Below are 144,179 nucleotides of genomic sequence, written 5' to 3'. Positions count from 1 at the left end.
TTGGGTTTTTTTCGATCCGACGCTTAGTTCGCCCGCAATTGAGAGAAAACGAAAAAACACGTTTACAAAATTCGTCCGGAATTTTGTGATCGCCGTCCATACATTTTCGATCGATTTTTAAAATTTCGAGATAGCGCTTTGGTGTCTTCGGCAATAATGTAGAAATCGGGTTTTTAAACACATTTTACTTTTGGGTTTTTTTCGATCCGTCGCTTGGTTCGCCCGCAATCGCGAGAAAACGAAAAAACACGTTTACAAAATTCCGGACGAATTTTGTGAACGCCGTCCATACATTTTCGATCGATTTTTAAAATTTCGAGATAGCGCTTTTGTGTCTTCGGCAATAATGTAGAAATCGGGTTTTTAAACACATTTTACTTTTGGGTTTTTTTCGATCCGACGCTAAGTTCGCCCGCAATCGCGAGAAAACGAAAAAACACGTTTACAAAATTCCGGACGAATTTTGTGAACGCCGTCCATACATTTTCGATCGATTTTTAAAATTTCGAGATAGCGCTTTGGTGTCTTCGGCAATAATGTAGAAATCGGGTTTTTAAACACATTTTACTTTTGGGTTTTTTTCGATCCGACGCATAGTTCGCGCGCAATCGAGAGAAAACGGAAAAACACGTTTACAAAATTCCGGACGAATTTTGTGATCGCCGTCCATACATTTTCGATCGATTTTTAAAATTTCGAGATAGCGCTTTGGTGTCTTCGGCAATAATGTAGAAATCGGGTTTTTAAACACATTTTACTTTTGGGTTTTTTTCGATCCGACGCATAGTTCGCCCGCAATTGAGAGAAAACGGAAAAACACGTTTACAAAATTCCGGACGAATTTTGTGAACGCCGTCCATACATTTTCGATCGATTTTTAAAATTTCGAGATAGCGCTATGGTGTCTTCGGCAATAATGTAGAAATCGGGTTTTTAAACACATTTTACTTTTGGGTTTTTTTCGATCCGACGCTTAGTTCGCCCGCAATTGAGAGAAAACGGAAAAACACGTTTACAAAATTCCGGACGAATTTTGTGATCGCCGTCCATACATTTTCGATCGATTTTTAAAATTTCGAGATAGCGCTTTGGTGTCTTCGGCAATAATGTAGAAATCGGGTTTTTAAACACATTTTACTTTTGGGATTTTTTCGATCCGACGCTTGGTTCGCCCGCAATCGAGAGAAAACGGAAAAACACGTTTACAAAATTCCGGACGAATTTTGTGATCGCCGTCCATACATTTTCGATCGATTTTTAAAATTTCGAGATAGCGCTTTGGTGTCTTCGGCAATAATGTAGAAATCGGGTTTTTAAACACATTTTACTTTTGGGTTTTTTTCGATCCGACGCATAGTTCGCCCGCAATTGAGAGAAAACGGAAAAACACGTTTACAAAATTCCGGACGAATTTTGTGAACGCCGTCCATACATTTTCGATCGATTTTTAAAATTTCGAGATAGCGCTATGGTGTCTTCGGCAATAATGTAGAAATCGGGTTTTTAAACACATTTTACTTTTGGGTTTTTTTCGATCCGACGCTTAGTTCGCCCGCAATTGAGAGAAAACGGAAAAACACGTTTACAAAATTCCGGACGAATTTTGTGATCGCCGTCCATACATTTTCGATCGATTTTTAAAATTTCGAGATAGCGCTTTGGTGTCTTCGGCAATAATGTAGAAATCGGGTTTTTAAACACATTTTACTTTTGGGTTTTTTTCGATCCGTCGCTTGGTTCGCCCGCAATCGAGAGAAAACGGAAAAACACGTTTACAAAATTCCGGACGAATTTTGTGATCGCCGTCCATACATTTTCGATCGATTTTTAAAATTTCGAGATAGCGCTTTGGTGTCTTCGGCAATAATGTAGAAATCGGGTTTTTAAACACATTTTACTTTTGGGTTTTTTTCGATCCGACGCATAGTTCGCCCGCAATTGAGAGAAAACGGAAAAACACGTTTACAAAATTCCGGACGAATTTTGTGAACGCCGTCCATACATTTTCGATCGATTTTTAAAATTTCGAGATAGCGCTATGGTGTCTTCGGCAATAATGTAGAAATCGGGTTTTTAAACACATTTTACTTTTGGGTTTTTTTCGATCCGACGCTTAGTTCGCCCGCAATTGAGAGAAAACGGAAAAACACGTTTACAAAATTCCGGACGAATTTTGTGATCGCCGTCCATACATTTTCGATCGATTTTTAAAATTTCGAGATAGCGCTTTGGTGTCTTCGGCAATAATGTAGAAATCGGGTTTTTAAACACATTTTACTTTTGGGATTTTTTCGATCCGACGCTTAGTTCGCCCGCAATTGAGAGAAAACGGAAAAACACGTTTACAAAATTCTGGACGAATTTTGTGAACGCCGTCCATACATTTTCGATCGATTTTTAAAATTTCGAGATAGCGCTTTGGTGTCTTCGGCAATAATGTAGAAATCGGGTTTTTAAACACATTTTACTTTTGGGTTTTTTTCGATCCGTCGCTTGGTTCGCCCGCAATCGCGAGAAAACGAAAAAACACGTTTACAAAATTCGTCCGGAATTTTGTGAACGCTCTCCATACATTTTCACCTTTGGGTCGTGAATACCGGCTGACCGATAAGAGATAGCGACTTGTCGTAGAATATTTATATGTTGGACGTTGGAAGACGCAACTTTCATTATATGGGAGCAACCCGGTCAGGGTGCTCCAAGTCGGTCGTTTGGTCGGATTATGGTTTGGGCCGACCATGTGCTGTACCAGGTTGAGGTACTTTTCATGAATTATAACTCGGTCAGTTTGCCTCCGAGCGACAATCTACGGTGTGATTTGGAATGGTTCTGAGTGGGACTATCAAGCAAAAATACAAATAGAAAATCAGCTTGTCCATGGCCGAAGCTATTAGTGAAACATATAGCAAAATGGGTCCAAAAACGAATGAAATGGGACTTGGACCAAGAATAACGGCAAGTTGGAGAAGAGATAGCAAGTTGGCGTAGAACAATTATATTTGGTGCATGGTATGGCCAACAAAAAAGTATATGAGGCCAAGGTGCTGGCTGGCCTCCAAAGTGGAGATATGGGCGATCCAAAGTTTGTACCCAAGTATGGCAAAAACTGGTAGAGGTACCTTTCATGAATTACTGCTCAGGCTGTATGGCACTTAGCGGGACGCTTGGCTCTGGTATGGAATAGTCTTGAGTGGGACTATCAAGGAAAAATACGAACAAAAAATCACCATGTCCACGGACGAAGGTATTAGCGAAACTTAGAGCGAAATTGCGACCAAGTCGCTGGAAATGGCCCTTGGACCAAGTATACCGTCAAGGCGGTACGAGATAGCGAGTTGACGTGGAATATTTATAAGTTTGCCTCCACGAGACGAAAGTTTAGTTATATGGGGCTAACCCGCTCAGGGTTGTCCAAGTCGGTCATATGGCTGATCGAAATTTTCGACCAAGTACTGAGAAAACAGGGTAAGGTACGGTGTACCTCGAATAACTTTGGCTGTAGATGTCCGAGCGAGGCAAACGGCATAGCGTTGGAAAGGTCTTGAGGTGTTCTAGGCACCCTGAAAGTTTGAAAAGGCTATCTGGAAAACTCGTGGAGATATTAGAGAAACATTGGGCCCAAAAGATACCAAGTCGCAGGAAATGGGCCCTCCAAGAACACCCTAAAATCCCAATTACGGCTAAGTTGCAGGCCAGCTAGCGAAGTGAAATGTTCTAGGCATAACTAGAACACGTTAATGCGCAACTTTTTGAATCAGAACTTTTTTCGATATCTGGCCCCCAAAGGGGGGATATGGGCGATCAAAGGATTTTTCCAAGTTTCGGTACTTTTTACGGTATCGCTCATAGCTCCGGCTGTATGCAAGCAAATGACAATCTAAGACATGATTTGGAAAGGTATTGAGCAGTACTAACTTACGTTAGAACACAGCGAAGCGCTATCGGTTCATGGCAAGGCCGATAGAAGCAGTCAAAGATGAAAAATGTTGACAAAATGAACAAAAATTACCTTGGTACGCGAATAGCGGCCAGGGATGAAGAGGTACGAAGGTGGTGTAGAAGAATTATAATTAGGGCTTGGTACGCTCTAAAAGTTTGCCGAAGACCGCAAAGCGCTCAGACCCATAGAAAGTGGCCATTTGGGCCGAACAGTGCGTGCAAAGAGGTGAAAATGCAAAAATTGCACTTTGGGGGGCGATTTGCGGGGGGAAGGAGGGGTCGGAGGGCAAAATGTCCCTTGACCAAAAAGTCTTATCTCGTCGAGATCTACAACATTGCCGAAGACCGCAAAGCGCTAGCTCGCAATCGAAAAATCGAGAATTTGAAAATTTTCTAAGTCTTGGGCTCCCTAAGGAAAAGTTTCAAAAATCACGTTTGTCCCCAATTTTGAAGGGGAAGGAGTCGGTTCCGGGGCATGGTGTCTTCGGCAAAAAGTCTTATCTTTTTGCGTACTTTCGACTAGTTCAATAAAAATTTTTGACCCAAAATTTGTTCGGCGGACCCCTAGGTCGAAAAACCCGAAAAAAGTCGAAAAAAGTCGAAAATGTCGAAAAATGAGAAAACCTCATATTCGGACTCTACACGAGCCCCAGATATTGAAAAGTGAAATCCGCGGTCGATTTGGAACAAAAAATTTACCTAGGCAAAGTTGTATGGAGGTAGGGACCCCTGAGAAAAAAGTTTGGTCCCGAGGCTCCTTGGACCACCAAGTCCCTAGGTCGGACCAAAATCGGAAAAAATCCGACCAAAGTCGAAAGTGTCGAAAATTTTAAAAAACCCCTTTTGGGGCCCTATGGCCTCCCTAGATAATGAAAAGTGAGGTCCGCGGCCGATCCGGAAGAAAAACTTGACCTAGGGAAACTTGTATGACGGTGGGGACCCAAAAAAATTTCGATGAGTGTAGTTTAGACAGGCCGGAAAATGTATCGGTGGTCCGTATCAAGGGACGTCTTTTAGTTCCATGGGGTGGTGGTCGTCGAACAAAGTCGCCTAGGTCGACCACCAGAAAGACCAGTCGTGTTGTAATGGATGTTTTGACCACTTTACTAGGGAAACCTAGTAGGTCGAAGCAAATTTGGGGTTCGAGATGAGTTGGTGAAAGTTGGTCCAACCTAGGTGTGCTTGGTGGAGGTTGACCATGAAAGTAGAGCATGATAGGAATGACCATAACTTTGGTTCTAGATGTCGGATCGGTACACTTGAGGCAGTTTTGGAAAGGTGAAGGCCTGCTCTAGCTATGTTTCCTACCAAGCTGAGCGCCTACTAGTGACCCGGAGGAGGTATTAAGGGTCAAAGGCAAAAAGGGGTACCCTAAAGTGCATGTGACCAAGAAAATGGGAAAAACGGTATCGCCTATAGCTCAGGCTGTATGGCTCGGATCGGAAAGCTTGGATATGCGTTGGAAAGGTCTTGACGAGCGCTAGCTATGTGTCCTACCAAGCGAAGCGCTAGGTGTTGAGCAAGTCGGTCATATTAGAGGGCAAAGGTGAAAAATGGTGGTTTAGAGGCGAAAATTCACCTTATGATCGAAAATAGCGGGCGAACGATAAGAGCTACGAACACGGCGTAGAACAATCATAAGTACGTTACCACAAGACCTAACTTTGGCCAATATAGAGCGAGAAGATCGGAGGTACCCATCAGGGTGATATGGCTGGTTCAAAGTTGGACCAAAACGAGACTTGAGAAATGGGTTGAAACACGGTATCGCGAATAACTCAGGCTGTATGGAACGGATCGACAAGCTAAGATCAGTGTTGGAAAGGTCGAACCGAGCGCTAACTATAATCCCAAACAACCGAAGCGCTAAGTGTTGAGCAAAACTGAGTTATTAAGCGACAAAGTGGAAAAATAATACCAAAATTTCCAAAAATCACACAAGACCAAGAATACCGAGCAGGCGGTAAGAGATAGCGGGTTGACGTAGAATACTTATAAGTTTGCCTCTACGAGACCTAAAAGTCGTCCATAGACAGCGAGAAGATCGGACCACTCTGGAAGGGTGATACGAGTGGTCAAAAATTGGCAAAAATGAAACATGGCTAAAATGGATTTGACTTGTGCACCGTATAGCTCCGGCTGTATGGCATGGATTGTTAAGCTAGGATATGTTTTGGAAAGGTAACACCCAGCGCTAGATACGACTAGAAGAAAGCAAAGCGCTAACTAGCATGATTTGGAAGTTATTAAGTGTCAAAGTCGAAAAATGTTACCAAAATTGAAACTCGAGTACATTGGGCCAAAAAGTACAAGTTGTGAAATTTGGACTTACGAGTAAAATACCGAGCAGGCGGTAAGAGATAGAGACTTGGTGTAGAACAATTATATGTTGGGCATGTTATAACCTATATTTGGCCCGAACATAGTGACGAGATCGGTGGTACCCAAAAGGGTGGTACAGGTGTTAGATGGTTTTCCCAGAGCATAAGCTCCACATGATATGGAAAACGGGAAACATCATAACTTCGGCTGTATGGCATGGAATGGAACGAACAAGGTATCGATGGAAAGAGAAAAGGTAGCGCTAACTATAATTCCTACCAAGCAAAGCGCTAGCATGTGACCGTTCGGGTGTTATTGTGAGTCAAAGTCAGAAATTGTTACCACGAGAGGCGAAAATCCGACTAAGTCCATGAATACCGGGCTGGCGGTAAGAGATACGGCTTGGCCGTAGAACATTTATAAGTTGGCCAATACAAGACCTAAGTTTCGTCCATAGACGACAAGAAGATCGAAGATACGTGAAGGTGAGATATGGGCGTCCCAAAGTGGGCCTTTGAAAAAGTGACAAACTTCCCTTATAACAGCATACACCAAATATCTCTGGCTCTATGGCACCGAATAAGAAGTTGAGGTCAGCGATAGAAAGGTGATAGTCAGCGCTAAATATCATACGAACAGAGTGAAGCGCTAAAGGGAAAGGATCTTGGTGATATAAGGTGACAAAGTCGAGAAAAGTTGCCTCAAAATCATGAAAAATGTGAAAAAATGGCTAAGTCCCGGGTGCCTTAAGGGCAGGTTGATCGAATGTACCGAGCTGGCGGTACGAGATAGAGACTTGGTGTAGAACAATTATATGTTTGGCATGGCAAGACCTACATTTGGTCAATACAAAGTGAGAAGATCAAAGAAACCCGTAAGGGTGATATTGGTGTCCAAAGGTAAAAAGCACTAAGTCTTGGGAAACTTATATGAAGAAAAAGGACCCTGATGGGTCATATAGGATGGATCGAAAAATCGGCTAAGTCCCAAAATGGGGATGTCAGAACTACACTCAAATGTTACCACACCAAGCAAGGCAAACTTATATGAAGGCAAGGACCCTGATGGGTCATATGGTATTTTACGAAAAATCGGCTAAGTCCCAAAATGAGGATGTCAGAACTACACTCATGTGTTACCACACCAAGCAAGGCAAACTTATATGAAGGCAAGGACCCTGATGGGTCATATGGTATTTTACGAAAAATCGGCTAAGTCCCAAAATGGGGATGTCAGAACTACACTCATGTGTTACCACACCAAGCAAGGCAAACTTATATGAAGCAAAGGACCCTGATGGGTCATATGGTATTTTACGAAAAATCGGCTAAGTCCCAAAATGGGGATGTCAGAACTACACTCAAATGTTACCACACCAAGCAAGGCAAACTTATATGAAGGCAAGGACCCTGATGGGTCATATGGTATTTTACGAAAAATCGGCTAATTCCCAAAATGAGGATGTCAGAACTACACTCATGTGTTACCACACCAAGCAAGGCAAACTTATATGAAGGCAAGGACCCTGATGGGTCATATGGTATTTTACGAAAAATCGGCTAAGTCCCAAAATGGGGATGTCAGAACTACACTCAAATGTTACCACACCAAGCAAGGCAAACTTATATGAAGCAAAGGACCCTGATGGGTCATATGGTATTTTACGAAAAATCGGCTAAGTCCCAAAATGGGGATGTCAGAACTACACTAAAAAGTTACCACACCAAGCAAGGCAAACTTATATGAAGGAAAGGACCCTGATGGGTCATATGGTATTTTACGAAAAATCGGCTAAGTTCCAAAATGATGATGTCAGAACTACACTCAAATGTTACCACACCAAGCAAGGCAAACTTATATGAAGCAAAGGACCCATATGGGTCATATGGTATTTTACGAAAAATCGGCTAAGTCCCAAAATGATGATGTCAGAACTACACTCAAATGTTACCACACCAAGCAAGGCAAACTTATATGAAGCAAAGGACCCTGATGGGTCATATGGTATTTTACGAAAAATCGGCTAAGTCCCAAAATGGGGATGTCAGAACTACACTCAAATGTTACCACACCAAGCAAGGCAAACTTATATGAAGGCAAGGACCCTGATGGGTCATATGGTATTTTACGAAAAATCGGCTAAGTCCCAAAATGGGGATGTCAGAACTACACTCAAATGTTACCACACCAAGCAAGGCAAACTTATATGAAGCAAAGGACCCTGATGGGTCATATGGTATTTTACGAAAAATCGGCTAAGTCCCAAAATGATGATGTCAGAACTACACTCAAATGTTACCACACCAAGCAAGGCAAACTTATATGAAGGAAAGGACCCATATGGGTCATATGGCATTTTACGAAAAATCGGCTAAGTCCCAAAATGAGGATGTCAGAACTACACTAAAAAGTTACCACACCAAGCAAGGCAAAGTACCTAGGTGAACCCTAGGAAGAAACACGGACCAAGTCAGATGGCCTAAGTCAAGAGAACAAGTGACCTAGGCAAAGTTGTATGACGGTGAGGACCCTGAAAAATCTGGTTAGTGTAGTTTAGACAGGGGAGGTTTTTGGGTCGGCTGAACCTCCTTATTTTGGGTTTTGACCTCCTCAAGAAGCTACACCTAGGCAAACTGCCTAGGGTGAAAGTGCGAAGACCAATCGAATAGTAAGACAAGTTTTGACCGATCGCCCTAGGCAAGCTTGTATGAAGAAAGGGACCCTATGGGTCATATGGAAATACATGAAAAATCGGCTAAGTCCCAAAATTGGGATGTCTGAACTACACTAAAAAGTTACCACATCAAGCAAGGCAAAGTACCTAGGTGAACCCTAGGAAGAAACACGGACCAAGTCAGATGGCCTAAGTCAAGAGTGCAAGTGACCTAGGCAAAGTTGTATGACGGTGAGGACCCTGAAAAATCTGGTTAGTGTAGTTTAGACAGGGGAGGTTTTTGGGTCGGCTGAACCTCCTTATTTTGGGTTTTGACCTCCTCAAGAAGCTACACCTAGGCAAACTGCCTAGGGTGAAAGTGCGAAGACCAATCGAATAGTAAGACAAGTTTTGACCGATCGCCCTAGGCAAGCTTGTATGAAGAAAGGGACCCTATGGGTCATATGGAAATACATGAAAAATCGGCTAAGTCCCAAAATTGGGATGTCTGAACTACACTAAAAAGTTACCACATCAAGCAAGGCAAAGTACCTAGGTGAACCCTAAGAAGAAACACGGACCAAGTCAGATGGCCTAAGTCAAGAGTACAAGTGACCTAGGCAAAGTTGTATGGCGCTGAGGACCCTGAAAAATCGGGTTAGTGTAGTTCAGACAGGGGAGGTTTTTGGGTCGGCTGAACCTCCTTATTTTGGGTTTTGACCTCCTCAAGAAGCTACACCTAGGCAAACTGCCTAGGGTGAAAGTGCGAAGACCAATCGAATAGTAAGACAAGTTTTGACCGATCGCCCTAGGCAAGCTTGTATGAAGAAAGGGACCCTATGGGTCATATGGAAATATACGAAAAATCGGCTAAGTCCCAAAATTGGGATGTCTGAACTACACTAAAAAGTTACCACATCAAGCAAGGCAAAGTACCTAGGTGAACCCTAAGAAGAAACACGGACCAAGTCAGATGGCCTAAGTCAAGAGTACAAGTGACCTAGGCAAAGTTGTATGACGGTGAGGACCCTGAAAAATCTGGTTAGTGTAGTTCTGACAGGGGAGGTTTCTAGGTCGGCTGAACCTCCTTATTTCGGGTTTTGGCCTCCTCAAGAAGACAGACCTAGGCAAACTGCCTAGGGTGAAAGTGCGAAGACCAATCGAATAGTAAGACAAGTTTTGACCGATCGCCCTAGGCAAGCTTGTATGAAGAAAGGGACCCTATGGGTCATATGGAAATACATGAAAAATCGGCTAAGTCCCAAAATTGGGATGTCTGAACTACACTAAAAAGTTACCACATCAAGCAAGGCAAAGTACCTAGGTGAACCCTAGGAAGAAACACGGACCAAGTCAGATGGCCTAAGTCAAGAGTACAAGTGACCTAGGCAAAGTTGTATGGCGCTGAGGACCCTGAAAAATCGGGTTAGTGTAGTTCAGACAGGGGAGGTTTCTGGGTCGGCTGAACCTCCTTATTTCGGGTTTTGGCCTCCTCAAGAAGACAGACCTAGGCAAACTGCCTAGGGTGAAAGTGCGAAGACCAATCGAATAGTAAGACAAGTTTTGACCGATCGCCCTAGGCAAGCTTGTATGAAGAAAGGGACCCTTAGGGTCATATGGAAATTCATGAAAAATCGGCTAAGTCCCAAAATTGGGATGTCAGAACTACACTATAAAGTTACCACATCAAGCAAGGCAAAGTACCTAGGTGAACCCTAGGAAGAAACACGGACCAAGTCAGATGGCCTAAGTCAAGAGTATAAGTGACCTAGGCAAAGTTGTATGGCGCTGAGGACCCTGAAAAATCGGGTTAGTGTAGTTAAGACAGGGGAGGTTTCAGGGTCGGCTGGACCTCCTTATTTCGGGTTTTGGCCTCCTCAAGAAGACAGACCTAGGCGAATTGCCTAGGGTGAAACTGCGAAGACCAATCGAATAGTAAGACAAGTTTTGACCGATCGCCCTAGGCAAGCTTGTATGAAGAAAGGGACCCTTAGGGTCATATGGAAATTCATGAAAAATCGGCTAAGTCCCAAAATTGGGATGTCAGAACTACACTAAAAAGTTACCACATCAAGCAAGGCAAAGTACCTAGGTGAACCCTAGGAAGAAACACGGACCAAGTCAGATGGCCTAAGTCAAGAGTATAAGTGACCTAGGGAAAGTTGTATGACGGTGAGGACCCTGAAAAATCGGGTTAGTGTAGTTAAGACAGGGGAGGTTTCAGGGTCGGCCAGACCTCCTTATTTCGGGTTTTGGCCTCCTCAAGAAGACAGACCTAGGCGAATTGCCTAGGGTGAAACTGCGAAGACCAATCGAATAGTAAGACAAGTTTTGACCGATCGCCCTAGGCAAGCTTGTATGAAGAAAGGGACCCTATGGGTCATATGGAAATATACGAAAAATCGGCTAAGTCCCAAAATTGGGATGTCAGAACTACACTATAAAGTTACCACATTAGCAAGGCAGACTTGTATGAAGAACGGGACCCTGGTGAAAGTAGCAAATATCCCAAACCGAACATGAATATTATACACACAAGAGTACGAACATAAAGGAACACGGACCAAGCGTACCGAGAGAATCGGTACTATAGAACCCTCGTGGTTCTACACAAAGACTTTATGTTAGGGGTTCAAGCCCCATAGTACTCAAACGGTGACAGTAGCAAATATCCCAAAACGAACGTGAATCTTATTCACAAGAGTACGAACATAAAGGAACACGGACCAAGCGTACCGAGAGAATCGGTACTATAGAGCCCTCGTGGTTCTACACAAAGACTTTATGTTCGGGGTTCACACCCCAAATCGAACGTGGAATTTACTTTCTGATGGTCATGCGGTCGTCCAAAGGGGTCTAGTATCCTGGGATGACAAGCATCACGGGCACAGCTCGTATCAAAACAGTCGAAGAGGCCCGCGAAAGCTTGCTTTCCATGGCTATGCGATGCACAAATTGAGTTTACTCACCGTAGTATAAAACGAACGAACCGAACCTATCCGAGTAGGGATAATGGGCGCAGTAACATACTTCTGTGACCCAGCGAGAGTTGAACGAGGTGACATGAACTGTCAGTGGCTTATATCAGATGGGATACATACATGAGATTGCTTTCAAATCTACACTCGAAAACCTAACCAAGTAAAAGCGAACGTGGGGAGGATTCGAAACTGGTAACGAAATCTTAAGCTGGAAAGAGTCATCACTATGGATACATATTATGCGAAACCAATCAAGTGCTCAGTACTGATCCAAAACCTAAGAGCACTAGTGAACACCTTATTCTCACCCTAGTTCACATCCAAGTGATCGACCACGTGTGTGAAGCAAAGACCAATCGAATTCCTCAATGGACTGAACACTATGAACAAATGGCCAAAAACGTTATAACTATCCAAACATCCTACTATCTAGCGAAAGTCATCACGATGGAACCATACAATGATCTTAACCTATAGCGCTCACCTATTCCTACCCAGAGTGCAAGTGAACATATTGCTCACCCTAACCAGTTCACATCCACGTGATCGACTAACATACCGAAGTTACCACAAGTCAAAGTTATACGTTTACAAGCGCAAGACCAATCGAAAACCCCGAAAGCAATCTCGACCCAAAATGTATTATCCGTGAGTGTAGTCGAGTCTCGTACTCGTCATCTGTAATCGTCGGATAGAATATCCAGTACACGGTTGTCTTTCCAAATGAAATCTACATACAGAACTCGCTCTTGGCAAATGGGTGGCATTGGCGCAATCAGGAGCGAGTTCCCGTCCGGGTGCCAAGTGATTGGCAAATGTCTGGGGGAAAGCAACCATATATTGATTTGTCTGTTAGTGTACTGGGTGTTTGAGGTATGTAGTATCCACGCTTGGTTGGGTGTGTCAGAGGACCATGGATGCGTTCACAACCCCAATTGGGGTACATCGGGAATGATTTTGTGGAACCGATGTGCCCGGCACACACTAAGTTTTGTTGCAAGTTAATAGTGTGCCATGTCCGGGGGGGTTGTGATTAAACTCTGGTGAATTGCGTACTGTGGTGATTGGGGTATGAAAGCCCCGCAGTTGCAATGATCGGACGCGCCTAGCGTGTCCTTTAGTTGATGGTAGGGAAATGAAGGCCCTTGTCAGCTCACCTAAGTATTCATGGAAGTTTGGCATAAGGTCGCTGTGGTAGGGGTATGAAGGCCCCGTCAGCGCATGCACAATCGGGCGCACGAGCGCTTAGCGGAGTCGAATGCCGCTCAAGTGCCTGTCCGGTGCATCGGGTGTGTGTGATACGAGGGCAATGAGGTTCGCACGGGGGCTCGCCTCCCGTGTGCTACCGGACTTGACAACATATAGAACGTGGTGTTTGCTCCTCCGGGTGCAATGGGACAATGAACATTCGAACGCAAAGTCGGAATTCTGGTTGATCCTACCAGTAATATACGCTCGTCTCAAAGGTTAAGCCATGCATGTCTAAGTACAAACAGATTTAATGTGAAACCGCATAAGGCTCAGTATAACAGCTATAATTTACGAGATCATCAACCTAGTTACTTGGATAACTGTGGAAAATCTAGAGCTAATACATGCAACATGCCAGGACCCTCGCGGGAACTGGTGCACTTATTAGTCAAACCAATCGCGGGTTCTCCGTGTCATTGAGTTGAAGTCTGGATAATGATGCTGATCGTATGGTCTCGCACCGACGACAGATCTCGCAAATATCTGCCCTATCAACTATGGATGGTAGTATAGAGGACTACCATGGTTGCAACGGGTAACGGGGAATCAGGGTTCGATTCCGGAGAGGGAGCCTGAGAAATGGCTACCACATCCAAGGAAGGCAGCAGGCGCGTAAATTACCCAATCCCGGGACGGGGAGGTAGTGACGAGAAATAACAATATGAAACTCTTTAATGATGTTTCATAATTGGAATGAGTAGAGCATAAATCCTTCTACGAGGATCAAGTGGAGGGCAAGTCTGGTGCCAGCAGCCGCGGTAATTCCAGCTCCACTAGCGTATATTAAAATTGTTGCGGTTAAAACGTTCGAAGTTGATACTTGTCCAACACAGTCCGGCTCCGCCGACCCGGTCAACCCGTGGTCGGTGGGCCAAGTCGGAATCTGGTTGCGACTCAATGGTGTGGTAGGGCACCAAGTCTGTGTCATGGTGTGCCCTTCAACGGGTGCAAGTGTAACATAGAGCTCGACCGCTCACGTTTACCTTGAACAAATTAGAGTGCTTAAAGCAGGGTGCCCAAACGCCCTAGAATAATCTTGCATGGAATAATGGAATACGACCTTGGTCTAATCTTTCATTGGTTTGTACTCAGACCGGAGGTAATGATTAACAGAAGTAGTTGGGGACACTAGTATTACGGCGCGAGAGGTGAAATTCGTAGACCGTCGTAAGACTAACTAAAGCGAAGGCATTTGTCAAGGATGCTTTCTTTAATCAAGAACGAAAGTTAGAGGATCGAAGGCGATTAGATACCGCCCTAGTTCTAACCGTAAACGATGCCAACTAGCAATTGGGAGACGCTACAACCAGGTGCTCTCAGTAGCTTCCGGGAAACCAAAGTCAGGTTCCGGGGGAAGTATGGTTGCAAAGTTGAAACTTAAAGGAATTGACGGAAGGGCACCACAATGAAATGGAGCTTGCGGTTCAATTTGACTCAACACGGGAAAACTTACCAGGTCCGAACTTATGGAGGTGAGACAGATTAATAGCTCTTTCTCAAATTTAAGGGTAGTGGTGCATGGCCGTTCTTAGTTCGTGGATTGATTTGTCTGGTTAATTCCGATAACGAACGTGACTCACATATGCTAACTAGAACGCAGTCAGCGTTAATGCGTCGATGCCGATTGGAACGGGTTAGGACCTTTCGGTGGAGTATGACCTGACACCTTCGCTGTTCGTGTGCGCAAGTGCACTTACGGTACGCTGCTTAGCAGGACAATTTGTGTTTAGCAAAATGAGATCGAGCGATAACAGGTCCGTGATGCCCTTAGATGTTCTGGGCTACACGCGTGCTACAATGTGGGTAGCAGCGTGTCTCCTATTCCGAGAGGAACGGGAAATCACTCAAATACTCACTTAGTAGGGATTATGGATTGCAATGGTCCATATGAACTCGGAACTTCTAGTAAGTGCTGGTCATCAGCCAGCGTTGAATACGTCCCTGCCCTTTGTACACACCGCCCGTCGCTACTACCGATGGATTATTTAGTGAGGTCTTTGGAGATGATCGTTCGCTGGATCCTCGTGAACCGCGTCTGCTTTATCGAAGTTGACCGAACTTGATGATTTAGAGGAAGTAAAAGTCGTAACAAGGTTTCCGTAGGTGAACCTGCGGAAGGATCATTAGTGGCCAAGTGATCCTTCCAGAAGTCCGAACCTGCGGGTTGAGACTTCGGCACAAGTTGCCATATGATAATTGACGAAACACTATAGAAGTCCGAACCTGCGGGTTGAGACTTCGGCACAAGTTGCCATATGATAATTGACGTAACACTAACAAGTCCGAACCTGCGGGTTGAGACTTAGGCACACGTTGCCTTATACATGACTTCGAACAAATACACAAGTCCGAACCTGCGGGTTGAGACTTAGGCACAAGTTGCCTTATACATGACTTCGAACAAATACACAAGTCCGAACCTGCGGGTTGAGACTTAGGCACAAGTTGCCATATGAAAGTTGACGAAACACTAACAAGTCCGAACCTGCGGGTTGAGACTTAGGCACACGTTGCCTTATACATGACTTCGAACAAATACACAAGTCCGAACCTGCGGGTTGAGACTTAGGCACAAGTTGCCTTATACATACATTATCCAAATAAACAGAAGTCCGAACCTGCGGGTTGAGACTTAGGCACAAGTTGCCATATTATATTCGATCAAACACTAAGTAGTCCGAACCTGCGGGTTGAGACTCAAGACCGTAACAAGATGTCACTATACAAGTCCGAACCTAAGGGTTGAGACTTAATGCGATCTAGATACCAAGTTGACATCCAATACCTGTTGAGCAAAACCAAAGATTCCCTGTTCTCGAATGATTACACTATATAACAGGGAATCTTGAAGAAATCAAGCAAGCGTGAAACAAAGTCATCACTTGGGCATGCTCGATAGCCAACCACATGACCTTAACCTAAGAGAGCATGCAAACCACATGATACCTATAAACGATTAACCCGCCCTAGTTCAATCGTTCACCAAGTGATGACTTCAGTATGGCTAAGAGAAAAACTTTTAAATGGGAAAAACTCTAAGTCCGAACCTCCGGGTTGAGACTTCCGCGTCGGAGGTGGGCGCACCTCCTATCCGAAAGATGGTGAATCAGGGGTGTTCGATCAGCAATGGTCGGATGCCCCGTCGTAGTCCAACTATGACAATCCATGTCAAGACCTCCGGGTTGAGACTTCCGCGTCCGGAGGTACGCGTACCGCCTACCCGAAAGATGGTGAATCAGGGGTGTTCGATCAGCAATGGTCGGATGCCCCGTCGTAGTCCAACTATGACAATCAAAGTCAAGACCTCCGGGTTGAGACTTCCGCGTCCGGAGGTACGCGTACCGCCTACCCGAAAGATGGTGTGCTTCTGGGGTATTCGATGAGTCGGATACCCCGTCGTAGTCCAACTATGACAATACAAAGTCAAGACCTCCGGGTTGAGACTTCCGCGTCCGGAGGTACGCGTACCGCCTACCCGAAAGATGGTGTGCTTCTGGGGTATTCGATGAGTCGGATACCCCGTCGTAGTCCAACTATGACAATCAAAGTCAAGACCTCCGGGTTGAGACTTTCTAAGAGTACAAGCATAAAGGAACACGGACCAAGCCGTACCGAGAGAATCGGTACTAGAGCCCTTGTGGTTCTACATTGAGAGAGCCCTCGTGGTTCTCATTAGGGGCTTTATGCAAGAAGTACTCAATACTGTGGTGTGAAGTATAAAGTATAGAGTCCTCCACTGGTCCACGCTGCTCCGGCGGTCCTGGGTAAGATAGTTCATTCTAGCTTGCCCTATGTGGAAGAGGACTCAATACCCTACCTGTTGAGCTTGAAACAAAGTCATCACTTGGGCATGCTCATATTGCCATACACAATTACATTATATTCGAATGAGCATGCAAGCGACCCTATATAGACCGAACCAAAACGATAGATACCGCCGTAGTTCACCCCCACCAAGTGATGACTTCAGTATGGCTAGTGTGTGAAGTATAAAGTATAGTCCTCCCCTGGTCCACACTGCTTCGGCGGTCCTGGGTAAGATAGTTAGTTCTAGCTTGCCCTATGTGGAAGAGGACACAATACTTAATACTTAGAGTACAAGCATAAAGGAACACGGACCAAGCCGTACCGAGAGAATCGGTACTAGAGCCCTCGTGGTTCTACATTGAGAGAGCCCTCGTGGTTCTCATTAGGGGCTTTATGCAAGAAGTACTCAATACTGTGGTGTGAAGTATTAAGTATAGAGTCCTCCACTGGTCCACGCTGCTCCGGCGGTCCTGGGTAAGATAGTTCATTCTAGCTTGCCCTATGTGGAAGAGGACTCAATACCCTACCTGTTGAGCTTGAAACAAAGTCATCACTTGGGCATGCTCATATTGCCATACACAATTACATTATATTCGAATGAGCATGCAAGCGACCCTATATAGACCGAACCAAAACGATAGATACCGCCGTAGTTCACCCCCACCAAGTGATGACTTCAGTATGGCTAGTGTGTGAAGTATAAAGTATAGTCCTCCCCTGGTCCACACTGCTTCGGCGGTCCTGGGTAAGATAGTTAGTTCTAGCTTGCCCTATGTGGAAGAGGACACAATACTTAATACTTAGAGTACAAGCATAAAGGAACACGGACCAAGCCGTACCGAGAGAATCGGTACTAGAGCCCTCGTGGTTCTACATTGAGAGAGCCCTCGTGGTTCTCATTAGGGGCTTTATGCAAGAAGTACTCAATACTGTGGTGTGAAGTATTAAGTATAGAGTCCTCCACTGGTCCACGCTGCTCCGGCGGTCCTGGGTAAGATAGTTCATTCTAGCTTGCCCTATGTGGAAGAGGACTCAATACCCTACCTGTTGAGCTTGAAACAAAGTCATCATAGTCGATTTTTCATAAATTCTAAGAAAATCATATGTTAGGATGCTGCGAGATGAATCGGATGCTGCATGGAGATGAATCTTGATCTTCTTCATCTCCCATCTTAATACAGCATCCCTACTTAAAGGCATCTCGGACTTAGTCGATTTTTCATAAATTCTAAGAAAAACATATGTTAGGATGCTGCGAGATGAATGGGATGCTGCATTGAGATGAATCTCGATCTTCTTCATCTCCCATCTTAATACAGCATCCCTACTTAAAGGCATCTCGGACTTAGTCGATTTTTCATAAATTCTAAGAAAATCATATGTTAGGATGCTGCGAGATGAATGGGATGCTGCATGGAGATGAATCTTGATCTTCTTCATCTCCCATCTTAATACAGCATCCCTACTTAAAGGCATCTCGGACTTAGTCGATTTTTCATAAATTCTAAGAAATTCATATGTTAGGATGCTGCGAGATGAATGGGATGCTGCATGGAGATGAATCTTGATCTTCTTCATCTCCCATCTTAATACAGCATCCCTACTTAAAGGCATCTCTGACTTAGTCGATTTTTCATAAATTCTAAGAAAAACATATGTTAGGATGCTGCGAGATGAATGGGATGCTGCATTGAGATGAATCTTGATCTTCTTCATCTCCCATCTTAATACAGCATCCCTACTTAAAGGCATCTCGGACTTAGTCGATTTTTCATAAATTCTAAGAAAATCATATGTTAGGATGCTGCGAGATGAATGGGATGCTGCATGGAGATGAATCTTGATCTTCTTCATCTCCCATCTTAATACAGCATCCCTACTTAAAGGCATCTCGGACTTAGTCGATTTTTAATAAATTCTAAGAAAAACATATGTTAGGATGCTGCGAGATGAATGGGATGCGGCATTGAGATGAATCTTGATCTTCTACATCTCCCATCTTAATACAGCATCCCTACTTAAAGGCATCTCGGACTTAGTCGATTTTTCATAAATTCTAAGAAAAACATATGTTAGGATGCTGGGAGATGAATGGGATGCTGCATGGAGATGAATCTTGATCTCCTACATCTCCCATCTCAATACAGCATCCCTACTTAAAGGTATCTCGGACTTAGTCGATTTTTCATAAATTCTTGAAAAAACATATGTTAGGATGCTGCGAGATGAATGGGATGCTGCATGGAGATGAATCTTGATCTTCATCATCTCCCATCCTAATACAGCATCCCTACTTAAAGGCATCTCGGACTTAGTCGATTTTTCATAAATTCATAGAAAAACATATGTTAGGATGCTGGGAGATGAATGGGATGCTGCATGGAGATGAATCTTGATCTTCTTCATCTCCCATCTTAATACAGCATCCCTACTTAAAGGCATCTCGGACTTAGTCGATTTTTCATAAATTCTAAGAAAACAATATGTTAGGATGCTGCGAGATGAATGGGATGCTGCATGGAGATGAATCTTGATCTTCTTCATCTCCCATCTTAATACAGCATCCCTGCTTAAAGGCATCTCGGACTAAGTCGATTTTTCATAAATTCTAAGAAATTCATATGTAAGGAAGCTGCGAGATGAATGGGATGCTGCATGGAGATGAATCTTGATCTTCTACATCTCCCATCTTAATACAGCATCCCTACTTTAAGGATTCTCGGACTTAGTCGATTTTTCATGAATTCTAAGTAAAACATATGTTAGGATGCTGGGAGATAAATGGGATGCTGCATGGAGATGAATCTTGATCTTCTTGTTGTCCCATCTTAATACAGCATCCCTACTTAAAGGCATCTCAGACTTAGTCGATTTTTCATAATTTCTAAGAAAAACATATGTTAGGATGCTGCGAGATGAATGAGATGCTGCAGGGAGATTAATCTTGATCTTCTTCATCTCCCATATTAATACAGCATCCCTACTTAAAGGCATCTCGGACTTAGTCGAATTTTCATAACTTCTAAGTAAAACATATGTTAGGATGCTGCGAGATGAATGGGATGCTGCATGGAGATGAATCTTGATCTTCTACATCTCCCATATTAATACAGCATCCCTACTTAAAGGCATCTCGGACTTAGTCGATTTTTCATAAATTCTAAGAAAAACATATGTTAGGATGCTGGGAGATGAATGAGATGCTGCATGGAGATGAATCTTGATCTTCTTCATCTCCCATCTTAATACAGCATCCCTACTTAAAGGCATCTTGGACTTAGTCGATTTTTCATGAATTCTAAGAAAAACATATGTTAGGATGCTGCGAGATGAATGGGATGCTGCATGGAGATGAATCTTGATCTTTTTCACCTCCCATATTAATACAGCATCCCTACTTAAAGGCATCTCGAACTTAGTTGATTTTTCATAAATTCTAAGAAAATCATATGTTAGGATGCTGCGAGATGAATGGGATGCTGCATGGAGATGAATCTTGATCTTCTTCATCTCCCATCTTAATACAGCATCCCTACTTAAAGGCATCTCGGACTTAGTCGATTTTTCATAAATTCTAAGAAAAACATATGTTAGGATGCTGGGAGATGAATGGGATGCTGCATGGAGATGAATCTTGATCTTCTTGTTGTCCCATCTTAATACAGCATCCCTACTTAAAGGCATCTCGGACTTAGTCAATTTTTCATAAATTCTAAGAAAAACATATGTTAGGTTGCTGCGAGATGAATGGGATGCTGCATGGAGATGAATCTTGATCTTCTACATCTCCCATCTCGATACAGCATCCCTACTTAAAGGCATCTCGGACTTAGTCGATTTTTCATAAATTCTAAGAAAAACATATGTTAGGATGCTGCGAGATGAATGGGATGCTGCATGGAGATGAATCTTGATCTTCTTCATTTCCCATCTCGATACAGCATCCCTACTTAAAGGCATCTCGGACTTAGTCGATTTTTCATGAATTCTAAGAAATTCATATGTAAGGATGCTCCGAGATGAATGGGATGCTGCACGGAGATAAATCTTGATCTTCATCATCTCCCATCTCGATACAGCATCCCTACTTAAAGGAATCTCGGACTTAGTCGATTTTTCATAAATTCCAAGAAAAACATATGTTAGGATGCTGCGAGATGAATGGGATGCTGCATGGAGATGAATATTGATCTTATTCATCTCCCATCTTATTACAGCATCCCTACTTAAAGGCATCTCGGACTTAGTCGATTTTTCATAAATTCTAAGAAAATCATATGTTAGGATGCTGCGAGATGAATGGGATGCTGCATGGAGATGAATCTTGATCTTCTTCATCTCCCATCTTAATACAGCATCCCTACTTAAAGGCATCTCGGACTTAGTCGATTTTTTATAAATTCTAAGAAATTCATATGTTGGGATGCTGCGAGATGAATGGGATGCTGCATGGAGATGAATCTTGATCTTCTTCATCTCCCGTCTTAATACAGCATCCTTACTTAAAGGCATCTCGGACTTAGTCGATTTTTCATAAAATCTAAGAAATTCATATGTTAGGATGCTGCGAGATGAATGGGATGCTTCATGGAGATAAATCTTGATCTTCTTCATCTCCCATCTTAATACAGCATCCCTACTTAAAGGCATCTCGGACTTAGTCAATTTTTCATAAATTCTAAGAAAACAATATGTTAAGATGCTGCGAGATGAATGGGGTACTGCATGGAGATGAATCTTGATATTCTTCATCTCCCATCTTAATACAGCATCCCTACTTAAAGGCATCTCGGACTTAGTCGATTTTTCATAAATTCTAAGAAAAACTTATGTTAGGATGCTGCGAGATAAATGGGATGCTGCATGGAGATGAATGTTGATCTTCTTCATCTCCCATCTTAAAACAGCATCCCTACTTAAAGGCATCTCGGACTTAGTCGATTTTTCATAAATTCTAAGAAAAACATATGTTAGGATGCTGCGAGATGAATGGGATGCTGCATGGAGATGAATCTTGATCTTCTTCATCTCCCATCTTAATACAGCATCCCTACTTAAAGGCATCTCGGACTTAGTCGATTTTTCATAAATTCTAAGAAAAACTTATGTTAGGATGCTGCGAGATAAATGGGATGCTGCATGGAGATGAATGTTGATCTTCTTCATCTCCCATCTTAAAACAGCATCCCTACTTAAAGGCATCTCGGACTTAGTCGATTTTTCATAAATTCTAAGAAATTCATATGTTAGGATGCTGGGAGATGAATGGGATGCTGCATGGAGATGAATCTTGATCTCCTACATCTCCCATCTTAATACAGCATCCCTACTTAAAGCCATCTCGGACTTAGTCGATTTTTCATAAATTCTAAGAAATTCATATGTTAGGATGCTGGGAGATGAATGGGATGCTGTATGGAGATGAATCTTGATCTCCTACATCTCCCATCTCAATACAGCATCCCTACTTAAAGGCATCTCGGACTTAGTCGATTTTTCATAAATTCATAGAAATTCATATGTTAGGATGCTGGGAGGTGAATGGGATGCTGCATGGAGATGAATCTTGACCTTCTTCAACTCCCATCTCAATACAGCATCCCTATGTAAAGGCATCTCGGACTTAGTCGATTTTTAATAAATTCTAAGAAAAACATATGTTAGGATGCTGCGAGATGAATGAGATGCTGCATGGAGATGAATCTTGATCTTCTTCATCTCGCATCTTAATAGAGCATCCCTACTAAAAGGCATCTCGGACTAAGTCGATTTTTAAGAAAATCAAAGAAAAACATATGTAAGGATGCTGGGAGATGAATGGGATGCTGCATGGAGATGAATCTTGATCTTCATCATCACCCATCTTGATACAGCATCCCTACTTAAAGGCATCACGGACTTAGTCGATTTTTCATAAATTCTAAGAAAAACATATGTTAGGATGTTGCGAGATGAATGGGATGCTGCATGGAGATGAATCTTGATCTTCTCCATCTCCCATCTCAATACAGCATCCCTACTTGAGGGCATCTCGGACTTAGTCGATTTTTCATAAATTCTAAGAAAAACATATGTTTGGATGCTAAGAGATGAATGGGATGCTGCATGGAGATGAATCTTGATCTTCTTCATCTCCCATCTTAATACAGCATCCCTACTTAGAGACATCTCGGACTTAGTCGATTTTTCATAAATTCTAAGAAAAACATATGTTAGGATGCTGCGAGATGAATGGGATGCTGCATGGAGATGAATCTTGATCTCCTATATCTCCCATCTCAAAACAGCATCCCTACTAAAAGGCATCTCGGACTTAGTCGATTTTTCATAAATTCTAAGAAAAACATATGTTAGGATGCTGCGAGATGAATGGGATGCTGCATGGAGATGAATCTTGATCTACTTCATCTCCCATCTTAATACAGCATCCCTACTTAAAGGCATCTCGGACTAAGTCGATTTTTCATAAATTCTAAGAAAACCATATGTTAGGATGCTGCGAGATGAATGGGATGCTGCATGGAGATAAATCTTGATCTTCTTCATCCCCCATCTCAATACAGCATCCCTACTTAAAGGCATCTCGGACTTAGTCGATTTTTCATAAATTCTAAGAAAAACATATGTTAGGATGCTGGGAGATGAATGGGATGCTGCATGGAGATGAATCTTGATCTTCTTCATCTCCCATCTTAATGCAGCATCCCTACTTAAAGGCATCTCGGACTTAGTCGATTTTTCATAAATTCTAAGAAATTCATATGTTGGGATGCTGCGAGGTGAATGGGATGCTGCATGGAGATGAATCTTGATCTTTTTCATCTCCCATCTTAATGCAGCATCCCTACTTAAAGGCATCTTGGACTTAGTCGATTTTTCATAAATTCTAAGAAAAACATATGTTAGGATGCTGCGAGATGAATGGGATGCTGGATGGAGATAAATCTTGATCTTCTACATCTCCCATCTTAATACAGCATCCCTACCTAAAGGCATCTCGGACTTAGTCGATTTTTCATAAATTCTAAGAAAAACATATGTTAGGAAGCTGCGAGATGAATGGGATGCTGCATGGAGATGAATATTGATCTTCTTCATCTGCCATCTTAATACAGCATCCCTACTTAAAGGCATCTCGGACTTAGTCGATTTTTCATTAATTCTAAGGAAAACATATGTTAGGATGCTGCGAGATAAATGGGATGCTGCATAGAGATGAATCTTGATCTTCTTCATCTCCCTCCTTAATACAGCATCCCTACTTAAAAGCATCTCGGACTTAGTCGATTTTTCATAAATTCTAAGAAAAACACATGTTAGGATGCTGTAAGATGAATAGGATGCTGCATGGAGATGAATCTTGATCTTCTTCATCTCCAATCTTAATACAGCATCCCTACTTAAGGGCATCTCGGACTTAGTCTATTTTTCATAAATTCTAAGAAAAACATATGTAAGGATGCTGCGAGATGAGAGAGATGCTGCATGGAGAAGAATCTTGATCTGCTTCATCTTCCATCTTAATACAGCATCCCTACTTAAAGGCATCTCGGACTTAGTCGATTTTTCATAAATTCTAAGAAATTCATATGTTAGGATGCTGCGAGATGAATGGGATGCTGCATGGAGATAAATCTAGATCTTCTACATCTCCCATATCTATACAGCATACCTACTTAAAGGCATCTCGGACTTAGTCGATTTTTCATAAATTCTAAGAAAAACATATGTTAGGATGCTGCAAGATGAATGGGATGCTGCATGGAGATGAATCTTGATCTTCTTCATCTCCCTCCTTAATACAGCATCCCTACTTAAAGGCATCTCGGACTTAGTCGATTTTTCATAAATTCTAAGAAATTCATATGTTTGGATGCTGGGAGATGAATGGGATACTGCATGGAGATGGATCTTGATCTTTTTCATCTCCCATCTTAATACAGCATCCCTACTTAAAGGCATCTCGGACTAAGTCGATTTTTCATAAATTCTAAGAAAAGCATATGTTAGGATGCTGGGAGATGAATGGGATGCTGCATGGAGATGAATCTTGATCTTCTTCATCTCCCTCCTTAATACAGCATCCCTACTTAAAGGCATCTCGGACTTAGTCGGTTTTTCATAAATTCTAAGGAAAACATATGTTAGGATGCTGCCAGATGAATGGGATGCTGCATGGAGATGAATCTTGATCTTCTTCATCTCCCATCTTAATACAGCATCCCTACTTAAAGGCATCTCGGACTTAGTCGATTTTTCATAAATTCTAAGAAATTCATATGTTAGGATGCTGGGAGATGAATGAGATGCTGCATGGAGATGAATCTTGATCTCCTACATCTCTCATCTCAATACAGCATCCCTACTTAAAGCCATCTCGGACTTAGTCGATTTTTCATAAATTCATAGAAATTCATATGTTAGGATGCTGCGAGATGAATGGGATGCTGCATGGAGATGAATCTTGATCTCCTACATCTCTCATCTCAATACAGCATCCCTACTTAAAGGCATCTCGGACTTAGTCGATTTTTCATAAATTCATAGAAATTCATATGTTAGGATGCTGGGAGATGAATGGGATGCTGCATGGAGATGCATCTTAATCTCCTACATCTCCCATCTTAATACAGCATCCCTACTTAAAGGCATCTCGGACTTAGTCGATTTTTCATAAGTTCTAAGAAATTCATATGTTAGGATGCTGCGAGATGAATGGGATGCTGCATGGAGATGAATCTTGATCTCCTACATCTCCCATCTCAATACAGCATCCCTACTTAAAGGCATCTCGGACTTAGTCGATTTTTCATAAATTCATAGAAATTCATATGTTAGGATGCTGGGAGATGAATGGGATGCTGCATGGAGATGAATCTTGATCTCCTACATCTCCCATCTTAATACAGCATCCCTACTTAAAGGCATCTCGGACTTAGTCGATTTTTCATAAATTCTAAGAAATTCATATGTTAGGATGCTGGGAGATGAATGAGATGCTGCATGGAGATGAATCTTGATCTCCTACATCTCCCATCTTAATACAGCATCCCTACTTAAAGCCATCTCGGACTTAGTCGATTTTTCATAAATTCATAGAAATTCATATGTTAGGATGCTGCGAGATGAATGGGATGCTGCATGGAGATGAATCTTGATCTTCTTCATCTCCCATCTTAAAACAGCATCCCTACTTAAAGGCATCTCGGACTTAGTCGATTTTTCATAAATTCTAAGAAATTCATATGTTAGGATGCTGGGAGATGAATGAGATGCTGCATGGAGATGAATCTTGATCTCCTACATCTCCCATCTCAATACAGCATCCCTACTTAAAGGCATCTCGGACTTAGTCGATTTTTCATAAATTCATAGAAATTCATATGTTAGGATGCTGGGAGATGAATGAGATGCTGCATGGAGATGAATCTTGATCTCCTACATCTCTCATCTCAATACAGCATCCTTACTTAAAGCCATCTCGGACTTAGTCGATTTTTCATAAATTCTAAGAAAAACATATGTTAGGATGCTGCGAGATGAATGGGATGCTGCATGGAGATGAATCTTGATCTTCTTCATCTCCCATCTTAATACAGCATCCCTACTTAAAGGCATCTCGGACTTAGTCGATTTTTCATAAATTCTAAGAAAAACATATGTTAGGATACTGCGAGATGAATGGGATGCTGCATGGAGATGAATCTTGATCTTCTTCATCTCCCATCTTAATACAGCATCCCTACTTAAAGGCATCTCGGACTTAGTCGATTTTTCATAAATTCTAAGAAATTCATATGTTAGGATGCTGGGAGATGAATGGGATGCTGCATGGAGATGAATCTTGATCTTCTTCATCTCCCATCTTAATACAGCATCCCTACTTAAAGCCATCTCGGACTTAGTCGATTTTTTATAAATTCTAAGAAATTCATATGTTAGGATGCTGGGAGATGAATGGGATGCTGCATGGAGATGAAACTTGATCTCCTACATCTCCCATCTTAATACAGCATCCCTACTTAAAGCCATCTCGGACTTAGTCGATTTTTCATAAATTCTAAGAAATTCATATGTCAGGATGCTGGGAGATGAATGGGATGCTGCATGGAGATGAATCTTGATCTCCTACATCGCTCATCTCAATACAGCATCCTTACTTAAAGCCATCTCGGACTTAGTCGATTTTTCATAAATTCTAAGAAAAACATATGTTAGGATGCTGCGAGATGAATGGGATGCTGCATGGAGATGAATCTTGATCTTCTTCATCTCCCATCTTAATACAGCATCCCTACTTAAAGGCATCTCGGACTTAGTCGATTTTTCATAAATTCTAAGAAAAACATATGTTAGGATACTGCGAGATGAATGGGATGCTGCATGGAGATGAATCTTGATCTTCTTCATCTCCCATCTTAATACAGCATCCCTACTTAAAGGCATCTCGGACTTAGTCAATTTTTCATAAATTCTAAGAAATTCATATGTTAGGATGCTGGGAGATGAATGGGATGCTGCATGGAGATGAATCTTGATCTTCTTCATCTCCCATCTTAATACAGCATCCCTACTTAAAGCCATCTCGGACTTAGTCGATTTTTCATAAATTCTAAGAAATTCATATGTTAGGATGCTGGGAGATGAATGGGATGCTGCATGGAGATGAATCTTGATCTCCTACATCTCTCATCTCAATACAGCATCCCTACTTAAAGCCATCTCGGACTTAGTCGATTTTTCATAAATTCGAAGAAATTCATATGTTAGGATGCTGGGAGATGAATGGGATGCTACATGGAGATGAATCTTGATCTTCTTCATCTCCCATCTCAATACAGCATCCCTACTTGAAGGCATCTCGGACTAAGTCGTTTTTTCATAAAATCTAAGAAATTCATATGTAAGGATGCTGCGAGATGAACGAGATGCTGCATGGAGATGAATCTTGATCTACTTCATCTCCCGTCTTAATACAGCATCCCTGCTTAAAGGCATCTCGGTCTTAGTCAATTTTTCATAAATTCTAAGAAATTCATATATTAGGATGCTGCGAGATGAATGGGATGCTGCATGGAGATGAATCTTGATCTTCTTCATCTCCCATCTTAATACAGCATCCCTACTTAAAGGCATCTCGGACTTAGTCGATTTTTCATAAATTCCAAGAAAATCATATGTTAGGATGCTGCGAGATGAATGGGATGCTGCATGGAGATGAATCTTGATCTTTTTCATCTCCTAACTTAATACAGCATCCCTACTTAAAGGCATCTCGGACATAGTCGATTTTTCATAAATTCGAAGAAATTCATATGTTAGGATGCTGGGAGATGAATGGGATACTGCATGGAGATGAATCTTGATCTTCTTCATCTCCCATCTCAATACAGCATCCCTTCTTAAAGGCATCTCGGACTTAGTCGATTTTTCATAAATTCATAGAAATACATATGTTAGGATGCTGCGAGATGAATGGGATGCTGCATGGAGATGAATCTTGATCTCCTACATCTCCCATCTTAATACAGCATCCCTACTTAAAGGCATCTCGGACTTAGTCGATTTTTCATAAATTCTAAGAAGTTCATATGTTAGGATGCTGGGAGATGAATGGGATGCTGCATGGAGATGAATCTTGATCTCCTACATCTCCCATCTCAATACAGCATCCCTACTTAAAGGCATCTCGGACTTAGTCGATTTTTCATAAATTCATAGAAATTCATATGTTAGGATGCTGCGAGATGATTGGGATGCTGCATGGAGATGAATCTTGATCTCCTACATCTCTCATCTCAATACAGCATCCCTACTTAAAGCCATCTCGGACTTAGTCGATTTTTCATAAATTCTAAGAAAAACATATGTTAGGATGCTGCGAGATGAATGGGATGCTGCATGGAGATGAATCTTGATCTCCTACATCTCCCATCTTAATACAGCATCCCTACTTAAAGGCATCTCGGACTTTGTCGATTTTTCATAAATTCTAAGAAATTCATATGTTAGGATGCTGCGAGATGAATGGGATGCTGCATGGAGATGAATCTTGATCTTCTTCATCTCCCATCTTAATACAGCATCCCTACTTAAAGGCATCTCGGACCTAGTCGATTTTTCATAAATTCATAGAAAAACATATGTTAGGATGCTGGGAGATGAATGAGATGCTGCATGGAGATGAATCTTGATCTTCTTCATCTCCCATCTCAATACAGCATCCCTACTTAAAGGCATCTCGGACTTAGTCGTTTTTTCATAAATTCTAAGAAATTCATATGTTAGGATGCTGCGAGATGAATGGGATGCTGCATGGAGATGAATCTTGATCTCCTACATCTCCCATCTTAATACAGCATCCCTACTTAAAGCCATCTCGGACTTTGTCGATTTTTCATAAATTCTAAGAAATTCATATGTTAGGATTCTGTGAGATGAATGGGATGCTGCATGGAGATGAATCTTGATCTTCTTCATCTCCCATCTTAATACAGCATCCCTACTTAAAGGCATCTCGGACCTAGTCGATTTTTCATAAATTCATAGAAAAACATATGTTAGGATGCTGCGAGATGAATGGGATGCTGCATGGAGATGAATCTTGATCTTCTTCATCTCCCATCTTAATACAGCATCCCTACTTAAAGGCATCTCGGACTTAGTTGATTTTTCATAAATTCTAAGAAAAACATATGTTAGGATGCTGCGAGATGAATGGGATGCTGCATTGAGATGAATCTTGATCATCTTCATCTCCCATCTTAATACAGCATCCCTACTTAAAGGCATCTCGGACTTAGTCGATTTTTCATAAATTCTAAGAAAAACATATGTAAGGATGCTGGGAGATGAATAAGATGCTGCATGGAGTTGAATCTTGATCTTCTACATCTCCCATCTTAATACAGCATCCCTACTTAAAGGCATCTCGGACTTAATCGATTTTTCATAAATTCTAAGAAAAACATATGTTAGGATGCTGCGAGATGAATGGGATGCTGCATTGAGATGAATCTTGATCTTCTTCATCTCCCATCTTAATACAGCATCCCTGCTTAAAGGCATCTCGGACTTAGTCGATTTTTCATAAATTCTTAGAAATTCATATGTTAGGAAGCTGCGAGATGAATGGGATGCTGCATGGAGATGAATCTTGATCTTCTACATCTCCCATCTTAATACAGCATCCCTACTTAAAGGCATCTCGGACTTAGTCGATTTTTCATAAATTCATAGAAATTCATATGTTAGGATGCTGGGAGATGAATGGGATGCTGCATGGAGATGAATCTTGATCTTCTTCATCTCCCATCTTAATACAGCATCCCTACTTAAAAGCATCTCGGACTTAGTCGATTTTTCATAAATTCTAAGAAAAACATATGTTAGGATGCTGCGAGATGAATGAGATGCTGCTTGGAGATGAATCTTGATCTTCTACATCTCCCATCTTAATACAGCATCCCTACTTAAAAGCATCTCGGACTTAGTCGATTTTTCATAAATTCTAAGAAAAACATATGTCAGGATGCTGCGAGATGAATGGGATGCTGCATGGAGATTAATCTTGATCTTCTCCATCTCCCATCTTAATACAGCATCCCTACTTAAAGGCAACTCGGACTAAGTCGATTTTTTATAACTTCTAAGAAAAACATATGTTAGGATGCTGCGAGATGAATGGGATGCTGCATGGAGATTAATCTTGATCTTCTCCAACTCCCATCTTAATACAGCATCCCTACTTAAAAGCATCTCGGACTTAGTCGATTTTTCATAAATTCTAAGAAAAACATATGTCAGGATGCTGCGAGATGAATGGGATGCTGCATGGAGATTAATCTTGATCTTCTCCATCTCCCATCTTAATACAGCATCCCTACTTAAAGGCATCTCGGACTTAGTCGATTTTTCATAAATTCATAGAAATTCATATGTTAGGATGCTGCGAGATGAATGGGATGCTGCATGGAGATGAATCTTGATCTTCTTCATCTCCCATCTTAATACAGCATCCCTACTTAAAGGCAACTCGGACTTAGTCGATTTTTCATAAATTCTAAGAAAAACATATGTCAGGATACTGCGAGATGAATGGGATGCTGCATGGAGATGAATCTTGATCTTCTTCATCTCCCATCTTAATACAGCATCCCTACTTAAAGGCAACTCGGACTTAGTCGATTTTTCATAAATTCTAAGAAAAACATATGTCAGGATGCTGCGAGATGAATGGGATGCTGCATGGAGATTAATCTTGATCTTCTTCATCTCCCATCTTAATACAGCATCCCTACTTAAAGGCATCTCGGACTTAGTCGATTTTTCATAAATTCTAAGAAAAACATATGTTAGGATGCTGCGAGATGAATGGGATGCTGCATGGAGATTAATCTTGATCTTCTCCAACTCCCATCTTAATACAGCATCCCTACTTACAGGCATCTCGGACTTAGTCGATTTTTCATAAATTCTAAGAAAAACATATGTTAGGATGCTGCGAGATGAATGGGATGCTGCATGGAGATGAATCTTGATCTTCCTCATCTCCCATCTTAATACAGCATCCCTACTTAAAAGCATCTCGGACTTAGTCGATTTTTCATAAATTCTAAGAAATTCATATGTTAGGATGCTGGGAGATGAATGGGATGCTGCATGGAGATGAATCTTGATCTTCTTCATCTCCCATCTTAATACAGCATTCCTACTTAAAGGCATCTCGGACTTAGTCTATTTTTCATAAATTCTAAGAAAAACATATGTAAGGATGCTGCGAGATGAATGGGATGCTGCATGGAGATGAATCTTGATCTTTTTCATCTCCTGTCTTGATACAGCATCCCTACTTAAAGGCATCTGGGACTTAGTCGATTTTTCATAAATTCTAAGAAATTCATATGTTAGGATGCTGCGAGGAGAATGGGATGCTGCATGGAGATGAATCTTGATCTTCTACATCTCCCATCTCGATACAGCATCCCTACTTAAAGGCGACTCGGACTAAGTCGATTTTTCATAAATTCTAAGAAATTCATATGTTAGGATTCTGTGAGATGAATGGGATGCTGCATGGAGATGAATCTTGATCTTCTTCATCTCCCATCTTAATACAGCATCCCTACTTAAAGGCATCTCGGACCTAGTCGATTTTTCATAAATTCATAGAAAAACATATGTTAGGATGCTGCGAGATGAATGGGATGCTGCATGGAGATGAATCTTGATCTTCTTCATCTCCCATCTTAATACAGCATCCCTACTTAAAGGCATCTCGGACTTAGTTGATTTTTCATAAATTCTAAGAAAAACATATGTTAGGATGCTGCGAGATGAATGGGATGCTGCATTGAGATGAATCTTGATCATCTTCATCTCCCATCTTAATACAGCATCCCTACTTAAAGGCATCTCGGACTTAGTCGATTTTTCATAAATTCTAAGAAAAACATATGTAAGGATGCTGGGAGATGAATAAGATGCTGCATGGAGTTGAATCTTGATCTTCTACATCTCCCATCTTAATACAGCATCCCTACTTAAAGGCATCTCGGACTTAATCGATTTTTCATAAATTCTAAGAAAAACATATGTTAGGATGCTGCGAGATGAATGGGATGCTGCATTGAGATGAATCTTGATCTTCTTCATCTCCCATCTTAATACAGCATCCCTGCTTAAAGGCATCTCGGACTTAGTCGATTTTTCATAAATTCTTAGAAATTCATATGTTAGGAAGCTGCGAGATGAATGGGATGCTGCATGGAGATGAATCTTGATCTTCTACATCTCCCATCTTAATACAGCATCCCTACTTAAAGGCATCTCGGACTTAGTCGATTTTTCATAAATTCTAAGAAATTCATATGTTAGGATGCTGCGAGATGAATGGGATGCTGCATGGAGATGAATCTTGATCTTCTACATCTCCCATCTTAATACAGCATCCCTACGCAAAGGCATCTCGGACTTAGTCGATTTTTCATAACTTCTAAGTAAAACATATGTTAGGATGCTGCGAGATGAATGAGATGCTGCATGGAGATGAATCTTGATCTCCTACATCTCCCATCTCAATACAGCATCCCTACTTAAAGGCATCTCGGACTTAGTCGATTTTTCATAAATTCTAAGAAATTCATATGATAGGATGCTGCGAGATGAATGGGATGTTGCATGGAGATGTATCTTGATCTCCTACATCTCCCATCTCAATACAGCATCCCTACTTAAAGGCATCTCGGACTTAGTCGATTTTTCATAAATTCTAAGAAATTCATATGTTAGGATGCTGCGAGATGAATGGGATGCTGCATGGAGATGAATCTTGATCTCCTACATCTCCCATCTCAATACAGCATCCCAACTTAAAGGCATCTCTGACTTAGTCGATTTTTCATAAATTCTTAGAAATTCATATGTTAGGATGCTGCGAGATGAATGGGATGCTGCATGGAGATGAATCTTGATCTTCTTCATCTCCCATCTCGATACAGCATCCCTCCTTAAAGGCATCTCGGACTTAGTCGATTTTTCATAAATTCTAAGAAAAACATATGTTATGATGCTGCGAGATGAATGGGATGCTGCATGGAGATGAATATTGATCTTATTCATCTCCCATCTTATTACAGCATCCCTACTTAAAGGCATCTCGGACTTAGTCGATTTTTCATAAATTCATAGAAATTCATATGTTAGGATGCTGCGAGATGAATGGGATGCTGCATGGAGATGAATCTTGATCTCCTACATCTCTCATCTCAATACAGCATCCCTACTTAAAGCCATCTCGGACTTAGTCGATTTTTCATAAATTCTAAGAAAAACATAGATTCTTAGAAAAACATATGTTAGGATGCTGCGACATGAATGAGATGCTGCATGGAGATGAATCTTGATCTTCTTCATCTCCCATCTTAATACAGCATCCCTCTTTAAAGGCATCTCGGACTTAGTCGATTTTTCATAAATTCTAAGAAATTCATATGTAAGGATGCTGGGAGATGAATGGGATGCTGCATGGAGATGAATCTTGATCTTCTTCATCTCCCATCTTAATACAGCATCCCTACTTAAAGGCATCTCGGACTTAGTCGATTATTCATAAATTCTAAGAAATTCATATGTTAGGATGCTGGGAGATGAATGGGATGCTGCATGGAGATGAATCTTGATCTCCTACATCTCCCATCTCAATACAGCATCCCTACTTAAAGGCATCTCGGACTTAGTCGATTTTTCATAAATTCATAGAAATTCATATGTTAGAATGCTGGGAGATGAATGGGATGCTGCATGGAGATGAATCTTGATCTTCTTCATCTCCCATCTTAATACAGCATCCCTACTTAAATGCATCTCGGACTTAGTCGATTTTTCATAAATTCATAGAAATTCATATGTTAGGATGCTGGGAGATGAATGGGATGCTGCATGGAGATGAGTCTTGATCTTCTTCATCTCCCATCTCAATACAGCATCCCTACTTAGAGGCATCTCGGACTGAGTCGATTTTTCATAAATTCTAAGAAAAACATATGTTAGGATGCTGCGAGATGAATGGGATGCTGCATGGAGATGAATCTTGATCTTCTTCATCTCCCATCCCAAAACAGCATCCCTACTTAAAGGCATCTCGGACTTAGTCGATTTTTCATAAATTCTAAGAAAAACATATGTTAGGATGCTGCGAGATGAATGGGATGCTGCATGGAGATGAATCTTGATCTTCTTCATCTCCCAACTTAATACAGCATCCCTACTTGAAGGCATCTCGGACTGAGTCGATTTTTCATAAATTCTAAGAAAAACATATGTTAGGATGCTGCGAGATGAATGGGATGCTGCATGGAGATGAATCTTGATCTTCCTCATCTCCCATCTTAATACAGCATCCCTACTTAAGGGCACCTCGGACTTAGTCGATTTTTCATAAATTCTAAGAAAAACATATGTTAGGATGCTGCGAGATGAATGGGATGCTGCATGGAGATGAATCTTGATCTTCTTCATCTCCCATCTCAATACAGCATCCCTACTTGACGACATCTCGGACTAAGTTGATTTTTCATAAATTCTAAGAAAAACATATGTTAGGATGCTGGGAGATGAATTGGATGCTGCATGGAGATGAATCTTGATCTTCTTCATCTCCCATCTTAATACAGCATCCCTACTTAAAGGCATCTCGGACTTAGTCGATTTTCCATAAATTCTAAGAAATTTATATGTTAGGATGCTGCGAGATTAATGGGATGCTGCATGGAGATGAATCTTGATCTTCTTCATCTCCCATCTCAATACAGCATCCCTACTTAAAGGCATCTCGGACTTAGTCGATTTTTCATAAATTCTAAGTAAAACATATGTTAGGATGCTGGGAGATGAAAGGGATGCTGCATGGAGATGCATCTTGATCTTCTTCATCTCCCATCTTAATACAGCATCCCTACTTAAAGGCATCTCGGACTTAGTCGATTTTTCGTAAATTCTAAGAAAAACATATGTTAGAATGCTGCGAGATGAATGGGATGCTGCATGGAGATGAATCTTGATCTTTTTCATCTCCCGTCTTGATACAGCATCCCTACTTAAAGGCATCTGGGACTTAGTCGATTTTTCATAAATTCTAAGAAAAACATATGTTAGGATGCTGCGAGGTAAATGGGATGCTGCATGGAGATGAATCTTGATCTTCTTCATCTCCCATCTTAATGCAGCATCCCTACTTAAAGGCATCTCGGACTTAGTCGATTTTTCATAAATTCTTAGAAAAACATATGTTAGGATGCTTGGAGATGAATGAGATGCTGCATGGAGATGAATCTTGATCTTCTCCATCTCCCATCTTAATACAGCATCCCTACTTAAAGGCATCTCGGACTTAGTCGATTTTTCATAAATTCTAAGAAAAACATATGTTAGGATGTTGCGAGATGAATGGGATGCTGCATGGAGATAAATCTTGATCTTCTCCATCTCCCATCTTTATACAGCATCCCTGCTTAAAGGCATCTCTGACTTAGTCGATTTTTCATAAATTCTAAGAAAAACATATGTTAGGATGCTGCGAGATGAATGGGATGCTGCATGGAGATGAATCTTGATCTTCTCCATCTCCCATCTTAATACAGCATCCCTTCTTAAAGGCATCTCGGACTTAGTCGATTTTTCATAAATTCTAAGAAAAACATATGTTAGGATGCTGCGAGATGAATGGGATGCTGCATGGAGATGAATCTTGATCTTCTTTATCTCCCATCTTTATACAGCATCCCTACTTAAAGGCATCTCGGACTTAGTCGATTTTTTATAAATTCTTAGAAATTCATATGTTAGGATGCTGCGAGATGAATGAGATGCTGCATGGAGATGAATCTTGATCTTCTTCATATCCCATCTTAATACAGCATCCCTACTTAAAGGCATCTCGGACTAAGTCGATTTTTCGTAAATTCTTAGAAAAACATAAGTTAGGGTGCTGCGAGATGAATGGGATGCTGCATGGAGATGAATCTTGATCTTCTTCATCTCACATCTTAATACAGCTTCCCTACTTAAAGGCATCTCAGCCTTAGTCGATTTTTCATAAATTCTAAGAAATTCATATGTTAGGATGCTGCGAGATGATTGGGATGCTGTATGGAGATGCATCTTGATCTTCTTCATCTCCCATCTTAATACAGCATCCCTACTTAAGGGCATCTCGGACTTAGTCGATTTTTCATAAATTCATAGAAAAACATATGTTAGGATGCTGCGAGATGAATGGGATGCTGCATGGAGATGAATCTTGATCTTCTTCATCTCACATCTCAATACAGCATCCTTACTTAAAGGCATCTCGGACTTAGTCGATTTTTCATAAATTCTAAGAAAAACATATGTTAGGATGCTGCGAGATGAATGGGATGCTGCATGGAGATGAATCTTGATCTTCTTCATCTCCCATCTTAATACAGCATCCCTACTTAAAGGCATCTCGGACTTAGTCGATTTTTCATACATTCTAAGAAATTCATATGTTAGGATGCTGGGAGATGAATGGGATGCTGCATGGAGATGAATCTTGATCTTCTTCATCTCCCATCTTAATACAGCATCCCTACTTAAAGGCATCTCGGACTTAGTCGATTTTTCATAAATTCTAAGAAATTCATATGTTAGGATGCTGCGAGATGAATGGGATGCTGCATGGAGATGAATATTGATCTTCTTCATCTCCCATCTCGATACAGCATCCCTACTTAAAGGCATCTCGGACTTAGTCGATTTTTCATAAATTCATAGAAAAACATATGTTAGGATGCTGCGAGATGAATGAGATGCTGCATGGAGATGAATCTTGATCTTCTTCATCTCCCATCTTAATACAGCATCCCTCCTTAAAGGCATCTCGGACCTAGTCGATTTTTCATAAATTCTAAGAAATTCATATGTTAGGATGCTGCGAGATGAATGGGATGCTGCATGGAGATGAATCTTGATCTTCTTCATCTCCCATCTTAATACAGCATCCCTACTTAAATGCATCTCGGACTTAGTCGATTTTTCATAAATTCTAAGAAAAACATATGTTAGGATGCTGGGAGATGAATGGGATGCTGCATGGAGATGAATCTTGATCTTCTTCATCTCCCATCTTAATACAGCATCCCTACTTAAAGGCATCTTGGACTAAGTCGATTTTTCATTAATTCTAAGAAAAACATATGTTAGGATGCTGGGAGATGAATGGGATGCTGCATGGAGATGAATATTGATCTTCTTCATCTCCCGTCTTAATACAGCATCCCTACTTAAAGGCATCTCTGACTTAGTCGATTTTTCATAAATTCATAGAAATTCATATGTTAGGATGCTGCGAGATGAATGGGATGCTGCGAGATGAATGGGATGCTGCATGGAGATGAATCTTGATCTTCTTCATCTCCCATCTGAATACAGCATCCCTACTTAAAGGCATCTGGGACTTAGTCGATTTTTCATAAATTCTAAGAAAAACATATGTTAGGATGCTGCGAGATGAATTGGATGCTGCATGGAGATGAATCTTGATCTTCTTCATCTCCCATCTTAATACAGCATCCCTACTTAAAGGCATCTCGGACTTAGTCGATTTTTCGTAAATTCTAAGAAAAACATATGTTAGGATGCTGCGAGATGAATGGGATGCTGCATGGAGATGAATCTTGATCTTTTACATCTCCCATCTTAATACAGCATCCCTACTTAAAGGCATCTCGGACTTAATCGATTTTTCATAAATTCTAAGAAAAACATATGTTAGGATGCTGCGAGATGAATGGGATGCTGCATTGAGATGAATCTTGATCTTCTTCATTTCCCATCTTAATACAGCATCCCTACTTTAAGGCATCTCGGACTTAGTCGATTTTTCATAAATTCTAAGAAATTGATATGTTAGGATGCTGGGAGATGAATGGGATGCTGCATGGAGATGAATCTTGATCTTCTTCATCTCCCATCTTAATACAGCATCCCTACTTAAAGGCATCTCGGACTTAGTCGTTTTTTCATAAATTCTAAGAAAAACATATGTTTGGATGCTGCGAGATGAATGGGATGCTGCATGGAGATGAATCTTGATCTTCTTCATCTCCCATCTTAATACAGCCTCCCTACTTAAAGGCAAATCGGACTTAGTCGATTTTTCATAAATTCTAAGAAAAACATATGTTAGGATGCTGCGAGATAAATGGGATGCTGCATGGAGATGAATCTTGATCTTCTACATCTCCAATCTCAGTACAGCATCCCTTCTTAAAGGCATCTCGGACTTAGTCGATTTTTCATAAATTCTAAGAAAAACATATGTTAGGATGCTGGAAGATGAATGGGATGCTGCATGGAGATGAATCTTGATCTTCTACATCTCCAATCTCAGTACAGCATCCCTTCTTAAAGGCATCTCGGACTTAGTCGATTTTTCATAAATTCTAAGAAAAACATATGTTAGGATGCTGGAAGATGAATGGGATGATGCATGGAGATTAATCTTGATCTTCTTCATCTCCCATCTGAATACAGCATCCCTACTTAAAGGCATCTCGGACTTAGTCGATTTTTCATAAATTCATAGAAATTCATATGTTAGGATGCTGGGAGATGAATGGGATGCTGCATGGAGATGAATCTTGATCTTCTTCATCTCCCATCTTAATACAGCATCCCTACTTAAAGGCATCTCGGACTTAGTCGATTTTTCATAAATTCTAAGAAATTGATATGTTAGGATGCTGGGAGATGAATGGGATGCTGCATGGAGATGAATCTTGATCTTCTACATCTCCAATCTCAGTACAGCATCCCTTCTTAAAGGCATCTCGGACTTAGTCGATTTTTCATAAATTCTAAGAAATTCATATGTTAGGATGCTGCGAGATGAATGGGATGCTGCATGGAGATGAATCTTGATCTACTTCATCTCCTATCTTAATACAGCATCCCTACTTAAAGGCATCTCGGACTTAGTCGATTTTTCATAAATTCTAAGAAAAACATATGTTAGGATGCTGCGAGATGAATGGGATGCTGCATGGAGATGAATCTTGATCTCCTACATCTCCCATCTTAATACAGCATCCCTACTTAAAGCCATCTCGGACTTAGTCGATTTTTCATAAATTCTAAGAAATTCATATGTTAGGATGCTGCGAGATGAATGGGATGCTGCATGGAGATGAATCTTGATCTTCTTCATCTCCCATCTTAATACAGCATCCCTAGTTAAAGGCATCTCGGACTTAGTCGATTTTTCATAAATTCTAAGAAAAACATATGTTAGGATGCTGGGAGATGAATGGGATGCTGCATGGAGATGAATCTTGATCTTCTTCATCTTCCATCTGAAAACAGCATCCCTACTTAAAGGCATCTCGGACTTAGTCGATTTTTCATAATTTCTAAGAAAAACATATGTTAGGATGTTGCGAGATGAATGGGATGCTGCATGGAGATGAATCTTGATCTTCTTCATCTCCCATCTTAATACAGCATCCCTACTTAAAGGCATCTCGGACTTAGTCGATTTTTCATAATTTCTAAGAAAAACATATGTTAGGATGCTGCGAGATGATGTCCGGGATGCTGCATGGAGATGAATCTTGATCTTCTTCAACTCCCATCTTAATACAGCATCCCTGCTTAAGGGCATCTCGGACTTAGTCGATTTTTCATAAATTCTTAGAAAAAAATATGTTAGGATGCTGCGAGATGAATGGGATGCTGCATGGAGATGAATCTTGATCTTGTTCATCTCCCATCTCAATACAGCATCCCTACTTAAAGGCATCTCGGACTTAGTCGATTTTTCATAAATTCTAAGAAAAACATATGTTAGGATGCTGGGAGATGGATGGGATGCTGCATGGAGATGAATCTTGATCTTCTTCATCTTCCATCTGAAAACAGCATCCCTACTTAAAGGCATCTCGGACTTAGTCGATTTTTCATAATTTCTAAGAAAAACATATGTTAGGATGCTGCGAGATGAATGGGATGCTGCATGGAGATGAATCTTGATCTTCTTCATCTCCCATCTGAAAACAGCATCCCTACTTAAAGGCATCTCGGACTTAGTCGATTTTTCATAATTTTTAAGAAAAACATATGTTAGGATGCTGCGAGATGAATGGGATGCTGCATGGAGATGAATCTTGATCTTCTTTATCTCCCATCTCAATACAGCATCCCTACTTTAAGGCATCTCGGACTTAGTCGATTTTTCATGAATTCTAAGTAAAACATATGTTAGGATGCTGGGAGATAAATGGGATGCTGCATGGAGATGAATCTTGATCTTCTTCTTGTCCCATCTTAATACAGCATCCCTACTTAAAGGCATCTCAGACTTAGTCGATTTTTCATAATTTCTAAGAAAAACATATGTTAGGATGCTGCGAGATGAATGAGATGCTGCAGGGAGATGAATCTTGATCTTCTTCATCTCCCATCTTGGTACAGCATCCCTACTTAAAGGCATTTCTGACTTAGTCGATTTTTCATAAATTCTTAGAAAGTCATATGTTAGGATGCTGCGAGATGAATGGGATGCTGCATGGAGATGAATCTTGATCTTCATCATCTCCCATCTTAATACAGCATCCCTACTTAAAGGCATCTCGGACTTAGTCGATTTTTCATAAATTCTAAGAAAAACATATGTTAGGATGCTGCGAGATGAATGAGATGCTGCATGGAGATGAATCTTGATCTTCTTCATCTCCCATCTTAATACAGCATCCCTACTTAAAGCCATCTCGGACTTAGTCGATTTTTCAGGAATTCATAGAAATTCATATGTTAGGATGCTGGGAGATGAATGGGATGCTGCATGGAGATGAATCTTGATCTTCTTGATCTCCCATCTTAATACAGCATCCCTACTTAAAGCCATCTCGGACTTAGTCGATTTTTCATAAATTCTAAGAAAAACATATGTTGGGATGCTGCGAGATTAATGGGATGCTGCATGGAGATGAATCTTAATCTTCTTCATCTCCCATCTTAATACAGCATCCCTACTTAAAGGCATCTCGGACTTAGTCGATTTTTCAGGAATTCATAGAAATTCATATGTTAGGATGCTGGGAGATGAATGGGATGCTGCATGGAGATGAATCTTGATTTTCTTCATCTCCCATCTCGATACAGCATCCCTACTTAAAGGCATCTCGGACTTAGTCGATTTTTCAGGAATTCATAGAAATTCATATGTTAGGATGCTGGGAGATGAATGGGATGCTGCATGGAGATGAATCTTAATCTTCTTCATCTCCCATCTTAATACAGCATCCCTACTTAAAGGCATCTCGGACTTAGTCGATTTTCCAGGAATTCATAGAAATTCATATGGTAGGATGCTGGGAGATGAATGGGATGCTGCATGGAGATGAATCTTGATCTTCTTCATCTCCCATCTCGATACAGCATCCCTACTTAAAGGCATCTCTGACTTAGTCGATTTTTGATAAATTCATAGAAATTCATATGTTAGGATGCTGCGAGATGAATGGGATGCTGCATGGAGATGAATCTTGATCTTCTTCATCTCCCATCTTAATACAGCATCCCTACTTAAAGGCATCTCGGACTTAGTCGATTTTTCAGGAATTCATAGAAATTCATATGTTAGGATGCTGGGAGATGAATGGGATGCTGCATGGAGATGAATCTTAATCTTCTTCATCTCCCATCTTAATACAGCATCCCTACTTAAAGGCATCTCGGACTTAGTCGATTTTTCAGGAATTCATAGAAATTCATATGGTAGGATGCTGGGAGATGAATGGGATGCTGCATGGAGATGAATCTTGATCTTCTTCATCTCCCATCTCGATACAGCATCCCTACTTAAAGGCATCTCTGACTTAGTCGATTTTTCATAAATTCATAGAAATTCATATGTTAGGATGCTGCGAGATGAATGGGATGCTGCATGGAGATGAATCTTGATCTTCTTCATCTCCCATCTTAATACAGCATCCCTACTTAAAGGCATCTCGGACTTAGTCGATTTTTCATAAATTCATAGAAATTCATATGTTAGGATGCTTGGAGATGAATGGGATGCTGCATGGAGATGAATCTTGATCTTCTTCATCTCCCATCTTAATACAGCATCCCTACTTAAAGGCATCTCGGACTTAGTCGATTTTTCATAAATTCTAAGAAATTCATATGTTAGGATGCTGCGAGATGAATGGGATGCTGCATGCAGATGAATATTGATCTCCTACATCTCCCGTCTCAATACAGCATCCCTACTTAAAGGCATCTCGGACTTAGTCGATTTTTCATAAATTCATAGAAATTCATATGTTAGGATGCTGCGAGATGAATGGGATGCTGCATGGAGATGAATCTTGATCTCCTACATCTCTCATCTCAATACAGCATCCCTACTTAAAGGCATCTCGGACTTAGTCGATTTTTCATAAATTCATAGAAATTCATATGTTAGGATGCTGGGAGATGAATGGGATGCTGCATGGAGATGAATCTTGATCTTCTTCATCTCCCATCTTAATACAGCATCCCTACTTGAAGGCATCTCGGACTTAGTCGATTTTTCATAAATTCATAGAAATTCATATGTTAGGATGCTGCGAGATGAATGGGATGCTGCATGCAGATGAATATTGATCTCCTACATCTCCCGTCTCAATACAGCATCCCTACTTAAAGGCATCTCGGACTTAGTCGATTTTTCATAAATTCATAGAAATTCATATGTTAGGATGCTGCGAGATGAATGGGATGCTGCATGGAGATGAATCTTGATCTCCTTCATCTCTCATCTCAATACAGCACCCCTACTTAAAGCCATCTCGGACTTAGTCGATTTTTCATAAATTCATAGAAATTCATATGTAAGGATGCTGGGAGATGAATGGGATGCTGCATGGAGATGAATCTTGATCTCCTACATCTCCCATCTTAATACAGCATCCCTACTTAAAGCCATCTCGGACTTAGTCGATTTTTCATAAATTCATATAAATTCATATGTTAGGATGCTGGGAGATGAATGGGATGCTGCATGGAGATGAATCTTGATCTTCTTCATCTCCCATCTTAATACAGCATCCCTACTTAAAGGCATCTCGGACTTAGTCGATTTTTCATAAATTCTAAGAAATTCATATGTTAGGATGCTGGGAGATGAATGAGATGCTGCATGGAGATGAATCTTGATCTCCTACATCTCTCATCTCAATACAGCATTCCTACCTAAAGCCATCTCGGACTTAGTCGATTTTTCATAAATTCTAAGAAAAACATATGTTAGGATGCTGCGAGATGAATGGGATGCTGCATGGAGATGAATCTTGATATTCTTCATCTCCCATCTTAATACAGCATCCCTAGTTAAAGGCATCTCGGACTAAGTCGATTTTTCATAAATTCTAAGAAAAACATATGTTAGGATGCTGCGAGATGAATGGGATGCTTCATGGAGATAAATCTTGATCTTCTACATCTCCCATCCTAATACAGCATCCCTACTTAAAGGCATCTCGGACTTAGTCGATTTTTCATAAATTCTAAGAAAAACATATGTTAGGATGCTGCGAGATGAATGATATGCTGCATGGAGATGAATCTTGATCTTCTTCATCTCCCATCTTAATACAGCATCCCTACTTAACGGCATCTCGGACTTAGTCGATTTTTCATAAATTCATAGAAAAACATATGTTAGGATGCTGGGAGATGAATGAGATGCTGCATGGAGATGAATCTTGATTATCTTCATCTCCCATCTGAATACAGCATCCCAACTTAAAGGCATCTCGGACTTAGTCGATTTTTCATAAATTCTAAGAATAACATATGTTAGGATGCTGCGAGATGAATGGGATGCTGCATGGAGATGAATCTTGATCTTCTTCATCTCCCATCTTAATACAACATCCCTGCTTAAGGGCATCTCGGACTTAGTCGATTTTTCATAAATTCTTAGAAAAAAATATGTTAGGATGCTGCGAGATGAATGGGATGCTGCATGGAGATGAATCTTGATCTCCTACATCTCTCATCTCAATACAGCATCCCTACTTAAAGGCATCTCGGACTTAGTCGATTTTTCATAAATTCATAGAAATTCATATGTTAGGATGCTGGGAGATGAATGGGATGCTGCATGGAGATGAATCTTGATCTTCTTCATCTCCCATCTAAATACAGCATCCCTACTTGAAGGCATCTCGGACTTAGTCGATTTTTCATAAATTCATAGAAATTCATATGTTAGGATGCTGCGAGATGAATGGGATGCTGCATGCAGATGAATATTGATCTCCTACATCTCCCGTCTCAATACAGCATCCCTACTTAAAGGCATCTCGGACTTAGTCGATTTTTCATAAATTCATAGAAATTCATATGTTAGGATGCTGCGAGATGAATGGGATGCTGCTTGGAGATGAATCTTGATCTCCTACATCTCTCATCTCAATACAGCATCCCTACTTAAAGCCATCTCGGACTTAGTCGATTTTTCATAAATTCATAGAAATTCATATGTTAGGATGCTGCGAGATGAATGGGATGCTGCATGGAGATGAATCTTGATCTACTTCATCTCCCATCTTAATACAGCATCCCTACTTAAATGCATCTCGGACTTAGTCGATTTTTCATAAATTCTAAGAAAAACATATGTTAGGATGCTGCGAGATGAATGGGATGCTGCATGGAGATGAATCTTGATCTTCTTCATCTCCCATCTTAATACAGCATCCCTACTTAGATGCATCTCGGACTTAGTCGATTTTTCATAAATTCTAAGAAAAACATATGTTAGGATGCTGCGAGATGAATGGGATGCTGCATGCAGATGAATATTGATCTCCTACATCTCCCGTCTCAATACAGCATCCCTACTTAAAGGCATCTCGGACTTAGTCGATTTTTCATAAATTCATAGAAATTCATATGTTAGGATGCTGGGAGATGAATGGGATGCTGCATGGAGATGAATCTTGATCTCCTACATCTCCCATCTTAATACAGCATCCCTACTTAAAGCCATCTCGGACTTAGTCGATTTTTCATAAAGTCATATAAATTCATATGTTAGGATGCTGGGCGATTAATGGGATGCTGCATGGAGATGCATCTTGATCTCCTACATCTCCCATCTTAATACAGCATCCCTACTTAAAGCCATCTCGGACTTAGTCGATTTTTCATAAAGTCATATAAATTCATATGTTAGGATGCTGGGAGATGAATGGGATGCTGCATGGAGATGAATCTTGATCTTCTTCATCTCCCATCTTAATACAGCATCCTTCTTAAAGGCATCTCGGACTTAGTCGATTTTTCATAAATTCTAAGAAATTCATATGTTAGGATGCTGGGAGATGAATGGGATGCTGCATGGAGATGAATCTTGATCTCCTACATCTCCCATCTCAATACAGCATCCCTGCTTAAAGGCATCTCGGACTTAGTCGATTTTTCATAAATTCTAAGAAAATCATATGTTAGGATGCTGCGAGATGAATGGGATGCTGCATGGAGATGAATCTTGATCTTCTTCATCTCCCATCCATATTATATGAAGAGAAAAATTGGCTAAGTCCCGGATCCATATTATATGAAGAGAAATATCGGCTAAGTCCAGGATCCATATAATATGAAGAGAAAAATCGGCTAAGTCCCAGATTGGGTCTGTCAGAAATACACTTCCAAGTTACCACACAAGCAAGCAAGATGGCCTAGTGATGGATCCATATGATATGAAGAGAAAAATCGGCTAAGTCCAGGATCCATTATATGAAGAGAAAAATCGGCTAAGTCCCAGATTGGGTCTGTCAGAAATACACTTCCAAGTTACCACACAAGCAAGCAAGATGGCCTAGTGATGGATCCATATGATATGAAGAGAAAAATCGGCTAAGTCCCAGATTGGGTCTGTCAGACATACACTATCAAGTTACCACACAAGCAAGCAAGATGGCCTAGTGATGGATCCATATGATATGAAGAGAAAAATCGGCTAAGTCCAGGATCCATATAATATGAAGAGAAAAATCGGCTAAGTCCCAGATTGGGTCTGTCAGAAATACACTTCCAAGTTACCACACAAGCAAGCAAGATGGCCTAGTGATGGATCCATATGATATGAAGAGAAAAATCGGCTAAGTCCAGGATCCATATAATATGAAGAGAAAAATCGGCTAAGTCCCAGATTGGGTCTGTCAGAAATACACTTCCAAGTTACCACACAAGCAAGCAAGATGGCCTAGTGATGGATCCATATGATATGAAGAGAAAAATCGGCTAAGTCCCAGATTGGGTCTGTCAGACATACACTTCCAAGTTACCACACAAGCAAGCAAGATGGCCTAGTGATGGATCCATATGATATGAAGAGAAAAATCGGCTAAGTCCAGGATCCATATAATATGAAGAGAAAAATCGGCTAAGTCCCAGATTGGGTCTGTCGGAAATACACTTCCAAGTTACCACACAAGCAAGCAAGATGGCCTAGTGATGGATCCATATGATATGAAGAGAAAAATCGGCTAAGTCCCAGATTGGGTCTGTCAGACATACACTTTCAAGTTACCACACAAGCAAGCAAGATGGCCTAGTGATTGATCCATATGATATGAAGAGAAAAATCGGCTAAGTCCGAGATTGGGTCTGTCAGACATACACTTCCAAGTTACCACACAAGCAAGCAAGATGGCCTAATGATGGATCCATATGATATGAAGAGAAAAATCGGCTAAGTCCGAGATTGGGTCTGTCAGAAATACACTTTCAAGTTACCACACAAGCAAGCAAGATGGCCTAGTGATGGATCCATATGATATGAAGAGAAAAATCGGCTAAGTCCGAGATTGGGTCTGTCAGAAATACACTTTCAAGTTACCACACAAGCAAGCAAGATGGCCTAGTGATGGATCCATATAATATGAAGAGAAAAATCGGCTAAGTCCGAGATTGGGTCTGTCGGAAATACACTTTCAAGTTACCACACAAGCAAGCAAGTTACCACATGAAGAGAAAGCCGGCAAAGTCCGGGAATGTTACCACATGAACTGGAAAATGGGCAAAAACCTACCTTCACAGGCAACGTGAATAAGTCAGGCTGTAGACATCGGATCGACAAGCCAAAGACTGATATGGAAAGGAAATGAGTAGTACTAGCTTTCCTGAGAGTTGCAGAGCTTAGACTGCATATGAACGAAAGTTATTAAGCGTCAAAGTCAGAGAAGTTACCCAAAGGAACACAAGTTCCAACTTAGAGCATGTATACCGCCTAGACGGTAAGAGGTACGGCCAGGCTGAGGAATAAGGAAATGTTGACCAACATGTTCCCTAACTATCCCCCGAAGACCGCAAAGCAATCCAACATCAACCAAGAAAGTTATAGCCCGATCAAGGAAACACCTACTTTGCACCGATATTGCACCAAATACATGTACCAAGCACCTTCGGTTGCATACCTGCAGGGGCTTACCATAGTAGGCCATGGAAGACCGATATACCGAACATAATCACTTTCTATCTCCTCGGGTGTTTGAGATAGCGCTTTGCGGTACAAGAACGAAAGTTAGACTATATCTTGGTGCATCTTTTTGCCCAAGATCACAAGACCCTATCTACCAAGGCAAGAAAGTTGTGTGGGGACAAAATGTCCAAAAGTGCCCAAAGTGGCACACTTGAACCATATATTCGAGAAAAACACAAGTGTGGGCCCGAGCTAGCAAGTTGAAATGTTCTGACCGTCAGTAGCCCTAGTTGAGGTGCACTTATCATTATATGAGGCCAACGTGCCAGCTAGTCTCTAAAGGGGCGATATGGGTGTTCCAAGGTTTGTACCCAATTGAGGAAAAAACAGGGTAAGGTACGGTGTACCGCGAATAACTCGGGCTATAGATGTCCGATCGATGAGTTTGGCATATGTATGGAAAGGTCTCGACGAGACCTAACTACCCTGAAAGTATGAAGGCAAAGACTTGAATGACCGGGAAGTTATTAAGTGCACAAGTGGTAAAGTTGCACCAAAGTCCATGTTACCCGAAGTGGTACATGAACACCCAATATTCGACCAAAACACAAGTTTAGAGACGAGCTAGCGAGCTACATTGTTCAGACCGTCAGTAGCCCGCATCAAGACACGCATTTAATTATACGGGGCCTAGCCGCTAGCTCGACTCGAAGTCGGTCATATGGTTGGTTGATGGTTTGGACCGACCACGTGGTGTACCAAGGTGATGTACCTTTCATGAATTAAAACTCTGGCTGTATGGCACTGAGCGACAAGCTATGGTGTGATTTGGAATAGTCTTGAGTGGGACTATTTAGGAAAAATGCGAACAAAAAATCACAAAGTCCTTGGGCGAAGCTATTAGCGAAACATAGAGCAAATTGGTACCAAAAACTATGGAAATGGGACTTGAGTCAAAAATAACCGCAAGTTGGAGAAGAGATAGCAAGCTTGCGTAGAACAATTATATTTGGTGCATGGTATCACCAACAAAAAAGTATATGGGGCCAAGGTGCTGGCTGGCCTCCAAAGTGGAGATATGGGCGATCCAAAGTTTGTACCCAAGTACGAACAAGTATGGAAAAAACAGGGTAAGGTACCAAGTACCATTAATAACTTCGGCTGTAGATGGCCGAGCGAGGCAAACGGCTCACCGTTGGAAAGGTCTTGGGGAGACCTATCTACCCTGAAAGTTTCATGAGGCTGAGTTGAAAGACCACGGAGATATTAGGTGATGATGGTCCAATTCGGGGACCAAGTCGCAGGAAATGGCACTTGACCAAAATCCCCCTTGGAAGGTGAATACCGGCTTACCGGTAAGAGATAGCGACTTGGCGTAGAATATTCATAAGTTGGGCGTGTAGAGACGCAACTTTCATTATATGGGGCCAACCCGGTCAGGGTGCTCCAAGTCGGTCGTTTGGTCGGTATATGGTTTGGGCCGACCACATGGTGTACCAAGTTGAGGTATCTTTCATGAATTATAACTCGGTCAGTTTGCCACCGAGCGACAAGTTGCGGTGTGTTTTGGAATGGTCTTGAGTGGGACTATCAAGCAAAAATACAAACAGAATATCAGCTTGTCCATGGCCGAAGCTATTAGTGAAACATATAGCAAAATGGGTCCAAAAACGAATGAAATGGGAATTGGACCAAGAATAACGGCAAGTTGGAGAAGAGATAGCAAGTTGGCGTAGAACAACTATATTTGTTGCATGGCATGACCAACAAAAAAGTATATGGGGCCAAGGTGCTAGCTGGCCTCCAAAGTGGAGATATGGGCGATCCAAAGTTTGTACCCAAGTACGAACAAGTATGGAAAAAACAGGGTAAGGTACCAAGTACCATTAATAACTTCGGCTGTATATGGCCGAGCGAGGCAAACGGCTCACCGTTGGAAAGGTCTCGGGGAGACCTATCTACCCTGAAAGTTTCATGAGGCTGAGTTGAAAGACCACGGAGATATTAGGTGATGATGGTCGTATTCGGGGACCAAGTCGCAGGAAATGGCACTTGACCAAAATCCCCCTTGGAAGGTGAATACCGGCTTACCGGTAAGAGATAGCGACTTGGCGTAGAATATTCATAAGTTGGGCGTGTAGAGACGCAACTTTCATTATATGGGGCCAACCCGGTCAGGGTGCTCCAAGTCGGTCGTTTGGTCGGTATATGGTTTGGGCCGACCACATGGTGTACCAAGTTGAGGTATCTTTCATGAATTATAACTCGGTCAGTTTGCCACCGAGCGACAAGTTGCGGTGTGTTTTGGAATGGTCTTGAGTGGGACTATCAAGCAAAAATACAAACAGAATATCAGCTTGTCCATGGCCGAAGCTATTAGTGAAACATATAGCAAAATGGGTCCAAAAACGAATGAAATGGGAATTGGACCAAGAATAACGGCAAGTTGGAGAAGAGATAGCAAGTTGGCGTAGAACAACTATATTTGGTGCATGGCATGACCAACAAAAAAGTATATGGGGCCAAGGTGCTAGCTGGCCTCCAAAGTGGAGATATGGGCGATCCAAAGTTTGTACCCAAGTACGAACAAGTATGGAAAAAACAGGGTAAGGTACCAAGTACCATTAATAACTTCGGCTGTATATGGCCGAGCGAGGCAAACGGCTCACCGTTGGAAAGGTCTCGGGGAGACCTATCTACCCTGAAAGTTTCATGAGGCTGAGTTGAAAGACCACGGAGATATTAGGTGATGATGGTCGTATTCGGGGACCAAGTCGCAGGAAATGGCACTTGACCAAAATCCCCCTTGGAAGGTGAATACCGGCTTACCGGTAAGAGATAGCGACTTGGCGTAGAATATTCATAAGTTGGGCGTGTAGAGACGCAACTTTCATTATATGGGGCCAACCCGGTCAGGGTGCTCCAAGTCGGTCGTTTGGTCGGTATATGGTTTGGGCCGACCACATGGTGTACCAAGTTGAGGTATCTTTCATGAATTATAACTCGGTCAGTTTGCCACCGAGCGACAAGTTGCGGTGTGTTTTGGAATGGTCTTGAGTGGGACTATCAAGCAAAAATACAAACAGAATATCAGCTTGTCCATGGCCGAAGCTATTAGTGAAACATATAGCAAAATGGGTCCGAAAACGAATGAAATGGGACTTGGACCAAGAATAACGGCAAGTTAGAGAAGAGATAGCAAGTTGGCGTAGAACAATTATATTTAGTGCATGGTATGACCAAGAAAAAAGTATATGGGGCAAAGGTGCTGGCTGGCCTCCAAAGTGGAGATATGGGCGATACAAAGTTTGTACCCAAGTATGGCAAAAACTGGTAGAGGTACCTTTCATGAATTACTGCTCAGGCTGTATGGCACTTAGCGGGACGCTTGGCACTGGTATGGAATAGTCTTGAGTGGGACTATCAAGGAAAAATACGAACAAAAAATCACCATGTCCACGGACGAAGGTATTAGCGAAACTTAGAGCGAAATTGCGACCAAGTCGCTGGAAATGGCCCTTGGACCAAGTATACCGTCAAGGCGGTACGAGATAGCGAGTTGACGTAGAACATTTATAAGTTTGCCTACACGAGACGAAAGTTTAGTTATGTGGGGCCAACCCGCTCAGGTTTGTCGAAGTCGGTCATATGGCTGATCGAAATTTTCGACAAAGTACTGAGAAAACAGGGTAAGGTACCGTGTACCTCAAATAACTTCGGCTGTAGATGTCCGAGCGAAGCAAACGGCATAGCGTTGGAAAGGTCTTGAGGTGCTCTAGGCACCCTGAAAGTATGAGAAGGCTACCTGGAAAACTCGTGGAGATATTAGAGAAACATAGGGCCCAAAAGATACCAAGTCGCAGGAAATGGGCCCTCCATGAACACCCTAAAATCCCAATTACGGCTAAGTTGCAGGCCAGCTAGCGAAGTGAAATGTTCTAGGCATAACTAGAACACGTTAAGGCGCAACTTTTTGAATAAGAACTTTTTTCGATATCTGGTCCCCAAAGGGGGGATATGGGCGATCCAAGGATTTTTCCAAGTTTCGGTACTTTTTACGGTATCGCTCATAGCTCCGGCTGTATGCAAGCAAATGACAATCTAAGACATGATTTGGAAAGGTATTGAGTAGTACTAACTTACGTTAGAACACAGCGAAGCGCTATCGGTTCATGGCAAGGCCGATATAAGCAGTCAAAGATGAAAAATGTTGACAAAATGAACAAAAATTAGCTTGGTACGCGAATAGCGGCCAGGGATGAAGAGGTACGAAGGTGGTGTAGAACAATTATAATTAGAACTTGGTACGCTCTAAAAGTTTGCCGAAGACCGCAAAGCGCTCAAACCCATAGAAAGTGGCCATTTGGGCCGAACAGTGCGTGCAAAGAGGTGAAAATGCAAAAATTGCACTTTGGGGGGCGATTTGCGGGGGGAAGGAGGGGTCGGAGGGCAAAATGTCCCTTGACCAAAAAGTCTTATCTCGTCAAGATCTACAACATTGCCGAAGACCGCAAAGCGCTAGCTCGCAATCGAAAAATCGAGAATTTGAAAATTTTCTAAGTCTTGGGCTCCCTAAGGAAAAGTTTCAAAAATCACGTTTGTCCCCAATTTTGAAGGGGAAGGAGTCGGTTCCGGGGCATGGTGTCTTCGGCAAAAAGTCTTATCTTTTTGCGTACTTTCGACTAGTTCAATAAAAATTTTTGACCCAAAATTTGTTCGGCGGACCCCTAGGTCGAAAAACCCGAAAAAAGTCGAAAAAAGTCGAAAATGTCGAAAAATGAGAAAACCTCATATTCGGACTCTACACGAGCCCCAGATATTGAAAAGTGAAATCCGCGGTCGATTTGGAACAAAAAATTGACCTAGGCAAAGTTGTATGGAGGTAGGGACCCCTGAGAAAAAAGTTTGGTCCCGAGGCTCCTTGGACCACCAAGTCCCTAGGTCGGACCAAAATCGGAAAAAATCCGACCAAAGTCGAAAGTGTCGAAAATTTTAAAAAACCCCTTTTGGGGCCCTATGGCCTCCCTAGATAATGAAAAGTGAGGTCCGCGGCCGATCCGGAAGAAAAACTTGACCTAGGCAAACTTGTATGACGGTGGGGACCCAAAAAAATTTCGATGAGTGTAGTTTAGACAGGCCGGAAAATGTATCGGTGGTCCGTATCAAGGGACGTCTTTTAGTTCCATGGGGTGGTGGTCGTCGAACAAAGTCGCCTAGGTCGACCACCAGAAAGACCAGTCGTGTTGTAATGGATGTTTTGGCCACTTTGCTAGGGAAACCTAGTAGGTCGAAGCAAATTTGGGGTTCGAGATGAGTTGGTGAAAGTTGGTCCAACCTAGGTGTGCTTAGTGGAGGTTGACCATGAAAGTAGAGCATGATGGGAATGACCATAACTTTGGTTCTAGATGTCGGATCGGTACACTTTTGGCAGTTTTGGAAAGGTGAAGGCCTGCTCTAGCTATGTTTCCTACCAAGCTGAGCGCCTACTAGTGACCCGGAGGAGGTATTAAGGGTCAAAGGCAAAAAGGGGTACCCTAAAGTGCGTGTGACCAAGAAAATGGGAAAAACGGTATCGCCTATAGCTCAGGCTGTATGGCTCGGATCGGAAAGCTTGGATATGCGTTGGAAAGGTCTTGACGAGCGCTAGCTATGTGTCCTACCAAGCGAAGCGCTAGGTGTTGAGCAAGTCGGTCATATTAGAGGGCAAAGGTGAAAAATGGTGGTTTAGAGGCGAAAATTCACCTTATGATCGAAAATAGCGGGCGAACGATAAGAGCTACGAACACGGCGTAGAACAATCATAAGTACGTTACCACAAGACCTAACTTTGGCCAATATAGAGCGAGAAGATCGGAGGTACCCATCAGGGTGATATGGCTGGTTCAAAGTTGGACCAAAACGAGACTTGAGAAATGGATTGAAACACGGTATCGCGAATAACTCAGGCTGTATGGAACGGATCGACAAGCTAAGATCAGTGTTGGAAAGGTCGAACCGAGCGCTAACTATAATCCCAAACAACCGAAGCGCTAAGTGTTGAGCAAAACTGAGTTATTAAGCGACAAAGTGGAAAAATAATACCAAAATGGCCAAAAATCACACAAGACCAAGAATACCGAGCAAGCGGTAAGAGATAGCGGGTTGACGTAGAATACTTATAAGTTTGCCTCTACGAGACATAAAAGTCGTCCATAGAAAGCGAGAAGATCGGACCACTCTGGAAGGGTGATACGAGTGGTCAAAAATTGGCAAAAATGAAACATGGCTAAAATGGATTTGACTTGTGCACCATGTAGCTCCGGCTGTATGGCATGGATTGTAGAGCTAGGATATGTTTTGGAAAGGTAACACCCAGCGCTAGATACGACTAGAAGAAAGCAAAGCGCTAACTAGCATTATTTGGAAGTTATTAAGTGTCAAAGTCGAAAAATGTTACCAAAATTGAAACTCGAGTACATTGGGCCAAAAAGTACAAGTTGTGAAATTTGGACTTACGAGTAAAATACCGAGCAGGCGGTAAGAGATAGAGACTTGGTGTAGAACAATTATATGTTGGGCATGTTATAACCTATATTTGGCCCGAACATAGTGACGAGATCGGTGGTACCCAAAAGGGTGGTACAGGTGTTAGATGGTTTTCCCAGAGCATAAGCTCCACATGATATGGAAAACGGGAAACATCATAACTTCGGCTGTATGGCATGGAATAGAACGAACAAGGTATCGATGGAAAGAGAAAAGGTAGCGCTAACTATAATTCCTACCAAGCAAAGCGCTAGCATGTGACCGTTCGGGTGTTATTGTGAGTCAAAGTCAGAAATTGTTACCACGAGAGGCGAAAATCCGACTAAGTCCATGAATACCGGGCTGGCGGTAAGAGATACGGCTTGGCCGTAGAACATTTATAAGTTGGCCAATACAAGACCTAAGTTTTGTCCATAGACGACAAGAAGATCGAAGATACCTGAAGGTGAGATATGGGCGTCCCAAAGTGGGCCTTTGAAAAAGTGACAAACTTCCCTTATAACAGCATACACCAAATATCTCTGGCTCTATGGCACCGAATAAGAAGTTGAGGTCAGCGATAGAAAGGTGATAGTCAGCGCTAAATATCATACGAACAGAGTGAAGCGCTAAAGGGAAAGGATCTTGGTGATATAAGGTGACAAAGTCGAGAAAAGTTGCCTCAAAATCATGAAAAATGTGAAAAAATGGCTAAGTCCCGGGTGCCTTAAGGGCAGGTTGATCGAATGTACCGAGCTGGCGGTAAGAGATAGAGACTTGGTGTAGAACAATTATATGTTTGGCATGGCAAGACCTACATTTGGTCAATACAAAGTGAGAAGATCAAAGAAACCCGTAAGGGTGATATTGGTGTCCAAAGGTAAAAAGCACTAAGTCTTGGGAAACTTATATGAAGAAAAAGGACCCTGATGGGTCATATAGGATGGATCGAAAAATCGGCTAAGTCCCAAAATGGGGATGTCAGAACTACACTAAAAAGTTACCACACCAAGCAAGGCAAACTTATATGAAGCAAAGGACCCATATGGGTCATATGGTATTTTACGAAAAATCGGCTAAGTCCCAAAATGATGATGTCAGAACTACACTAAAATGTTACCACACCAAGCAAGGCAAACTTATATGAAGGCAAGGACCCTGATGGGTCATATGGTATGGATCGAAAAATCGGCTAAGTCCCAAAATGGGGATGTCTGAACTACACTCAAATGTTACCACATCAAGCAAGGCAAACTTATATGAAGGAAAGGACCCTGATGGGTCATATGGTATTTTACGAAAAATCGGCTAAGTCAAAAAATGGGGATGTCAGAACTACACTCATGTGTTACCACACCAAGCAAGGCAAACTTATATGAAGGCAAGGACCCTGATGGGTCATATGGTAATTTACGAAAAATCGGCTAAGTCCCAAAATGATGATGTCAGAACTACACTCAAATGTTACCACACCAAGCAAGGCAAACTTATATGAAGCAAAGGACCCTGATGGGTCATATGGTATTGATCGAAAAATCGGCTAAGTCCCAAAATGGGGATGTCAGAACTACACTCAAATGTTACCACACCAAGCAAGGCAAACTTATATGAAGGCAAGGACCCTGATGGGTCATATGGTATATTACGAAAAATCGGCTAAGTCCCAAAATGGGGATGTCAGAACTACACTAAAAAGTTACCACACCAAGCAAGGCAAACTTATATGAAGCAAAGGACCCATATGGGTCATATGGTATTTTACGAAAAATCGGCTAAGTCCCAAAATGATGATGTCAGAACTACACTCAAATGTTACCATACCAAGCAAGGCAAACTTATATGAAGCAAAGGACCCTGATGGGTCATATGGTATTTTACGAAAAATCGGCTAAGTCCCAAAATGGGGATGTCAGAACTACACTAAAAAGTTACCACACCAAGCAAGGCAAACTTATATGAAGCAAAGGACCCATATGGGTCATATGGTATTTTACGAAAAATCGGCTAAGTCCCAAAATGATGATGTCAGAACTACACTAAAATGTTACCACACCAAGCAAGGCAAACTTATATGAAGGCAAGGACCCTGATGGGTCATATGGTATGGATCGAAAAATCGGCTAAGTCCCAAAATGGGGATGTCTGAACTACACTCAAATGTTACCACATCAAGCAAGGCAAACTTATATGAAGCAAAGGACCCTGATGGGTCATATGGTATTTTACGAAAAATCGGCTAAGTTCCAAAATGATGATGTCAGAACTACACTCAAATGTTACCACACCAAGCAAGGCAAACTTATATGAAGCAAAGGACCCATATGGGTCATATGGTATTTTACGAAAAATCGGCTAAGTCCCAAAATGATGATGTCAGAACTACACTCAAATGTTACCACACCAAGCAAGGCAAACTTATATGAAGGCAAGGACCCTGATGGGTCATATGGTATTTTACGAAAAATCGGCTAAGTCCCAAAATGGGGATGTCAGAACTACACTCAAATGTTACCACACCAAGCAAGGCAAACTTATATGAAGGCAAGGACCCTGATGGGTCATATGGTATTTTACGAAAAATCGGCTAAGTCCCAAAATGATGATGTCAGAACTACACTCAAATGTTACCATACCAAGCAAGGCAAACTTATATGAAGCAAAGGACCCTGATGGGTCATATGGTATTTTACGAAAAATCGGCTAAGTCCCAAAATGATGATGTCAGAACTACACTCAAAGGTTACCACACCAAGCAAGGCAAACTTATATGAAGGCAAGGACCCTGATGGGTCATATGGTATTTTACGAAAAATCGGCTAAGTCCCAAAATGATGATGTCAGAACTACACTCAAATGTTACCATACCAAGCAAGGCAAACTTATATGAAGGAAAGGACCCATATGGGTCATATGGTATTTTACGAAAAATCGGCTAAGTCCCAAAATGAGGATGTCAGAACTACACTAAAAAGTTACCACACCAAGCAAGGCAAAGTACCTAGGTGAACCCTAGGAAGAAACACGGACCAAGTCAGATGGCCTAAGTCAATAGAACAAGTGACCTAGGCAAAGTTGTATGGCGCTGAGGACCCTGAAAAATCTGGTTAGTGTAGTTTAGACAGGGTAGGTTTTTGGGTCGGCCGAACCCCCTTATTTTGGGTTTTGGCCTCATCAAGAAGCTACACCTAGGCAAACTGCCTAGGGTGAAAGTACGAAGACCAATCGAATAGTAAGACAAGTTTTGACCGATCGCCCTAGGCAAGCTTGTATGAAGAAAGGGACCCTAAGGGTCATATGGAAATACATGAAAAATCGGCTAAGTCCCAAAATTGGGATGTCAGAACTACACTAAAAAGTTACCACATCAAGCAAGGCAAACTACCTAGGTGAACCCTAGCAAGAAACACGGACCAAGTCAGATGGCCTAAGTCAAGAGTGCAAGTGACCTAGGCAAAGTTGTATGACGGTGAGGACCCTGAAAAATCTGGTTAGTGTAGTTTAGACAGGGGAGGTTTTTGGGTCGGCTGAACCTCCTTATTTTGGGTTTTGACCTCCTCAAGAAGCTACACCTAGGCAAACTGCCTAGGGTGAAAGTGCGAAGACCAATCGAATAGTAAGACAAGTTTTGACCGATCGCCCTAGGCAAGCTTGTATGAAGAAAGGGACCCTATGGGTCATATGGAAATACATGAAAAATCGGCTAAGTCCCAAAATTGGGATGTCTGAACTACACTAAAAAGTTACCACATCAAGCAAGGCAAAGTACCTAGGTGAACCCTAGCAAGAAACACGGACCAAGTCAGATGGCCTAAGTCAAGAGTACAAGTGACCTAGGCAAAGTTGTATGACGGTGAGGACCCTGAAAAATCTGGTTAGTGTAGTTTAGACAGGGGAGGTTTTTGGGTCGGCTGAACCTCCTTATTTTGGGTTTTGACCTCCTCAAGAAGCTACACCTAGGCAAACTGCCTAGGGTGAAAGTGCGAAGACCAATCGAATAGTAAGACAAGTTTTGACCGATCGCCCTAGGCAAGCTTGTATGAAGAAAGGGACCCTATGGGTCATATGGAAATACATGAAAAATCGGCTAAGTCCCAAAATTAGGATGTCTGAACTACACTAAAAAGTTACCACATCAAGCAAGGCAAAGTACCTAGGTGAACCCTAGGAAGAAACACGGACCAAGTCGGATGGCCTAAGTCAAGAGTACAAGTGACCTAGGCAAAGTTGTATGGCGCTGAGGACCCTGAAAAATCGGGTTAGTGTAGTTCAGACAGGGGAGGTTTCTGGGTCGGCTGAACCTCCTTATTTCGGGTTTTGGCCTCCTCAAGAAGACAGACCTAGGCAAAGTGCCTAGGGTGAAAGTGCGAAGACCAATCGAATAGTAAGACAAGTTTTGACCGATCGCCCTAGGCAAGCTTGTATGAAGAAAGGGACCCTATGGGTCATATGGAAATATACGAAAAATCGGCTAAGTCCCGAAATTGGGATGTCTGAACTACACTAAAAAGTTACCACATCAAGCAAGGCAAAGTACCTAGGTGAATCCTAGGAAGAAACACGGACCAAGTCAGATGGCCTAAGTCAAGAGTACAAGTGACCTAGGCAAAGTTGTATGGCGCTAAGGACCATGAAAAATCGGGTTAGTGTAGTTAAGACAGGGGAGGTTTCAGGGTCGGCTGGACCTCCTTATTTCGGGTTTTGGCCTCCTCAAGAAGACAGACCTAGGCGAACTGCCTAGGGTGAAAGTGCGAAGACCAATCGAATAGTAAGACAAGTTTTGACCGATCGCCCTAGGCAAGCTTGTATGAAGAAAGGGACCCTATGGGTCATATGGAAATACATGAAAAATCGGCTAAGTCCCAAAATTAGGATGTCTGAACTACACTAAAAAGTTACCACATCAAGCAAGGCAAAGTACCTAGGTGAACCCTAGGAAGAAACACGGACCAAGTCGGATGGCCTAAGTCAAGAGTACAAGTGACCTAGGCAAAGTTGTATGGCGCTGAGGACCCTGAAAAATCGGGTTAGTGTAGTTCAGACAGGGGAGGTTTCAGGGTCGGCCGAACCTCCTTATTTCGGGTTTTGGCCTCCTCAAGAAGACAGACCTAGGCGAACTGCCTAGGGTGAAAGTGCGAAGACCAATCGAATAGTAAGACAAGTTTTGACCGATCGCCCTAGGCAAGCTTGTATGAAGAAAGGGACCCTATGGGTCATATGGAAATATACGAAAAATCGGCTAAGTCCCAAAATTGGGATGTCAGAACTACACTATAAAGTTACCACATTAGCAAGGCAGACTTGTATGAAGAACGGGACCCTGGTGAAAGTAGCAAATATCCCAAACCGAACATGAATATTATACACACAAGAGTACGAACATAAAGGAACACGGACCAAGCGTACCGAGAGAATCGGTACTATAGAACCCTCGTGGTTCTACACAAAGACTTTATGTTAGGGGTTCAAGCCCCATAGTACTCAAACGGTGACAGTAGCAAATATCCCAAAACGAACGTGAATCTTATTCACAAGAGTACGAACATAAAGGAACACGGACCAAGCGTACCGAGAGAATCGGTACTATAGAGCCCTCGTGGTTCTACACAAAGACTTTATGTTCGGGGTTCACACCCCAAATCGAACGTGGAATTTACTTTCTGATGGTCATGCGGTCGTCCAAAGGGGTCTAGTATCCTGGGATGACAAGCATCACGGGCACAGCTCGTATCAAAACAGTCGAAGAGGCCCGCGAAAGCTTGCTTTCCATGGCTATGCGATGCACAAATTGAGTTTACTCACCGTAGTATAAAACGAACGAACCGAACCTATCCGAGTAGGGATAATGGGCGCAGTAACATACTTCTGTGACCCAGCGAGAGTTGAACGAGGTGACATGAACTGTCAGTGGCTTATATCAGATGGGATACATACATGAGATTGCTTTCAAATCTACACTCGAAAACCTAACCAAGTAAAAGCGAACGTGGGGAGGATTCGAAACTGGTAACGAAATCTTAAGCTGGAAAGAGTCATCACTATGGATACATATTATGCGAAACCAATCAAGTGCTCAGTACTGATCCAAAACCGAAGAGCACTAGTGAACACCTTAATCTCACCCTAGTTCACATCCAAGTGATCGACCACGTGTGTGAAGCAAAGACCAATCGAATTCCTCAATGGACCGAACACTATGAACAAATGGCCAAAAACGTTATAACTATCCAAACATACTACTATCTAGCGAAAGTCATCACGATGGAACCATACCATGATCTTTAACCTATAGCGCTCACCATATTCCTATCCAGAGTGCAAGTGAACAGATTGCTCACCCCTACCAGTTCACATCCACGTGATCGACTAACATACCGAGGTTACCACAAGTCAAAGTTATACGTTTACAAGCGCAAGACCAATCGAAAACCCCGAAAGCAATCTCGACCCAAAATGTATTATCCGTGAGTGTAGTCGAGTCTCGTACTCGTCATCTGTAATCGTCGGATAGAATATCCAGTACACGGTTGTCTTTCCAAATGAAATCTACATACAGAACTCGCTCTTGGCAAATGGGTGGCATTGGCGCAATCAGGAGCGAGTTCCCGTCCGGGTGCCAAGTGATTGGCAAATGTCTGGGGGAAAGCAACCATATATTGATTTGTCTGTTAGTGTACTGGGTGTTTGAGGTATGTAGTATCCACGCTTGGTTGGGTGTGTCAGAGGACCATGGATGCGTTCACAACCCCAATTGGGGTACATCGGGAATGATTTTGTGGAACCGATGTGCCCGGCACACACTAAGTTTTGTTGCAAGTTAATAGTGTGCCATGTCCGGGGGGGTTGTGATTAAACTCTGGTGAATTGCGTACTGTGGTGATTGGGGTATGAAAGCCCCGCAGTTGCAATGATCGGACGCGCCTAGCGTGTCCTTTAGTTGATGGTAGGGAAATGAAGGCCCTTGTCAGCTCACCTAAGTATTCATGGAAGTTTGGCATAAGGTCGCTGTGGTAGGGGTATGAAGGCCCCGTCAGCGCATGCACAATCGGGCGCACGTGCGCTTAGCGGAGTCGAATGCCGCTCAAGTGCCTGTCCGGTGCATCGGGTGTGTGTGATACGAGGGCAATGAGGTTCGCACGGGGGCTCGCCTCCCGTGTGCTACCGGACTTGACAACATATAGAACGTGGTGTTTGCTCCTCCGGGTGCAATGGGACAATGAACATTCGAACGCAAAGTCGGAATTCTGGTTGATCCTACCAGTAATATACGCTCGTCTCAAAGGTTAAGCCATGCATGTCTAAGTACAAACAGATTTAATGTGAAACCGCATAAGGCTCAGTATAACAGCTATAATTTACGAGATCATCAACCTAGTTACTTGGATAACTGTGGAAAATCTAGAGCTAATACATGCAACATGCCAGGACCCTCGCGGGAACTGGTGCACTTATTAGTCAAACCAATCGCGGGTTCTCCGTGTCATTGAGTTGAAGTCTGGATAATGATGCTGATCGTATGGTCTCGCACCGACGACAGATCTCGCAAATATCTGCCCTATCAACTATGGATGGTAGTATAGAGGACTACCATGGTTGCAACGGGTAACGGGGAATCAGGGTTCGATTCCGGAGAGGGAGCCTGAGAAATGGCTACCACATCCAAGGAAGGCAGCAGGCGCGTAAATTACCCAATCCCGGGACGGGGAGGTAGTGACGAGAAATAACAATATGAAACTCTTTAATGATGTTTCATAATTGGAATGAGTAGAGCATAAATCCTTCTACGAGGATCAAGTGGAGGGCAAGTCTGGTGCCAGCAGCCGCGGTAATTCCAGCTCCACTAGCGTATATTAAAATTGTTGCGGTTAAAACGTTCGAAGTTGATACTTGTCCAACACAGTCCGGCTCCGCCGACCCGGTCAACCCGTGGTCGGTGGGCCAAGTCGGAATCTGGTTGCGACTCAATGGTGTGGTAGGGCACCAAGTCTGTGTCATGGTGTGCCCTTCAACGGGTGCAAGTGTAACATAGAGCTCGACCGCTCACGTTTACCTTGAACAAATTAGAGTGCTTAAAGCAGGGTGCCCAAACGCCCTAGAATAATCTTGCATGGAATAATGGAATACGACCTTGGTCTAATCTTTCATTGGTTTGTACTCAGACCGGAGGTAATGATTAACAGAAGTAGTTGGGGACACTAGTATTACGGCGCGAGAGGTGAAATTCGTAGACCGTCGTAAGACTAACTAAAGCGAAGGCATTTGTCAAGGATGCTTTCTTTAATCAAGAACGAAAGTTAGAGGATCGAAGGCGATTAGATACCGCCCTAGTTCTAACCGTAAACGATGCCAACTAGCAATTGGGAGACGCTACAACCAGGTGCTCTCAGTAGCTTCCGGGAAACCAAAGTCAGGTTCCGGGGGAAGTATGGTTGCAAAGTTGAAACTTAAAGGAATTGACGGAAGGGCACCACAATGAAATGGAGCTTGCAGGGCTCGCAGTCATTGCGGGGTCACTCCGGTCAAACGGTGTGACGGCGTGAACGCCTGGAATACTGGCCTCCTCGTGGCGCCACTGGACCCCCTGGAGACTGGGGTGACGAACAGAGATCCGGGTGGGAGGGGTACCCGACCTCCCGTGCACTATCAGGGTGATGACCCCGTTGGGCCGGGGTTATGGTAGTGTGCCGCAGACGGAACGGGCCTTGTAAGGTGTCTTTAATCCTGGTTTTAGATACCTAGCCCTCTGGTCTGTTTAGCCTCTCCGAGTGTGGGAGGTTAGGATGGACCCTATGTCAGCGGACAGGACCGCGAAGACATAGGGAGTGTTACGGAAGGGATTCACTCTCCTGGAAGTTTCACGAAAAGCCGCAGAAGTCAAAGTCCCGATGTGCTCTGTCGCCTCCCGGGGCGCAGGACTGAGACCGATGCGCAGGCCGCGAGTGGACGTTCGGATACGAAGGAGTTGGTGGTGCTTCTCCTGGGGTTGCTGGCGGGCGAGTATGATGGGATGGTCACATCGAAAGCCATGACCAGCAGCAGAACGGACGACGCTTGCGGCACAGGCGGGCACGTAAGTGCAGGCGCTAAGGCGCACAGTAGGAAGGTGACGGAAAGGTCTATGGGGCGACTTGCCATACGTCGATAGGGGATGCACCGGTGAGCGTTGGCACCAAGGTGGTACCTTTGCGACAATTGTCTCGTCAAACCGGAGACCAGACTGTCAAGGGCCTGGCACAAGACCAGCCAGGCCAAAGGAAGCACCAGCGGGTGCAGAACGCGGGCACATTAGTGCAGGCGCGAAAGCGCACAGTGTGGAGTGAGGGCAGGACAGGCTATGGGGCGACTTGTGATTTGTCGGTAAGGGATCCACCGCTAAGCGCTGCCGGTGATAACTATGCGATAATGAACAAGTCAATCCAGAAACCTGAACTGTCAAGGGCCTGGCACAACATCGGCCAAGGAAAGTGGATGAGGGCAAGTCCGACATAGACGCGACAAAGAATTGGTTGACGTAGGGCGCCGAGGATTGCCGACCAAGGCAACCAAGTCTTCCATGACTAAGTCAAGTCATACGTTGGACGACCCCAGGGTGAAGGGAACAAGACTGGATACTTAAGGTTTGTGATGCTTTGGGGAGGGATGCACCGGGGGTTGCTGACCCACCCGCCAATCGCGGTACCGAACCATCGCTGAACAACCTTTAGGACACCGGTCGAGTTCAGGGCCTTGTACATTCCAAACAGGCCACAAGGGACGGCACGTAGACCGAGCAGGAGCTTGGTTTTGCGGGCCAGCATGAGTAACATCAAGAAGTGTCAGATATCGGAGACCCAGCACGTAGACGAGGCAGTCGATTTTTCATAAATTCTATGAAAAACATGTGTTAGGATGCTGGGAGATGAATGGGATGCTGCATGGAGATGCATCTTGATCTTCTTCATCTCCCATCTTAATACAGCATCCCTACTTAAAGCCATCTCGGACTTAGTCGATTTTTCATAAATTCTAAGAAAAACATATGTTAGGATGCTGGGAGATGAATGGGATGCTGCATGGAGATGAATCTTGATCTCCTACATCTCCCATCTCAATACAGCATCCCTACTTAAAGGCATCTCGGACTTAGTCGATTTTTCATAAATTCATAGAAATTCATATGTAAGGATGCTGGGAGATGAATGGGATGCTGCATGGAGATGAATCTTGATCTCCTACATCTCTCATCTCAATACAGCATCCCTCCTTAAAGGCATTTCGGACTTAGTCGATTTTTCATAAATTCTAAGAAATTCATATGTTAGGATGCTGGGAGATGAATGGGATGCTGCATGGAGATGAATCTTGATCTTCTTCATCTCCCATCTTAATACAGCATCCCTACTTAGAGGCATCTCGGACTTAGTCGATTTTTCATAAATTCTAAGAAAAACATATGTTAGGATGCTGCGAGATAAATGGGATGCTGCATGGAGATGAATCTTGATCTTCATCATCTCCCATCTTAATACAGCATCCCTACTTAGAGGCATCTCGGACTTAGTCGATTTTTCATAAATTCTAAGAAAAACATATGTTAGGATGCTGCGAGATGAATGGGATGCTGCATGGAGATGAATCTTGATCTTCATCATCTCCCATCTTAATACAGCATCCCTACTTAGAGGCATCTCGGACTTAGTCGATTTTTCATAAATTCTTAGAAATTCATATGTTAGGATGCTGGGAGATGAATGGGATGCTGCATGGAGATGAATCTTGATCTCCTACATCTCCCATCTTAATACAGCATCCCTACTTAAAGGCATCTCGGACTTAGTCGATTTTTCATAAATTCATAGAAATTCATATGTTAGGATGCTGGGAGATGAATGGGATGCTGCATGGAGATGAATCTTGATCTCCTACATCTCTCATCTCAATACAGCATCCCTACTTAAAGGCATCTCGGACTTAGTCGATTTTTCATAAATTCTAAGAAATTCATATGTTAGGATGCTGGGAGATGAATGGGATGCTGCATGGAGATGAATCTTGATCTCCTACATCTCCCATCTCAATACAGCATCCCTACTTAAAGGCATCTCGGACTTAGTCGATTTTTCATAAATTCATAGAAATTCATATGTTAGGATGCTGGGAGATGAATGGGATGCTGCATGGAGATGAATCTTGATCTTCTTCATCTCCCATCTTAATACAGCATCCCTACTTAAAGGCATCTCGGACTTAGTCGATTTTTCATAAATTCTAAGAAAAACATATGTTAGGATGCTGCGAGATGAATGGGATGCTGCATGGAGATGAATCTTGATCTTCTTCATCTCCCATCTTAATACAGCATCCCTACTTAAAGGCATCTCGGACTTAGTCGATTTTTCATAAATTCTAAGAAAAACATATGTTAGGATGCTGCGAGATGAATGGGATGCTGCATGGAGATGAATCTTGATCTTCATCATCTCCCATCTTAATACAGCATCCCTACTTAGAGGCATCTCGGACTTAGTCGATTTTTCATAAATTCTTAGAAATTCATATGTTAGGATGCTGCGAGATGAATGGGATGCTGCATGGAGATGAATCTTGATCTTCTTCATCTCCCATCTTAATACAGCATCCCTACTTAAAGGCATCTCGGACTTAGTCGATTTTTCATAAATTCTAAGAAATTCATATGTAAAAATGCTGGGAGATGAATGAGATGCTGCATGGAGATCAATCTTGACCTTCTTCATCTCCCATCTTAATACAGCATCCCTACTTGAAGGCATCTCGGACTTAGTCGATTTTTCATAAATTCATAGAAATTCATATGTTAGGATGCTGCGAGATGAATGGGATGCTGCATGGAGATGAATCTTGATCTACTTCATCTCCCATCTTAATACAGCATCCCTACTAAAATGCATCTCGGACTTAGTCGATTTTTCATAAATTCTAAGAAAAACATATGTTAGGATGCTGCGAGATGAATGGGATGCTGCATGGAGATGAATCTTGATCTCCTACATCTCCCATCTCAATACAGCATCCCTACTTGAAGGCATCTCGGACTTATTCGATTTTTCATAAATTCATAGAAATTCATATGTTAGGATGCTGGGAGATGAATGGGATGCTGCATGGAGATGAATCTTGATCTCCTACATCTCTCATCTCAATACAGCATCCCTACTTAAAGGCATCTCGGACTTAGTCGATTTTTCATAAATTCTAAGAAAAACATATGTTAGGATGCTGCGAGATGAATGGGATGCTGCATGGAGATGAATCTTGATCTTTTTCATCTCCCATCTTGATACAGCATCCCTACTTAAAGGCATCTGGGACTTAGTCGATTTTTCATAAATTCTAAAAAAAACATATGTTAGGATGCTGCGAGATGAATGGGATGCTGTATGGAGATGAATTTTGATCTTCTTCATCTCCCATCTTTATACAGCATCCCTACTTAAAGGCATCTCGGACTTAGTCGATTTTTCGTAAATTCTAAGAAAAACATATGTTAGGATGCTGGGAGATGAATGGGATGCTGCATGGAGATGAATCTTGATCTTCTCCATCTCCCATCTTAATACAGCATCCCTACTAAAATGCATCTCGGACTTAGTCGATTTTTCATAAATTCTAAGAAAAACATATGTTAGGATGCTGCGAGATGAATGGGATGCTGCATGGAGATGAATCTTGATCTCCTACATCTCCCATCTCAATACAGCATCCCTACTTGAAGGCATCTCGGACTTATTCGATTTTTCATAAATTCATAGAAATTCATATGTTAGGATGCTGGGAGATGAATGGGATGCTGCATGGAGATGAATCTTGATCTCCTACATCTCTCATCTCAATACAGCATCCCTACTTAAAGGCATCTCGGACTTAGTCGATTTTTCATAAATTCTAAGAAAAACATATGTTAGGATGCTGCGAGATGAATGGGATGCTGCATGGAGATGAATCTTGATCTTTTTCATCTCCCATCTTGATACAGCATCCCTACTTAAAGGCATCTGGGACTTAGTCGATTTTTCATAAATTCTAAAAAAAACATATGTTAGGATGCTGCGAGATGAATGGGATGCTGTATGGAGATGAATTTTGATCTTCTTCATCTCCCATCTTTATACAGCATCCCTACTTAAAGGCATCTCGGACTTAGTCGATTTTTCGTAAATTCTAAGAAAAACATATGTTAGGATGCTGGGAGATGAATGGGATGCTGCATGGAGATGAATCTTGATCTTCTCCATCTCCCATCTTAATACAGCATCCCTACTTAAAGGCATCTTGGACTTAGTCGATTTTTCATAAATTCTAAGAAAAACATATGTTAGGATGCTGGGAGATGAATGGGATGCTGCATGGAGATGAATCTTGATCTTCTCCATCTCCCATCTTAATACAGCATCCCTACTTAAAGCCATCTCGGACTTAGTCGATTTTTCATAAATTCATAGAAATTCATATGTTAGGATGCTGGGAGATGAATGGGATGCTGCATGGAGATGAATCTTGATCTCCTACATCTCTCATCTCAATACAGCATCCCTACTTAAAGGCATCTCGGACTTAGTCGATTTTTCATAAATTCTAAGAAAAACATATGTTAGGATGCTGCGAGATGAATGGGATGCTGCATGGAGATGAATCTTGATCTTTTTCATCTCCCATCTTGATACAGCATCCCTACTTAAAGGCATCTGGGACTTAGTCGATTTTTCATAAATTCTAAAAAAAACATATGTTAGGATGCTGCGAGATGAATGGGATGCTGTATGGAGATGAATTTTGATCTTCTTCATCTCCCATCTTTATACAGCATCCCTACTTAAAGGCATCTCGGACTTAGTCGATTTTTCGTAAATTCTAAGAAAAACATATGTTAGGATGCTGCGAGATGAATGGGATGCTGCATGGAGATGAATCTTGATCTTCTTCATCTTCCATCTCAATACAGCATCCCTACTTAAGGGCATCTCGGACTTAGTCGATTTTTCATAAATTCTAATAAAAACATATGTTAGGGTGCTGCGAGATGAATGGGATGCTGCATGGAGATGAATCTTGATCTCTTACATCTCCCATCTTTATACAGCATCCCTACTAAAAGGCATCTCGGACTTAGTCGATTTTTCATAAATTCTAAAAAAAACATATGTTAGGATGCTGCGAGATGAATGGGATGCTGCATGGAGATGAATCTTGATCTTTTTCATCTCCCATCTTGATACAGCATCCCTACTTAAAGGCATCTGGGACTTAGTCGATTTTTCATAAATTCTAAAAAAAACATATGTTAGGATGCTGCGAGATGAATGGGATGCTGCATGGAGATGAATTTTGATCTTCTTCATCTCCCATCTTTATACAGCATCCCTACTTAGAGGCATCTCGGACTTAGTCGATTTTTCATAAATTCTAAGAAAAACATATGTTAGGATGCTGCGAGATGAATGGGATGCTGCATGGAGATGAATCTTGATCTTCTTCATCTTCCATCTCAATACAGCATCCCTACTTAAGGGCATCTCGGACTTAGTCGATTTTTCATAAATTCTAAGAAATTCTTATGTAAGGATGCTGCATGATGAATGGGATGCTGCATGGAGATAAATCTTGACCTTCTTCATCTCCCATCTTAATACAGCATCCCTACTTAAAGGCATCTCGGACTTAGTCGATTTTTCATAAATTCATAGAAATTCATATGTAAAAATGCTGGGAGATGAATGGGATGCTGCATGGAGATGAATCTTGATCTTCTCCATCTCCCATCTTAATACAGCATCCCTACTTAAAGCCATCTCGGACTTAGTCGATTTTTCATAAATTCTAAGAAAAACACATGTTAGGATGCTGTAAGATGAATAGGATGCTGCATGGAGATGAATCTTGATCTTCTTCATCTCCAATCTTAATACAGCATCCCTACTTAACGGCATCTCGGACTTAGTCGATTTTTCATAAATTCAAAGGAAAACATAGGTTAGGATGTTGGGAGATAAATTGGATGCTGCATAGAGATGAATCTTGATCTCCTACATCTCTCATCTCAATACAGCATCCCTACTTAAAGCCATCTCGGACTTAGTCGATTTTTCATAAATTCATAGAAATTCATATGTTAGGATGCAGCGAGATGAATGGGATGCTGCATAGAGATGAATCTTGATCTTCTACATCTCCCATCTTAATACAGCATCCCTACTGAAAGGCATCTCGGACTTAGTCGATTTTTCATAAATTCTTAGAAAAACATATGTTAGGATGCTGCGAGATAAATGGGATGCTGCATGGAGATGAATCTTGATCTTCTTCATCTCCCATCTTAGTACAGCATCCCTACTTAAAGGCATCTCGGACTTAGTCGATTTTTCATAGATTCTTAGAAAAACATATGGTAGGATGCTGCGAGATGAATGGGATGCTGCATGGAGATGAATCTTGATCTTCTTCATCTCCCATCTCAATACAGCATCCCTACTTAAAGGCATCTCGGACTTAGTCGATTTTTCATAAATTCTAAGAAAAACATATGTTAGGGTGCTGCGAGATGAATAAGATGCTGCATGGAGATGAATCTTGATCTTCTCCATCTCCCATCTTAATACAGCTTCCCTACTTAAAGGCATCTCGGACTTAGTCGATTTTTCATAAGTTCTAAGAAAAACATATGTTAGGATGCTGCGAGATAAATGAGATGCTGCATGGAGATGAATCTTGATCTTCTTCATCTCCCATCTTAATACAGCATCCCTACTTAAAGGCATCTCGGACTTAGTCGATTTTTCATAAATTCTAAGAAAAACATATGTTAGGATGCTGCGAGATGAATGGGATGCTGCATTGAGATGAATCTTGATCTTCTTCATCTCCCATCTTAATACAGCATCCCTACTTAAAGGCATCTCGGACTTAGTCGATTTTTCATAAATTCTAAGAAAAACATATGTTAGGATGCTGCGAAATGAATGGGATGCCGCATGTAGCTGAATCTTGATCTTCTTCATCTCCCATCTTAATACAGCATCCCTACTTAAAGGCATCTCGGACTTAGTCGATTTTTCATAAATTCTAAGAAAAACATATGTTAGGATGCTGCGAGATGAATGGGATGCTGCATGTAGCTGAATCTTGATCTTCTTCATCTCCCATCTTAATACAGCATCCCTGCTTAAAGGCATCTCGGACTTAGTCGATTTTTCATAAATTCTAAGAAAAACATATGTTAGGATGCTGCGAGATAAATGGGATGCTGCATGGAAATGAATCTTGATCTTCTTCATCTCCCATCTTAATACAGCATCCCTACTTAAAGGCATCTCGGACTTAGTCGATTTTTCATAAACTCTAAGAAAAACATATGTTAGGATGCTGCGAGATGAATGGGATGCTGCATGGAGATGAATCTTGATCTTCTTCATCTCCCATCTTAATACAGCATCCCTACTTAAAGGCATCTCGGACTTAGTCGATTTTTCATAAGTTCTAAGAAAAACATATGTTAGGATGCTGCGAGATAAATGAGATGCTGCATGGAGATGAATCTTGATCTTCTTCATCTCCCATCTTAATACAGCATCCCTACTTAAAGGCATTTCGGACTTAGTTGATTTTTCATAAATTCTAAGAAAAACATATGTTAGGATGCTGCGAGAGGAATGAGATGCTGCATGGAGATGAGTCTTCATCTTCTTCATCTCCCATCTTAATACAGCATCCCTACTTAAAGGCATCTCGGACTTATTCGATTTTTCATAAATTCCAAGAAAAACATATGTTAGGATGCTGCGAGATGAATGGGATGCTGCATGGAGATGAATCTTGATCTTCTTCATCTCCCATCTTAATACAGCATCCCTACTTAAAGGCATCTCGGACTTAGTTGATTTTTCATAAATTCTAAGAAAAACATATGTTAGGATGCTGCGAGATGAATGGGATGCTGCATGGAGATGAATCTTGATCTTCTTCATCTCCCATCTTAATACAGCATCCCTACTTAAAGGCATCTCGGACTTAGTTGATTTTTCATAAATTCTAAGAAAAACATATGTTAGGATGCTGCGAGAGGAATGAGATGCTGCATGGAGATGAGTCTTCATCTTCTTCATCTCCCATCTTAATACAGCATCCCTACTTAAAGGCATCTCGGACTTATTCGATTTTTCATAAATTCCAAGAAAAACATATGTTAGGATGCTGCGAGATAAATGGGATGCTGCATGGAAATGAATCTTGATCTTCTTCATCTCCCATCTTAATACAGCATCCCTACTTAAAGGCATCTCGGACTTATTCGATTATTCATAAATTCCAAGAAAAACATATGTTAGGATGCTGCGAGATGAATGGGATGCTGCATGTAGCTGAATCTTGATCTTCTTCATCTCCCATCTTAATACAGCATCCCTGCTTAAAGGCATCTCGGACTTAGTCGATTTTTCATAAATTCTAAGAAAAACATATGTTAGGATGCTGCGAGATAAATGGGATGCTGCATGGAAATGAATCTTGATCTTCTTCATCTCCCATCTTAATACAGCATCCCTACTTAAAGGCATCTCGGACTTAGTCGATTTTTCATAAATTCTAAGAAAAACATATGTTAGGATGCTGCGAGATGAATGGGATGCTGCATGGAGATGAATCTTGATCTTCTTCATCTCCCATCTTAATACAGCATCCCTACTTAAAGGCATCTCGGACTTAGTCGATTTTTCATAAGTTCTAAGAAAAACATATGTTAGGATGCTGCGAGATAAATGAGATGCTGCATGGAGATGAATCTTGATCTTCTTCATCTCCCATCTTAATACAGCATCCCTACTTAAAGGCATCTCGGACTTAGTCGATTTTTCATAAATTCTAAGAAAAACATATGTTAGGATGCTGCGAGATGAATGGGATGCTGCATGGAGATGAATCTTGATCTCTTACATCTCCCATCTTTATACAGCATCCCTACTAAAAGGCATCTCGGACTTAGTCGATTTTTCATAAATTCTAAAAAAAACATATGTTAGGATGCTGCGAGATGAATGGGATGCTGCATGGAGATGAATCTTGATCTTTTTCATCTCCCATCTTGATACAGCATCCCTACTTAAAGGCATCTGGGACTTAGTCGATTTTTCATAAATTCTAAAAAAAACATATGTTAGGATGCTGCGAGATGAATGGGATGCTGCATGGAGATGAATTTTGATCTTCTTCATCTCCCATCTTTATACAGCATCCCTACTTAGAGGCATCTCGGACTTAGTCGATTTTTCATAAATTCTAAGAAAAACATATGTTAGGATGCTGCGAGATGAATGGGATGCTGCATGGAGATGAATCTTGATCTTCTTCATCTTCCATCTCAATACAGCATCCCTACTTAAGGGCATCTCGGACTTAGTCGATTTTTCATAAATTCTAAGAAATTCTTATGTAAGGATGCTGCATGATGAATGGGATGCTGCATGGAGATAAATCTTGACCTTCTTCATCTCCCATCTTAATACAGCATCCCTACTTAAAGGCATCTCGGACTTAGTCGATTTTTCATAAATTCATAGAAATTCATATGTAAAAATGCTGGGAGATGAATGGGATGCTGCATGGAGATGAATCTTGATCTTCTCCATCTCCCATCTTAATACAGCATCCCTACTTAAAGCCATCTCGGACTTAGTCGATTTTTCATAAATTCTAAGAAAAACACATGTTAGGATGCTGTAAGATGAATAGGATGCTGCATGGAGATGAATCTTGATCTTCTTCATCTCCAATCTTAATACAGCATCCCTACTTAACGGCATCTCGGACTTAGTCGATTTTTCATAAATTCAAAGGAAAACATAGGTTAGGATGTTGGGAGATAAATTGGATGCTGCATAGAGATGAATCTTGATCTCCTACATCTCTCATCTCAATACAGCATCCCTACTTAAAGCCATCTCGGACTTAGTCGATTTTTCATAAATTCATAGAAATTCATATGTTAGGATGCAGCGAGATGAATGGGATGCTGCATAGAGATGAATCTTGATCTTCTACATCTCCCATCTTAATACAGCATCCCTACTGAAAGGCATCTCGGACTTAGTCGATTTTTCATAAATTCTTAGAAAAACATATGTTAGGATGCTGCGAGATAAATGGGATGCTGCATGGAGATGAATCTTGATCTTCTTCATCTCCCATCTTAGTACAGCATCCCTACTTAAAGGCATCTCGGACTTAGTCGATTTTTCATAGATTCTTAGAAAAACATATGGTAGGATGCTGCGAGATGAATGGGATGCTGCATGGAGATGAATCTTGATCTTCTTCATCTCCCGTCTTAATACAGCATAACTACTTAAAGGCATCTCGGACTTAGTCGATTTTTCATAAATTCTAAGAAAAACCTATGTTAGGATGCTGGGAGATGTATGGGATGCTGCATTGAGATGAATCTTGATCTTCTTCATCTCCCATCTTAATACAGCATCCCTACTTAAAGGCATCTCGGACTTAGTCGATTTTTCATAAATTCTAAGAAAAACATATGTTAGGATGCTGCGAAATGAATGGGATGCCGCATGTAGCTGAATCTTGATCTTCTTCATCTCCCATCTTAATACAGCATCCCTACTTAAAGGCATCTCGGACTTAGTCGATTTTTCATAAATTCTAAGAAAAACATATGCTAGGATGCTGCGAGATGAATGGGATGCTGCATGTAGCTGAATCTTGATCTTCTTCATCTCCCATCTTAATACAGCATCCCTGCTTAAAGGCATCTCGGACTTAGTCGATTTTTCATAAATTCTAAGAAAAACATATGTTAGGATGCTGCGAGATAAATGGGATGCTGCATGGAAATGAATCTTGATCTTCTTCATCTCCCATCTTAATACAGCATCCCTACTTAAAGGCATCTCGGACTTAGTCGATTTTTCATAAATTCTAAGAAAAACATATGTTAGGATGCTGCGAGATAAATGGGATGCTGCATGGAGATGAATCTTGATCTTCTTCATCTCCCATCTTAATACAGCATCCCTACTTAAAGGCATCTCGGACTTAGTCGATTTTTCATAAGTTCTAAGAAAAACATATGTTAGGATGCTGCGAGATAAATGGGATGCTGCATGGAGATAAATCTAGATCTTCACCATCTCCCATCTTAATACAGCATCCCTACTTAAAGGCATCTCGGACTTAGTCGATTTTTCATAAATTCATAGAAAAACATATGTTACGATGCTGCGAGATGAATGGGATGCTGCATGGAGATGAATCTTGATCTTCTTCATCTCCTGTCTTAATACAGCCTCCCTACTTAAAGGCATCTCGGACTTAGTCGATTTTTCATAAATTCTAAGAAATTCATATGTTAGGATGCTGCGAGATGAATGGGATGCTGCATGGAGATGAAACTAGATCTTCTACACCTCCCATCTTAATTACAGCATCCCTTCTTAAAGGCATCTCGGACTTAGTCGATTTTTCATAAATTCTAAGAAATTCATATGTAAGGATGCTGGGAGATGAATGGGATGCTGCATGGAGATGAATCTTGATCTTATTCATCTCCCATCTTAATACAGCATCCCTACTTAAAGGCATCTTGGACTTAGTCGATTTTTCATAAATTCTAAGAAAAACATATGTTAGGATGCTGGGAGATGAATGGGATGCTGCATGGAGATGAATCTTGATCTTCTTCATCTCCCATCTTAATACAGCATCCCTACTTAAAGGCATCTTGGACTTAGTCGATTTTTCATAAATTCTAAGAAAAACATATGTTAGGATGCTGGGAGATGAATGGGATGCTGCATGGAGATAAATCTTGATCTTCTTCATCTCCCATCTTAATACAGTATCCCTACTTAAAGGCATCTCGGACTTAGTCGATTTTTCATAAATTCTAAGAAAAACATATGTTAGGATGCTGCGAGATGAATGGGATGCTGCATGGAGATGAATCTAGATCTTCTACATCTCCCATATCAATACAGCATACCTACTTAAAGGCATCTCGGACTTAGTCGATTTTTCATAAATTCTAAGAAAAGCATATGTTAGGATGCTGCGAGATGAATGGGATGCTGCATGGAGATGAATCTTGATCTTCCTCATCTCCCATCTCAATACAGCATCCCTGCTTAAAGGCATCACGGACTTAGTCGATTTTTCATACATTGTAAGAAAAACATATGTTAGGATGCTGCGAGATGAATGGGATGCTGGATGGAGATAAATCTTGATCTTCTTCATCTCCCATCTTAATGCAGCATCCCTTCTTAATGGCATCTCGGACTTAGTCGATTTTTCATAAATTCTAAGAAAAACATATGTTAGGATGCTGCGAGATGAATGGGATGCTGCATGGAGATAAATCTTGATCTTCTTCATCTCCCATCTTAATACAGCATCCCTACTTAAATGCTTCTCGGACTTAGTCGATTTTTCATAAATTCTAAGAAATTCATATGTTAGGATGCTGGGAGATGAATGGGATGCTGCATGGAGATGAATCTTGATCTTCTTCATCTCCCATCTTAATACAGCATCCCTACTTAGAGGCATCTCGGACTTAGTCGATTTTTCATAAATTCTAAGAAAAACATATGTTAGGATGCTGCGAGATAAATGGGATGCTGCATGGAGATGAATCTTGATCTTCATCATCTCCCATCTTAAAACAGCATCCCTTCTTAAAGGCATCTCGGACTTAGTCGATTTTTCATAAATTCCAAGAAAAACATATGTAAGGATGCTAGGAGATGAATGGGATGCTGCATTGAGATGAATCTTGATCTTCTTCATCTCGCATCTTAATACAGCATCCCTACTTAAGAGCATCTCGGACTTAGTCGATTTTTCATAAATTCTAAGAAATTCATATGTTAGGATGCTGCGAGATGAATGAGATGCTGCATGGAGATGAATCTTGATCTTCTTCATCTCCCATCTCAATACAGCATCCCTAGTTAAAGGCATCTCGGACTTAGTCGATTTTTCATAAATTCTAAGAAAAACATATGTAAGGATGCTGCGAGATGAATATGATGCTGCATGGAGATGAATCTTGATCTTCTTCATCTCGCATCTTAATACAGCATCCCTACTTAAGAGCATCTCGGACTTAGTCGATTTTTCATAAATTCTAAGAAATTCATATGTTAGGATTCTGGGAGATGAATGGGATGCTGCATGGAGATAAATCTTGATCTTCTTCATCTCCCATCTTAATACAGCATCCCTACTTAAAGGCATCTCGGACTTAGTCGATTTTTCATAAATACTAAGAAAAACATATGTTAGGATGCTGGGAGATGAATGGGATGCTGCATTGAGATGAATCTTGATCTTCTTCATCTCTAATCGCAATACAGCATCCCTACTTGAAGGCATCTCGGACTGAGTCGATTTTTCATAAATTCTAAGAAAAACATATGTTAGGATGCTGCGAGATGAATGGGATGCTGCATGGAGATGAATCTTGATCTTCTTCATCTCCCATCTTAATACAGCATCCCTACTTGAAGGCATCTCGGACTTAGTCGATTTTTCATAAATTCTAAGAAAAACATATGTTAGGATGCTGGGAGATGAATGGGATGCTGCATGGAGATGAATCTTGATCTCCTACATCTCCCAACTCAATACAGCATCCCTACTTAAAGGCATTTCGGACTTAGTCGATTTTTCATAAATTCTAAGAAAATTATATGTTAGGATGCTGCGAGATGAATGGGATGCTGCATGGAGATGAATCTTGATCTTTTTTTGATCTCCCATCTTAATACAGCATCCCTACTTAAAGGCATCTCGGACTTAGTCGATTTTTCATAAATTCATAGAAATTCATATGTTAGGATGCTGCGAGATGAATGGGATGCTGCATGGAGATGAATCTTGATCTCCTACATCTCCCATCTCAATACAGCATCCCTACTTAGAGGCATCTCGGACTTAGTCGATTTTTCATAAATTCTAAGAAATTCATATGTTAGGATGCTGGGAGATGAATGGGATGCTGCATGGAGATGAATCTGGATCTCCTACATCTCCCATCTCAATACAGCATCCCTACTTAAAGGCATCTCGGACTTAGTCGATTTTTCATAAATTCTAAGAAATTCATATGTTAGGATGCTGGGAGATGAATAAGATGCTGCATGGAGATGAATCTTGATCTCCTACATCTCCCATCTCAATACAGCATCCCTACTTCAAGGCATCTCGGACTTAGTCGATTTTTCATAAATTCATAGAAATTCATATGTTAGGATGCTGCGAGATGAATAGGATGCTGCATGGAGATGAATCTGGATCTCCTACATCTCCCATCTTAATACAGCATCCCTACTTAAAGGCATCTCGGACTTAGTCGATTTTTCATAAATTCTAAGAAATTCATATGTTAGGATGCTGGGAGATAAATGGGATGCTGCATGGAGATGAATCTTGATCTCCTACATCTCTCATCTCAATACAGCATCCCTACTTAAAGGCATCTCGGACTTAGTCGATTTTTCATAAATTCTTAGAAATTCATATGTTTGGATGCTGCGAGATGAATGGGATGCTGCATGGAGATGAATCTTGATCTCCTACATCTCCCATCTTAATACAGCATCCCTACTTAAAGGCATCTCGGACTTAGTCGATTTTTCATAAATTCTTAGAAATTCATATGTTAGGATGCTGCGAGATGAATGGGATGCTGCATGGAGATGAATCTTGATCTCCTACATCTCCCATCTCAATACAGCATCCCTACTTAAAGGCATCTCGGACTTAGTCGATTTTTCATAAATTCATAGAAATTCATATGTTAGGATGCTGGGAGATGAATGGGATGCTGCATGGAGATGAATCTTGATCTCCTTCATCTCCCATCTTAATACAGCATCCCTACTTAAAGGCATCTCGGACTTAGTCGATTTTTCATAAATTCTAAGAAATTCATATGTTAGGATGCTGGGAGATGAATGGGATGCTGCATGGAGATGAATCTGGATCTCCTACATCTCCCATCTCAATACAGCATCCCTACTTAAAGGCATCTCGGACTTAGTCGATTTTTCATAAATTCATAGAAATTCATATGTTAGGATGCTGGGAGATGAATGGGATGCTGCATGGAGATGAATCTTGATCTCCTACATCTCTCATCTCAATACAGCATCCCTACTTAAAGCCATCTCGGACTTAGTCGATTTTTCATAAATTCATAGAAATTCATATGTTAGGATGCTGGGAGATGAATGGGATGCTGCATGGAGATGAATCTTGATCTCCTACATCTCCCATCTTAATACAGCATCCCTACTTAAAGGCATCTCGGACTTAGTCGATTTTTCATAAATTCATAGAAATTCATATGTTAGGATGCTGGGAGATGAATGGGATGCTGCATGGAGATGAATCTGGATCTCCTACATCTCTCATCTCAATACAGCATCCCTACTTAAAGGCATCTCGGACTTAGTCGATTTTTCATAAATTCTAAGAAATTCATATGTTAGGATGCTGCGAGATGAATGGGATGCTGCATGGAGATGAATCTTGATCTTCTACATCTCCCATCTTAATACAGCATCCCTACGTAAAGGCATCTCGGACTTAGTCGATTTTTCATAACTTCTAAGTAAAACATATGTTAGGATGCTGCGAGATGAATGAGATGCTGCATGGAGATGAATATTGATCTTATTCATCTCCCATCTTATTACAGCATCCCTACTTAAAGGCATCTCGGACTTAGTCGATTTTTAATAAATTCTAAGAAAAACATATGTTTGGATGCTGCGAGATGAATGGGATGCTGCATGGAGATGAATCTTGATCTTCTTCATCTCCCGTCTTAATACAGCATCCCTACTTAAAGGCATCTCGGACTTAGTCGATTTTTCATAAATTCTAAGAAAAACATATGTTAGGATGCTGCGAGTTGAATGGGATGCTGTATTGAGATGAATCTTGATCTTCTTCATCTCCCATCTTAATACAGCATCCCTACTTAAAGGCATCTCGGACTTAGTCGATTTTTCATAAATTCTAAGAAAAACATATGTTAGGATGCTGGGAGATGAATGGGATGCTGCATGGAGATAAATCTAGATCTTCTCCATCTCCCATCTTAATACAGCATCCCTACTTAAAGGCATCTCGGACTTAGTCGATTTTTCATAAATTCATAGAAAAACATATGTTACGATGCTGCGAGATAAATGGGATGCTGCATGGAGATGAATCTTGATCTTCTTCATCTCCTGTCTTAATACAGCCTCCCTACTTAAAGGCATCTCGGACTTAGTCGATTTTTCATAAATTCTAAGAAATTCATATGTAAGGATGCTGCGAGATGAATGGGATGCTGCATGGAGATGAAACTAGATCTTCTACATCTCCCATCTTAATTACAGCATCCCTTCTTAAAGGCATCTCGGACTTAGTCGATTTTTCATAAATTCTAAGAAATTCATATGTAAGGATGCTGGGAGATGAATGGGATGCTGCATGGAGATGAATCTTGATCTTCTTCATCTCCCATCTTAATACAGCATCCCTACTTAAAGGCATCTTGGACTTAGTCGATTTTTCATAAATTCTAAGAAAAACATATGTTAGGATGCTGGGAGATGAATGGGATGCTGCATGGAGATGAATCTTGATCTTCTTCATCTCCCATCTTAATACAGCATCCCTACTTAAAGGCATCTTGGACTTAGTCGATTTTTCATAAATTCTAAGAAAAACATATGTTAGGATGCTGGGAGATGAATGGGATGCTGCATGGAGATAAATCTTGATCTTCTTCATCTCCCATCTTAATACAGTATCCCTACTTAAAGGCATCTCGGACTTAGTCGATTTTTCATAAATTCTAAGAAAAACATATGTTAGGATGCTGCGAGATGAATGGGATGCTGCATGGAGATGAATCTAGATCTTCTACATCTCCCATCTTAATGCAGCATCCCTTCTTAATGGCATCTCGGACTTAGTCGATTTTTCATAAATTCTAAGAAAAACATATGTTAGGATGCTGGGAGATGAATGGGATGCTGCATGGAGATGAATCTTGATCTTCTTCATCTCACATCTTAATACAGCATCCCTACTTAAAGGCATCTCGGACCTAGTCGATTTTTCATAAATTCATAGAAAAACATATGTTAGGATGCTGGGAGATGAATGGGATGCTGCATGGAGATGAATCTTGATCTTCATCATCTCCCATCTTGATACAGCATCCCTACTTAAAGGCATCTCGGACTTAGTCGATTTTTCATAAATTCTAAGAAAAACATATGTTGGGATGCTGCGAGATAAATTGGATGCTGCATGGGGATGAATCTTGATCTTCTACATCTCCCATCTTAATACAGCATCCCTACTTAAAGGCATCTCGGACTTAGTCGATTTTTCATAAATTCTAAGAAAACATATGTTAGGATGCTGCGAGATGAATGGGATGCTGCATGGAGATAAATCTTGATCTTCTACATCTCCCATCTTAAAACAGCATCCCTTCTTAAAGGCATCTCGGACTTAGTCGATTTTTCATAAATTCCAAGAAAAACATATGTAAGGATGCTAGGAGATGAATGGGATGCTGCATTGAGATGAATCTTGATCTTCTTCATCTCGCATCTTAATACAGCATCCCTACTTAAGAGCATCTCGGACTTAGTCGATTTTTCATAAATTCTAAGAAATTCATATGTTAGGATGCTGCGAGATGAATGGGATGCTGCATTGAGATGAATCTTGATCTTCTTCATCTCGCATCTTAATACAGCATCCCTACTTAAGAGCATCTCGGACTTAGTCGATTTTTCATAAATTCTAAGAAATTCATATGTTAGGATGCTGCGAGATGAATGAGATGCTGCATGGAGATGAATCTTGGTCTTCTTCATCTCCCATCTCAATACAGCATCCCTAGTTAAAGGCATCTCGGACTTAGTCGATTTTTCATAAATTCTAAGAAAAACATATGTAAGGATGCTGCGAGATGAATATGATGCTGCATGGAGATGAATCTTGATCTTCTTCATCTCGCATCTTAATACAGCATCCCTACTTAAGAGCATCTCGGACTTAGTCGATTTTTCATAAATTCTAAGAAATTCATATGTTAGGATTCTGGGAGATGAATGGGATGCTGCATGGAGATAAATCTTGATCTTCTTCATCTCCCATCTTAATACAGCATCCCTACTTAAAGGCATCTCGGACTTAGTCGATTTTTCATAAATACTAAGAAAAACATATGTTAGGATGCTGGGAGATGAATGGGATGCTGCATTGAGATGAATCTTGATCTTCTTCATCTCCCATCTTAATACAGTATCCCTACTTAAAGGCATCTCGGACTTAGTCGATTTTTCATAAATTCTAAGAAAAACATATGTTAGGATGCTGCGAGATGAATGGGATGCTGCATGGAGATGAATCTTGATCTTCTTTATCTCCCATCTTAATACAGCATCCCTACTTAAAGGCATCTCGGACTTAGTCGATTTTTCATAAATTCATAGAAATTCATATGTTAGGATGCTGCGAGATGAATGGGATGCTGCATGGAGATGAATCTTGATCTACTCCATCTCCCATCTTAATACAGCATCCCTACTTAAATGCATCTCGGACTTAGTCGATTTTTCATAAATTCTAAGAAAAACATATGTTAGGATGCTGCGAGATGAATGGGATGCTGCATGGAGATGAATCTTGATCTTCTTCATCTCTCATATTAATACAGCATCCCTACTTAAAGGCATCTCGGACTTAGTCGATTTTTCATATATTCTAAGAAATTCATATGTTAGAATGCTGCGAGATGAATGGGATGCTGCATGGAGATGAATCTTGATCTTCTTCATCTCCCGTCTTAATACAGCATCCCTTCTTAAAGGCATCTCGGACTTAGTCGATTTTTCATAAATTCTAAGAAATTCATATATTAGGATGCTGCGAGATGAATGGGATGCTGCATGGAGATGAATCTTGATCTTCTTCATCTCCCATCTTAATTCAGCATCCCTACTTAAAGGCATCTCGGACTTAGTCGATTTTTCATGAATTCATAGAAATTCATATGTTAGGAAGCTGCGAGATGAATGAGATGCTGCATGGAGATGAATCTTGATCTTATTCATCTCCCATCTTATTACAGCATCCCTACTTAAAGGCATCTCGGACTTAGTCGATTTTTCATAAATTCTAAGAAATTCATATATTAGGATGCTGCGAGATGAATGGGATGCTGCATGGAGATGAATCTTGATCTTCTTCATCTCCCATCTTAATTCAGCATCCCTACTTAAAGGCATCTCGGACTAAGTCGATTTTTCATTAATTCTAAGAAATTCATATGTTAGGATGCTGCGAGATGAATGGGATGCTGCATGGAGATGAATCTTGATCTTCATCATCTCCCATCTTAATACAGCATCCCTACTTAAAGGCATCTCGGACTTAGTCGATTTTTCATAAATTCTAAGAAAAACATATGTTAGGGTGCTGCGAGATGAATGGGATGCTGCATGGAGATGAATCTTGATTTTCCTCATCTCCCATCTTAATACAGCATCCCTACTTAAAGGCATCTCGGACTTAGTCGATTTTTCATAAATTCTAAGAAAAACATATGTAAGGATGCTGCGAGATGAATATGATGCTGCATGGAGATGAATCTTGATCTTCTTCATCTCCCATCTTAATACAGCATCCCTACTTAAAGGCATCTCGGACTTAGTCGATTTTTCATAAATTCTAAGAAAAACATATGTTAGGATGCTGCGAGATGAATGGGATGCTGCATGGAGATGAATCTTGATTTTCCTCATCTCCCATCTTAATACAGCATCCCTACTTAAAGGCATCTCGGACTTAGTCGATTTTTCATAAATTCTAAGAAATTCATATGTTAGGATGCTGGGAGATGAACGGGATGCTGCATGGAGATGAATCTTGATCTTCTTCATCTCCCATCTTAATACAGCATCCCTACTTAAAGGCATCTCGGACTTAGTCGATTTTTCATAAATTCTAAGAAATTCATATGTTAGGATGCTGCGAGATGAATGGGATGCTGCATGGAGATGAATCTTGATCTTCTTCATCTCCCATCTTAATTCAGCATCCCTACTTAAAGGCATCTCGGACTTAGTAGATTTTTCATAAATTCTAAGGAAAACATATGTAAGGATGCTGTGAGATGAATGAGATGCTGCATGGAGATGAATATTGATCTTATTCATCTCCCATCTTATTACAGCATCCCTACTTAAAGGCATCTTGGACTTAGTCGATTTTTCATAAATTCTAAGAAAAACATATGTTAGGATGCTGGGAGATGAATGGGATGCTGCATGGAGATGAATCTTGATCTTCTTCATCTCCCATCTTAATACAGCATCCCTACTTAAAGGCATCTCGGACTTAGTCGATTTTTCATAAATTCTAAGAAATTCATATGTTAGGATGCTGGGAGATGAATGGGATGCTGCATGGAGATGAATCTTGATCTTCTTCATCTCCCATCTTAATACAGCATCCCTACTTAAAGGCATCTCGGACTTAGTCGATTTTTCATAAATTCTAAGAAATTCATATGTTAGGATGCTGCGAGATGAATGGGATGCTGCATGGAGATGAATCTTGATCTTCTTCATCTCCCATCTTAATACAGCATCCCTACTTAAAGGCATCTCGGACTTAGTCGATTTTTCATAAATTCTAAGAAATTCATATGTTAGGATGCTGCGAGATGAATGGGATGCTGCATGGAGATGAATCTTGATCTTCTTCATCTCCCATCTTAATACAGCATCCCTACTTAAAGGCATCTCGGACTTAGTCGATTTTTCATAAATTCTAAGAAAAACATATGTTAGGATGCTGGGAGATGAATGGGATGCTGCATGGAGATAAATCTAGATCTTCACCATCTCCCATCTTAATACAGCATCCCTACTTAAAGGCATCTCGGACTTAGTCGATTTTTCATAAATTCATAGAAAAACATATGTTACGATGCTGCGAGATGAATGGGATGCTGCATGGAGATGAATCTTGATCTTCTTCATCTCCTGTCTTAATACAGCCTCCCTACTTAAAGGCATCTCGGACTTAGTCGATTTTTCATAAATTCTAAGAAATTCATATGTTAGGATGCTGCGAGATGAATGGGATGCTGCATGGAGATGAAACTAGATCTTCTACATCTCCCATCTTAATTACAGCATCCCTTCTTAAAGGCATCTCGGACTTAGTCGATTTTTCATAAATTCTAAGAAATTCATATGTTAGGATGCTGGGAGATGAATGGGATGCTGCATGGAGATGAATCTTGATCTTCTTCATCTCCCATCTTAATACAGCATCCCTACTTAAAGGCATCTCGGACTTAGTCGATTTTTCATAAGTTCTAAGAAAAACATATGTTAGGATGCTGCGAGATAAATGAGATGCTGCATGGAGATGAATCTTGATCTTCTTCATCTCCCATCTTAATACAGCATCCCTACTTAAAGGCATTTCGGACTTAGTTGATTTTTCATAAATTCTAAGAAAAACATATGTTAGGATGCTGCGAGAGGAATGAGATGCTGCATGGAGATGAGTCTTCATCTTCTTCATCTCCCATCTTAATACAGCATCCCTACTTAAAGGCATCTCGGACTTATTCGATTTTTCATAAATTCCAAGAAAAACATATGTTAGGATGCTGCGAGATGAATGGGATGCTGCATGGAGATGAATCTTGATCTTCTTCATCTCCCATCTTAATACAGCATCCCTACTTAAAGGCATCTCGGACTTAGTCGATTTTTCATAAATTCTAAGAAAAACATATGTTAGGATGCTGCGAGATGAATGGGATGCTGCATGGAGATGAATCTTGATCTTCTTCATCTCCCATCTTAATACAGCATCCCTACTTAAAGGCATCTCGGACTTAGTTGATTTTTCATAAATTCTAAGAAAAACATATGTTAGGATGCTGCGAGAGGAATGAGATGCTGCATGGAGATGAGTCTTCATCTTCTTCATCTCCCATCTTAATACAGCATCCCTACTTAAAGGCATCTCGGACTTATTCGATTTTTCATAAATTCCAAGAAAAACATATGTTAGGATGCTGCGAGATAAATGGGATGCTGCATGGAAATGAATCTTGATCTTCTTCATCTCCCATCTTAATACAGCATCCCTACTTAAAGGCATCTCGGACTTATTCGATTTTTCATAAATTCCAAGAAAAACATATGTTAGGATGCTGCGAGATGAATGGGATGCTGCATGTAGCTGAATCTTGATCTTCTTCATCTCCCATCTTAATACAGCATCCCTGCTTAAAGGCATCTCGGACTTAGTCGATTTTTCATAAATTCTAAGAAAAACATATGTTAGGATGCTGCGAGATAAATGGGATGCTGCATGGAAATGAATCTTGATCTTCTTCATCTCCCATCTTAATACAGCATCCCTACTTAAAGGCATCTCGGACTTAGTCGATTTTTCATAAATTCTAAGAAAAACATATGTTAGGATGCTGCGAGATGAATGGGATGCTGCATGGAGATGAATCTTGATCTTCTTCATCTCCCATCTTAATACAGCATCCCTACTTAAAGGCATCTCGGACTTAGTCGATTTTTCATAAGTTCTAAGAAAAACATATGTTAGGATGCTGCGAGATAAATGAGATGCTGCATGGAGATGAATCTTGATCTTCTTCATCTCCCATCTTAATACAGCATCCCTACTTAAAGGCATCTCGGACTTAGTCGATTTTTCATAAATTCTAAGAAAAACATATGTTAGGATGCTGCGAGATGAATGGGATGCTGCATGGAGATGAATCTTGATCTCTTACATCTCCCATCTTTATACAGCATCCCTACTAAAAGGCATCTCGGACTTAGTCGATTTTTCATAAATTCTAAAAAAAACATATGTTAGGATGCTGCGAGATGAATGGGATGCTGCATGGAGATGAATCTTGATCTTTTTCATCTCCCATCTTGATACAGCATCCCTACTTAAAGGCATCTGGGACTTAGTCGATTTTTCATAAATTCTAAAAAAAACATATGTTAGGATGCTGCGAGATGAATGGGATGCTGCATGGAGATGAATTTTGATCTTCTTCATCTCCCATCTTTATACAGCATCCCTACTTAGAGGCATCTCGGACTTAGTCGATTTTTCATAAATTCTAAGAAAAACATATGTTAGGATGCTGCGAGATGAATGGGATGCTGCATGGAGATGAATCTTGATCTTCTTCATCTTCCATCTCAATACAGCATCCCTACTTAAGGGCATCTCGGACTTAGTCGATTTTTCATAAATTCTAAGAAATTCTTATGTAAGGATGCTGCATGATGAATGGGATGCTGCATGGAGATAAATCTTGACCTTCTTCATCTCCCATCTTAATACAGCATCCCTACTTAAAGGCATCTCGGACTTAGTCGATTTTTCATAACTTCTAAGTAAAACATATGTTAGGATGCTGCGAGATGAATGAGATGCTGCATGGAGATGAATATTGATCTTATTCATCTCCCATCTTATTACAGCATCCCTACTTAAAGGCATCTCGGACTTAGTCGATTTTTAATAAATTCTAAGAAAAACATATGTTTGGATGCTGCGAGATGAATGGGATGCTGCATGGAGATGAATCTTGATCTTCTTCATCTCCCGTCTTAATACAGCATCCCTACTTAAAGGCATCTCGGACTTAGTCGATTTTTCATAAATTCTAAGAAAAACATATGTTAGGATGCTGCGAGTTGAATGGGATGCTGCATTGAGATGAATCTTGATCTTCTACATCTCCCATCTTAATACAGCATCCCTACTGAAAGGCATCTCGGACTTAGTCGATTTTTCATAAATTCTTAGAAAAACATATGTTAGGATGCTGCGAGATAAATGGGATGCTGCATGGAAATGAATCTTGATCTTCTTCATCTCCCATCTTAATACAGCATCCCTACTTAAAGGCATCTCGGACTTAGTCGATTTTTCATAAATTCTAAGAAAAACATATGTTAGGATGCTGCGAGATGAATGGGATGCTGCATGGAGATGAATCTTGATCTTCTTCATCTCCCATCTTAATACAGCATCCCTACTTAAAGGCATCTCGGACTTAGTCGATTTTTCATAAGTTCTAAGAAAAACATATGTTAGGATGCTGCGAGATAAATGAGATGCTGCATGGAGATGAATCTTGATCTTCTTCATCTCCCATCTTAATACAGCATCCCTACTTAAAGGCATTTCGGACTTAGTTGATTTTTCATAAATTCTAAGAAAAACATATGTTAGGATGCTGCGAGAGGAATGAGATGCTGCATGGAGATGAGTCTTCATCTTCTTCATCTCCCATCTTAATACAGCATCCCTACTTAAAGGCATCTCGGACTTATTCGATTTTTCATAAATTCCAAGAAAAACATATGTTAGGATGCTGCGAGATGAATGGGATGCTGCATGGAGATGAATCTTGATCTTCTTCATCTCCCATCTTAATACAGCATCCCTACTTAAAGGCATCTCGGACTTAGTTGATTTTTCATAAATTCTAAGAAAAACATATGTTAGGATGCTGCGAGATGAATGGGATGCTGCATGGAGATGAATCTTGATCTTCTTCATCTCCCATCTTAATACAGCATCCCTACTTAAAGGCATCTCGGACTTAGTTGATTTTTCATAAATTCTAAGAAAAACATATGTTAGGATGCTGCGAGAGGAATGAGATGCTGCATGGAGATGAGTCTTCATCTTCTTCATCTCCCATCTTAATACAGCATCCCTACTTAAAGGCATCTCGGACTTATTCGATTTTTCATAAATTCCAAGAAAAACATATGTTAGGATGCTGCGAGATAAATGGGATGCTGCATGGAAATGAATCTTGATCTTCTTCATCTCCCATCTTAATACAGCATCCCTACTTAAAGGCATCTCGGACTTATTCGATTTTTCATAAATTCCAAGAAAAACATATGTTAGGATGCTGCGAGATGAATGGGATGCTGCATGTAGCTGAATCTTGATCTTCTTCATCTCCCATCTTAATACAGCATCCCTGCTTAAAGGCATCTCGGACTTAGTCGATTTTTCATAAATTCTAAGAAAAACATATGTTAGGATGCTGCGAGATAAATGGAATGCTGCATGGAAATGAATCTTGATCTTCTTCATCTCCCATCTTAATACAGCATCCCTACTTAAAGGCATCTCGGACTTAGTCGATTTTTCATAAATTCTAAGAAAAACATATGTTAGGATGCTGCGAGATGAATGGGATGCTGCATGGAGATGAATCTTGATCTTCTTCATCTCCCATCTTAATACAGCATCCCTACTTAAAGGCATCTCGGACTTAGTCGATTTTTCATAAGTTCTAAGAAAAACATATGTTAGGATGCTGCGAGATAAATGAGATGCTGCATGGAGATGAATCTTGATCTTCTTCATCTCCCATCTTAATACAGCATCCCTACTTAAAGGCATCTCGGACTTAGTCGATTTTTCATAAATTCTAAGAAAAACATATGTTAGGATGCTGCGAGATGAATGGGATGCTGCATGGAGATGAATCTTGATCTCTTACATCTCCCATCTTTATACAGCATCCCTACTAAAAGGCATCTCGGACTTAGTCGATTTTTCATAAATTCTAAAAAAAACATATGTTAGGATGCTGCGAGATGAATGGGATGCTGCATGGAGATGAATCTTGATCTTTTTCATCTCCCATCTTGATACAGCATCCCTACTTAAAGGCATCTGGGACTTAGTCGATTTTTCATAAATTCTAAAAAAAACATATGTTAGGATGCTGCGAGATGAATGGGATGCTGCATGGAGATGAATTTTGATCTTCTTCATCTCCCATCTTTATACAGCATCCCTACTTAGAGGCATCTCGGACTTAGTCGATTTTTCATAAATTCTAAGAAAAACATATGTTAGGATGCTGCGAGATGAATGGGATGCTGCATGGAGATGAATCTTGATCTTCTTCATCTTCCATCTCAATACAGCATCCCTACTTAAGGGCATCTCGGACTTAGTCGATTTTTCATAAATTCTAAGAAATTCTTATGTAAGGATGCTGCATGATGAATGGGATGCTGCATGGAGATAAATCTTGACCTTCTTCATCTCCCATCTTAATACAGCATCCCTACTTAAAGGCATCTCGGACTTAGTCGATTTTTCATAAATTCATAGAAATTCATATGTAAAAATGCTGGGAGATGAATGGGATGCTGCATGGAGATGAATCTTGATCTTCTCCATCTCCCATCTTAATACAGCATCCCTACTTAAAGCCATCTCGGACTTAGTCGATTTTTCATAAATTCTAAGAAAAACACATGTTAGGATGCTGTAAGATGAATAGGATGCTGCATGGAGATGAATCTTGATCTTCTTCATCTCCAATCTTAATACAGCATCCCTACTTAACGGCATCTCGGACTTAGTCGATTTTTCATAAATTCAAAGGAAAACATAGGTTAGGATGTTGGGAGATAAATTGGATGCTGCATAGAGATGAATCTTGATCTCCTACATCTCTCATCTCAATACAGCATCCCTACTTAAAGCCATCTCGGACTTAGTCGATTTTTCATAAATTCATAGAAATTCATATGTTAGGATGCAGCGAGATGAATGGGATGCTGCATAGAGATGAATCTTGATCTTCTACATCTCCCATCTTAATACAGCATCCCTACTGAAAGGCATCTCGGACTTAGTCGATTTTTCATAAATTCTTAGAAAAACATATGTTAGGATGCTGCGAGATAAATGGGATGCTGCATGGAGATGAATCTTGATCTTCTTCATCTCCCATCTTAGTACAGCATCCCTACTTAAAGGCATCTCGGACTTAGTCGATTTTTCATAGATTCTTAGAAAAACATATGGTAGGATGCTGCGAGATGAATGGGATGCTGCATGGAGATGAATCTTGATCTTCTTCATCTCCCGTCTTAATACAGCATAACTACTTAAAGGCATCTCGGACTTAGTCGATTTTTCATAAATTCTAAGAAAAACCTATGTTAGGATGCTGGGAGATGTATGGGATGCTGCATTGAGATGAATCTTGATCTTCTTCATCTCCCATCTTAATACAGCATCCCTACTTAAAGGCATCTCGGACTTAGTCGATTTTTCATAAATTCTAAGAAAAACATATGTTAGGATGCTGCGAAATGAATGGGATGCCGCATGTAGCTGAATCTTGATCTTCTTCATCTCCCATCTTAATACAGCATCCCTACTTAAAGGCATCTCGGACTTAGTCGATTTTTCATAAATTCTAAGAAAAACATATGTTAGGATGCTGCGAGATGAATGGGATGCTGCATGTAGCTGAATCTTGATCTTCTTCATCTCCCATCTTAATACAGCATCCCTGCTTAAAGGCATCTCGGACTTAGTCGATTTTTCATAAATTCTAAGAAAAACATATGTTAGGATGCTGCGAGATAAATGGGATGCTGCATGGAAATGAATCTTGATCTTCTTCATCTCCCATCTTAATACAGCATCCCTGCTTAAAGGCATCTCGGACTTAGTCGATTTTTCATAAATTCATAGAAAAACATATGTTACGATGCTGCGAGATGAATGGGATGCTGCATGGAGATGAATCTTGATCTTCTTCATCTCCTGTCTTAATACAGCCTCCCTACTTAAAGGCATCTCGGACTTAGTCGATTTTTCATAAATTCTAAGAAATTCATATGTAAGGATGCTGCGAGATGAATGGGATGCTGCATGGAGATGAATCTTGATCTTCTTCATCTCCCATCTTAATACAGCATCCCTACTTAAAGGCATCTCGGACTTAGTCGATTTTTCATAAGTTCTAAGAAAAACATATGTTAGGATGCTGCGAGATAAATGGGATGCTGCATGGAGATAAATCTAGATCTTCACCATCTCCCATCTTAATACAGCATCCCTACTTAAAGGCATCTCGGACTTAGTCGATTTTTCATAAATTCATAGAAAAACATATGTTACGATGCTGCGAGATGAATGGGATGCTGCATGGAGATGAATCTTGATCTTCTTCATCTCCCATCTTAATACAGCCTCCCTACTTAAAGGCATCTCGGACTTAGTCGATTTTTCATAAATTCTAAGAAATTCATATGTTAGGATGCTGCGAGATGAATGGGATGCTGCATGGAGATGAAACTAGATCTTCTACATCTCCCATCTTAATTACAGCATCCCTTCTTAAAGGCATCTCGGACTTAGTCGATTTTTCATAAATTCTAAGAAATTCATATGTAAGGATGCTGGGAGATGAATGGGATGCTGCATGGAGATGAATCTTGATCTTATTCATCTCCCATCTTAATACAGCATCCCTACTTAAAGGCATCTTGGACTTAGTCGATTTTTCATAAATTCTAAGAAAAACATATGTTAGGATGCTGGGAGATGAATGGGATGCTGCATGGAGATGAATCTTGATCTTCTTCATCTCCCATCTTAATACAGCATCCCTACTTAAAGGCATCTTGGACTTAGTCGATTTTTCATAAATTCTAAGAAAAACATATGTTAGGATGCTGGGAGATGAATGGGATGCTGCATGGAGATAAATCTTGATCTTCTTCATCTCCCATCTTAATACAGTATCCCTACTTAAAGGCATCTCGGACTTAGTCGATTTTTCATAAATTCTAAGAAAAACATATGTTAGGATGCTGCGAGATGAATGGGATGCTGCATGGAGATGAATCTAGATCTTCTACATCTCCCATATCAATACAGCATACCTACTTAAAGGCATCTCGGACTTAGTCGATTTTTCATAAATTCTAAGAAAAGCATATGTTAGGATGCTGCGAGATGAATGGGATGCTGCATGGAGATGAATCTTGATCTTCCTCATCTCCCATCTCAATACAGCATCCCTGCTTAAAGGCATCACGGACTTAGTCGATTTTTCATACATTGTAAGAAAAACATATGTTAGGATGCTGCGAGATGAATGGGATGCTGGATGGAGATAAATCTTGATCTTCTTCATCTCCCATCTTAATGCAGCATCCCTTCTTAATGGCATCTCGGACTTAGTCGATTTTTCATAAATTCTAAGAAAAACATATGTTAGGATGCTGCGAGATGAATGGGATGCTGCATGGAGATGAATCTTGATCTTCTTCATCTCCCATCTTAATACAGCATCCCTACTTAAATGCTTCTCGGACTTAGTCGATTTTTCATAAATTCTAAGAAATTCATATGTTAGGATGCTGGGAGATGAATGGGATGCTGCATGGAGATGAATCTTGATCTTCTTCATCTCCCATCTTAATACAGCATCCCTACTTAGAGGCATCTCGGACTTAGTCGATTTTTCATAAATTCTAAGAAAAACATATGTTAGGATGCTGCGAGATAAATGGGATGCTGCATGGAGATGAATCTTGATCTTCATCATCTCCCATCTTAAAACAGCATCCCTTCTTAAAGGCATCTCGGACTTAGTCGATTTTTCATAAATTCCAAGAAAAACATATGTAAGGATGCTAGGAGATGAATGGGATGCTGCATTGAGATGAATCTTGATCTTCTTCATCTCGCATCTTAATACAGCATCCCTACTTAAGAGCATCTCGGACTTAGTCGATTTTTCATAAATTCTAAGAAATTCATATGTTAGGATGCTGCGAGATGAATGAGATGCTGCATGGAGATGAATCTTGATCTTCTTCATCTCCCATCTCAATACAGCATCCCTAGTTAAAGGCATCTCGGACTTAGTCGATTTTTCATAAATTCTAAGAAAAACATATGTAAGGATGCTGCGAGATGAATATGATGCTGCATGGAGATGAATCTTGATCTTCTTCATCTCGCATCTTAATACAGCATCCCTACTTAAGAGCATCTCGGACTTAGTCGATTTTTCATAAATTCTAAGAAATTCATATGTTAGGATTCTGGGAGATGAATGGGATGCTGCATGGAGATAAATCTTGATCTTCTTCATCTCCCATCTTAATACAGCATCCCTACTTAAAGGCATCTCGGACTTAGTCGATTTTTCATAAATACTAAGAAAAACATATGTTAGGATGCTGGGAGATGAATGGGATGCTGCATTGAGATGAATCTTGATCTTCTTCATCTCTAATCGCAATACAGCATCCCTACTTGAAGGCATCTCGGACTGAGTCGATTTTTCATAAATTCTAAGAAAAACATATGTTAGGATGCTGCGAGATGAATGGGATGCTGCATGGAGATGAATCTTGATCTTCTTCATCTCCCATCTTAATACAGCATCCCTACTTGAAGGCATCTCGGACTTAGTCGATTTTTCATAAATTCTAAGAAAAACATATGTTAGGATGCTGGGAGATGAATGGGATGCTGCATGGAGATGAATCTTGATCTCCTACATCTCCCAACTCAATACAGCATCCCTACTTAAAGGCATTTCGGACTTAGTCGATTTTTCATAAATTCTAAGAAAAACATATGTTAGGATGCTGCGAGATGAATGGGATGCTGCATGGAGATGAATCTTGATCTTTTTTTGATCTCCCATCTTAATACAGCATCCCTACTTAAAGGCATCTCGGACTTAGTCGATTTTTCATAAATTCATAGAAATTCATATGTTAGGATGCTGCGAGATGAATGGGATGCTGCATGGAGATGAATCTTGATCTCCTACATCTCCCATCTCAATACAGCATCCCTACTTAGAGGCATCTCGGACTTAGTCGATTTTTCATAAATTCTAAGAAATTCATATGTTAGGATGCTGGGAGATGAATGGGATGCTGCATGGAGATGAATCTGGATCTCCTACATCTCCCATCTCAATACAGCATCCCTACTTAAAGGCATCTCGGACTTAGTCAATTTTTCATAAATTCTAAGAAATTCATATGTTAGGATGCTGGGAGATGAATAAGATGCTGCATGGAGATGAATCTTGATCTCCTACATCTCCCATCTCAATACAGCATCCCTACTTCAAGGCATCTCGGACTTAGTCGATTTTTCATAAATTCATAGAAATTCATATGTTAGGATGCTGCGAGATGAATAGGATGCTGCATGGAGATGAATCTGGATCTCCTACATCTCCCATCTTAATACAGCATCCCTACTTAAAGGCATCTCGGACTTAGTCGATTTTTCATAAATTCTAAGAAATTCATATGTTAGGATGCTGGGAGATAAATGGGATGCTGCATGGAGATGAATCTTGATCTCCTACATCTCTCATCTCAATACAGCATCCCTACTTAAAGGCATCTCGGACTTAGTCGATTTTTCATAAATTCTTAGAAATTCATATGTTTGGATGCTGCGAGATGAATGGGATGCTGCATGGAGATGAATCTTGATCTCCTACATCTCCCATCTTAATACAGCATCCCTACTTAAAGGCATCTCGGACTTAGTCGATTTTTCATAAATTCTTAGAAATTCATATGTTAGGATGCTGCGAGATGAATGGGATGCTGCATGGAGATGAATCTTGATCTCCTACATCTCCCATCTCAATACAGCATCCCTACTTAAAGGCATCTCGGACTTAGTCGATTTTTCATAAATTCATAGAAATTCATATGTTAGGATGCTGGGAGATGAATGGGATGCTGCATGGAGATGAATCTTGATCTCCTTCATCTCCCATCTTAATACAGCATCCCTACTTAAAGGCATCTCGGACTTAGTCGATTTTTCATAAATTCTAAGAAATTCATATGTTAGGATGCTGGGAGATGAATGGGATGCTGCATGGAGATGAATCTGGATCTCCTACATCTCCCATCTCAATACAGCATCCCTACTTAAAGGCATCTCGGACTTAGTCGATTTTTCATAAATTCATAGAAATTCATATGTTAGGATGCTGGGAGATGAATGGGATGCTGCATGGAGATGAATCTTGATCTCCTACATCTCTCATCTCAATACAGCATCCCTACTTAAAGCCATCTCGGACTTAGTCGATTTTTCATAAATTCATAGAAATTCATATGTTAGGATGCTGGGAGATGAATGGGATGCTGCATGGAGATGAATCTTGATCTCCTTCATCTCCCATCTTAATACAGCATCCCTACTTAAAGGCATCTCGGACTTAGTCGATTTTTCATAAATTCATAGAAATTCATATGTTAGGATGCTGGGAGATGAATGGGATGCTGCATGGAGATGAATCTGGATCTCCTACATCTCTCATCTCAATACAGCATCCCTACTTAAAGGCATCTCGGACTTAGTCGATTTTTCATAAATTCTAAGAAATTCATATGTTAGGATGCTGCGAGATGAATGGGATGCTGCATGGAGATGAATCTTGATCTTCTACATCTCCCATCTTAATACAGCATCCCTACGTAAAGGCATCTCGGACTTAGTCGATTTTTCATAACTTCTAAGTAAAACATATGTTAGGATGCTGCGAGATGAATGAGATGCTGCATGGAGATGAATATTGATCTTATTCATCTCCCATCTTATTACAGCATCCCTACTTAAAGGCATCTCGGACTTAGTCGATTTTTAATAAATTCTAAGAAAAACATATGTTTGGATGCTGCGAGATGAATGGGATGCTGCATGGAGATGAATCTTGATCTTCTTCATCTCCCGTCTTAATACAGCATCCCTACTTAAAGGCATCTCGGACTTAGTCGATTTTTCATAAATTCTAAGAAAAACATATGTTAGGATGCTGCGAGTTGAATGGGATGCTGCATTGAGATGAATCTTGATCTTCTTCATCTCCCATCTTAATACAGCATCCCTACTTAAAGGCATCTCGGACTTAGTCGATTTTTCATAAATTCTAAGAAAAACATATGTTAGGATGCTGGGAGATGAATGGGATGCTGCATGGAGATAAATCTAGATCTTCTCCATCTCCCATCTTAATACAGCATCCCTACTTAAAGGCATCTCGGACTTAGTCGATTTTTCATAAATTCATAGAAAAACATATGTTACGATGCTGCGAGATAAATGGGATGCTGCATGGAGATGAATCTTGATCTTCTTCATCTCCTGTCTTAATACAGCCTCCCTACTTAAAGGCATCTCGGACTTAGTCGATTTTTCATAAATTCTAAGAAATTCATATGTAAGGATGCTGCGAGATGAATGGGATGCTGCATGGAGATGAAACTAGATCTTCTACATCTCCCATCTTAATTACAGCATCCCTTCTTAAAGGCATCTCGGACTTAGTCGATTTTTCATAAATTCTAAGAAATTCATATGTAAGGATGCTGGGAGATGAATGGGATGCTGCATGGAGATGGATCTTGATCTTCTTCATCTCCCATCTTAATACAGCATCCCTACGTAAGGGCATCTCGGACTTAGTCTATTTTTCATAAATCCTAAGAAAAACATATGTTAGGATGCTGGGAGATGAATGGGATGCTGCATGGAGATGAATCTTGATCTTCTTCATCTCCCATCTTAATACAGCATCCCTACTTAAAGGCATCTTGGACTTAGTCGATTTTTCATAAATTCTAAGAAAAACATATGTTAGGATGCTGGGAGATGAATGGGATGCTGCATGGAGATAAATCTTGATCTTCTTCATCTCCCATCTTAATACAGTATCCCTACTTAAAGGCATCTCGGACTTAGTCGATTTTTCATAAATTCTAAGAAAAACATATGTTAGGATGCTGCGAGATGAATGGGATGCTGCATGGAGATGAATCTAGATCTTCTACATCTCCCATCTTAATGCAGCATCCCTTCTTAATGGCATCTCGGACTTAGTCGATTTTTCATAAATTCTAAGAAAAACATATGTTAGGATGCTGGGAGATGAATGGGATGCTGCATGGAGATGAATCTTGATCTTCTTCATCTCACATCTTAATACAGCATCCCTACTTAAAGGCATCTCGGACCTAGTCGATTTTTCATAAATTCATAGAAAAACATATGTTAGGATGCTGGGAGATGAATGGGATGCTGCATGGAGATGAATCTTGATCTTCATCATCTCCCATCTTGATACAGCATCCCTACTTAAAGGCATCTCGGACTTAGTCGATTTTTCATAAATTCTAAGAAAAACATATGTTGGGATGCTGCGAGATAAATTGGATGCTGCATGGGGATGAATCTTGATCTTCTACATCTCCCATCTTAATACAGCATCCCTACTTAAAGGCATCTCGGACTTAGTCGATTTTTCATAAATTCTAAGAAAACATATGTTAGGATGCTGGGAGATGAATGGGATGCTGCATGGAGATGAATCTTGATCTCCTACATCTCTCATCTCAATACAGCATCCCTACTTAAAGGCATCTCGGACTTAGTCGATTTTTCATAAATTCTAAGAAAAACATATGTTAGGATGCTGCGAGATGAATGGGATGCTGCATGGAGATGAATCTTGATCTTTTTCATCTCCCATCTTGATACAGCATCCCTACTTAAAGGCATCTGGGACTTAGTCGATTTTTCATAAATTCTAAAAAAAACATATGTTAGGATGCTGCGAGATGAATGGGATGCTGTATGGAGATGAATTTTGATCTTCTTCATCTCCCATCTTTATACAGCATCCCTACTTAAAGGCATCTCGGACTTAGTCGATTTTTCGTAAATTCTAAGAAAAACATATGTTAGGATGCTGGGAGATGAATGGGATGCTGCATGGAGATGAATCTTGATCTTCTCCATCTCCCATCTTAATACAGCATCCCTACTAAAATGCATCTCGGACTTAGTCGATTTTTCATAAATTCTAAGAAAAACATATGTTAGGATGCTGCGAGATGAATGGGATGCTGCATGGAGATGAATCTTGATCTCCTACATCTCCCATCTCAATACAGCATCCCTACTTGAAGGCATCTCGGACTTATTCGATTTTTCATAAATTCATAGAAATTCATATGTTAGGATGCTGGGAGATGAATGGGATGCTGCATGGAGATGAATCTTGATCTCCTACATCTCTCATCTCAATACAGCATCCCTACTTAAAGGCATCTCGGACTTAGTCGATTTTTCATAAATTCTAAGAAAAACATATGTTAGGATGCTGCGAGATGAATGGGATGCTGCATGGAGATGAATCTTGATCTTTTTCATCTCCCATCTTGATACAGCATCCCTACTTAAAGGCATCTGGGACTTAGTCGATTTTTCATAAATTCTAAAAAAAACATATGTTAGGATGCTGCGAGATGAATGGGATGCTGTATGGAGATGAATTTTGATCTTCTTCATCTCCCATCTTTATACAGCATCCCTACTTAAAGGCATCTCGGACTTAGTCGATTTTTCGTAAATTCTAAGAAAAACATATGTTAGGATGCTGGGAGATGAATGGGATGCTGCATGGAGATGAATCTTGATCTTCTCCATCTCCCATCTTAATACAGCATCCCTACTTAAAGGCATCTTGGACTTAGTCGATTTTTCATAAATTCTAAGAAAAACATATGTTAGGATGCTGGGAGATGAATGGGATGCTGCATGGAGATGAATCTTGATCTTCTCCATCTCCCATCTTAATACAGCATCCCTACTTAAAGCCATCTCGGACTTAGTCGATTTTTCATAAATTCATAGAAATTCATATGTTAGGATGCTGGGAGATGAATGGGATGCTGCATGGAGATGAATCTTGATCTCCTACATCTCTCATCTCAATACAGCATCCCTACTTAAAGGCATCTCGGACTTAGTCGATTTTTCATAAATTCTAAGAAAAACATATGTTAGGATGCTGCGAGATGAATGGGATGCTGCATGGAGATGAATCTTGATCTTTTTCATCTCCCATCTTGATACAGCATCCCTACTTAAAGGCATCTGGGACTTAGTCGATTTTTCATAAATTCTAAAAAAAACATATGTTAGGATGCTGCGAGATGAATGGGATGCTGTATGGAGATGAATTTTGATCTTCTTCATCTCCCATCTTTATACAGCATCCCTACTTAAAGGCATCTCGGACTTAGTCGATTTTTCGTAAATTCTAAGAAAAACATATGTTAGGATGCTGCGAGATGAATGGGATGCTGCATGGAGATGAATCTTGATCTTCTTCATCTTCCATCTCAATACAGCATCCCTACTTAAGGGCATCTCGGACTTAGTCGATTTTTCATAAATTCTAATAAAAACATATGTTAGGGTGCTGCGAGATGAATGGGATGCTGCATGGAGATGAATCTTGATCTCTTACATCTCCCATCTTTATACAGCATCCCTACTAAAAGGCATCTCGGACTTAGTCGATTTTTCATAAATTCTAAAAAAAACATATGTTAGGATGCTGCGAGATGAATGGGATGCTGCATGGAGATGAATCTTGATCTTTTTCATCTCCCATCTTGATACAGCATCCCTACTTAAAGGCATCTGGGACTTAGTCGATTTTTCATAAATTCTAAAAAAAACATATGTTAGGATGCTGCGAGATGAATGGGATGCTGCATGGAGATGAATTTTGATCTTCTTCATCTCCCATCTTTATACAGCATCCCTACTTAGAGGCATCTCGGACTTAGTCGATTTTTCATAAATTCTAAGAAAAACATATGTTAGGATGCTGCGAGATGAATGGGATGCTGCATGGAGATGAATCTTGATCTTCTTCATCTTCCATCTCAATACAGCATCCCTACTTAAGGGCATCTCGGACTTAGTCGATTTTTCATAAATTCTAAGAAATTCTTATGTAAGGATGCTGCATGATGAATGGGATGCTGCATGGAGATAAATCTTGACCTTCTTCATCTCCCATCTTAATACAGCATCCCTACTTAAAGGCATCTCGGACTTAGTCGATTTTTCATAAATTCATAGAAATTCATATGTAAAAATGCTGGGAGATGAATGAGATGCTGCATGGAGATGAATCTTGATCTACTTCATCTCCCATCTTAATACAGCATCCCTACTTAAAGCCATCTCGGACTTAGTCGATTTTTCATAAATTCTAAGAAAAACACATGTTAGGATGCTGTAAGATGAATAGGATGCTGCATGGAGATGAATCTTGATCTTCTTCATCTCCAATCTTAATACAGCATCCCTACTTAACGGCATCTCGGACTTAGTCGATTTTTCATAAATTCAAAGGAAAACATAGGTTAGGATGTTGGGAGATAAATTGGATGCTGCATAGAGATGAATCTTGATCTCCTACATCTCTCATCTCAATACAGCATCCCTACTTAAAGCCATCTCGGACTTAGTCGATTTTTCATAAATTCATAGAAATTCATATGTTAGGATGCAGCGAGATGAATGGGATGCTGCATAGAGATGAATCTTGATCTTCTACATCTCCCATCTTAATACAGCATCCCTACTGAAAGGCATCTCGGACTTAGTCGATTTTTCATAAATTCTTAGAAAAACATATGTTAGGATGCTGCGAGATAAATGGGATGCTGCATGGAGATGAATCTTGATCTTCTTCATCTCCCATCTTAGTACAGCATCCCTACTTAAAGGCATCTCGGACTTAGTCGATTTTTCATAGATTCTTAGAAAAACATATGGTAGGATGCTGCGAGATGAATGGGATGCTGCATGGAGATGAATCTTGATCTTCTTCATCTCCCATCTCAATACAGCATCCCTACTTAAAGGCATCTCGGACTTAGTCGATTTTTCATAAATTCTAAGAAAAACATATGTTAGGGTGCTGCGAGATGAATAAGATGCTGCATGGAGATGAATCTTGATCTTCTCCATCTCCCATCTTAATACAGCTTCCCTACTTAAAGGCATCTCGGACTTAGTCGATTTTTCATAAGTTCTAAGAAAAACATATGTTAGGATGCTGCGAGATAAATGAGATGCTGCATGGAGATGAATCTTGATCTTCTTCATCTCCCATCTTAATACAGCATCCCTACTTAAAGGCATCTCGGACTTAGTCGATTTTTCATAAATTCTAAGAAAAACATATGTTAGGATGCTGCGAGATGAATGGGATGCTGCATTGAGATGAATCTTGATCTTCTTCATCTCCCATCTTAATACAGCATCCCTACTTAAAGGCATCTCGGACTTAGTCGATTTTTCATAAATTCTAAGAAAAACATATGTTAGGATGCTGCGAAATGAATGGGATGCCGCATGTAGCTGAATCTTGATCTTCTTCATCTCCCATCTTAATACAGCATCCCTACTTAAAGGCATCTCGGACTTAGTCGATTTTTCATAAATTCTAAGAAAAACATATGTTAGGATGCTGCGAGATGAATGGGATGCTGCATGTAGCTGAATCTTGATCTTCTTCATCTCCCATCTTAATACAGCATCCCTGCTTAAAGGCATCTCGGACTTAGTCGATTTTTCATAAATTCTAAGAAAAACATATGTTAGGATGCTGCGAGATAAATGGGATGCTGCATGGAAATGAATCTTGATCTTCTTCATCTCCCATCTTAATACAGCATCCCTACTTAAAGGCATCTCGGACTTAGTCGATTTTTCATAAATTCTAAGAAAAACATATGTTAGGATGCTGCGAGATGAATGGGATGCTGCATGGAGATGAATCTTGATCTTCTTCATCTCCCATCTTAATACAGCATCCCTACTTAAAGGCATCTCGGACTTAGTCGATTTTTCATAAGTTCTAAGAAAAACATATGTTAGGATGCTGCGAGATAAATGAGATGCTGCATGGAGATGAATCTTGATCTTCTTCATCTCCCATCTTAATACAGCATCCCTACTTAAAGGCATTTCGGACTTAGTTGATTTTTCATAAATTCTAAGAAAAACATATGTTAGGATGCTGCGAGAGGAATGAGATGCTGCATGGAGATGAGTCTTCATCTTCTTCATCTCCCATCTTAATACAGCATCCCTACTTAAAGGCATCTCGGACTTATTCGATTTTTCATAAATTCCAAGAAAAACATATGTTAGGATGCTGCGAGATGAATGGGATGCTGCATGGAGATGAATCTTGATCTTCTTCATCTCCCATCTTAATACAGCATCCCTACTTAAAGGCATCTCGGACTTAGTTGATTTTTCATAAATTCTAAGAAAAACATATGTTAGGATGCTGCGAGATGAATGGGATGCTGCATGGAGATGAATCTTGATCTTCTTCATCTCCCATCTTAATACAGCATCCCTACTTAAAGGCATCTCGGACTTAGTTGATTTTTCATAAATTCTAAGAAAAACATATGTTAGGATGCTGCGAGAGGAATGAGATGCTGCATGGAGATGAGTCTTCATCTTCTTCATCTCCCATCTTAATACAGCATCCCTACTTAAAGGCATCTCGGACTTATTCGATTTTTCATAAATTCCAAGAAAAACATATGTTAGGATGCTGCGAGATAAATGGGATGCTGCATGGAAATGAATCTTGATCTTCTTCATCTCCCATCTTAATACAGCATCCCTACTTAAAGGCATCTCGGACTTATTCGATTTTTCATAAATTCCAAGAAAAACATATGTTAGGATGCTGCGAGATGAATGGGATGCTGCATGTAGCTGAATCTTGATCTTCTTCATCTCCCATCTTAATACAGCATCCCTGCTTAAAGGCATCTCGGACTTAGTCGATTTTTCATAAATTCTAAGAAAAACATATGTTAGGATGCTGCGAGATAAATGGGATGCTGCATGGAAATGAATCTTGATCTTCTTCATCTCCCATCTTAATACAGCATCCCTACTTAAAGGCATCTCGGACTTAGTCGATTTTTCATAAATTCTAAGAAAAACATATGTTAGGATGCTGCGAGATGAATGGGATGCTGCATGGAGATGAATCTTGATCTTCTTCATCTCCCATCTTAATTCAGCATACCTACTTAAAGGCATCTCGGACTTAGTCGATTTTTCATAAGTTCTAAGAAAAACATATGTTAGGATGCTGCGAGATAAATGAGATGCTGCATGGAGATGAATCTTGATCTTCTTCATCTCCCATCTTAATACAGCATCCCTACTTAAAGGCATCTCGGACTTAGTCGATTTTTCATAAATTCTAAGAAAAACATATGTTAGGATGCTGCGAGATGAATGGGATGCTGCATGGAGATGAATCTTGATCTCTTACATCTCCCATCTTTATACAGCATCCCTACTAAAAGGCATCTCGGACTTAGTCGATTTTTCATAAATTCTAAAAAAAACATATGTTAGGATGCTGCGAGATGAATGGGATGCTGCATGGAGATGAATCTTGATCTTTTTCATCTCCCATCTTGATACAGCATCCCTACTTAAAGGCATCTGGGACTTAGTCGATTTTTCATAAATTCTAAAAAAAACATATGTTAGGATGCTGCGAGATGAATGGGATGCTGCATGGAGATGAATTTTGATCTTCTTCATCTCCCATCTTTATACAGCATCCCTACTTAGAGGCATCTCGGACTTAGTCGATTTTTCATAAATTCTAAGAAAAACATATGTTAGGATGCTGCGAGATGAATGGGATGCTGCATGGAGATGAATCTTGATCTTCTTCATCTTCCATCTCAATACAGCATCCCTACTTAAGGGCATCTCGGACTTAGTCGATTTTTCATAAATTCTAAGAAATTCTTATGTAAGGATGCTGCATGATGAATGGGATGCTGCATGGAGATAAATCTTGACCTTCTTCATCTCCCATCTTAATACAGCATCCCTACTTAAAGGCATCTCGGACTTAGTCGATTTTTCATAAATTCATAGAAATTCATATGTAAAAATGCTGGGAGATGAATGGGATGCTGCATGGAGATGAATCTTGATCTTCTCCATCTCCCATCTTAATACAGCATCCCTACTTAAAGCCATCTCGGACTTAGTCGATTTTTCATAAATTCTAAGAAAAACACATGTTAGGATGCTGTAAGATGAATAGGATGCTGCATGGAGATGAATCTTGATCTTCTTCATCTCCAATCTTAATACAGCATCCCTACTTAATGGCATCTCGGACTTAGTCGATTTTTCATAAATTCAAAGGAAAACATAGGTTAGGATGTTGGGAGATAAATTGGATGCTGCATAGAGATGAATCTTGATCTCCTACATCTCTCATCTCAATACAGCATCCCTACTTAAAGCCATCTCGGACTTAGTCGATTTTTCATAAATTCATAGAAATTCATATGTTAGGATGCAGCGAGATGAATGGGATGCTGCATAGAGATGAATCTTGATCTTCTACATCTCCCATCTTAATACAGCATCCCTACTGAAAGGCATCTCGGACTTAGTCGATTTTTCATAAATTCTTAGAAAAACATATGTTAGGATGCTGCGAGATAAATGGGATGCTGCATGGAGATGAATCTTGATCTTCTTCATCTCCCATCTTAGTACAGCATCCCTACTTAAAGGCATCTCGGACTTAGTCGATTTTTCATAGATTCTTAGAAAAACATATGGTAGGATGCTGCGAGATGAATGGGATGCTGCATGGAGATGAATCTTGATCTTCTTCATCTCCCGTCTTAATACAGCATAACTACTTAAAGGCATCTCGGACTTAGTCGATTTTTCATAAATTCTAAGAAAAACCTATGTTAGGATGCTGGGAGATGTATGGGATGCTGCATTGAGATGAATCTTGATCTTCTTCATCTCCCATCTTAATACAGCATCCCTACTTAAAGGCATCTCGGACTTAGTCGATTTTTCATAAATTCTAAGAAAAACATATGTTAGGATGCTGCGAAATGAATGGGATGCCGCATGTAGCTGAATCTTGATCTTCTTCATCTCCCATCTTAATACAGCATCCCTACTTAAAGGCATCTCGGACTTAGTCGATTTTTCATAAATTCTAAGAAAAACATATGCTAGGATGCTGCGAGATGAATGGGATGCTGCATGTAGCTGAATCTTGATCTTCTTCATCTCCCATCTTAATACAGCATCCCTGCTTAAAGGCATCTCGGACTTAGTCGATTTTTCATAAATTCTAAGAAAAACATATGTTAGGATGCTGCGAGATAAATGGGATGCTGCATGGAAATGAATCTTGATCTTCTTCATCTCCCATCTTAATACAGCATCCCTACTTAAAGGCATCTCGGACTTAGTCGATTTTTCATAAATTCTAAGAAAAACATATGTTAGGATGCTGCGAGATAAATGGGATGCTGCATGGAGATGAATCTTGATCTTCTTCATCTCCCATCTTAATACAGCATCCCTACTTAAAGGCATCTCGGACTTAGTCGATTTTTCATAAGTTCTAAGAAAAACATATGTTAGGATGCTGCGAGATAAATGGGATGCTGCATGGAGATAAATCTAGATCTTCACCATCTCCCATCTTAATACAGCATCCCTACTTAAAGGCATCTCGGACTTAGTCGATTTTTCATAAATTCATAGAAAAACATATGTTACGATGCTGCGAGATGAATGGGATGCTGCATGGAGATGAATCTTGATCTTCTTCATCTCCTGTCTTAATACAGCCTCCCTACTTAAAGGCATCTCGGACTTAGTCGATTTTTCATAAATTCTAAGAAATTCATATGTTAGGATGCTGCGAGATGAATGGGATGCTGCATGGAGATGAAACTAGATCTTCTACATCTCCCATCTTAATTACAGCATCCCTTCTTAAAGGCATCTCGGACTTAGTCGATTTTTCATAAATTCTAAGAAATTCATATGTAAGGATGCTGGGAGATGAATGGGATGCTGCATGGAGATGAATCTTGATCTTATTCATCTCCCATCTTAATACAGCATCCCTACTTAAAGGCATCTTGGACTTAGTCGATTTTTCATAAATTCTAAGAAAAACATATGTTAGGATGCTGGGAGATGAATGGGATGCTGCATGGAGATGAATCTTGATCTTCTTCATCTCCCATCTTAATACAGCATCCCTACTTAAAGGCATCTTGGACTTAGTCGATTTTTCATAAATTCTAAGAAAAACATATGTTAGGATGCTGGGAGATGAATGGGATGCTGCATGGAGATAAATCTTGATCTTCTTCATCTCCCATCTTAATACAGTATCCCTACTTAAAGGCATCTCGGACTTAGTCGATTTTTCATAAATTCTAAGAAAAACATATGTTAGGATGCTGCGAGATGAATGGGATGCTGCATGGAGATGAATCTAGATCTTCTACATCTCCCATATCAATACAGCATACCTACTTAAAGGCATCTCGGACTTAGTCGATTTTTCATAAATTCTAAGAAAAGCATATGTTAGGATGCTGCGAGATGAATGGGATGCTGCATGGAGATGAATCTTGATCTTCCTCATCTCCCATCTCAATACAGCATCCCTGCTTAAAGGCATCACGGACTTAGTCGATTTTTCATACATTGTAAGAAAAACATATGTTAGGATGCTGCGAGATGAATGGGATGCTGGATGGAGATAAATCTTGATCTTCTTCATCTCCCATCTTAATGCAGCATCCCTTCTTAATGGCATCTCGGACTTAGTCGATTTTTCATAAATTCTAAGAAAAACATATGTTAGGATGCTGCGAGATGAATGGGATGCTGCATGGAGATAAATCTTGATCTTCTTCATCTCCCATCTTAATACAGCATCCCTACTTAAATGCTTCTCGGACTTAGTCGATTTTTCATAAATTCTAAGAAATTCATATGTTAGGATGCTGGGAGATGAATGGGATGCTGCATGGAGATGAATCTTGATCTTCTTCATCTCCCATCTTAATACAGCATCCCTACTTAGAGGCATCTCGGACTTAGTCGATTTTTCATAAATTCTAAGAAAAACATATGTTAGGATGCTGCGAGATAAATGGGATGCTGCATGGAGATGAATCTTGATCTTCATCATCTCCCATCTTAAAACAGCATCCCTTCTTAAAGGCATCTCGGACTTAGTCGATTTTTCATAAATTCCAAGAAAAACATATGTAAGGATGCTAGGAGATGAATGGGATGCTGCATTGAGATGAATCTTGATCTTCTTCATCTCGCATCTTAATACAGCATCCCTACTTAAGAGCATCTCGGACTTAGTCGATTTTTCATAAATTCTAAGAAATTCATATGTTAGGATGCTGCGAGATGAATGAGATGCTGCATGGAGATGAATCTTGATCTTCTTCATCTCCCATCTCAATACAGCATCCCTAGTTAAAGGCATCTCGGACTTAGTCGATTTTTCATAAATTCTAAGAAAAACATATGTAAGGATGCTGCGAGATGAATATGATGCTGCATGGAGATGAATCTTGATCTTCTTCATCTCGCATCTTAATACAGCATCCCTACTTAAGAGCATCTCGGACTTAGTCGATTTTTCATAAATTCTAAGAAATTCATATGTTAGGATTCTGGGAGATGAATGGGATGCTGCATGGAGATAAATCTTGATCTTCTTCATCTCCCATCTTAATACAGCATCCCTACTTAAAGGCATCTCGGACTTAGTCGATTTTTCATAAATACTAAGAAAAACATATGTTAGGATGCTGGGAGATGAATGGGATGCTGCATTGAGATGAATCTTGATCTTCTTCATCTCTAATCGCAATACAGCATCCCTACTTGAAGGCATCTCGGACTGAGTCGATTTTTCATAAATTCTAAGAAAAACATATGTTAGGATGCTGCGAGATGAATGGGATGCTGCATGGAGATGAATCTTGATCTTCTTCATCTCCCATCTTAATACAGCATCCCTACTTGAAGGCATCTCGGACTTAGTCGATTTTTCATAAATTCTAAGAAAAACATATGTTAGGATGCTGGGAGATGAATGGGATGCTGCATGGAGATGAATCTTGATCTCCTACATCTCCCAACTCAATACAGCATCCCTACTTAAAGGCATTTCGGACTTAGTCGATTTTTCATAAATTCTAAGAAAATTATATGTTAGGATGCTGCGAGATGAATGGGATGCTGCATGGAGATGAATCTTGATCTTTTTTTGATCTCCCATCTTAATACAGCATCCCTACTTAAAGGCATCTCGGACTTAGTCGATTTTTCATAAATTCATAGAAATTCATATGTTAGGATGCTGCGAGATGAATGGGATGCTGCATGGAGATGAATCTTGATCTCCTACATCTCCCATCTCAATACAGCATCCCTACTTAGAGGCATCTCGGACTTAGTCGATTTTTCATAAATTCTAAGAAATTCATATGTTAGGATGCTGGGAGATGAATGGGATGCTGCATGGAGATGAATCTGGATCTCCTACATCTCCCATCTCAATACAGCATCCCTACTTAAAGGCATCTCGGACTTAGTCGATTTTTCATAAATTCTAAGAAATTCATATGTTAGGATGCTGGGAGATGAATAAGATGCTGCATGGAGATGAATCTTGATCTCCTACATCTCCCATCTCAATACAGCATCCCTACTTCAAGGCATCTCGGACTTAGTCGATTTTTCATAAATTCATAGAAATTCATATGTTAGGATGCTGCGAGATGAATAGGATGCTGCATGGAGATGAATCTGGATCTCCTACATCTCCCATCTTAATACAGCATCCCTACTTAAAGGCATCTCGGACTTAGTCGATTTTTCATAAATTCTAAGAAATTCATATGTTAGGATGCTGGGAGATAAATGGGATGCTGCATGGAGATGAATCTTGATCTCCTACATCTCTCATCTCAATACAGCATCCCTACTTAAAGGCATCTCGGACTTAGTCGATTTTTCATAAATTCTTAGAAATTCATATGTTTGGATGCTGCGAGATGAATGGGATGCTGCATGGAGATGAATCTTGATCTCCTACATCTCCCATCTTAATACAGCATCCCTACTTAAAGGCATCTCGGACTTAGTCGATTTTTCATAAATTCTTAGAAATTCATATGTTAGGATGCTGCGAGATGAATGGGATGCTGCATGGAGATGAATCTTGATCTCCTACATCTCCCATCTCAATACAGCATCCCTACTTAAAGGCATCTCGGACTTAGTCGATTTTTCATAAATTCATAGAAATTCATATGTTAGGATGCTGGGAGATGAATGGGATGCTGCATGGAGATGAATCTTGATCTCCTTCATCTCCCATCTTAATACAGCATCCCTACTTAAAGGCATCTCGGACTTAGTCGATTTTTCATAAATTCTAAGAAATTCATATGTTAGGATGCTGGGAGATGAATGGGATGCTGCATGGAGATGAATCTGGATCTCCTACATCTCCCATCTCAATACAGCATCCCTACTTAAAGGCATCTCGGACTTAGTCGATTTTTCATAAATTCATAGAAATTCATATGTTAGGATGCTGGGAGATGAATGGGATGCTGCATGGAGATGAATCTTGATCTCCTACATCTCTCATCTCAATACAGCATCCCTACTTAAAGCCATCTCGGACTTAGTCGATTTTTCATAAATTCATAGAAATTCATATGTTAGGATGCTGGGAGATGAATGGGATGCTGCATGGAGATGAATCTTGATCTCCTACATCTCCCATCTTAATACAGCATCCCTACTTAAAGGCATCTCGGACTTAGTCGATTTTTCATAAATTCATAGAAATTCATATGTTAGGATGCTGGGAGATGAATGGGATGCTGCATGGAGATGAATCTGGATCTCCTACATCTCTCATCTCAATACAGCATCCCTACTTAAAGGCATCTCGGACTTAGTCGATTTTTCATAAATTCTAAGAAATTCATATGTTAGGATGCTGCGAGATGAATGGGATGCTGCATGGAGATGAATCTTGATCTTCTACATCTCCCATCTTAATACAGCATCCCTACGTAAAGGCATCTCGGACTTAGTCGATTTTTCATAACTTCTAAGTAAAACATATGTTAGGATGCTGCGAGATGAATGAGATGCTGCATGGAGATGAATATTGATCTTATTCATCTCCCATCTTATTACAGCATCCCTACTTAAAGGCATCTCGGACTTAGTCGATTTTTAATAAATTCTAAGAAAAACATATGTTTGGATGCTGCGAGATGAATGGGATGCTGCATGGAGATGAATCTTGATCTTCTTCATCTCCCGTCTTAATACAGCATCCCTACTTAAAGGCATCTCGGACTTAGTCGATTTTTCATAAATTCTAAGAAAAACATATGTTAGGATGCTGCGAGTTGAATGGGATGCTGCATTGAGATGAATCTTGATCTTCTTCATCTCCCATCTTAATACAGCATCCCTACTTAAAGGCATCTCGGACTTAGTCGATTTTTCATAAATTCTAAGAAAAACATATGTTAGGATGCTGGGAGATGAATGGGATGCTGCATGGAGATAAATCTAGATCTTCTCCATCTCCCATCTTAATACAGCATCCCTACTTAAAGGCATCTCGGACTTAGTCGATTTTTCATAAATTCATAGAAAAACATATGTTACGATGCTGCGAGATAAATGGGATGCTGCATGGAGATGAATCTTGATCTTCTTCATCTCCTGTCTTAATACAGCCTCCCTACTTAAAGGCATCTCGGACTTAGTCGATTTTTCATAAATTCTAAGAAATTCATATGTAAGGATGCTGCGAGATGAATGGGATGCTGCATGGAGATGAAACTAGATCTTCTACATCTCCCATCTTAATTACAGCATCCCTTCTTAAAGGCATCTCGGACTTAGTCGATTTTTCATAAATTCTAAGAAATTCATATGTAAGGATGCTGGGAGATGAATGGGATGCTGCATGGAGATGAATCTTGATCTTCTTCATCTCCCATCTTAATACAGCATCCCTACTTAAAGGCATCTTGGACTTAGTCGATTTTTCATAAATTCTAAGAAAAACATATGTTAGGATGCTGGGAGATGAATGGGATGCTGCATGGAGATGAATCTTGATCTTCTTCATCTCCCATCTTAATACAGCATCCCTACTTAAAGGCATCTTGGACTTAGTCGATTTTTCATAAATTCTAAGAAAAACATATGTTAGGATGCTGGGAGATGAATGGGATGCTGCATGGAGATAAATCTTGATCTTCTTCATCTCCCATCTTAATACAGTATCCCTACTTAAAGGCATCTCGGACTTAGTCGATTTTTCATAAATTCTAAGAAAAACATATGTTAGGATGCTGCGAGATGAATGGGATGCTGCATGGAGATGAATCTAGATCTTCTACATCTCCCATCTTAATGCAGCATCCCTTCTTAATGGCATCTCGGACTTAGTCGATTTTTCATAAATTCTAAGAAAAACATATGTTAGGATGCTGGGAGATGAATGGGATGCTGCATGGAGATGAATCTTGATCTTCTTCATCTCACATCTTAATACAGCATCCCTACTTAAAGGCATCTCGGACCTAGTCGATTTTTCATAAATTCATAGAAAAACATATGTTAGGATGCTGGGAGATGAATGGGATGCTGCATGGAGATGAATCTTGATCTTCATCATCTCCCATCTTGATACAGCATCCCTACTTAAAGGCATCTCGGACTTAGTCGATTTTTCATAAATTCTAAGAAAAACATATGTTGGGATGCTGCGAGATAAATTGGATGCTGCATGGGGATGAATCTTGATCTTCTACATCTCCCATCTTAATACAGCATCCCTACTTAAAGGCATCTCGGACTTAGTCGATTTTTCATAAATTCTAAGAAAACATATGTTAGGATGCTGCGAGATGAATGGGATGCTGCATGGAGATAAATCTTGATCTTCTACATCTCCCATCTTAAAACAGCATCCCTTCTTAAAGGCATCTCGGACTTAGTCGATTTTTCATAAATTCCAAGAAAAACATATGTAAGGATGCTAGGAGATGAATGGGATGCTGCATTGAGATGAATCTTGATCTTCTTCATCTCGCATCTTAATACAGCATCCCTACTTAAGAGCATCTCGGACTTAGTCGATTTTTCATAAATTCTAAGAAATTCATATGTTAGGATGCTGCGAGATGAATGGGATGCTGCATTGAGATGAATCTTGATCTTCTTCATCTAGCATCTTAATACAGCATCCCTACTTAAGAGCATCTCGGACTTAGTCGATTTTTCATAAATTCTAAGAAATTCATATGTTAGGATGCTGCGAGATGAATGAGATGCTGCATGGAGATGAATCTTGGTCTTCTTCATCTCCCATCTCAATACAGCATCCCTAGTTAAAGGCATCTCGGACTTAGTCGATTTTTCATAAATTCTAAGAAAAACATATGTAAGGATGCTGCGAGATGAATATGATGCTGCATGGAGATGAATCTTGATCTTCTTCATCTCGCATCTTAATACAGCATCCCTACTTAAGAGCATCTCGGACTTAGTCGATTTTTCATAAATTCTAAGAAATTCATATGTTAGGATTCTGGGAGATGAATGGGATGCTGCATGGAGATAAATCTTGATCTTCTTCATCTCCCATCTTAATACAGCATCCCTACTTAAAGGCATCTCGGACTTAGTCGATTTTTCATAAATACTAAGAAAAACATATGTTAGGATGCTGGGAGATGAATGGGATGCTGCATTGAGATGAATCTTGATCTTCTTCATCTCCCATCTTAATACAGTATCCCTACTTAAAGGCATCTCGGACTTAGTCGATTTTTCATAAATTCTAAGAAAAACATATGTTAGGATGCTGCGAGATGAATGGGATGCTGCATGGAGATGAATCTTGATCTTCTTTATCTCCCATCTTAATACAGCATCCCTACTTAAAGGCATCTCGGACTTAGTCGATTTTTCATAAATTCATAGAAATTCATATGTTAGGATGCTGCGAGATGAATGGGATGCTGCATGGAGATGAATCTTGATCTACTCCATCTCCCATCTTAATACAGCATCCCTACTTAAATGCATCTCGGACTTAGTCGATTTTTCATAAATTCTAAGAAAAACATATGTTAGGATGCTGCGAGATGAATGGGATGCTGCATGGAGATGAATCTTGATCTTCTTCATCTCTCATATTAATACAGCATCCCTACTTAAAGGCATCTCGGACTTAGTCGATTTTTCATATATTCTAAGAAATTCATATGTTAGAATGCTGCGAGATGAATGGGATGCTGCATGGAGATGAATCTTGATCTTCTTCATCTCCCGTCTTAATACAGCATCCCTTCTTAAAGGCATCTCGGACTTAGTCGATTTTTCATAAATTCTAAGAAATTCATATATTAGGATGCTGCGAGATGAATGGGATGCTGCATGGAGATGAATCTTGATCTTCTTCATCTCCCATCTTAATTCAGCATCCCTACTTAAAGGCATCTCGGACTTAGTCGATTTTTCATGAATTCATAGAAATTCATATGTTAGGAAGCTGCGAGATGAATGAGATGCTGCATGGAGATGAATCTTGATCTTATTCATCTCCCATCTTATTACAGCATCCCTACTTAAAGGCATCTCGGACTTAGTCGATTTTTCATAAATTCTAAGAAATTCATATATTAGGATGCTGCGAGATGAATGGGATGCTGCATGGAGATGAATCTTGATCTTCTTCATCTCCCATCTTAATTCAGCATCCCTACTTAAAGGCATCTCGGACTAAGTCGATTTTTCATTAATTCTAAGAAATTCATATGTTAGGATGCTGCGAGATGAATGGGATGCTGCATGGAGATGAATCTTGATCTTCATCATCTCCCATCTTAATACAGCATCCCTACTTAAAGGCATCTCGGACTTAGTCGATTTTTCATAAATTCTAAGAAAAACATATGTTAGGGTGCTGCGAGATGAATGGGATGCTGCATGGAGATGAATCTTGATTTTCCTCATCTCCCATCTTAATACAGCATCCCTACTTAAAGGCATCTCGGACTTAGTCGATTTTTCATAAATTCTAAGAAAAACATATGTAAGGATGCTGCGAGATGAATATGATGCTGCATGGAGATGAATCTTGATCTTCTTCATCTCCCATCTTAATACAGCATCCCTACTTAAAGGCATCTCGGACTTAGTCGATTTTTCATAAATTCTAAGAAAAACATATGTTAGGATGCTGCGAGATGAATGGGATGCTGCATGGAGATGAATCTTGATTTTCCTCATCTCCCATCTTAATACAGCATCCCTACTTAAAGGCATCTCGGACTTAGTCGATTTTTCATAAATTCTAAGAAATTCATATGTTAGGATGCTGGGAGATGAACGGGATGCTGCATGGAGATGAATCTTGATCTTCTTCATCTCCCATCTTAATACAGCATCCCTACTTAAAGGCATCTCGGACTTAGTCGATTTTTCATAAATTCTAAGAAATTCATATGTTAGGATGCTGCGAGATGAATGGGATGCTGCATGGAGATGAATCTTGATCTTCTTCATCTCCCATCTTAATTCAGCATCCCTACTTAAAGGCATCTCGGACTTAGTAGATTTTTCATAAATTCTAAGGAAAACATATGTAAGGATGCTGTGAGATGAATGAGATGCTGCATGGAGATGAATATTGATCTTATTCATCTCCCATCTTATTACAGCATCCCTACTTAAAGGCATCTTGGACTTAGTCGATTTTTCATAAATTCTAAGAAAAACATATGTTAGGATGCTGGGAGATGAATGGGATGCTGCATGGAGATGAATCTTGATCTTCTTCATCTCCCATCTTAATACAGCATCCCTACTTAAAGGCATCTCGGACTTAGTCGATTTTTCATAAATTCTAAGAAATTCATATGTTAGGATGCTGGGAGATGAATGGGATGCTGCATGGAGATGAATCTTGATCTTCTTCATCTCCCATCTTAATACAGCATCCCTACTTAAAGGCATCTCGGACTTAGTCGATTTTTCATAAATTCTAAGAAATTCATATGTTAGGATGCTGCGAGATGAATGGGATGCTGCATGGAGATGAATCTTGATCTTCTTCATCTCCCATCTTAATACAGCATCCCTACTTAAAGGCATCTCGGACTTAGTCGATTTTTCATAAATTCTAAGAAATTCATATGTTAGGATGCTGCGAGATGAATGGGATGCTGCATGGAGATGAATCTTGATCTTCTTCATCTCCCATCTTAATACAGCATCCCTACTTAAAGGCATCTCGGACTTAGTCGATTTTTCATAAATTCTAAGAAAAACATATGTTAGGATGCTGGGAGATGAATGGGATGCTGCATGGAGATAAATCTAGATCTTCACCATCTCCCATCTTAATACAGCATCCCTACTTAAAGGCATCTCGGACTTAGTCGATTTTTCATAAATTCATAGAAAAACATATGTTACGATGCTGCGAGATGAATGGGATGCTGCATGGAGATGAATCTTGATCTTCTTCATCTCCTGTCTTAATACAGCCTCCCTACTTAAAGGCATCTCGGACTTAGTCGATTTTTCATAAATTCTAAGAAATTCATATGTTAGGATGCTGCGAGATGAATGGGATGCTGCATGGAGATGAAACTAGATCTTCTACATCTCCCATCTTAATTACAGCATCCCTTCTTAAAGGCATCTCGGACTTAGTCGATTTTTCATAAATTCTAAGAAATTCATATGTTAGGATGCTGGGAGATGAATGGGATGCTGCATGGAGATGAATCTTGATCTTCTTCATCTCCCATCTTAATACAGCATCCCTACTTAAAGGCATCTCGGACTTAGTCGATTTTTCATAAGTTCTAAGAAAAACATATGTTAGGATGCTGCGAGATAAATGAGATGCTGCATGGAGATGAATCTTGATCTTCTTCATCTCCCATCTTAATACAGCATCCCTACTTAAAGGCATTTCGGACTTAGTTGATTTTTCATAAATTCTAAGAAAAACATATGTTAGGATGCTGCGAGAGGAATGAGATGCTGCATGGAGATGAGTCTTCATCTTCTTCATCTCCCATCTTAATACAGCATCCCTACTTAAAGGCATCTCGGACTTATTCGATTTTTCATAAATTCCAAGAAAAACATATGTTAGGATGCTGCGAGATGAATGGGATGCTGCATGGAGATGAATCTTGATCTTCTTCATCTCCCATCTTAATACAGCATCCCTACTTAAAGGCATCTCGGACTTAGTCGATTTTTCATAAATTCTAAGAAAAACATATGTTAGGATGCTGCGAGATGAATGGGATGCTGCATGGAGATGAATCTTGATCTTCTTCATCTCCCATCTTAATACAGCATCCCTACTTAAAGGCATCTCGGACTTAGTTGATTTTTCATAAATTCTAAGAAAAACATATGTTAGGATGCTGCGAGAGGAATGAGATGCTGCATGGAGATGAGTCTTCATCTTCTTCATCTCCCATCTTAATACAGCATCCCTACTTAAAGGCATCTCGGACTTATTCGATTTTTCATAAATTCCAAGAAAAACATATGTTAGGATGCTGCGAGATAAATGGGATGCTGCATGGAAATGAATCTTGATCTTCTTCATCTCCCATCTTAATACAGCATCCCTACTTAAAGGCATCTCGGACTTATTCGATTTTTCATAAATTCCAAGAAAAACATATGTTAGGATGCTGCGAGATGAATGGGATGCTGCATGTAGCTGAATCTTGATCTTCTTCATCTCCCATCTTAATACAGCATCCCTGCTTAAAGGCATCTCGGACTTAGTCGATTTTTCATAAATTCTAAGAAAAACATATGTTAGGATGCTGCGAGATAAATGGGATGCTGCATGGAAATGAATCTTGATCTTCTTCATCTCCCATCTTAATACAGCATCCCTACTTAAAGGCATCTCGGACTTAGTCGATTTTTCATAAATTCTAAGAAAAACATATGTTAGGATGCTGCGAGATGAATGGGATGCTGCATGGAGATGAATCTTGATCTTCTTCATCTCCCATCTTAATACAGCATCCCTACTTAAAGGCATCTCGGACTTAGTCGATTTTTCATAAGTTCTAAGAAAAACATATGTTAGGATGCTGCGAGATAAATGAGATGCTGCATGGAGATGAATCTTGATCTTCTTCATCTCCCATCTTAATACAGCATCCCTACTTAAAGGCATCTCGGACTTAGTCGATTTTTCATAAATTCTAAGAAAAACATATGTTAGGATGCTGCGAGATGAATGGGATGCTGCATGGAGATGAATCTTGATCTCTTACATCTCCCATCTTTATACAGCATCCCTACTAAAAGGCATCTCGGACTTAGTCGATTTTTCATAAATTCTAAAAAAAACATATGTTAGGATGCTGCGAGATGAATGGGATGCTGCATGGAGATGAATCTTGATCTTTTTCATCTCCCATCTTGATACAGCATCCCTACTTAAAGGCATCTGGGACTTAGTCGATTTTTCATAAATTCTAAAAAAAACATATGTTAGGATGCTGCGAGATGAATGGGATGCTGCATGGAGATGAATTTTGATCTTCTTCATCTCCCATCTTTATACAGCATCCCTACTTAGAGGCATCTCGGACTTAGTCGATTTTTCATAAATTCTAAGAAAAACATATGTTAGGATGCTGCGAGATGAATGGGATGCTGCATGGAGATGAATCTTGATCTTCTTCATCTTCCATCTCAATACAGCATCCCTACTTAAGGGCATCTCGGACTTAGTCGATTTTTCATAAATTCTAAGAAATTCTTATGTAAGGATGCTGCATGATGAATGGGATGCTGCATGGAGATAAATCTTGACCTTCTTCATCTCCCATCTTAATACAGCATCCCTACTTAAAGGCATCTCGGACTTAGTCGATTTTTCATAACTTCTAAGTAAAACATATGTTAGGATGCTGCGAGATGAATGAGATGCTGCATGGAGATGAATATTGATCTTATTCATCTCCCATCTTATTACAGCATCCCTACTTAAAGGCATCTCGGACTTAGTCGATTTTTAATAAATTCTAAGAAAAACATATGTTTGGATGCTGCGAGATGAATGGGATGCTGCATGGAGATGAATCTTGATCTTCTTCATCTCCCGTCTTAATACAGCATCCCTACTTAAAGGCATCTCGGACTTAGTCGATTTTTCATAAATTCTAAGAAAAACATATGTAAGAATGCTGCGAGATGAATGGGATGCTGCATGGAGATGAATCTTGATCTTCTCCATCTCCCATCTCAATACAGCATCCCTACTTAAAGGCATCTCGGACTTAGTCGATTTTTCATAAATTCTAAGAAAAACATATGTAAGGATGCTGCGAGATGAATGGGATGCTGCATGGAGATGAATCTTGATCTTCTTCATCTCCCATCTTAATACAGCATCCCTACTTAAAGGCATCTCGGACTTAGTCGATTTTTTATAAATTCCAAGAAAAACATATGTTAGGATGCTGCGAGATGAATGGGATGCTGCATGGAGATGAATCTTGATCTTCTTCATCTCCCATCTTAATACAGCATCCCTACTTAAAGGCATCTCGGACTTAGTCGATTTTTCATAAATTCTAAGAAAAACATATGTAAGGATGCTGCGAGATGAATGGGATGCTGCATGGAGATGAATCTTGATCTTCTTCATCTCCCGTCTCAATACAGCATCCCTGCCTAAAGGCATCTCGGACTTAGTCGATTTTTCATAAATTCTTAGAAAAACATATGTTAGGATGCTGCGAGATGAATGGGATGCTGCATGGAGATGAATCTTGATCTTCTTCATCTCCCATCTGAATACAGCATCCCTACTTAAATGCATCTCGGACTTAGTCAATTTTTCATAAATTCTTAGAAAAACATATGTTAGGATGCTGCGAGATGAATGGGATGCTGCATGGAGATGAATCTTGATCTTCTACATCTCCCGTCTCAATACAGCATCCCTGCCTAAAGCCATCTCGGACTTAGTCGATTTTTCATAAATTCTAAGAAAAACATATGTTTGGATGCAGCGAGATGAATGGGATTCTGCATGGAGATGAATCTTGATCTTCTTCATCTCCCATCTCAATACAGCATCCCTACTTGAAGGCATCTCGGACTTAGTCGATTTTTCATAAATTCTAAGAAAAACATATGTTAGGATGCTGCGAGATGAATGGGATGCTGCATGGAGATGAATCTTCATCTCCTACATCTCCCATCTCAATACAGCATCCCTACTTGAAAGCATCTCGGACTAAGTCGATTTTTCATAAATTCTAAGAAATTCATATGTTAGGATGATGCGAGATGAATGGGATGCTGCATGGAGATGGATCTTGATCTTCTTCATCTCCCATCTCAATACAGCATCCCTACTTAAAGGCATCTCGGACTTAGTCGATTTTTCATAAATTCTAGGAAAAACATATGTTAGGATGCTGCGAGATGAATGGGATGCTGCATGGAGATGAATCTTGATCTCCTTCATCTCCCATCTCAATACAGCATCCCTACTTAAAGGCATCTCGGACTTAGTCGATTTTTCATAAATTCATAGAAATTCATATGTTAGGATGCTGCGAGATGAATGAGATGCTGCATGGAGATGAATCTTGATCTCCTACATCTCCCATCTTAATACAGCATCCCTACTTAAAGGCATCTCGGACTTAGTCGATTTTTCATAAATTCATAGAAATTCATATGTTAGGATGCTGGGAGATGAATGGGATGCTGCGTAGAGATGAATCTTGATCTCCTACATCTCCCATCTCAATACAGCATCCCTACCTAAAGGCATCTCGGACTTAGTCGATTTTTCATAAATTCTAAGAAATTCATATGTTAGGATGCTGCGAGATGAATGGGATGCTGCATGGAGATGAACGTTGATCTCCTACATCTCCCATCTCAATACAGCATCCCTACTTAAAGGCATTTCGGACTTAGTCGATTTTTCATAAATTCATAGAAATTCATATGTTAGGATGCTGCGAGATGAATGGGATGCTGCATGGAGATGAATCTTGATCTTCTTCATCTCCCATCTTAATACAGCATCCCTACTTAAAGGCATCTCGGACTTAGTCGATTTTTCATAAATTCTAAGAAAAACATATGTTAGGATGCTGGGAGATGAATGGGATGCTGCATGGAGATAAATCTAGATCTTCTCCATCTCCCATCTTAATACAGCATCCCTACTTAAAGGCATCTCGGACTTAGTCGATTTTTCATAAATTCTAAGAAAAACATATGTTAGGATGCTGGGAGATGAATGGGATGCTGCATGGAGATGAATCTTGATCTTCTTCATCTCCCATCTTAATACAGCATCCCTACTTAAAGGCATCTTGGACTCAGTCGATTTTTTCCAATGGCCGTACCTAATAAGTCCTCAACCAACCCCAAGTACCCGGAGGTACCCAGAGTGTTGGATCCGCCAACCCGTCCCGGCACTCTAAGTCCTTGCGAACCCAAAGTGTTTGCCCGGTTGGGCCATTAGATCACAACGCTTGCTAACCATGCAAGTGGTCTGGAGTATAGGTGATACTGACATACCACCGAGATGGTACATCTAGTATTGGGTCACCAAAACCAAACCAACCCCAAGTATCAACCCGGCATACTCAGAGTGATGGATCCGCCAACCCGTCCCGGCACTCCAAGTCCTTGACGAACCGAAAGTGTTTGCCCGGTAAGGCCATTAGATCACAACGCTTGCTACCCCACGGCGAGCTAAACATGCAAGTGGTCTTAGGCAACAGGTGACACCCGAAATTCATCCGAAGATGGAATATCAAGTGTTTAATCACCAAGCCAGCATCCAAACACCAAGTACCCCGGGAGGACCCGATGCGTTGCGACCATCTCCAAGTTCTTGACGAACCCGCAGTGAAAGGCGGTAAGGCCTCTGGGCCGCAACGCTCGCATGTGTTAACCCGCAAACACCACTGACCGGTCGGTCCACCGCAAGGGTGGGTCCAACTAGTCCACACACGGTATGCCGCATGTGCCCCCCGGGGGGAGCACACCGCACACAACCACCAAGCATGGGTCGCCTGAAAGGATCGAAATGTACAGTTATGTGAAACACAAGAAGGCAATGCGCCACGCGCGAACTAGCGGCCACAACGCCACGCGCGAGCCAGCGGCCACAACACCACGCGCGAGCAACTGGACACCAGCATGGAATCGTGGGAACGGACGCTTCCGGACACCAGCAGCCAGACGCATCGTCAGCGCAATCGGCGCGGCCAACGTAGCCGTACTATTTCCAATAAAGCAGTCTTCAGTCTTTAGTCGTCCAAGCTCGGACCAACATCGTAAAATAAATAGTTCATTTTTTAAAAAATCCGAAAGGAAAGTTATCCTATAACTGGCGCAGCCGTACGGGCCTTTTCGCTGTGGAATCATCCGGTTAAACACCATCTCCCGACACGAGGACGATTAGTGGCGGTTCCCGACGTTTGAATATCAATTCAGAGAAAAGGACTCAGATCTACTCTTCAAAATTACCAACCGAAGCTGGACACCGACTGGACTCAACCCAACACGTGGAACCCAGGTACCAATCGAATTTTCGATTAAACACGAAAGGTGAGTTAGTAAGTTTTAAGTGTAGTGAGTGAAGTGATTGAAACTCTATCACAAAACGCTTAAACATACAAGTGCATAACTAGTGAAAAAGAAGAAAAATACGTATTGTCCAACGCGTGACAATCGTGTGGAAAAAAGTTGCCTATGCCAAAATTTTCCCCTTTTCCAAAAGTGAAAGCACGCACCTTTACTACTATGGAGGAACACAATTACCAAGCGGTATGTGACTCCATCCGACAATTGGAAGCACGCATTAGTGCTCTCCAAACGGAAAACAATGCGCTGAAGTTGCAGAGCCAAAGCCAATCGGCTAGCTCGCTCTTTCGCATTCCCGATCCAATTAGGATCATACCTTCATTTGATGGTAACAAAAAACAGTTGACAGCATGGTTAACTACTGTTCGTAGGACACTGAGCCTATTTACGAACAATACAACCCCACCTGAATTGCTTGCTATTTACGAGCAAACAATAATCAACAAAATCGAAGGCAGGGCACGTGACACAATTTGTGTGAACGGGAATCCCTCAACCTTTGAGGAGGCGGCTGAAATTTTACAGTCAGTGTATGGCGATAGGAACACCATTGCCACTTACCAAACGCAACTCTGGTCTATGAAGATGAACGAGTCGCTGAACATTCATTATAAAAAAGTAAAGGAAATTATGATTAGCATGAAGTCGGTCGCAAGAGAGAACGACTTATATGCCAAACATTGGCAGGCTATAAATCACTTCCTTGAACAGGAATGTTTAGCCGCATTCATTAATGGACTGAGCAAGCCCTACTTTGGTTATGCACAAACCGCACAACCAAACGACTTGGAATCAGCATATGCATTTTTGTGCAGATTCCAAAACGCTGAAAAAACAAAAACCCAAACTCAGGCCGTATTTGAACAAAACCAATCCGGAAAAGCATTCAATAACAAAAAAGACAAAACTTCGGAGAAAAAATTTAACTCATACTCTCCGAAACCGCAATCAGATAGACAAAAGCCAACCCCCATGGATATTGACCCTACCCTCAGGGTAAGCAATAGAAACAAAATTTTCGCACACACAACCAATAACGATGAAGACTCAGATTCAGCTGAGGAAGTCGAACAAGAAACCCCAGAACAGGAGGAAGTAAATTTTCAAATCTTAAGTCAGGAAAACTTTCCGATTTAGCGACAAATGGCCTACCCTATCTTTGCCAAACAATAGAAGGAAAAACTGCAAAAATCCTTATTGACAGTGGTTCAAACAAAAATTTCATATCTCCAGAACTTGTGCCATCGACCTTAAGAAAAAAGTGCCCAATAACCACAGTTACAAACAGCAAAGGAAAACATAAAATCAACGAATGTTACTACTCTGACATATTTGGTAAAAAGAATGTGAAATTTTACGTTTTTACGTTTCATAAGTTCTTCGATGGAATCCTCGGATACGAAACTCTATCAAGTTTGCAATGTCACATTGACACACGTGAACACAAACTAATCTTTCCAAACAATACAGTACCATTATCCATAAAACATTTAGGACTTCCAGATGTAACTCTGAACGCTCATACCGTACAAAAAGTTAAAATTCCGGTAACTCATAAAAACGGTGACGTCTTCCTGGAAAAAAAGATAAAAATCCTAGACTCTGAAATTTCACCTGGTCTTTATAAATCTCAAAACGGATTTATTACAGCACTTGTAACCAATTTTGGCAATGAAGTCAAATTTGTATGGACACGTCCTGCTGAAGTTCAACCAATTTCAGACACAATCGAATTAAATTGTAGCATTTCAAACGAAACCGAAACAAGTTCGATTCCTATTAAAACAATAGAAACACTGATTCGCACAGAACATCTGAATTCGGAGGAAAAAACCAAACTTTTACAGATCTTGCAGAAAAACTCTCAAATAATACACAATGAAAAAAATAAACTTTCATGCACATCCTCTATTAAACATTGTATTAACACAACAGATGAAATCCCTATCCACACAAAAACATACAGATATCCCTACGTTCATAGGCAAGAAGTCGAGAAACAAATCAACGAAATGCTTGCCCAAGGAATAATTCAACACTCAATCTCTCCTTGGACATCCCCAATTTGGATAGTTCCAAAAAAATCAGATGCTAGCAAAAAACAAAAATGGCGGATTGTAATTGATTACCGCAAATTAAATGACAAAACCATAGATGACAAATACCCTATTCCAAATATAGAAGAAATTTTGGACAGACTTGGCCGTAGTTGTTATTTTACAACTCTTGATCTAAAATCAGGCTTCCATCAGATCGAAGTAGAACCAAAAGATCGTCCAAAAACAGCTTTTAGCACAGAAAAAGGTCATTTCGAGTTTATTCGAATGCCATTTGGCTTAAAAAATGCTCCATCTACCTTCCAAAGAGCAATGAATAGTATTCTGAACGAGCTCATTGGTAAATGCTGTCTTGTTTATCTAGACGACATCATTATTTTCGGAAGTTCATTACAGCAACACATGGAAAACCTTAACAAAGTCTTGACAAAACTCGCAAAAGCCAATTTAAAAATTCAACTTGACAAATGTGAATTTTTAAAAAAGAATTGTGAATTTTTGGGTCACATCGTAACCCAAGACGGTATCAAACCTAATCCTAACAAAATAGAAAAAATATTAGATTGGCCAATTCCAAAAACCACCAAACAAATAAAAGGATTTCTTGGAATTCTCGGATACTACCGTAAGTTCATTAAAGATTTTGCCAAACTAACAAAACCACTAACAAAATGTTTAAAAAAAGATGCTAAAATAATTCATACCGAAGAATTTATTTCATGTTTTAGTGAATGCAAGCAGCTTCTTACATCCGACCCGATACTGAAATATCCGGACTTCAACAACAAATTTATACTGGAAACAGACGCCAGCGACTTTGCATTAGGCGCAGTACTCTCTCAAAAGTTTGAAGATAACAAAGAGCACCCAATAGCCTACGCATCTCGTACATTAAACGACACTGAATGTAAGTATTCGGCTACAGAAAAAGAGTTACTCGCAATAATTTTTGCAATCAAACACTTCAGACCATACCTATTTGGAAAAAAATTTGAAATTCGTACAGATCATAAACCACTGGTTTGGTTGAGACAAAAAAAAGATTTGAACAGTAAATTACTGCGATGGAAACTCGAACTAGAAGCATTTGAATTTGATATAAAATATAAAAAAGGAACCCTTAACAATAATGCAGATGCCCTATCAAGAATCGAAATTAACGCTAACACTAATAGCAATGACATGACTCAGCATTCGGCTGACACTGACGATAATGAGTACATTCCTGCATCTGAAAGACCATTAAATGTATTCAAAAACCAAATAATTCTTGAGACAAGCAACGAGGACAGTACGGCAGCCTCTACACTTTTCACAAACTATCATCGAGTAGTTATTAAACGACACGTTTTTACCCCAGCAATCCTAATAAACATCCTGAAAGAATATACATCCACTAGATGTGCAAATGGAATCAATTGCTCAGAAAAAATATTAGCGACTCTACAGATTGTGTACAAAAACTATTTCTCAAGAGTGAAATCATTCAGAATATTTTGGACCCCAAAAACGATCACTGATATTACCGACGAAATAGAGCAGAATCAAATCATTCAAGTGCAACATGAAGCAAACCATCGAGGCATCGTTGAAACATCCAAACACATTGCAAGATCGTATTTTTTCCCTAATATCAAGTCCAAAGTGACCAAATTCATTAACTTGTGTAAATTGTGCTTGAGGTCAAAATATGAACGACATCCATATAAACAAAAATATAAATTCACGGAAACTCCCACAAAACCATTGCAAATAGTGCATATGGACATTTTCATCATACATGATAAAAATTATCTAACTTTTTGCGACAAGTTTTCTAGATTAGCAATGGCTATACCAACTAAAACACGTAACACGGTACATATTTTGAAATCACTCACAAGGTTTATAGCAGCTCTTGGAAAACCGAATCTTTTAGTAATGGATAACGAACCAACATTCACTTCAACAGTGATACGTTCATTTTTAGAAGAAAACACGATAGAATACCATTACACAAGTGTAGGACAATCTTCTTCAAACGGAACTGTTGAAATAGTGCATAGAACGCTTAGAGAACTTCATAACATTCTCTCCAATAAGGAAACAACTAAAAATTATCCAGAATCTACCAAAATGAATTTAGCCGTAGCCATTTACAACGATTCGATTCACTCCCAGATCAATATGACTCCTAGAGAGTTATTCTATGGAATAAAATATGATACACCAATCTCAGAAAACATCGAAGAGAGAATTGCTCAAAAAGAAAAACTCTACAATGAAATATATCAAAAATCCATAGGAACTAAGCAACAAACCCTCAACAGGCTAAACAAAAACAGAGAAGAATACGAAATATTCGAAGAAAACGATACAGTTTATGAAAAGAAACGTAATAACTTGAAACACCAAGAACGGTACAAAGAAACAAAAGTTAAAGAAAATAAGGAAACAAATATCATCGATCAAAACCAGAGAAAGCTCCACAAAACGAAGCTAAAAAGAAAACGAAAAAAATAAAAAAATACTTTCAAATTATTCTTTCTTTACAGCATCTAAACATTATGATAAATTTTTTTATTTTTTTCTTATTAGCAATAAGCAAGCTAAAAGCTACTAACTATAAAGAAATTACCAACGATAACGGAATAATCGTTACTAAGTTAGGTTTAGTAAGGATTCGAGCTGGATACACTCGATTGATACATAAAATTGATTTGAAAATAATTGAAACAAATCTTGATTACATAGAAACAACAGCTAATTCTATAAAGCCAATCGAACATCATCTAGGTAGAACACTTAAATACAAACTGCAACATGCAAGAAACCAACTAAGTGGTCTTAAGCCAATAAGACAGAAAAGAGGTCTTATAGACGCACTAGGAACAGCTATTAAATTCATAGCAGGAAATCCAGACAGTGATGACTTGAAAAATATTCAGGAACATCTTTTCCTTATTGAACAAAAAGAAAATGGACTCATAACCAACAGTAATAGACAGTATAAAATAAACTCAATTTTTGAGGAAAAATTAAACAACATAACAAAAACACTACATAAAGTCACGCAAAATATTCTACAAGTTTCGAAAACACCAAGTGATTTGGAAGTTGTTAGCATGATTTTCGAAGTAGATGAAATTATTCAAATACTAAGAATAATAGGAGAACAGATCGAATTTGCAAAATTAAACATTGTTCACAAGGACCTCTTTACTCTAGGAGAAAAAGAAAAATTGTACAATTTGTTAAAAAATCAGATGATCAGCATGAACCAGCTTGACGAAGTCTTCAAATACTGCAGCGGGAACATCGCCTTCTCCAATAATCAAGCCGTCATGTTAGTCAAGATACCCATGCTTGAAAAAGAAACGTTCGAACTCCTAGAACTCCATACTCTGAACAGAAACGGAAGTAAAATCGACACACATGTCCAATATGTTGCAAAGAACGCCAACCGCATATTCATACAAAATAACATATGCGAAATATGCGAACCAACTTGTCCAGTTGAAGACCAATGTATCTTCAACATCCTAGTTCACAAAACCCCAATATGCCCTATAAAAACTGCACTTCAAAAGTGGGCAGCCAAAGAAATCCTTCCAGGGATAATTTTACTGGATACACAGAGGCCAATAACGGTATACGACTCATGTGGTGTTGCAAAGAATATCAGCACACCAACAATCATAGAAGCAGAGAACTGCACAATTCAGCTAAAGAACCTCACATTCAACAGCAGAGCAATAATCACACACGAATACCTAATCCCAACCTACGGAAAATACCCGAAGAAAGCAGCGGAATCCGAAGAAGACGTTGTGTTGATTAAAATAAACAACCTAGAGAAACTAGCTGAGCAACACTTCAACAAAAATCAGAAACACACAACCATAACAGCAACAAGTGCAATTTTGCTGTTAGCTGCAATTTTGGCATACTCGTGTACCACATTCTGGAAGAACAGGAAAAATTCCCATCAATTGGATCGAGGCGCTCCAATCTTAAGGGGGGGGAAGTTATGTGAAACACAAGAAGGCAATGCGCCACGCGCGAACTAGCGGCCACAACGCCACGCGCGAGCCAGCGGCCACAACACCACGCGCGAGCAACTGGACACCAGCATGGAATCGTGGGAACGGACGCTTCCGGACACCAGCAGCCAGACGCATCGTCAGCGCAATCGGCGCGGCCAACGTAGCCGTACTATTTCCAATAAAGCAGTCTTCAGTCTTTAGTCGTCCAAGCTCGGACCAACATCGTAAAATAAATAGTTCATTTTTTAAAAAATCCGAAAGGAAAGTTATCCTATAACTGTACATCTCTCTTCAATGCGTAGCGCCCAGCCTGCAAACCCGTCGTTTTCGGGTGGTCTTAGGAGTCGAAACTATTCTTGGAAGATCGGCAAGCACAACGCCTTTTCCCACTTCAGGTACTTCGGCGAGCGCACTCGCGATAGGCTCAGTTTGAGGGTTTCCAATAAATGGAAAGAGTCTATAGAAGACTCAATCCGGTCTCGTGATGTTATTAGCCATCTAGCTAACGACTCCTATACATATACTACCAGCCTGGTTCGGTTACGACCTTAGAGGCGTTCAGGCATAATCCGACGGACGTAGCGTCATACCAAAGTCCGCTCGGACTAGTATTGAGCCATTGGTCCGTACCTGTGGTTCCTCTCGTACTGCACAGGAATTCCATTGAGATAGTACTTGCACACCAGTAGGGTAAAACTAACCTGTCTCACGACGGTCTAAACCCAGCTCACGTTCCCTTGAAAGGGTGAACAATCCTACGCTTTGTGAATTTTGCTTCGCAATGATAGGAAGAGCCGACATCGAAGGATCAAAAAGCCACGTCGCTATGAACGCTTGGCGGCCACAAGCCAGTTATCCCTGTGTGTGTGAGCTGTCAAACGCCGTAGCGTCAACACGTGCTGAGCGTCGCTCCGTGTTTTTTGCAAAAATTTTGTGTAAAAAGTGAAAAGAACCCGGAAAAGTTTATTCAAATCGTTAAAACTAGTGACAATCTACAGATTAGTAGTGAAAACCGCACTGAAATCATGGATTTCAATAAATAAAACGGTGAAAAAGTGTTTGTTTACATTTTGTATGGGGAATAGCCGTACCTCAAAAAAAGTGTAAAAAGTGATCGGAACCCGTGTTTTTCACCGTTAAATGTTAGTTTTGGTGCCAAAAAGAGGTGCTCCGGTGAAAACCGCATCGAAATCGGTTGATTTGGCCCCGAAAAAAGTGAAATCAAGTTTTGTTGATTTTTTGTATGGAAAGTGGCAATATCCGAAAAACGGTAAAAAAGTGCACGGAGCAGTGAAATATCGTCGGGAATAGTTAGTGCTGGTGCCAATTAGAGGTGCTCCGGTGAAAACCGCATCAAAATCGGATTAAAATTGGCTGAAAACAATTTATTTCAAAATCGGCACATTTTTTGTCCCGGGGCGTAGCCCCATTTGGGACTCCGTAGTTTTTACGCCCAAAAGTGTCCGGATCCTGGCCGGATGTGGTTTTTCTGTTAGTGCTCGATGCAATGCATCGAAAGTGAGCGAAAACCGCACTCAAATCGGTTAATTTGTGTTAAAAATAGCGTAAAAACATCGAAAAACGCAGTTTTGAAAAATGGGTGTTAAAGGGTGTATAAGGTGGTCCAATTTCGGCGATTTTACACTCTTTGCCACCTAAAATCGGAAAAATATTTTTCTCGGCTACAAAAACTGAAAAAGTGCTTAAAAAGTGGTGATATTCTGTTAGAAGAGTGAATTTGCTATTTTTTAAAAATAAAACTCGAGTCAGTGCATGTGTTTTTCGGAGTGAAAAAGAGTAAAATAGTGAAAACCACGCGTTTGACGACCGTTACGGAAATTGTAGCCCTGTTTACAGTCGCCGGGTTGAGGAATCGGTGTGGCTCCGTCCGGGAGGATCCATACTCTCAAACCGGATCGAGTTTGAAGCGGCAGTTGGCGCTGGAAGCTTGAAACGGCCGGTATTTCAATTCGGCCGTTATTTCGAAATCACCGTTTGATTCGACCGAGATTGCCTACTTCGCGGCGCCTTGACTCCGTAAAGTGTCCCCGCTTTGTCGCTCTGGGAACACTCACCAAGGCGAGATTGCCTACTTTACGGCGCCTTCCATAAAGTGTCTCCGGTAAGTCCCGTAGGGAACGCCTAGCAAACTGAGATTGCCTACTTCACGGCGCCTGCAATTCGTAAAGTGTCCCCGCTTTGTCGCTCTGGGAACACTTACCAAGGTGAGATTGCCTACTTTACGGCGCCATCCATAAAGTGTCTCCGGTAAGTCGCCCAGGGAGCGCCTTGCAAGCTGAGATTGCCTACTTTACGGCGTTTTCCATCAAAAAAGTGTCTCCGGTGTAAGAAAATTCGGGCAGTTGCTGGAAAAACGAGGAAACAGCGAAAAAAGAGCCTTTCGACGAGGGGTAAGTGATAGCACCAGGACATATCTTGTGCATCCGCAGCCCTTCGACCCCCCCCCCTTCCCCCCCCCCCCCCCCATCCACAAGCCAAACCCTTCCCCCTCTGTCCACGACTGCTCGGGAAACGGTCGATTTTTCGGCAGATTTGGCTTCTGGGGGTTTTTCAAGGTGGCAGTACTGGAATGGAGCAGGCATCGGGGGAGCCTTCGACGCGTCGGTCGGTCAGGCTCCGGTCCACCTGTGACGCTACCGCACCATCGACGAAGAACGACAGGGACGAAGTAACAGGGACATCTTCAACATCATCGGTTGCGCTGCCGTTGACTCGGCAGCGAAAGGGAGGCAGTGTCGCGCCATCGACTGCGACGCCCACTCGGCCGGTGGTGGTGGTGCAGCGGATGGCCCTGCTAGCCAGTGATATGGAGATTTCAGAGGAGAGCGACGAGGACGAGCTCAACTCAACCGTCGTCCAGCAGGTGGCCGAAGTCCCGCAGCAGGAGCCGACTATCGCAAGCCTCAGCAGCGAGTTGAGGGAGCTCCGGGCAACCGTCGAGACTCTCCTCGCTAAGGTTAGCGAGATTGAGACGGGCCGGGCGACGGCAAAGGATGGCGACGCGGAGCTGAAGACAAAGCTGAAGTTGTTGTCTCGTGAAAATCAGGAGCTGAAGCGAGACAACATTAGCCTTCGTGAGCGTGCGGCAGCCAGCGAAAGAGAACTTATGCTGCTCCAAAGTGGACTCCACTCGATGGGAGAGTTGGCGGTAGCTACGCAGCAGCAACAACAACATGTCGTCGACTCCAGTGCTGTTGGGCAAAGCCAGCATCCACCTGGCGACACTCCCAAACGAAAGCGGACCCGGGCAAGGCGCGGCAAGAAAAAAGAGGGCGAACCGACGGGCATGAACGAAGTCATCACGCCTGATGTCCCCGAGATCCCGGTCGAGGCCGTCTTGTCCCAGGCCATGGCTCCAGAAAAGCCAAAACCGAAGGTAAAGAAAGCAGCGGCTGTGGCAACCAAGGTGCATGCGCAACCAGCATCCTTTGCTAAAGTCGTGGCCAAGGGAGACAAGAGAGCAGCACCACAGAAAGCGGGAAAGAGCGCTGCTAAAGTGGAGAGGCCTGCGGTGATCGTCCTCGAGGCCAACGAGGGCAAGGCCTTCCTCGACACATACAAGGCAGTGCGTTCCAAGACCAATGTGGATCAGTTCGTGGCGAGGGTTTGCCGCACAGGGGAGCGGAAGCTGTCGCTGTGGCTGAAGCCGAACACGGACTGCGAGAGTGTGCTGGCCGATGTCAGCGAAGCCATCAAGGAGGATGGAGTGGCCCACCTCCTTGTCGACAAGCAGACGGCCGCGATCACAGGAATCGACATGCTGGCGACTGTCGACGACTTGATTTCGGCGATTAAGCGACAGGCGGGGCTGACGGTTCCGGGCGAGGCAGTTCGGCTGTGGCGGCGGTACGACGGGCTGCAGAAAGCCCATATCAAGCTGCCGCGCGGGCAGTGCCAGCTTCTCGACGGTCACCGGGTCACCATAGGGAACACGAGTTGCGTCGTGCAGGCGCTCGCATCGGTCCCTGCAGGAGAGCAGCTCTGCTACCGCTGCTTTGGCAAGGGGCACCGCTCTCGCGAGTGCACCGGCCCTGACTACTCCAAGTGCTGCTTCCGGTGCGGATCGAAGCAGCACAAGGCCAAGGAGTGCAGCTCGGGCCCCAAGTGCCTTACGTGTTCCGGACAACATCAGACAGGTTCACCGGTTTGCAGCGGAAGTAGCCAGCCGTCATGTTCCCGCTAGTTTCGAACACCACTGTTAGAGGGCGTGACGCTGGGTTGAAGATCCTCCAGATCAACTTGGCGCGCAGCAGGGTAGCACAAGACCTCATGCTCCAGACCGCACGGGAGCAAAGGATCGACATTGTGCTGGCGTCGGAGATCTACCGTGTTCCACCCAATAACGGGAACTGGGCGGTGGACTCGACAGCGAAGGCAGCTGTTATTACGACCGGAGCCTTGCCCATACAGCGAGTCTGGGCAAGTAGGGTAGGACTGGTGTCGGTCCAGGTGGCGGGGGTGACCTTCATCTCTTGCTACGCCCCACCAACACCGGGATGGACGGACGAGGACTACCAGCGGCTGCTCGACGAGATCGACATCGAGGCCAGAGCACACCCCCTCGTAGTCTTGGCGGGCGACTTCAATGCCTGGCACGTGCGATGGGGCAGCGCGAGGACGAAGCCGCGTGGTGAAGATCTCGCCGAGGTCGTCGACCAGCTTGACCTGGCGATCTTGAACCGCGGCAGTGTGCCCACGTTCGTCGGCAACGGCAGTGCTACTGAAAGTGTGGTCGACGTGTCCTTCGCCAGTCCGGCCATTGAACCCGGTAACGACTGGCGGGTGCTCGACACTTTCACCAACAGTGACCACAGATACGTGAGATTCAGCGTATCCGCGACACCAGTCAGCAGCGCTTCACCACACCAGCAGAGGCAACCGCAACAACAGCACCAGCATCGCGACCGGCAGCGACAACGCGAGCAGATTGGACCGAGATGGAAGTTGCGTCAATTCCATCCCGAAGCCTTCCAGATCGCGCTCCAGGCTTCCGGGTTTGCCGAAGCGGCTGTATCACCGGCGACTCTCACCGCTGGACTTACTAGAGCCTGCGATGAGGTGATGCAGAGGGCACCGCCAGCGCAGTTTTTGGTGAGACCGGAAATGTACTGGTGGACGCAGGAAATCGGCCTTCTCAGGGAGCAGTGCAAGTCATCTGAGGATGCGATTTTGACTGCCGGAACTGGTGCACAGCGAGAGTTGGCCAGAGAACGGCACAGGAGCTGCAAGAAGGAACTCGCCCGTGCCATCAAGGCAAGCAAGGACCGTAGCTTTGATGAGATGATTGCGGAAGCTGAGGACAACGTCTTCGGCACTGCCTACAAGGTAGTAACGTCACGCCTTAAGGGTAGCCGCGTCCCCCCGGAGCGAGATCCTGCGATTCTTCAGCACGTCGTGTCGGAACTCTTCCCGGATCATGGCACTTTTGAGTGGCCTGCACCGGATCTGGTCGATTGGGGGCAGACAACACAGGAGCCAGTGAGGGAGGTGTCGGATGAGGAGCTCTTGGCGATCGCGGCGCGGATGGTGCCCACTAAGGCCCCGGGACCCGATGGCATCATCAATGCGGCACTGAGGGTCGCTGTTCGCGAGCACACGGAGACGTTCCGCCGCGTGTTCCAGGAGTGCTTCGATCAATGCACCTTTCCCGCTGACTGGAAGCGACAACGACTTGCTTTGCTACCCAAGCACGGAAGACCTCAGGGCGATCCGTCATCCTTTCGGCCTCTTGGGATGCTCGACGGATCAGGCAAGATCTTGGAGCGGCTGATCTTGGATCGCCTAAATGAACACCTGGAAGACCCAGATCACCCTCGCCTGTCGCCGTCTCAGTATGGATTCAGAAAGGGCAGGTCTACAATTCAGGCGATTGAACGTGTTAAGGAGGCCGGCCAGCGCGCGATGGCCCACCGAATGACGGATCGGAGGGCTAACAAGTGTCTGATGGTGGTGTCATTGGATGTACGCAATGCTTTTAACACGGCGAGCTGGCGGTCCATCGCCAAAGCACTGCAAGAAAAGCACGTTCCGGCATGCCTGCAGCGGATACTGGAAAGCTGGTTTCGGGGACGGCTGCTGGTTTATGAGACGTCGGACGGTCCGGTCACCCGGGAATTGTCGGCGGGAGTCCCACAGGGTTCCATACTCGGTCCGACGCTGTGGAACACCATGTATGACGCCGTCCTGTCCATCGACATGCCCGCCGGTGTAGAGCTCGTCGCCTTCGCTGACGACCTCGTGCTCCTGGCACCAGGACCCACGCCAGCACTGGCCGCGAGTTTGGCGGAGGAGTCTGTGAATAGGGTTGTGGCTTGGATGCGCGAACATCAGCTGGAGCTCGCCGCAGCTAAGACGGATATTGTGATGGTGTCGAAGAAGAAGAAGGATTACAAGACGCCACTTACCCCCGGAGTGACCCGGAGGAGGTATTAGGGGTCAAAGGCAAAAAGGGGTACCCTAAAGTGCATGTGACCAAGAAAATGGGAAAAACGGTATCGCCTATAGCTCAGGCTGTATGGCTCGGATCGGAAAGCTTGGATATGCGTTGGAAAGGTCTTGACGAGCGCTAGCTATGTGTCCTACCAAGCGAAGCGCTAGGTGTTGAGCAAGTCGGTCATATTAGAGGGCAAAGGTGAAAAATGGTGGTTTAGAGGCGAAAATTCACCTTATGATCGAAAATAGCGGGCGAACGATAAGAGCTACGAACACGGCGTAGAACAATCATAAGTACGTTACCACAAGACCTAACTTTGGCCAATATAAAGCGAGAAGATCGGAGGTACCCATCAGGGTGATATGGCTGGTTCAAAGTTGGACCAAAACGAGACTTGAGAAATGGGTTGAAACACGGTATCGCGAATAACTCAGGCTGTATGGAACGGATCGACAAGCTAAGATCAGTGTTGGAAAGGTCGAACCGAGCGCTAACTATAATCCCAAACAACCGAAGCGCTAAGTGTTGAGCAAAACTGAGTTATTAAGCGACAAAGTGGAAAAATAATACCAAAATTTCCAAAAATCACACAAGACCAAGAATACCGAGCAGGCGGTAAGAGATAGCGGGTTGACGTAGAATACTTATAAGTTTGCCTCTACGAGACCTAAAAGTCGTCCATAGAGAGCGAGAAGATCGGACCACTCTGGAAGGGTGATACGAGTGGTCAAAAATTGGCAAAAATGAAACATGGCTAAAATGGATTTGACTTGTGCACCGTATAGCTCCGGCTGTATGGCATGGATTGTTAAGCTAGGATATGTTTTGGAAAGGTAACACCCAGCGCTAGATACGACTAGAAGAAAGCAAAGCGCTAACTAGCATGATTTGGAAGTTATTAAGTGTCAAAGTCGAAAAATGTTACCAAAATTGAAACTCGAGTACATTGGGCCAAAAAGTACAAGTTGTGAAATTTGGACTTACGAGTAAAATACCGAGCAGGCGGTAAGAGATAGAGACTTGGTGTAGAACAATTATATGTTGGGCATGTTATAACCTATATTTGGCCCGAACATAGTGACGAGATCGGTGGTACCCAAAAGGGTGGTACAGGTGTTAGATGGTTTTCCCAGAGCATAAGCTCCACATGATATGGAAAACGGGAAACATCATAACTTCGGCTGTATGGCATGGAATGGAACGAACAAGGTATCGATGGAAAGAAAAAAGGTAGCGCTAACTATAATTCCTACCAAGCAAAGCGCTAGCATGTGACCGTTCGGGTGTTATTGTGAGTCAAAGTCAGAAATTGTTACCACGAGAGGCGAAAATCCGACTAAGTCCATGAATACCGGGCTGGCGGTAAGAGATACGGCTTGGCCGTAGAACATTTATAAGTTGGCCAATACAAGACCTAAGTTTCGTCCATAGACGACAAGAAGATCGAAGATACGTGAAGGTGAGATATGGGCGTCCCAAAGTGGGCCTTTGAAAAAGTGACAAACTTCCCTTATAACAGCATACACCAAATATCTCTGGCTCTATGGCACCGAATAAGAAGTTGAGGTCAGCGATAGAAAGGTGATAGTCAGCGCTAAATATCATACGAACAGAGTGAAGCGCTAAAGGGAAAGGATCTTGGTGATATAAGGTGACAAAGTCGAGAAAAGTTGCCTCAAAATCATGAAAAATGTGAAAAAATGGCTAAGTCCCGGGTGCCTTAAGGGCAGGTTGATCGAATGTACCGAGCTGGCGGTACGAGATACAGACTTGGTGTAGAACAATTATATGTTTGGCATGGCAAGACCTACATTTGGTCAATACAAAGTGAGAAGATCAAAGAAACCCGTAAGGGTGATATTGGTGTCCAAAGGTAAAAAGCACTAAGTCTTGGGAAACTTATATGAAGAAAAAGGACCCTGATGGGTCATATAGGATGGATCGAAAAATCGGCTAAGTCCCAAAATGGGGATGTCAGAACTACACTCAAATGTTACCACACCAAGCAAGGCAAACTTATATGAAGCAAAGGACCCTGATGGGTCATATGGTATTGGTCGAAAAATCGGCTAAGTCCCAAAATGGGGATGTCAGAACTACACTCATGTGTTACCACACCAAGCAAGGCAAACTTATATGAAGCAAAGGACCCTGATGGGTCATATGGTATTTTACGAAAAATCGGCTAAGTCCCAAAATGGTGATGTCAGAACTACACTAAAATGTTACCACACCAAGCAAGGCAAACTTATATGAAGGCAAGGACCCTGATGGGTCATATGGTATTTTACGAAAAATCGGCTAAGTCCCAAAATGATGATGTCAGAACTACACTCAAATGTTACCACACCAAGCAAGGCAAACTTATATGAAGCAAAGGACCCTGATGGGTCATATGGTATGGATCGAAAAATCGGCTAAGTCCCAAAATGGGGATGTCTGAACTACACTCAAATGTTACCACATCAAGCAAGGCAAACTTATATGAAGGAAAGGACCCTGATGGGTCATATGGTATTTTACGAAAAATCGGCTAAGTCCCAAAATGGGGATGTCAGAACTACACTCATGTGTTACCACACCAAGCAAGGCAAACTTATATGAAGGCAAGGACCCTGATGGGTCATATGGTATTTTACGAAAAATCGGCTAAGTCCCAAAATGATGATGTCAGAACTACACTCAAATGTTACCACACCAAGCAAGGCAAACTTATATGAAGCAAAGGACCCTGATGGGTCATATGGTATTGATCGAAAAATCGGCTAAGTCCCAAAATGGGGATGTCAGAACTACACTCAAATGTTACCACACCAAGCAAGGCAAACTTATATGAAGGCAAGGACCCTGATGGGTCATATGGTATTTTACGAAAAATCGGCTAAGTCCCAAAATGGGGATGTCAGAACTACACTAAAAAGTTACCACACCAAGCAAGGCAAACTTATATGAAGCAAAGGACCCATATGGGTCATATGGTATTTTACGAAAAATCGGCTAAGTCCCAAAATGATGATGTCAGAACTACACTCAAATGTTACCATACCAAGCAAGGCAAACTTATATGAAGCAAAGGACCCTGATGGGTCATATGGTATTTTACGAAAAATCGGCTAAGTCCCAAAATGGGGATGTCAGAACTACACTAAAAAGTTACCACACCAAGCAAGGCAAAGTACCTAGGTGAACCCTAGGAAGAAACACGGACCAAGTCAGATGGCCTAAGTCAAGAGAACAAGTGACCTAGGCAAAGTTGTATGACGGTGAGGACCCTGAAAAATCTGGTTAGTGTAGTTTAGACAGGGGAGGTTTTTGGGTCGGCTGAACCTCCTTATTTTGGGTTTTGACCTCCTCAAGAAGCTACACCTAGGCAAACTGCCTAGGGTGAAAGTGCGAAGACCAATCGAATAGTAAGACAAGTTTTGACCGATCGCCCTAGGCAAGCTAGTATGAAGAAAGGGACCCTATGGGTCATATGGAAATACATGAAAAATCGGCTAAGTCCCAAAATTGGGATGTCTGAACTACACTAAAAAGTTACCACATCAAGCAAGGCAAAGTACCTAGGTGAACCCTAGGAAGAAACACGGACCAAGTCAGATGGCCTAAGTCAAGAGTGCAAGTGACCTAGGCAAAGTTGTATGACGGTGAGGACCCTGAAAAATCTGGTTAGTGTAGTTTAGACAGGGGAGGTTTTTGGGTCGGCTGAACCTCCTTATTTTGGGTTTTGACCTCCTCAAGAAGCTACACCTAGGCAAACTGCCTAGGGTGAAAGTGCGAAGACCAATCGAATAGTAAGACAAGTTTTGACCGATCGCCCTAGGCAAGCTTGTATGAAGAAAGGGACCCTATGGGTCATATGGAAATATACGAAAAATCGGCTAAGTCCCAAAATTGGGATGTCTGAACTACACTAAAAAGTTACCACATCAAGCAAGGCAAAGTACCTAGGTGAACCCTAAGAAGAAACACGGACCAAGTCAGATGGCCTAAGTCAAGAGTACAAGTGACCTAGGCAAAGTTGTATGACGGTGAGGACCCTGAAAAATCTGGTTAGTGTAGTTCTGACAGGGGAGGTTTCTAGGTCGGCTGAACCTCCTTATTTCGGGTTTTGGCCTCCTCAAGAAGACAGACCTAGGCAAACTGCCTAGGGTGAAAGTGCGAAGACCAATCGAATAGTAAGACAAGTTTTGACCGATCGCCCTAGGCAAGCTTGTATGAAGAAAGGGACCCTATGGGTCATATGGAAATACATGAAAAATCGGCTAAGTCCCAAAATTTAGATGTCTGAACTACACTAAAAAGTTACCACATCAAGCAAGGCAAAGTACCTAGGTGAACCCTAGGAAGAAACACGGACCAAGTCAGATGGCCTAAGTCAAGAGTACAAGTGACCTAGGCAAAGTTGTATGGCGCTGAGGACCCTGAAAAATCGGGTTAGTGTAGTTCAGACAGGGGAGGTTTCTGGGTCGGCTGAACCTCCTTATTTCGGGTTTTGGCCTCCTCAAGAAGACAGACCTAGGCAAACTGCCTAGGGTGAAAGTGCGAAGACCAATCGAATAGTAAGACAAGTTTTGACCGATCGCCCTAGGCAAGCTTGTATGAAGAAAGGGACCCTTAGGGTCATATGGAAATTCATGAAAAATCGGCTAAGTCCCAAAATTGGGATGTCAGAACTACACTATAAAGTTACCACATCAAGCAAGGCAAAGTACCTAGGTGAACCCTAGGAAGAAACACGGACCAAGTCAGATGGCCTAAGTCAAGAGTATAAGTGACCTAGGCAAAGTTGTATGGCGCTGAGGACCCTGAAAAATCGGGTTAGTGTAGTTAAGACAGGGGAGGTTTCAGGGTCGGCTGGACCTCCTTATTTCGGGTTTTGGCCTCCTCAAGAAGACAGACCTAGGCGAATTGCCTAGGGTGAAACTGCGAAGACCAATCGAATAGTAAGACAAGTTTTGACCGATCGCCCTAGGCAAGCTTGTATGAAGAAAGGGACCCTTAGGGTCATATGGAAATTCATGAAAAATCGGCTAAGTCCCAAAATTGGGATGTCAGAACTACACTAAAAAGTTACCACATCAAGCAAGGCAAAGTACCTAGGTGAACCCTAGGAAGAAACACGGACCAAGTCAGATGGCCTAAGTCAAGAGTATAAGTGACCTAGGGAAAGTTGTATGACGGTGAGGACCCTGAAAAATCGGGTTAGTGTAGTTAAGACAGGGGAGGTTTCAGGGTCGGCCAGACCTCCTTATTTCGGGTTTTGGCCTCCTCAAGAAGACAGACCTAGGCGAATTGCCTAGGGTGAAACTGCGAAGACCAATCGAATAGTAAGACAAGTTTTGACCGATCGCCCTAGGCAAGCTTGTATGAAGAAAGGGACCCTATGGGTCATATGGAAATATACGAAAAATCGGCTAAGTCCCAAAATTGGGATGTCAGAACTACACTATAAAGTTACCACATTAGCAAGGCAGACTTGTATGAAGAACGGGACCCTGGTGAAAGTAGCAAATATCCCAAACCGAACATGAATATTATACACACAAGAGTACGAACATAAAGGAACACGGACCAAGCGTACCGAGAGAATCGGTACTATAGAACCCTCGTGGTTCTACACAAAGACTTTATGTTAGGGGTTCAAGCCCCATAGTACTCAAACGGTGACAGTAGCAAATATCCCAAAACGAACGTGAATCTTATTCACAAGAGTACGAACATAAAGGAACACGGACCAAGCGTACCGAGAGAATCGGTACTATAGAGCCCTCGTGGTTCTACACAAAGACTTTATGTTCGGGGTTCACACCCCAAATCGAACGTGGAATTTACTTTCTGATGGTCATGCGGTCGTCCAAAGGGGTCTAGTATCCGGGATGACAAGCATCACGGGCACAGCTCGTATCAAAACAGTCGAAGAGGCCCGCGAAAGCTTGCTTTCCATGGCTATGCGATGCACAAATTGAGTTTACTCACCGTAGTATAAAACGAACGAACCGAACCTATCCGAGTAGGGATAATGGGCGCAGTAACATACTTCTGTGACCCAGCGAGAGTTGAACGAGGTGACATGAACTGTCAGTGGCTTATATCAGATGGGATACATACATGAGATTGCTTTCAAATCTACACTCGAAAACCTAACCAAGTAAAAGCGAACGTGGGGAGGATTCGAAACTGGTAAGGAAATCTTAAGCTGGAAAGAGTCATCACTATGGATACATATTATGCGAAACCAATCAAGTGCTCAGTACTGATCCAAAACCTAAGAGCACTAGTGAACACCTTATTCTCACCCTAGTTCACATCCAAGTGATCGACCACGTGTGTGAAGCAAAGACCAATCGAATTCCTCAATGAACCGAACACTATGAACAAATGGCCAAAAACGTTATAACTATCCAAACATCCTACTATCTAGCGAAAGTCATCACGATGGAACCATACAATGATCTTAACCTATAGCGCTCACCTATTCCTACCCAGAGTGCAAGTGAACAGATTGCTCACCCTTACCAGTTCACAACCACGTGATCGACTAACATACCGAGGTTACCACAAGTCAAAGTTATACGTTTACAAGCGCAAGACCAATCGAAAACCCCGAAAGCAATCTCGACCCAAAATGTATTATCCGTGAGTGTAGTCGAGTCTCGTACTCGTCATCTGTAATCGTCGGATAGAATATCCAGTACACGGTTGTCTTTCCAAATGAAATCTACATACAGAACTCGCTCTTGGCAAATGGGTGGCAATGGCGCAATCAGGAGCGAGTTCCCGTCCGGGTGCCAAGTGATTGGCAAATGTCTGGGGGAAAGCAACCATATGTTGATTTGTCTGTTAGTGTACTGGGTGTTTGAGGTATGTAGTATCCACGCTTGGTTGGGTGTGTCAGAGGACCGTGAATGCGTTCGCAACCCCAATTGGGGTACATCGGGAATGATTTTGTGGAACCGATGTGCCCGGCACACACTAAGTTTTGTTGCAAGTTAATAGTGTGCCATGTCCGGGGGGGTTGTGATTAAACTCTGGTGAATTGCGTACTGTGGTGATTGGGGTATGAAAGCCCCGCAGTTGCAATGATCGGACGCGCCTAGCGTGTCCTTTAGTTGATGGTAGGGAAATGAAGGCCCTTGTCAGCTCACCTAAGTATTCATGGAAGTTTGGCATAAGGTCGCTGTGGTAGGGGTATGAAGGCCCCGTCAGCGCATGCACAATCGGGCGCACGAGCGCTTAGCGGAGTCGAATGCCGCTCAAGTGCCTGTCCGGTGCATCGGGTGTGTGTGTGATACGAGGGCAATGAGGTTCGCACGGGGGCTCGCCTCCCGTGTGCTACCGGACTTGACAACATATAGAACGTGGTGTTTGCTCCTCCGGGTGCAATGGGACAATGAACATTCGAACGCAAAGTCGGAATTCTGGTTGATCCTACCAGTAATATACGCTCGTCTCAAAGGTTAAGCCATGCATGTCTAAGTACAAACAGATTTAATGTGAAACCGCATAAGGCTCAGTATAACAGCTATAATTTACGAGATCATCAACCTAGTTACTTGGATAACTGTGGAAAATCTAGAGCTAATACATGCAACATGCCAGGACCCTCGCGGGAACTGGTGCACTTATTAGTCAAACCAATCGCGGGTTCTCCGTGTCATTGAGTTGAAGTCTGGATAATGATGCTGATCGTATGGTCTCGCACCGACGACAGATCTCGCAAATATCTGCCCTATCAACTATGGATGGTAGTATAGAGGACTACCATGGTTGCAACGGGTAACGGGGAATCAGGGTTCGATTCCGGAGAGGGAGCCTGAGAAATGGCTACCACATCCAAGGAAGGCAGCAGGCGCGTAAATTACCCAATCCCGGGACGGGGAGGTAGTGACGAGAAATAACAATATGAAACTCTTTAATGATGTTTCATAATTGGAATGAGTAGAGCATAAATCCTTCTACGAGGATCAAGTGGAGGGCAAGTCTGGTGCCAGCAGCCGCGGTAATTCCAGCTCCACTAGCGTATATTAAAATTGTTGCGGTTAAAACGTTCGAAGTTGATACTTGTCCAACACAGTCCGGCTCCGCCGACCCGGTCAACCCGTGGTCGGTGGGCCAAGTCGGAATCTGGTTGCGACTCAATGGTGTGGTAGGGCACCAAGTCTGTGTCATGGTGTGCCCTTCAACGGGTGCAAGTGTAACATAGAGCTCGACCGCTCACGTTTACCTTGAACAAATTAGAGTGCTTAAAGCAGGGTGCCCAAACGCCCTAGAATAATCTTGCATGGAATAATGGAATACGACCTTGGTCTAATCTTTCATTGGTTTGTACTCAGACCGGAGGTAATGATTAACAGAAGTAGTTGGGGACACTAGTATTACGGCGCGAGAGGTGAAATTCGTAGACCGTCGTAAGACTAACTAAAGCGAAGGCATTTGTCAAGGATGCTTTCTTTAATCAAGAACGAAAGTTAGAGGATCGAAGGCGATTAGATACCGCCCTAGTTCTAACCGTAAACGATGCCAACTAGCAATTGGGAGACGCTACAACCAGGTGCTCTCAGTAGCTTCCGGGAAACCAAAGTCAGGTTCCGGGGGAAGTATGGTTGCAAAGTTGAAACTTAAAGGAATTGACGGAAGGGCACCACAATGAAATGGAGCTTGCGGTTCAATTTGACTCAACACGGGAAAACTTACCAGGTCCGAACTTATGGAGGTGAGACAGATTAATAGCTCTTTCTCAAATTTAAGGGTAGTGGTGCATGGCCGTTCTTAGTTCGTGGATTGATTTGTCTGGTTAATTCCGATAACGAACGTGACTCACATATGCTAACTAGAACGCAGTCAGCGTTAATGCGTCGATGCCGATTGGAACGGGTTAGGACCTTTCGGTGGAGTATGACCTGACACCTTCGCTGTTCGTGTGCGCAAGTGCACTTACGGTACGCTGCTTAGCAGGACAATTTGTGTTTAGCAAAATGAGATCGAGCGATAACAGGTCCGTGATGCCCTTAGATGTTCTGGGCTACACGCGTGCTACAATGTGGGTAGCAGCGTGTCTCCTATTCCGAGAGGAACGGGAAATCACTCAAATACTCACTTAGTAGGGATTATGGATTGCAATGGTCCATATGAACTCGGAACTTCTAGTAAGTGCTGGTCATCAGCCAGCGTTGAATACGTCCCTGCCCTTTGTACACACCGCCCGTCGCTACTACCGATGGATTATTTAGTGAGGTCTTTGGAGATGATCGTTCGCTGGATCCTCGTGAACCGCGTCTGCTTTATCGAAGTTGACCGAACTTGATGATTTAGAGGAAGTAAAAGTCGTAACAAGGTTTCCGTAGGTGAACCTGCGGAAGGATCATTAGTGGCCAAGTGATCCTTCCAGAAGTCCGAACCTGCGGGTTGAGACTTCGGCACAAGTTGCCATATGATAATTGACGAAACACTATAGAAGTCCGAACCTGCGGGTTGAGACTTCGGCACAAGTTGCCATATGATAATTGACGAAACACTATAGAAGTCCGAACCTGCGGGTTGAGACTTAGGCACAAGTTGCCTTATACATGACTTTGAACAAATACACAAGTCCGAACCTGCGGGTTGAGACTTAGGCACAAGTTGCCTTATACATGACTTCGAACAAACACACAAGTCCGAACCTGCGGGTTGAGACTTAGGCACAAGTTGCCATATGAAAGTTGACGAAACACTAACAAGTCCGAACCTGCGGGTTGAGACTTAGGCAC

The sequence above is a fragment of the Anopheles coustani genome, assembly GCF_943734705.1.
Source record: "Anopheles coustani chromosome X unlocalized genomic scaffold, idAnoCousDA_361_x.2 X_unloc_24, whole genome shotgun sequence".
NCBI classification, from domain to species: domain Eukaryota; kingdom Metazoa; phylum Arthropoda; class Insecta; order Diptera; family Culicidae; genus Anopheles; species Anopheles coustani.
Note: the sequence above shows the minus strand (reverse complement) of the source record.